The sequence below is a fragment of the Lissotriton vulgaris genome, chromosome 4_1 (assembly GCF_964263255.1).
Source record: "Lissotriton vulgaris chromosome 4_1, aLisVul1.2, whole genome shotgun sequence".
Lineage (NCBI taxonomy): Eukaryota > Metazoa > Chordata > Amphibia > Caudata > Salamandridae > Lissotriton > Lissotriton vulgaris.
Genome location: NC_141691.1, coordinates 130182736 through 130326914, shown reverse-complemented (window position 1 = coordinate 130326914; position 144179 = coordinate 130182736).

Here is a 144179-nt window from a genome sequence, read left to right as displayed (position 1 = left end):
GTGTGCTGGTGTACCGAAGTGGATCCCTGCCAGCCACACGAAGCGGGTAACCGGAGAAAACGCGACTGAAGCTGAAGGTAGTCCAGCTGAGGAGACTCCCGAGGAGGGTCCGGATCTCGCTGACATCGAACTACCGAGCACAAATCAAAACGTTGATTGGGTCCCTGCTGACGAACAGGTTCTTGATCCAATACGAACCAGAAAATATTCCTACCTAGATAGTGAGTGGGATAGTGAAGGTGAGACAGAATTAGAGGACGAAGGTCAGGTCAACGAGACTCACATCAAACCTGATCAGGAAGTAGGCCAAGTAGGGACAGATCAAGCCATCGACACTCCTCCTGAAACTCCAGAATCTGGAAAGGGTCAGATAGTGATTAAAGTTGAAGTTCATGCGGAAGAAAATCAAGGGATCGAAGTGCATGAACAGGAACAGATAGATATAGACAAACGTGTTCAGGAAGCAGAATCCAGATCGCCTGAAAATAAAGAACAAATACAAATACAACCTGAACAAGGCCAGCTTAGAAACCAGGCAGAAGAAATAGATGAAAGACCTGGAACTAGTCAGACAGGAAGGGAAATAGACACTGTCAAGACACAAGTGCCACAACGAAGTGAAATCAAGAGAGTTCACAAGGAAGGTCAAGTTTCCTCGACCACTGAAAGCCACAAGAGTAAGGGTGAACCCCGATACATCAAAAGACTGAGACTCCGAATAAAGACAGTTGAAGAAAAACTAAAAGACCGAAAAAGGGCTGAAAGTGAAAGGAAAGAAGCCCGAGGCAAGTCTCACAGAAAAAGCGACAGAGTAAAGAAACAGAACAGGTTGTATCGGAGCCCTGAATGGACTTACTTGGTGTTGGAAGAAATTGACGAGCCCAACCACAGTGGCAAAAGTGATGAAGAGTCCATTGCTGATCGGAGCTCTGACGAAGACCCTCCCTGAAACACACCTAAGTGAGCCTCTGATGTAAAGAGACAAAGAGGGGTCGAAAACCCACCTGTAAGCTATAATGTCTGATTCGAGTGTCAATGGAAGATCCAGATTTAGTTGTTGCAAAACCTGCTGTAAAATATGCTTATGTAGTGTAGCGATGTTGATAGTGATATGGATAGGACTCACAGTCTTTATACCCTTTATGATAAGTAAAGATCCTAACTTGTACCCTACTGAACCAGTGAAGTTAGACTCAGAAGTTGTACAGACTGAAGAAACACCACGAAGTTTAGAAAAACGTGACAATACAGTTAGCCTGAGACAAACACAACATAAACTAGAAGCATCAGATGAGGGTGGACTACATTTTCACAAAATGAGAAACAGGACACACTTAAATGTCTTTGCTAACCTTCTAGTGCACTATGTAGAAGCTATGGAAATAGAAGATTGTTATGTTTGCATGAAGCTACCCACTTCTGTAGCTGAAGGCGTGACATATCACCATTTACCCCTGACCTACGGGTTTTCCTGTAGTATACTAGCAAGCTTATTCTATAGAAGCACTTTACAGTACTATTACTCAAACATTGACGTAATCTTTTCAGAACTTCCTGTTCGTGGAAACCTAAACCTTGTACATATTAGAAGTGAGGTGACCCGTTACATGGGAGAGTATTTCCTGACTATAGGTGACATAGACTTAAATGAAGCTAGACAAGCTAATCTGACCTGTTCCTTGCAAGAGCAAGAAAAGATGTTTATAAAAATGGCAGAGAGAAGGAGGGAAAAGTTTCAGAAAAAGGCCACTGACCAAAAGGATAGAACCCCTAGGTGGGCAGAAAAGATGGAAAGCGCCTCAGAAGGCGAAGCTGCTCCTGCTTTGTTGCTGGATTTTGAACGGAAAGGGAAACTCTGTCTTCATAGAGAAAAGACCAGTTATTATAACAATGTATTCATCGGTTCCAGCGAGTGTGAACATAATTACAAGGTAATTGGAGGTTGGGATTTCAAAAATGGGTCAGAACCTGTGTTTCCCGGAATTTATTATATATGTGGGAACAAGGCTTATTTCAAATTGCCGGATCACTGGTATGGAAGCTGCTACTTTGGCATTGTTTTCCCAAAAATATACCATGTGAACAACGCTGCTGGAAGCAATGAAGATACTAATGGCTTAGCGCGTAGAAAACGTGAAAGTGTAGGAGAAATTGTAGGTGATATTTTTAGTGCACTGATACCTGGAATGGGGGTAGTTCTGAATACTCACAGAATCTGCAAATTGTCTACAGTAGTGGATCGGTTATCAACTGACACTGCTGCCGGATTCCTGCTGGTCAATACTGAAATGGTTGCGATCAGATCAATGGTTTTACAGAATCGCCTTGCTCTTGACACCTTATTGGCAAAAGAGGGCGGAGTCTGCAGGATGCTGAAGGCGCAACATTGTTGCACCTACATACCTGATAAAAGTATCAAACGTAAGAAATATGTAAGGAACATAACTAATTTGGAAAAAGAACTCAAACCATTAGAGGTTGACAGTGCCTGGAAGAGACTGACTGATGGTCTCTCCTCTGTAGGTAGTTGGTTTTCTAACTTAGGTAAAAGTCTTCTGTGGAAAATACTGATGCCAATAGCTGGAATAGGTGTGGTTGTACTGATCATATTCATCTGCTGTAAATGTCAAAAATGCAAAAAGTACACTGTGAATAAGAGAGGAGTGAAGAGAAATGTTGATGAGCTAGAATTAGAAGAGTTAAGAAACCAGATTTATAAAAAGGCCAAAAATCATCACTCTCATAGAGAAGCTGAGAGAAAACTCAACAATAAATTTATTGAAATAGAAATGAACGAATTGGAAGAATGAAGTTGGCATCTGTTTCCTTTATAGTGATGATAGTAAATATCATCAAAGAGGGGATTGATGGAGCAAGGATTCGCACGTAAAGCGACTTGCTCTCACTCAAGAACCTCGCCTAACTTGTAATAATATTAATTCAACCTGTCCGTCATTTATTTCGCCTTTTTCTCCAACACGTGGGTGTCCCTAGGAGGCTTGCCTATGTGTTTTTCCGTAATAACAAAGCTTGCACTACTGAATGGCCGCTTCGCAGGAAATACAGTCTGCGCATGCGTCGGTCATACCCACGTGATGTGACGCACTCGCATTTTGGAGGGTGTTTGTTGCTCATGCGCATTGTTACTGAAAATGTCCGCTTGTGTTTAACCATGCTCTCTGCCCACTCCTGCTGCTTTTTGCATATCTGTCCTTTTCGCATTAACCTTAATGCTATAGTTCTTATAAAGTAAGGGGTGCAGTGAAGAATTACCTGGTATACAGTGTATTCATTTTGTCTGTGTTTCTAATTTGTTTTCGCGTACTTTTCATGTATTACGCATCCATGGGCTGGGGTCGGGAGATGGAATCCATTTTGAAGCCTGTAAACTCCCCGCACACGTGATGAGGGAAAAACCCAACTGCGCAGAAGCAAAACTCAGCCAGCTGGCTCCTGAAGCAAGATGCGCCTGGGAACCTACCTAGGCCATGGGAGAAGATGCTGATATCTACCTAGCTAATGATACATTGTTTCTATATGCTGTACACTCTCACTGTTTTCCATATTCCTATGCCTGGGAACGTGAACGCAAGGGGCGGGTATGAAAAATTAAATATTCAGTGTGGGAACACAGAATTATAGGTGATAACCATGACATAACCACCTCTCCTGACCAATCATATGTTGGGAACTTGTCACTTGCAACATTTGTGGGTGGTCTAGGGGTCCCAAAAGAGTATAACTAGCCTAGTTTAGCTTAGAGAAATTGTCCGACTTGTCCGAGTAGCAGACCTGTCACTGACCCTACGAACTCTATGTGTGATTGATACAGAGCGCTGCGGAGCACTCTGTCCACACTTTCCACAAACTCCAAGGGGTGGAAATAGTCCTAAGTGCTGGCGAAGCACTTTGCTGGGGAGGTTTGAAAACCCAATCGGGGTTACTGGCGGATTCCGTGCAGAAGAGGGGGTAACGCAGGCGTTGCATCCGAGGCTGCAGGTGTTGGTCGTGCCCTTTGGTGAGCCCAGTCCTGACCCAAATCCTGAGGGGTATCCTGTCCTGACTGTCCGTGAGCTGTACCTGCTCACCTTCTGGTATTCCTGAATCCTTGAGGGTCCTTGTCCCCGAGCTCGTCCCAACTGACCCGTGGCCAGGGTTAGTCTTCATTCCCGTCCTAGGTAAATATTCTATGTGGGTGTCTGTCTGACTATACTCTTACCTTTCCTCGTCTTAATAAAGCACTCTTGCCTGTGATATTGCCTTATCACCTTTAAGTGATTTATATGCAATTGTTTATTAGTGATGTTCCACTTCTCTCCCTACCTGTAGGATATTATTAAGATTGTCGTATTAGGTTAGTGTGTTCCATTTTTCCCTTCCCTTTAGTATGGTTGCAGTGAACTTAGTAAGAATAGCATAGAGTTTAGAATAAGAATAAGTGCACATGATAGGTCCTTCTCACGTCCCCTGCCTTAGTTTAAGCCTGTGCTGAATAGCATGTTCCTTAATGCTCATACTCTGTAGTGTTCCCTAATACTCTAATGGTACTTGCCCTAATCCATAGTTACATTGTGGCTTTAATTCTAATCATTGATGTACTGATTTGTATTTGCCTCATTATCCTGGCATATTCATTCTAAACATTCTTATATAAAACTTTGAAAACCCATCAGGTGTCTATGGTCATTATACATTATAAAGTGTGGATAAATGTACTAAGTGTATAAAGGTTCTACTCCTTCTAGGAATCTTGTTACCTGTCCACTGCTAGCTCCTGGTCCATCAGGAGTAATGTGCCTGTGGTAAGTCAGGTACATGAATAGTAAGTGGTGTGAAAGTCACCCCCCGAATTACTCATAGTAGCGTGTGGAAAATCACCCGGTTCACGCAAAACATTTTTCATTCATATGCACGCCAGGGCCCAGTGCGTGGAAATTGGGAAAAAGGTGACCCGGGTGAACTGCGCGCTCTATCAGTTGCACCGGAGGAGTCTATGTCACATCCAGAAGTACTGTGGCAAACCTGTGTGCCAGGAGGGGCTGCCAGACCCAAGACTTCAGGCAGTCGTCTGGGACTGGAGAAAACCTGTGATCACAAAATCTGCCCTGACTGACCCCCAAGGACCAGTAAGACACAGAGCAGGATCTTGCACCCTCGTTGGTCTCCAGTCAGAAGCCAAAGAATCGAATCCTCCCAAGCAGGGAATAAAGCGACTTACTGTCTTCGCGAGCTGGAAGCTGCTCCAATCTCTAGGGAGAGCCGGCCGTGTCGCTCAGGAGAGTGAGCATGTCGGGTGCTGCTGCGTGTACAGTGAGCAGCCCGACTTCTCTGAGAAGGACCAGAATTTGCATGTGTCCGGGTTCAGGGCACCGGCTGGAAAGTTGAACAGTTCTGTGCTGCAGGAGCTGGTAAGACTTGAACTGGGCCTGTGGGGCCATGGGGGATTCGCTGTTGAAGGTGCTATGGCACCCTAGGCACTTGTGACTAATTCCTGAGGGGAACTCTTGAGTACAACAAACTAGTAAGAATTATCTGGATACGGCCACCAGTGAATGGGGAATAACCCGGAGCACATTGCAGGGAAGAGGGCGGGACAGGGAGTTGCCTGACAACTACTAGAGCCCCGACCTCATGGGGATTATGTTACTGCATATGAATGTTGCTATTCCTTTGAATGTGTAGAGTTAGAAATAAAATACTTATTTTTCTTACAAAAGTATTGGACTAGACATTGACTTATTGTTTGTACTGTGTGCACTTTGAGTTATGAGGCATGTTCACCTACCTGTATCTTTATTTGCCCCCACAACCCTGAGGGAACCTCTGATTGCTTGTCTACTGCTACAAACTGAGAGCCAAGTGCAGAAGGGGTACTTGGTCCAGTTGCACAGGATCCATAGTAGGTCAGGCCCCAGGGACATTAGGAGTAAAAGGCCTTATTCACCACGATGGGGCCCAGTATCACCTTATTCTGAGAAGAACAGATTCGAGGATTAGCCCATGGGAGTTGTGGCAAATGTGGTGGCAAATAGTGCATCACAGGGCACCTTGAAACAATAACACCAGTGAATAGACGTTAAACACAACTGTGCAAGGCATATGGGGATTCTTCACTAATTATATGTTTTTACAAATTAGTGACAAATGGTCAATACCATTAGTGAAAAGTGCACAACCTATAAATGAAACTTTAGAGCATGGTATTCGGCTTCCGGTTAAATACATTTTTAGATAAGTATGTATATGAAAAATTGAGGTAAAACAGACAGACTTTAAACACAATTTTAGACTGCTATTTGTATTCTTATGTTCTTTGGGTATAAATGACATCCTTGTCATTTGGAAAGGTTCTCTACATAAATAACAAGAATATATTGCATATCTGAAACACAGTGACTTCAATGTGCAATTTGCATTGGATTTCAGCGCCTAAAGAATGTTTATTGGATGCTGGATTCGTGTTACTAACAAAACACTCAACCGCAAACTATTCAGCAAAGTTCCAACTGTGTGTAGGATTGTATGGGGTAGTCTAGTGGTTGGGGTGGAGCTAGGAGGGAGGAGCAGGAACGGGAGGAAGTAGGGGGACAGGAACCGGGCAGTTAGAGTAGGGACGGGGAACTGAATAGATGTGCTAATAAAGAGTTAAGAGATATACAAGTCGGTGTCCGTGTATGATTGATATAGGACACGACAGCTGGCGACGAGGGTGGGATCCAGCAGCAAACCCACCAGAACAAGCCCCGTCCCGCAGCGTGGAGCGTCCAGAGCTCCGCTGCAATTGCGATCCTGCGGCGCCCAAGGAGAAGCCCCCAGGAGTGACCCAGCAACCCTCGGAGAGAGCCGAGAGAAGAAGAAAGAGCGCTGAGTGAAAGCGCCAGAGAAAAGGAGCCGGTCGCGCTGGACGCGCGAGACCCGCCAAGAACGAAGAAAGAGCGCCAAGTGAAAGCGCCAGAGGAAAGGAGCCGGTCGCGCTGGACGCGCGAGACCCGCCAAACCGTGAGTGAAAGTCGGGAGCCCACTCCGACATTGCCTCATCACTTTGCAAGTCACCGCACAGGTGAGAGAAGCGTTTTGCCACCTGATGCGCGAGATTCAACACCAGGTCGGCGCGCGCGATCAGAAGACCGCGCTGAGCAGCAGAAAGCCCCAAACCCTACCTGGAGAAGCGCTGATGTCCCTGGGACCGACGGCCGTTGAGTCAGCCCGGCGCGGTGAGTGAGCACCGGAATACAAAGTAAAATGAATAGAAAGCAATGAGAGCCCCAAATCTCGTCGAAAACGAGATTTCCAAGTCGGCGGCCATCTTAGAATCAGGCAATTTCCTCCAATCCCCTGTCAGGGATCTAAGTCGGCCATTTTGAAGTCAGGCCAATAGAGGTAAAGAAACAAACATTAGTAAGTGTAAGCCAACAAGCATTGACAAACATAAAGGAGCAACCAAAAGAACAAGCATTGGCAAATGGAATGACTACATTGAATGAACATTGGCAAGTGACGGACTATATCAATGAACGCGCATTGATAGATATAAGTAAGCAAACATTAGCAAAAGCAATAACAAAGACAAACAAGCACAAGTAAATGCAAGAAGTGCATTAGAACACGCAGAGGGGAACGCGAGACCAATAACAAAACGAGCATCAATTAACGCAAGATACAAATAAAGACAACAGTAAACACCACAAGCACTGGCAAGTGCAAGAGACACACTGAGAGCAAGCACATGCTTCAAGTATAAACAAACCTGAGCAAATGCAAGCCTTGATGCAAACAAGCATAAGCTGGCACAAATACCGAATGGAACTAACACAAGCAAATGCAAATCCAGGACGCTACGAGCACGAGCCAATACAGACCTGAACATACCAAGCACAGATAAATACAAGTCCCGAAGTCAGCGAGCACAGGCAAGTGCACATCCTAAATGCACTAAGCAACTACAGATCTGGAACGTAACAAACACGAGCAAAAACAAATACCGAAGCAACCTTCCCGCGCCACGCAAAGATAGATGGTCAACAGTAGGAAGAACTCCAAAGTACCTGCAGCTAGCAAGTCCCTCTAACGAAAGCAGGAAGTTGAGTGGTGACCATCTCGAAATCAGGAAATCCAACCGTAACCCACTGAAGCCTACTTAGACAGTTGAACCAAGGGCAAACAGAACACAGCAGTCACCCAGGAGTGGCGAACCTTCCCAACATCGAAGGAGACGACAATACCTCAGACGACAGAAGGTCAGCGAATAAGACTGGAGGCAAAGTGAACAACCTTGCGACAGTAGTAGACAAGCTCCCCTCCCTCATGGCCGCGGTAAATACGATCCATCGGTCCAGTCCCTGCATTGAAGTACCACCCCCAGTGCAACAGACTGACAGTCGGACTTTAAATCTCAAATGGAGCAGGTGGCTGGAATCACTGGACAATTTTCTTGAGGCAATTGGTGAGCGAAGAGATGGGAAACGTCTGATACTGCTCCTCCAACTGGTCGGTCATGAGGGCCGACGCCTAATCAGAACATTTCCCAAAAGGGACACAGAGAGCTATAAAAGACTACAAGTGAAGCTACGTGCCCACTTCCATGCACATGTAGAAGTGGATCATGCTCGCATCGCTTTCAATACAGCGCGGCAGGAACCCGGAGAACCACTGCCGAGATTCATTACCCGATTACTAAGTCTGGTACCCTGCTGCTACTTCAATACATTTACTAATGAAGAAGCAGTTCGGCTCCGAATAATCGAAGGCTGTTCAAGCGCAGACACGAAGCGCAAGATTCTTCAGGAGCAGTGGTCGCTAAAGAGAATCATCAAGGGGGCCGAGGCTGGAGTGCGACTAAAAGCAAAAGACTTCTCAAATGACGTGCACTCGAATGCAAGACACATGGATGTCTGGAAAGAGGCACCCCTTATGCCTAGGGGTGAGGCCCAGGAAACAAACAAAGCTGAAAAGAGGGAGGGCGAATCAGAGTCAAGACGGAACAAGAGACAGAGCGTCATGGAACACTCCAAGTCACCATCACAAAAGACCAGGATGAATCAGGATTGCGAAAGCGGTACTGATACAACCTCATGGAACTATTCAACCTCAAGGAGTCAGTCAACAGATGATGATACTGATACAACCTCACGGAGTTACTCAACCTCAAGGAGTCAGTCAACCGATGATGAGAATGATTATGAAACAGATGAAGTGTCAAGTGGGACAGATCACACCCATGGACAAGATGGCAGATTGCTCATCAAGAATGCAAGAAAGACGAACTACGGAAGATGGGACCTATCCCGTCAATGCCAGAAACCAGCACACGAACAACCCCGGCCATCCTCCCGCTATGCACCAAAGTCTACAGATGAGTCCGAAGAAGCATCAAGCGGTGAGACAAATCATCCCAATGGCACGGACGTTAACACAAACAACAAGCGAGAAGAAGAAACTAACCACATGAGGAGTGGCAAGCCACTCAGACACCGAAAAGGGAGGGGCATGTACACTCCAGACAGTTGTGTCAACGAGAAAGCGGAGAAGGGACAATTGATGTCCTGTGAAAAGGGTAAAGACCAAATGCCCCGAGACCAAACTAATGAAGTAAACGATCCCTCCACCGCAACAACACAGAAGACACAAAAAGAGACATACCCAAGGAAATGCTCCGTAGATAGCTCCGACCCCAGGAGCATGTCATCCCAGAATACCAACTCAATAAACGTATCAGTCACGACGCCCTCAAAAGAACGTTCTCAAAGGAAATCGGCAACCGACTCCTCCGAGTCGGAAGACATGTCTGTCCGATCATTCGGGTCAACAAAATCATGGTCCCGACCACGGCCATGGCATCAATCACCCGGACGCACAACAGAACCAAAGGACAACAAGTCACGTCAGTCATCGCCACATCAAGACATGAATAATATACCGTCAGCCCTGATGGGGTCAGAGAGGTTGACTCAAAGAACTGACGGAAGGAGAACAAAGAAGTGGGACAATATCTACCAAGTGGTAAAGGATTATCCCGTCACCCCGCGGGGAGGACCGAACGTAGTGACAGAGATGAACTGCCACCGAATGAGAGACAAACAGACACATGACCGGGTGGTCAAGGGTCTCGCCAGCCTCAAACACGAGTGGGAAGGGAAGAAACAAACAGAGGCAACACATGAGTCCAAGAATCAAGACAGGACACCCATATCAGATAACACACTAATGTCTGGCATGACTGGCGGTGAACAGAAGAACAGTGCCGTTCCCAACCTGACAGATGGTGAACAGAAGAACAGTGCTGTTCCCAACCTGACGGATGGTGAACAGAAGAACGGTGCGGTTCCCAACCTGACAAGACAAAGAGAAACAACTTCACAGGTGGGAGCTCAGAAGAAGACCAGCCCATCGTCCGCTCCCGAAGGAGATCAATCGGCAATAGACCAAGAGTCACCAAGGAAGGCAGACAGTCACTGCCGAGCTGAGCCAGTAGCAGTCACACAACAAGAAAGAACCACGATAACTGTGGAACCGAATAATGAGCAGCCCACCTGCAATGGGTTGCATTCCCGAAAGTGCATTCCTGCAGCTAAGGACATCGTGGCTAAGACACCGGAAAGACTGATCAAAGTCAGGACCACCCAGGATTCGACACTACTGATGCTTGAAGAACAAGCTGTTCGTCAACCCGTGTGGTGGATTGAAGACTTACAAACAATGTGGAAACTAAGTTCATTTTGTTAAGAAAGGGGGAGATGTAGGATTGTATGGGGTAGTCTAGTGGTTGGGGTGGAGCTAGGAGGGAGGAGCAGGAACGGGAGGAGCTAGGGGGACAGGAACCGGGCAGTTAGAGTAGGGACGGGGAACTGAATAGACGTGCTAATAAAGAGTTAAGAGATATACAAGTCAGTGTCCGTGTATGATTGATATAGGACACGACACTGTGAATACCATATTGCATCCCTTACATGGAATGCTTCTGAATCAGAATACATTTGTGTGATAAAAAATATTTGGCTAGAAAGTAAAAAGGGTATGGAAAGAGGTTAGAATATGGGAACAATAAAACAAAGCCTCCACAATGTAAAGAGAAGTTGTACTTAAAGATAACAATAAATATTTGGAAAGGGTATGATTTATCACACAATATTGTGCTGATAGCAATCAAATATATGCTGTTTATTACAATTGGATTCTGATTTGAAGGATGTTCTTCCCAAACTCTAAAAAGACAAATCATTAAAAAAGCTAGTCAGCCTGAGTGATATGGTTTATTATATGAAAAAGAGACAGCTAACATGGATTAGTTACCATCAAATCCGTTTGTTTTCCACAAATGCAGACAGTGAAGCTGCTCTAAATACACCAACGAAAGCAGATGGACATTCCACAACCAACCTTTCACTAGTAGGTGATGTAAGACCTTTTATGAAGTGTATTGTCAGACTCTGTACTTATAAAGAGTATTCATTTATTAAAACAATTTGCAGGATCAGTTCTTAGATCCCTCAAAGAAAGTTGGATGGGACAAATTCAAGTTTTAAGAAATTGAGACAATAAATATCCTATAATGGTGCATTCAATCGTTATTTGAACGACATCATATTTTTTTGCCATAGAACACATTGGTGTGAAAAGACAGAGATGAGAGACAGAATTAAAATGAAGGAAACATGATTCAATTTGGATACAAAACTGAAAGCAGTCCAACATAGTCTAAATGTGGACAGTGAGCTATGGGTCTCATTAAGGTCTAAAATATCTCCAGTGTGAATTAATGATGTATGACGAACAAATAGTGGAAAACATTGAGTATAAGTATCTTCACAGTCTTTGCCAACATTCCATGTAGCTCAGACAATGCACTGTACCCATTTGGCTTTGAGTCCTAATCCACATTAATGTATTAAATATATATTCTCTTTGTATTGAGCTAATTTGAATGTAAATGCCAGGCGTTATTTTCAAAGAATCAGTAGTTTTTAAGCTGTTGATAATTTTATATATTATCTATGATGAACCTTCAAAAATATTAGTTATGCTCTTTTTAGTTAAAGGAGGATGCATGGTTTGAATGTCATGGAATATGCAAAAATAGTATTCATGTTTACATATTTTTATGTATGTCCTTATTGATTTAATGAGGGAGGAGATCTGAATACTAACTTCAAAGATTAATAAATAATTGACTGAAATTCTGGTTTTTATAAGAGCTTTTTTGGCTAGTATCTTCATTTAAAAAATATAGCAATTTAACTATTACACTGGTGAGGAAACACAATATTTATCAAGGAGTACATTGAGAGCACTGGGCCAAAACTCAGGTTCCTACCATGAGAAAGCATGTTATTCTCAATACTTAACACAGGTTTTATGATGCCTTGGGCCTTACCTACACCTTTTTAGTACTCTCAGGGGCATATTCTCAAGGAATTATCGCCGAGTTAACAGCACTTTGACGCAGCCAAAGTGGCGATAAATTTATCACCCCATTCACAAGCTGGTGCTAACAGCCCATATCACCAGTTTACCTGCGATAGCAGTCGCAAAAAATATCGTCACAGATGACCCCGGCCACTATCGCTAATGAGATGCAGAGTAGGCGTTCCGGTGCAAAAAGCCTAAACAGCACCACTCCGCAACATTCTCAACGACCAGCCAGATCGGCGATAAGAACACAAAACAGGCGATAAGGCGCATTAGCAGCAGGAAATGAACATCTGCTTTGACCTGGTGTAAAGTCGGACAACAGCCTGCACCACAGTAGGGAGCCCAGCACAGAGCCACACCTAAAGGGTAACAGATGCCATGGAGCCACTGATCATGCAGCTCGGACACCCAAGAGGGCCACAACACCCACAGCTACCACACCCAGGACCACCCCCCAGGACCCTCACCGCCCCTTCCGAACCACCACTGAGGCAGCACAGACAAAGACAGCGACCTTCAGTAAATGCACCAACCTCACTCACCCAACACCAGAGAATGTCATTGCACACTACAGACTCAAAGGGACAACCATCCTCCGCATCCTGACCACCATTGCCCTCTGGCTGATGATACCAACACAGCGAACGACCAACATCCCACCTCAGACAAAGCTGCTGGCCGTTATGCATGTGTTGGCCTCTGGTACCCTCCAGCCAACAACCGCCTGAGTCGGAGAAGTCTCACAGCCAGCCCAATCCAAGTTCCTCACAACGGTCGTGGATGACATCATCAGCTTGGTACCCCACAATCTATACTTCCCCACACTCTGCATGAACAGCTGGAGACTAGGCAAGGCATCTACGCCACAGCTGGCTTCCCGCACATGTGAGGGGCAATTGACTTCACACATGTCCTACTTGCTCCCCCGTGGCAACACTGCACACCATAACCGCAAAAGGAAGCACACGTATTCCATCAATGTGCAGGCAAGAGTGGACCACCGGGAAATCTCCACCAATGTCGATGCCAACCACCCAGGCAGTGTGCATGATTTCTACATCTTCCGACAGTCCATCATCAACCAGTGCTACCAGGATGGCACTTGTGGAAATGCACTGCTCGTTGTCAAGTACCAAATGAACACAACACACACCTCAACCCCACAATCATGCAACTCACAACACTGGGAATGCACATGATACAAACTCACATACAACATGCCAAACAACATGCCCACCCACCAGACACAACTTACTGCAGCAACCTGGGCCAGCCATGCACATAAGACATCAGCGGCATGGCACCTCAGCCACACAATAGCAGATTGTGGGGAGAGGTGGGAACCAGGCATGTGCGAAGGAGGCATATGACCCATGGATGAGAATGTACACAATGCCATGTGTGGCGTGGATGTGATGTCCCGACTGCAGCATGCAGACCACACACAAATCCATGTCAACAAACACCGCTGGTGTTTAGAGTGTAGTGGACAGAGGAAGCAACCATGTCACCCCAGCCAGTGGGGAAGTTTGCAGAAATGTAGCTTGTTACGTCCCCCCCGTAAGTGTGAGTGGAGTGGGCTAGCCCTGAGTACGCCAGGCCAGCGTGGAGGTGTGAATAAAAAGGCATGTAACTCTGGGTGTGGTTCTCTTCCGGAATGCCCAAAGTGTCTGCCTGGGTGGCACCTCTCACCCCGCCACGAGGCGGACGCCACCCCTGTTAGCGGTGTTGCCTGCGATCCTGTGTGCCTTGCTGCATCCCGGGCCCCAGGTCCCCGAACCTGTCTTGCCTGCCCCTGCGCACCCAGGCCTCAATGCTCCTCTGCCGAAACCAGCGTGTGTCGAAGAGAGCCCACCATGTGCCGGTGCAAGCTCCAAGCCTGAGGGCCGTGACACTGGCAGCCTCCTCAGACCATCCGGCCTCCACGACACAGACCCGCAGTACTCCTTTCTCGTTGACGTACTCCACCGGCATACACAGCGGATTAGTAGGTCACACATTTGGAACTGAGTCTTGATTACACTATGGCAGAGAACATTATTTATGGAAGATTTTATGTCACTATACTCCCTTCGATGTTGTGCCACCGAGTCTGTATATGGCATTCCAACCACACATGTCTGTGGGCATATGCGGACTACTGACCTTGGGCCACACTGCACTCGAGTAGGTCACACATTTGGAACTGAGTCTTGATTTAGCAATTGCCGAGTTCATATCATTGTACCGGCATCATTGCAGACTGCATCCCCTCTCAGCCCCGGTGCCACTAAGACTGTTCTCCGACATTCATGGACACTCTCTGGTGGAACTCTGGTGGCGTCTGAGTCTATGGACTGGGGGTTGTCTTCATCCTCATGTAGCTGATACCGAATTGGTGGTGAAAACGAGGCTGTAGCATTCTACTCCTCAATTGGCCGCTTCTGGATGGCTTCTGCACTCTGCATCATGCCCTGCAGGACATCTTCTACTGTCCCCCGCAATCCTCCACCACATTCACCTCGGACATCGATGAGGACCCATTCAGTCCATGTGGCCCTACCTCAGTGCACCGCAATTCACCGTCCCGTGGCGGTGTGCCTGTGCTGGCCGCAGTGCATACGGGGCCACTAACTCTGTGCAGCTCAAGTCATGGACCCTGTCCGACAGAATATTGGATGGCCTTTGAGACGATGGCCTAGGGGTCATCAACACCATGTATATGTGGCCCTGCGCTGTCCACTGCCTCTGGCCTCAACTACGGCCTACCCAGGCTCACCCATCAAATCGAGTCCTGAACGGTCCGGATGTCGCATCACAGCAGGAGGCACATGTCACCACCCCCAGGTCCACCTCCAACCGCCAAGTGCCAGAGTTGAAACAGTCATAGTGGCAGACTAACAGAGTTGCTCACACCTGTTGTGGATGCCTTCATCTGCCTGATACCCTGCTCAGCACTCCAGGTGACACTAACTCAGTGCACCGCATCCCATGGACCTTTACTGATTGAGTTTTGTGCTGTGGAGAGGTTACGCAGCAATGTCACCTCAGGCAGTGTAGGAGACCTGGGAAGAGGATGAGGAAGATGATGCAGGTGTAAAACACCTCACTGCAGCTGCATTAGGTATATCTCGAAGGGACACAATCCTAGACATTTTCTTCACATGTGCGTGCTCATCTCTAGTGCTCCACCTGCAGTGCACTGCAACTCAAGGACACTTCCGTGTGCATATTGCGTGACCTCTGTACTTGCTCCGGCTACCTCCATGATGCTACTCAGTTGTCTCTGTTATGCTGGTGTTTTCAGTTTCCGTTTAAATGGTGTTCACTGTTCAAGTTGTTGCAAGCACCAACCACTCCGTGAGGGCTGGTTTACACTCAACACACACGCATCCAGCACAGGCGTCACTGTACATGTGGCCCTGCCAATAAAGGTGCCGGGCGCATGAGCCCGTAGCCTGTTCCACAAACTATCTGCGTGTGTCGGTGTGGTCATAGTGTGTGCATGAGGGCCCTGGGCCCTACAACATTACATTGGGCTGTGTACAGCTGATGCAAACATGTCACCACAGGCAGCAGCTTGGACCTTGGTCCTGTACCTTTGTCGTCACCCACTCAATACATAAGAGGAGTGGACTGGGCCATCATACACAGGTCCAGCGTGGGTTTGTGAATGCTAATTCCGTGCCTCTGGGCGTGGTTCAGTACTTGAAATATGCAAATGCTTGTGTCTCTGTCGCAGTGTGGGGGTCCTTTTTGGGGTGTAGGTGGTCCCTGAAGGGAATTGGACACCCACGTATGTGATCTAGTTCAGCTTCCATGAGGTCGGCCACCTCCTTTTGGCATTCGGACACCTGGCATTGGAATGCGATGTGTGGCTCGGTGAAGTGTTGGGAGCCAGCCGTGATGGCGGCGGGTGCTTCCTGCTGTGTGGTCTGTGCAGGGGCTAGGGTCACCTCTATGTAGCTCTGCTGCCCTGCTCCTGAAGGTGGATTGCCTGAGATGTCCATGAGCTGTTGTAGGGCGGTGGTGTCAAAGGTGTGGAGGTCATCTCCAGCATTACTGATGGGTTGTCTGCTCTGCTGGAGGTGTTGTTTGACCCTCTGCAATGTGAAGGGGAGATGCATGTTGACATTGTGTTGGTATGTATGTTCGTGCATTGTTCAGTTTACATGCTGACTGTATGACAGTTTACATTGTGACTGTTTGGGAGGTGTTGCATATTTGATGCAGAACAGTGGACATTTGGACTACATGACTGATGTGAGGTTGTACACGTACATTTCAATCAGACTGTTTCCTGCTATGTTAGATGTGATTGCCCTATTTCTGTGCATTAGCGGACCCAGTTGTGTCCTTTGTTCTGCAGTGTTGGTGTAGCACTTTGTACCACATTGTCGTGGGATGTGCTGTTATTGCTATGTGTGTGTGCTGCAGTGTGCCAAGGGGATCAACGACATGATCCAGGGTCGTTGTGGGTGTGCAGTGTGCTACACATCGTTGGCTTGTGTGCCACTGTGCCCATCTCCCCCCGCCCCCCCAGTCCCTGGATTTTACTCACCCTGTTGATGTTGTGTCACGTCCTCTCGAGCTGTGTCCGGACTCCCAACTCCTTGCACTTTCTCCACACTGATGACGGTGGCCTCCGTTTCCTCCAGCTCCTCCTGTGGCGCTGGACTCCCACCTCCTGTCGCCATTTCTGCCATCCTATTGGCAGCAGGTTTGTGCTTGGTTTAGATTTTCACATCATGCCAGCGCCTCTTGGCCTCCTCCATTGACCTCCTCGACACTCCGACTGCATTCAGGCTAGTCTAATTGTGGGTCAGTTGATGGTAGTGTTCTGTCACACCCGTGATGCAGATCTGGTTTTGCTGCGGGCTGCACCCCGTCTTCCTCTTCCTCTACTTCTTGCCCTTCCCCGACCCCGAGGTTCCTTGCTGGTGGTCTGTGGGGCTTGTGTGGTTTGCGTTGGCCTCTGCACTCAGTCTGGGTGCATCCATGGTGCTACGCACTTCGAATTGTTATTGGTGTGTTCTTTTTGTTGCTTTTATAGTGCATTTTCCCACATGACACGTGGGATTTGCATGCCTGTCGCTGATTTTTGCAGATTTTTGTATCACGTTTGGCCTCATCGCAACTTTTTTTGCTATCGTGTTTCGCATTTTTACCATGTCGCGTTAACTTTATCACAGACATTTGACGCGTTATCTTGCGCCTATCGCATGGTACCGCCGTGTTGTGAATAATTAGTTAACACAGTGTTCTTTTCCCGCAATAGACTGCGATATGAAGAGTTGTGTTAAGCTCAATTTGCGTTCATTATCACACGTTCTTGAGAATATCCCCCTCACTATATAAGTAAGTAAGCACTTTATGTGACACTTTCACAAATTTTGCTTTGCAGATTTATAGGCCTTTAAAAGTGCACCTTAATGTTAGCCAACCTAGCAGCCATTTTATTGAACTCAGAAGAATGAAAGGCTGAGATTGTCATGGTGGTATTCAAACTGAGGGCAGCCATTTGCATACGGCCCCCCATTCATTGATCTATCTTACTTGCTTACCAATAAATGCCTACTGTAACATATACAGTTGTCAACGCTAAAGATAAGACATACTCCATCTCAAAAGTGGACGAAATTTGAGCTTTGAAAAATCACAGGGGCATATTAGCAAAAACCTTGTTAAAATTATCACCGTTTTAGCGGCAGGAAACTGCTGCTAAAACGGCAATAATTTTAACGAGGTTCTTGCTAATATGCCCCACAGTTTTTATACTGGATCTGAAATCTTGTGTCAAAATTATCCACATATAATATGTGTACCGTGAGTCTTGCATGTCTGATCTCAGCATGCTTGAGGTATCGCAAGAACAGCTCCTCTCTACACATGGTGCAGTGACTTTTCTGAAGCCTGAGTTATTCACCCAGCAAAAATTCTAGTAAATTATGGTCAGTGACAACCCGAAAAGTTATAGAAGTTTATTGCTAAATGGTTCATAAAACTAGCTACACAGGAATGACATCTGTGTAGATGCACACAAAGCAGGAGAGAGGTTGATGCTGTATAACAGTCATGTTTGTTGGACCTACTGGGTAAATGTTTCTGTTTTCCAGAAACAAAACTCTGAAGCGGGGGCTAACGGCCACCAGCAGCTGAAGGGTTTTCACCAGCAGAGGCGGCTGATTCTCTGTCTGTGGTAGCAGTGCTTCCTCTATTCCTCAGCTTTTCAACCATCTATTCACTTATCTATCTTCAAGGTGATCTACATTAGAGGCTGAATAGTAGGATTCTACCAAATCACAGGTGAAAATCAAGGAGCACCAGGTTTACTAGCTAAAATCACTTACTTGCACTTTATGGTCTAAACACTCCATATTGTCTCAGTGCTTGCTTTTGGGTAGCACCTTGACTTGCATACCATTCATCCAGCTGCTAATTTCCTTTTTTTAAAGTATGTACTTATTTTGTAATTTATGATGGTGGTTTGTAAAGTTGCACAATGGCACTTTGCCTCGAATTCCTTCAAAACAATAGATCGTCGCTTTAAGTGACCATGTCCAAAGACCCATTGAGACGTGGAGGAGGCATGGAGATTTTCCAGTTACTAGTTCGTCTTTACCTACAGACTGATGTTGGTTCAGGCAGAGAGTGTTCACCTGGATCCTTTATGTTGAGAGTACATCAGGGCTGCTAGACACGGCGACCGTGGACAGAGTTAGCACTGATTTATTTGGAAAACGAATTTGCACCGGGCATAGTGCTCAACAATAACCTGTGTAGCAGTTAAACCATAGATCTATGATCAAAATATGCAATTGATACCAACGTAATCTAAAAATATATCTTTTTTATTTCACTTCTTTTTCTCATCTTATAAGTTATTTCAAATATTATAAAAAACATACATACATATAATCAATTGTTTTTTCCACAAATATTTTTTTCTTTTACACGTCCTAAATCCATCCCTATATACATTGAAACCACAAGTTGTTATAAGGTATGATGTACCTAAGAGGTATAAATGCCTCAACAAAAGCAGTCACAGTCAATCTAATACATTATAACTGAATGATGTTCAATTGGACACAAAATGTATGTCAATTACAAATAGACTGATCATCGATGTTAAATCTCAGATATCATATATGCACTGATTTTGAGAAGACACTGATTACAGATCTTTACGATCACCAACACGTTTCGGCAAAAGCCTTCCTCAGGGTTTTTCCCACCAGTGGTTTGCAGATCTATTTAGTTCACTTTCCTCACTTCAACGTGTATATCTACTGAACCAAAAACTTCACAATTTGCGTACTTAATCAACATCGAGCTGTCATTAAACTATCTTGATTATATCCCTTAGTGGCTTGTGTTCCAACATAGGATTCAATCTAGTGAATTGGACTTTATAGGGCATAATGTGTGGCTATTGCAATATCACACTGTAAGGGTTGAGAAAGTGCACACCTTATTTCTTTTACTTATGTCTTATTTATACCAACATTTTTCCTTTGGTTTGCGTGCTTCCCCAAAAGGCGCGGACAGCCCGAAACCGCGCTGTTAAATTATAAATCACTGGAAAGGGAGTGGATCACACCCCGTGTTGGGTGCACACGCGTTCGCGAACGTTTGAAGGTATGGATAGGGTATTACCATCAAGGAGTTGGGAAGATTTCACAATGTTTATAATGTTTAAAAACATATAGCTGGACGATAAATGTAGTTGAGCTTGTATAGCGCACAGCTACCCGCAGTGGGTGTCCCGGCGCTTGCTTAGGGAACCCGTCCTGATATTCCCCTGTGTGATAGCCCCAGCGGGTATCCACAAGGTGAAAGTCAGGCATCCCGCCACGAGGGGCCGTTGTGGAGATTAAGCAAGCTATTGCCCAGAGTCGCAGAGTGTGAACTCATGAGTCGAGAAGGCACCAGAGCGAGAATTATCGAGTCCGTGGAATTTTTAGCCCAAGACCCGCCGAGGCGGGGAATTGAACCCTGGTCCAGGACCGATCTCAGCTTCCGGCTCTGCCGCCTCTAACCCCTGAGCCACACTTCTCCACAAATAGGGTTGTGGAGTTAAAAAAGAGGCAGGATTGATTAGGAGGGGATATGGGAGAACTGAAGTGTATGAGAAGAATGGGAGTAACGTAATGTTGCTGGGAGGTATAACATGAGGGGCACAAAGAGTGAAAAGGTGAAAGGCACGGAGGAGAGTAGATATACTCATCAGAATAAGTAGCATTAAGCTACGGTTTCTAGCGGGAAAAACGTTGATTTGGGAGAGCGGGTTGGGCCATTATGTGCACTCAGGATTGTGTAAGAGTGGGGATTAGCATAGTCTAATTGAATGTATTTTATATTTTAGAACACCCCTGACGAAGGGCCGGACTGAAGGCCCGAAATGCATTGGGTAAACAATTTTTATGGATGTGTACAAAACTTACGGATACTTGTCATGGCGCAGTATAAGGCTTGGATTAGCATGTCTGCTTCAGTAAGAATCGAGTAAAGATGTAAGCGTTCTCTCTTGTGATTTGCGCAAACAGCAAGAAGAAATGATGAAGAGATGACTAAAGATGATGAATTAAAAAAGAATTTGGATAAAAGAACTAATGTGATGGCATTTTGAGTGCAATGGATACTTAAGCTATTGCAATATCGCCATATACTTGATGAAACTAGTAGTGGACTCCCAATACTTATTAGATATATTTCGCTTGATAGCTAAAAATAGTCTATATCCTCAGATTGATATTCTGAATTTTCATGTCTTAAAGCTATTGACTCTTGTAGGCATAGGTCATGATGTGCCCTTCCTTTATTTGTCAGCTCTTAACCCATGCAGCGATGTTCTCGGATGCAAAGAGTTAGCACTGATACAGCTTAAGCACCTAGGTTTGAAAATTAACATAGCACATTTTTTCATCATTATAACTAAAGACATAACACTAGATTCATGTGCAGTTGGTAGCCACTGGAGGCAATGTCAGGGCTGTAATGCAATGTCTTGGGTGAAACATAGCCTCGGTTGGTTTCGAACCCCTTGTAGTTTTTGGAAGTGGTTTCAGCAGTTTGTGACTCGAAACCTTTTTTGATATTGACCTTAAAGCGCCGAGTGGAGTCCTTGCCTGCGGCGACGTGCTCCCAAGCCACCTATCCTGCCACAGGAACTGCCTGCCTCCCGCTGCTCGGCTCCCGTCAACGGCTCGGAGCCCGGCCGCTGAGAGGAGTGCAGGCGAGGGGAACTACAACCCCCAGCAGGCCACGCGCACCCCGCGCATCAACAGACAGCGACAGGAGGCGCATAAGTACAGCGTCCTCCCAGCCTCGCGAAGCCCGGGCCAAGGGCGGGCCCGTTCAAGCCCGTTAAAGACCGGGTAAGACTGGACTGGGCCACCCCATTTATATTCGCCCTGCGATATTCTACCTGCCCCCTTCATTGGACATACCTCATGCTCCATCTCCTCTATTATTGTTAAAACTCTGTATACTGTTAATACCAACATGACTACTAGCGGTAGCAGGAGTAAAACAGCACAGGGTGCAGCACAGATCATTGGCCCAATCGATCACTATATTACTAGGGCAAATGAGGCAATTGACCAAGGCATAATCCTCCTAGAACGCAGGGTATCACAAGATTTAGCCCTGGCCAAACGATCATCGCTGGGTTCCCTAGCCTCAGCTAGGACTCCCACTCACTTACGGGAAACCAGCCCATTATTGGAAGTACGAGTAGAAACCCACACTGTTCCAAGCACGGTTGATTTGTCGGCATCCCTGGCGTTCTTGGACTCGCAATCGTCCCAGATGCTAGAAAAAACCCCTGCTCTCTTTGCGAGTCCGAGGCGGGAGGATCCCGACATAGAGCTAGATCGGGGATTGAGGGAGGGCATCATACCTAAACAAAAGAAACAAAAGAGACCACATAAAGCGAAACAAACTAAGAACCATAATCACCATAAAGAATCATCCACCAAACAGGCATTAGGACAAGATAGTTCAATGCAGAGAGAGTTAATTACTATACCAACAGATATAATAAATCTCTCTATGAACTCAGCAAACCTCAGTGAAACTAGCAACTCGGGAGGAGGGTGCAAAGTTTGCGGGGTAAATAACCAATTACTAACTAGATTAGGTGAACTCATTAAAACTTACATGCAACCCATTGAAATGAGCCTCACAAAGATCGAAAAGCAGCTAGCTGCTTTGAATGCAATTTCTAATAACCCGAAGGGGATGGGGTTGGCACAAACAGGGGGGCAAAACGTGAATAGCAACACTCTAAGGTAGGGGTGCAATCCACAAAAGTCGTTACTGAAGCGACAGTTGCAAAACCGAAGCCCCCTCCTTTAGTGGCGAAGAAGGTCCCTGAGACAACACAAACTCCAGTCCCCCTTGACACTGTGAAGCTTGCCCCTGCTAAACCACCAGGGGCACTACACACCAACAATAGGAATAGGGGGAGGAGTGGGTACCCAATACACTTACCACCAGAAGCAAGCCCATATGTCGTAATTATGACAGCGGTCCCCGAGCTGAGTCCCAACGCGGAGGAACCAGGTTGGTCCTTAAAAAATAAGGTACTGTATTGGCTATCTACCAACAGACCGTTGCCACCGCACTTTGCTAGCAGAGTCTCAATGGTCCGCAGGGTTCCCTGGATAGGTAAGGAGCCGAAAAGAATCCAGGGGGACTGCATTATAGTCAATTTTGATGTTCCACACACAGTCGATCCTATTTGTTCATGAGGTATGCTGGTAACGAATGATGGGATAAACACAAAAAGACTCTCCTTCTTCTACCCCCCAACACCTCGCTATAACGAAGGCCCAGAATGGAACTGGACTCAAGTAGGAAACTGGGATAGGAGAAGGGAATGGGTCAACTGGTCAGGAACTGGAGGTAGAGACATTGCTCCTCCTGTAGGATGGAGAGGTATACCAGTCGCAAACAGATTTAATTGCTTAGAAATGGTGGATTGACCGCCATCGCGTACTGGTCAGGGCAGCCCGGGCCCAATATCTCTTGGGTCCAAATTTCCACAACCATCTCTTAGCTCCCCGAGAACCTCCTCAAACATCGTAATCCCGACAGGATAATGGAATTAAAATTAATAACACCCAATTCCTCCCTAGTTATAACCGTCGATATACCAGAGACTTTAGCTACGAAGAATGAGACACCTGGTAGCGAGGGGGAGGTGGACATTCCAAGACCATGATGATGCCAGATTTATATCGCGCAACTTAGCCCCAAAGGGCGTCATGGCGCCTAGCCAAATAAAAAAAAAAAAAAAATTAAATAAAAAAAATGAGGTCAAAGAGCATGATTACTGGTAGGCCTTAGTGGATGAATTATACCATCAGAAGTAGGTTTGGTCCATGATAGTTTTATAATCCCTGATGAACCCCCTAAAATACAATGAAATGTTCCGGCGCCAGAAGTGTATTCCTTGATAGGCATAAATGCTTCTAACGTTCCCCTCAAAATTAATGACCCGCCAAACCCATTCCTAACTTTTTCTGTTCTATTTTGGAACGTAGCTGGCCTCCGCTCCAAAATTAACCTCAAAGCATGGTTAGATACAGTTAATGTACACCAGATATTATGCCTGCAGGAAACCTGGGCCATTGAGCCTATACACCTGCTAGGTTATAAAACATATTATGTTCCTGCTAGCTTTAGAACTTTTGGGAGATCTAAGGGAGGTCTCGCAGTCTATACTGCAAACAATTTACCACCCATGGATATAACTGTTCTTTTGTCTGGTGAGAATTATCAAATCTTAAGGGCTTCATTCAATAAATGTATGACGTATTTTTTGGTTAACTTTTATAACAACCTTCCGTCAATTGAATGTGTAAAATTTTTTATTGAAATCACATCTTTTTTAAATGAACAGCGGAATAAGTACATTTCTTCTACCTCCTATGTGATATGGGGGTGGGATTTTAATATTTCATTATGTAATAATTATAAAAATGGCAACTGTGGTCTTCAGGATGAAAATGGATGGTCTCTGACACACTTTACGCACACAAAGTTAGGTAACTGCTTAAATGAGTGTCTATTTTCATTAGAGATGGACTTTGCGAATGACCTTGTAGATCCCCCGCTGTTTTCTTGCCAACGTTCCATGGTAGGGGTCTGTCAAGCGTCATTGATTACATTTTATGTTCCCAGATTATAAAGGGTCAACTGGTAACTTTTAAAACAGGCTCAAACATTAGCAGCGACCATTTTCCTAACAGTGTTACCCTGTTAATTAAAAATGTTTCATCTCAATTAATCAGGCCAAGTTTACTGAACCAACAATCGTTGTCCATGGACAAAGTCAAGTCAAGTTTAAATTTGTATAGCGCACTACTCACCCAGAGGGTCTCAAGGCGCTTGAGGGAGGGAGGGAGCTTTACTTATCAAATATCCAAGATTTTAGTTGTTTTCTGAAGGAGAGGTGGTTCTGTGTGAGGCGTAGGTGGGTGGGGAGGGAATTCCAGGTCTTGGCCGCTAAGTAGGAGAAGGATCTTCCTCCCATGGTGGATCTTTGGATGCGTGGAATTGCGGCGAGGGCTTGATTGGACGATCGAAGTTGGCGGGTGGGGGTGTAGAAGGACAGGCGCGTGTTGAGGTATTCGGGTCCTAGGTCATAGAGGGCTTTGTGTGTGTGGGTGAGGAGGCGGAACATTATTCTCTTGTTGATGGGGAGCCAGTGGAGGTCTTTGAGGTGACCGGAAATGTGAGCTTGGCGGGGGATGTCTAGGATGAGTTTGGCTGAGGCGTTTTGTATGCGTTGGAGTTTTTTCTGTAGTTTGGTTGTGGTTCCGGCGTAAAGGGTGTTTCCGTAGTCTAGTCGGCTTGTGACCAGTGCATGGGTGACCGTCTTTCTTGTTTCGGTGGGGATCCAACTGAAGATTTTGTTGAGCATACGTAGGATGTTGAAGCATGATGATGAGACGGCGTTGACTTGTTTGGTCATTGAGAGGGAGGAGTCCAGGATGAAGCCCAGGTTACGTGCGTAGTCCGTTGGTATGGGTGCCGTTCCCAGGGCCGGTGGCCACCATGAGTCGTCCCAGGCGGAGGGGGATGATCCTAAGATGTAAAGTGGTCTAAAATTGATCCAGCAGCAATTACTAGCAAAGTGATATTCAGAGCCCTACCATGGATGCATAACTGCTTAGTACTGGACTCCTCACCCCAGCTGATCATAACCAGATTTCTGGAAATTATCAGAATCATACGGGAGGAGTTGTCTTGTAACCAAAAGTCTAGAAAATCGGTAACCAAAGGCTGGTTTAACTCAAACTGCCGTAAAGCCCTAACTAACTTTAAAACAGCTCTCCATAACCCAGTTAGAGAACGAATTGAAATTAAGAAACTAAGAAAGGTTTATAAATTAGCACTGCTTAACCGTGGGTATGAAATCAAGAAGAACTTGTGGGCCCAATTACATGAGAGCTGCCTATCAAAAGACAGTTCTCTGTTCTGGCGTACGGTAAAATCACCCTTCTTGGTAGATGCTTCATCCTCACAACATCTTGATGTTGCAGTGATGGCTGATGAGTGGGTAGCCCACTTTTCAAAGATATTTGGTGGACCCCCCGAGGATACCGGCAACGAGGTTCACGTGGCAAGTGACCGTTCCGGGGACCAGATATTTCCTATTGACCTTCTCTTCGATCATAAGGAGGTCATTAACGCATTGTCATCTTCCAAAACCGGTAAGGCCCGCGGCCCTGACGGAGTTCCACTAGATATCTTTGCACATAGCCCGGAACTCTGGTCACCCCTTATCACTCAGGTTATGGCAGCAGTCACAAAAATTGGTCTAATAGACTCCTGGTCCACTTCCATCTTGCTTCCAATTTTCAAGAAGCGTAACAACCCAGCCTGTTACAGGCCCATCTCCCTCCTGGACTCCCTGGGGAAAGTTGCAGGTCGGCTGATCTTGGAACGTCTCCAGGATTGGGTGTCTCCGAATAACATCTTGACCGATCTGCAATATGGCTTCCAGGAGGGACTTGGTACTGTGGAGCAGGCATTGAACCTAGCCCTTTTGATCTATAAATATGTGGGTCCAAAAGTGGCAATCTGTATTTAGTCTATGTAGACCTCAGTGCAGCGTTTGACTGTGTCATTCACTCAAGGCTGTGGTCTATTCTAGGTGAACTAGGGGTAGATCCACCTCTTATCCAATTCCTTCGTGAACTTTACTCAGACGCCACTGCATGCGTCAGATACGGGATTGGCGGTGAATTATCTCCATCATTTGCCGATAATAAAGGCGTTAGACATTGCTGTGTCCTGGCTCCCTTCTTATTTAACCTATATGCAAATGGGCTGGAAGCGGCCATGCTTGAAGGGAGCCAGGACCTTCCATCTATCAATCACCGCCCTATTCCCGCGTTATTATACGCGGATGACTCCGTAATTCTAGCCAGAAGCTTAAATCAGTTACAAAGACAGCTAAATAAATATTGTCAATTTATGCTCTCTTTAGGCCTAAAAGTGAATAAAAATAAAACCTATGTTATGCATATTGGTCCCAGGGCGAAGAAACTTAAACCAGTCTTCATCGATAAAGTTAGGTTGGAACGTACCAGGGAATATCCCTACCTAGGAATTTTAGTGGACAATAGATTATGCTGGAAACAAGCCCTGGTTAGCAAAAAGCTACTTTTTCAGAGAGCGACCTCAGCTCTAGTTTCCTTTTCGAGGAAACTGGGTAAGCCTGCTCCAGTGGAGTTGCTAAAAATGTATCACACAAAGTGTCATAGCGTAGCAACCTACGGTGCAGGAGTTTGGGGTTACGCTCCCATTGACACCCTTCAAACGGTTGAGAATGGGTTTCTTAAATATTTACTGGCAGTACCACAAAGTGCTCCAACATACGGTTGCCACATCGAGCTGGTTATTGATTATCTAACAGATAATATTAGATGCCAGCCGATCTTTTTGTGGCACCGTATCTGGACCAAAACACAATGCCATCTAACCCGCTCACTGATAACCGATTGTTTGGCCCTGGCAAACTGGAGTAAAATCCCATGGCTTCTGTACGTGTCCAACTTTTTTAAGAACTTGGACTACATTTCTTATTTTTTAGAACCATCCATGATGACAGACATTACCAGGAAAGACCTTAAAAAACTATGCTTAACCCACCTTAGGGAACTACGTCTCTCTCAAGAAATAAGCAAGCCCTCAAACGTACAGATTCTATCAGTCCAGACTGCTCCGGGTATTCAACCATACCTAACATTCCATCTAACTACTTATGATAAATATGTATTGACTAGGTTCCGATTCAACTCTTTCTTTCACCTAGTTTCATTTCCAAAAAAGCAGGACTGGTCACTCAATCCAATGAAATGCCCGGATCACTGAAATAATATCGAGGGACAAAATATCGACTTGCCAAAATATCGTGGACAAAATATCGACAGTCAAAATATCGAGTTTGTATCTACAAACAGGTAAGTACAAAAATATCGAGTACAAAATATCGTTAACAATAATATAGATGTAAAAAATATCGACTTTATTAAAAACAGTGTTAAATTAAATTAATATTAAATTTTAATTACTAAAATATACTCAAAAATACTTAAATTAAATTATAATAATTAAATAATAAATGAAAATAATAAAAATATTTTTTTACAATCTTATTTGTTGACCCTGAACCCTAAAATATACCCCTTTACCCAAAAACCCAAAACTGACCCTGAACCCTAAAAATACCCCTTTAACCAAAAACTAAAAACTGACCCTGAACCCTAAAAATGCCCCTTTACCCAAAAACTGAAAACTGACCTTGAACCCTAAAAATGCCCCTTTACCCAAAAACTGAAAACTGACCCTGAACCCTAAAAATGCCCCTTTACCCAAAAACTAAAAACTGACCCTGAACCCTAAAAATGCCCCTTTACCCAAAAACTGAAAACTGACCCTGAACCCTAAAAATGCCCCTTTACCCAAAAACTAAAAACTGACCCTGAATCCTAAAAATGCCCCTTTACCCAAAAACTGAAAACTGACCCTGAACCCTAAAAATGCCCCTTTACCCAAAAACAGAAAACTGACCCTGAACCCTAAAAATACTCCTTTACCCAAAATGTATCAATATTATTTAATTACCAAATAATTATTAATTAACAATAACAATAAAGTAAATATATTAGCACATTAGCTGTAATTATTTTAATAATTAATATTATTTTTTCCCTATTAATTACTTAACAATAACACAAAATTATATATATTAAAATGTACTCTAATTAATGTAATTAACTAATTACAATTAATTAATTACCAATTAATTACTAATACAAAATATGTACAAAATTATATTAATTAATTAACTAATTATTATTAATTAATTATCAATTAATTATTAATTATAAATATTTACAAACATATATTAATTAATTAATTATTATTAAATTACTTCCCACCCTATTCCCCTATAAACCCACAACCCGCTACAGAATTACATTACGCAATTATTAAAAAAACAAAATGCATTTAATAAAATATTTTATAACATTAATACACACTTTTCACACATAATATTACATAAAAATACACTATAAAATATTATATATTATTAAAAATTCGATATTTTTGCTATCTATATTTTATACAGTCGATATTACTTCACTTATCTGAAAAACGATATTTTTGTAGTCGATATTATGTCCAGTCGATATTTTGTCCAGTCTATATTTAAAACTCGATATTATGTCCAGTCGATATTTTGGAGTCGATATTTTGTCTGTGCACCGAAATGCCCTTGTGATGGCATATCATCCCAGTCTACGATGCATGTAATATTGTTTTGTAGATACTATGAGCTCTCTCGCAAACGCTGGATCATTCCCTTACTGCGAAAAATGGGCCTGAGAACATGTCGGCCCGCTTATCTGGCTCTGCAATTTTTGGATTCTCAATACACTGCTAAGTGCGTAGCTTGCTTTCTAAAATTATGTTTAAAAATTCGCTGTAATTCTTGAGTGATCCAGTTCATTTTATTTTCTGTTTAGTTTGCCAATGAATTATTGTTAGCAATGGAATTAAACGACAACTGTTTTTAATTGTATTTTGACACTGTGATTTTTATATGTACTGTATTGTTTTATCTTTGTACTTTTTATGGTTTCGCTAAGATGTAACCGAATAAAAGTTTTATGAATTGAATTGAATTGACTCGTGCTTTACACCCTCCTCAGTCTGAACATAAATGTGATCCGGGCTCTCAAAGATGCTGTAGGTGTTGTCCATTTGCTCTCCGAGTTGGAAACGACCCTTTGTGAATAAGAATGGGGACTAGGCTTGTTCTCTGGCTTCATGGGAAGGAAAGTGTTCAATCCAGTCAAAGGCCTGTGGTGAAGTGTGTCAAGGCTCTGAGGCCCCAAGTGACCCTTCAGGGTCGACCATGTCATAGTTTGCAGTACGGTCAAGCAGGAATGTTGCTGCTCTGAATTCTCAGTCCACGCAGATAATCTACTTTGATCCAAATGCGGCCACTGATAAATTCCTAATACTGGTCTGAATCCTGATTGGTGAACATGGATTAGGTCTTTGGATTTAACATTTTACCAAAATTATTTTTGAGACCACGTTCCAAAATGTTGCGACTTTGGCAGCTCAAGAGTGGGAATGGTAGCTGTAAGATTTCAGGTCTGAACTTGATTTCCTCAAATAGAGAGTGAATTTGGTCGTAGAATGAAACCCTAGAAATTAGAAGGTCAGCAACATCTGGAGCTGGGTTACTGATTTACTCCTCGGGTATGACGTCAGGCAGGGCTTTGTTAGCAGGTCTGGGGCTTTAGGGTGAGTGGAGTGAGAGAGTCTCCACTCCCCTGTGATACCCCGGAAGAGCATCACACAGAACATCTTATCCTCAAGGTTCTAGCTCGTAGCCGGTTCTCCCCACGATGGGAGGTTTAAAGTCCACCTCTGGTCGCCCAGTTTAAGCTCTGGCTTCACTCTGCCTTTCAGAATAGGCGCCATAATATCTGGGCTTCAAATAGAAATGAGCCTAAAGACTCTGGCATCTGCTGCAGAGCTGTGTGAGACTGCTGAAGGGTTTGGAATGAATTGACAAGGTTGTGCAAACAGTTCTTAGATTTTGGGTGAATGTAATACAGTTTTTAGAACTTCTTGGGCTTGAGGCAAGGGCATCGGTTCCAGTTAAGATATTGGCACATCACCGTATAGCGCCATAGTCCCTTGCTAAGGGCTATAGAAGCCCTGAACCAAAACCAGAAGAATTGCCTGAGGCAGAAGGGCTATAACACCATTAGAACATTCCAACCTCGGAGGGTCAAATGTTATAAATAAAAAATTGGAATGATGGAGCAGAAGGTCTATAACAGCCATTGCAACACACAGCTAAGAATTATACCGGCCTGCCTTGTGAGAATATAGCCATCTGCCTTTTACAGGTGACATGGGCCTGGAAATACCAGGTCACTTGTACTCCAGTTTCAGCCACAAAGGTGATTACTGTGTCAAAATGGGCCCACAGGTGCCCTGGGAGCCGTATCTCCCTTTTTCCTCTGGGTCTGCAACTCCCTGCACGTTAGTGTTGCTGACTTAAAAAGCAATATTTGTATGATATTAGTCCAGTTAAAAAGTATGTCCTTGACAGTTGAGGAGTTGTACAAAAACATATCCCAGGTGCAAGTTCAGTTTTGTCATGTCATACATATGAGCTTACTAGATTTAGTTCATACATATGAGGTTTGTATGTCACGTCATTATATCATGTGATGTTGCCAGCATTGTGCAGTCTGTTTTTAACACTTGTGCGCTCCCTGGTGTCGTTTTGATTGGTTGGTGTAGATCTTTCTGTCCAATAGACTGGCTAATGAGAAGACTAGGATGTGTGCGATGCTGTCAGGGACACTTGTTGTGTGTTATTTCTGTTCACCCGGGTGAATAGCTGTCATTGCATGTGGCTTATGGTCACTGTTATGTTGGGGAGCATCATGAACTAATAATATGGTTTCGATGGGCGAGCAAGGGTGTGCTTTGTGTATCCTAACACATTCAGAAGGGATCTGGTATGCTTGTTGCTGTGACCATAAGGATGTACTGTTAATGTCGTAGTGTTTGCCTACTAGTTTGGAGTTGTGTTGTACTCATATGATGGCCAATGGGGCTATAGAATTTGTGCTCTTAGAGTAGAGTGAATGACACACAATTGAGTGATGCATGCTGTTTGGTGTCTACTGTTCTCTGAGGACAGGAATAGTCCGACCAGTGTTGGGTGAACATGTTCATGGATGTAGAACTGAGCACTTTTAGTACCGACCAGAGATGGAAGCTAGGGAAGTGGCACAGTTCAGTTAGACGTCATGTTGGCATAAAAGGGGCATTATCTGCGTGAAGGGAGAATAATAGCATTTTCACTTGTGCACAGAATATGGCTATGAAATGTGGCCAATGAAAATAAGTCATTTAATGTTCTTTCTTGTGCGTTCTGTATGTTAACACACATAAACAAACACTATTATGGAAAAAGCGTTTTGCATTAGAACATGTTCTTCTCTAATTGGTAACATTTGCAGGCTTAAATCACATAAATAAATTCCTCCACCGTCCAAGGCGTGATTCCTGGAGCCTGTGCGGTGAAGAGCTCCATGGAAGAAGAGTGCGCTCTCTGAGGCTGATTCACAGAAGTATTTCTGGCTATGAGAAGTAGTACTATAGGAGGACTCTTTTACGCACTCTTGTGAACCGACCCTGGTATGCATGCGTGGAAAGCGGGCGGATACCTTTCTATCGGAACTGTGTATGAATATTCCCTAAATATTGCCATTTGATTCCCATTTTAGGTGTTTTGGGACCAACACACAAAGGCATGTAAGAGTGCATAAAAGAGGGCTGCAGGAGTACTGCCTTTTGATTGACCAAAGTACCTTGGAAAATCGACCCTTAGGAGTTGGGAAAGTATATGACATAGTCCTTGGCTGTCCCTTTGGACACTGCAGGAAGTGCAGCAGGTATGTCAAGTGCACCATTTACCGAGTGATGCAGTAACATTACCAAACCATCAGTGGCTAGGAAGATATTTCCTGGGGATAATGATGAACAGGTGGAGACAGAAAAAAAGGATAGGATGAAATGCAGGGCCCCAGCTGTCAATGTTTGCTCATAATACATTTTTAGCATGTGATATAGTTTTTATGAAAGCATAAAACACCCATTATGAAGCCAAGTGATTTAGCACCCTTTCTGCTGCATCCCTGAATGGTAGTTTGAAACAGAACAAATAGTCCTTGTAACATTTATCTGGTGCTTGAAGTTGAACAGTTTGAGACTTGGATAGCTGGCGAGCCCCAAGAAGGTAATTAAATACTGATCTCAGGGTCCTATTCCCAATATGTCTGGCTTTGGCAGGCTGGTGCGATGATTATTTCGAAAAAATATTTTATTGCAAGCATATGCCACTAAAAAACAATGAAAATAAAGAGAACATGCAATCACATAAACATGAAAGCCAAATGCATACAATGAAAAATCTAAATTTGAAATATTGAATCAATGCATGTAGCTTTAATAAAACGGTTTGAATTCTTTCTAGCAGGCAGGTGTACTGAGAGCAGGTGTAGAAACTCGTTTTAGTTTTTGGGCACATGAAACTGTGAATATTACTGGCACATGGAAAATGTAAAACTGACTATGAATTAATGCAGGCTGAAGACATAGGGCCTTGTTTATAGTTTTTTGGAAGCTAGACATCCACCGAAAAGTGGCAGATGACACATCTGCAGTATTACCAGTGCCCTGAAGGCAGTGACACTAAATAAAGTGGATGAGACAGCCACCACTTGTTAGCGGATGTCCTGCACGGCCAGACATAAGGCCCTTATTTTAATCACACAAGGATGATGAAATAAATTAAAGAAAATAAAAAAAGAGCAGAAAACATATTCACAAAGTAACAATTTAGCCCTCTACCCCACACCACTTTCTTTTAGACATATGTGCATTTGTGATCAGATGAAATGCTGTCAGTCACAGTGCAATGCAGCCAATCACTGAGGTGAGCTGACCAATTACCCAACGCTGTATGGTGTGGGAGTGGAAGTAAAATGTGAATGACAATTGAACAGACTAATGGAATAAGAGCTTCTTCCCGAATTTATATAGATATGTATTTTTCATATATGGTATTTTTATTATTACTAAGGCTTTACACTCAAGCTGCCAATAGGCCAGACCTAAAATATGTCTGGATGCAGTAGCTGAAAATGTTCACACAGAAAAATTGAAGACATAAAAATGAGTGAGTTCCCACACCTGAAACCTCCTTGTCCTTTAGCTCAGAAATACAGGCAACATTTTTTTCTGTTTTACCCTGTGCTTCTGATTACGGATTCTGCAGTTTTTATGTTTTGTTTCTATAAGATATCAGTAGTAGGCGATTGAGTAGGACTGGGTAAAGTTTGTGGAACTGCGAAAAGTGACCAAAAAACTCAGCCGCGCTAGTTACGCTAGCGGTGGAGTGCGTTTGGTCATGCCATTCGCATTGTATTTCAGTGCCAGGTGTTTGTTTCAGCTTGAACGCCACCATGCGCAGCGCTAGTGGGCGCCGCTTCTTTTCTTTCCACTCGAGTAGATTTTTTACCCGAGCAGAGCTTACTCGTTGCAAACAGATGGTTTCTCAACGCGAGCGGTCGCGACCACTGGCAGCTATTCGAGTTTAGAAATCTGACCGCTCGTTTTGAGAAATCTTGCTGGGAGGTGGATTTTTCATGCTTGCCAACTTGACGTTGACCTTGAATGAATGCAGCACACATAGAAAGAGGCAAAATCGAGTAGAAATAAGGATATTCTCCTCTTTGCGCCTCCCTAACGCCACCCCTGGGATGGCATTAGAATCTGACGCATTCCTAGGTTTACAATTCCTTTTTGATTGCTTCAGATTTCATGGGTGTTGCGTGGGAACACCCACAGCAACACCCATGGAATGCTTCTTTCACGCAGTGTTCTGTGTGAATGGGGCACATATTTACAAGTCCATGAAAAGGCATGCAAAGTGACTTTGCGTGGCCTTGTAAATATGCTGTGGCACATCGCGCCTTCGAAACATCAAAAAAGTGACACTCCAGCGGTGAAAAAGTGCCACTAGGGACCTCGTTAATGAGGTCCCAAATGTTTAGGACAAGAAAATGGCAACTTTCCAAAAGTTGCATTTTCAGAATTGTGGCTTCAAGTTCGACTTTAACATTAAAGAGTGTTTTGAAATTGCAGATCTTTAGACAAGAAACTCGACCTTCGCACATACTCATAATTTAAAGTTATCACTTATTACATGTAATAAGGTAACCCAATGTTATCCTATAGGAGAGGCAGACTTTGCAGTAGTGAAAAACAAATGTACGAGTTTTTCACTGCCAGGTAATTTAAAACTTAAAAGTACATGTCCAACTTTTTAAGTACATTGTACCAATCCCTACTGGCTGGCTACGGCCTACCCTAGGGGTGGCCTGTTTGTATTAGAAAGGAAGGTTTAGGCTTAGCAATATGTTTTTTTAATGGCAGTTTTAACTGCACACACATGTTGCAGTGGCAGGCCTAAGGCATGTTTTAAAAGCCTACTTAAGTGGGTGGCACAATAAGTGCTGCAGGCCACCAATAGTATTTAGTTTACAGGCCCTGGGTACATGTAGTGCCACTTCACTAGGTACTTAGAAGCCATGAAATGTGCATAATGGGTGTAGTCCAATTTTAATTGGTTTGGGGTGTGCGGCACACCGTTTGTTCACTCAATTGTTTGAATGGGTATACTTCAAATAGCTTTTTTTGGGTGCCTCCGGGTATAGTCCCCTCTGACCCTGGGGGATGGAAAACTATAAAGTCACGGAATGCAGTGTCAACCAAATGGCACTGTGCCCTGTAGGCACTCCTTTCGAGACACAGTCTCTCTTAGTGGTGATGGTGTAATCTGTTTTTGTTCAAATGATGTAATCAACGCAAGTTCATGGTAACTCCAAAAGGACTTGTATTTATTCAAAATTTAGGGGCTCATTACGATCACGGTTTTCCCGCATCCTCCGGGCCGGCGGAAGCCACCGCTGCGGACCCATCAAAGACTCACTGCCACATTAGATTGGCTGGTGGGTCTTGGTTTCAGTCCGCCGCTTTTCCGCCGCGGTCGGCTTACAACCGCGGCGGAAAAGCTCTAATATGGTGGCGTTGTCTCTCAGACACCGCCAGACATATTAGGATGGCAGTGAAAATATGCTTTTGCGCGGCGGCTTCTCCGCCGAGGAAAAGCATGTGGATCTTCACCTCGGGGCCCGTAGCGGGCCCCCTGGGTGAAGGGGGGTGGGGGGTGCACATGGGGGGTACCCATGGTACCCCCCTGCATTTGTATGCAGAAATCGTCAGGCACCGCACCGTGCCTGCCGCTTTCTGCATACAAATGCAATGTATGCATTTGTAACATTGCGGCAGGTGCAGCTTGAAGCCGCACCTGCCGCAATGTTACAAATAGAGGATGCGACCGCCAGGGTGGCGGTCACATCCTAATTGCACAGGAGGGAACTCCGCAGCCCATGCGGACGTTCCCTCCCACTCAGGGCTCGCGGACGGACGCAAGTCCGTCCGCGATCCTAATGAGCCCCATAAGGTGTTATCACTTAGTAACATTCAGTTTTATCACACAAATATTCCATTTCCAATGAAAACTGTGTCTCGAAAGGAGTGCCTAAAGGGCACAGTGCCATTTGGTTGACACTGCATTCCGTGACTTTGTAGTCCAATTTTACCATGTTTAGGGGAGAGAGCACAAGCACTTTAGCACTAGCTAGCAGTGGTAAAGTGAGCAGAGTCCTAAGGCCAGCAAAAGCTTAATCAGCAAAAACAGGAGAATGAAAGGCAAAAAGTTGGGGGAAAGCCATGCAAAAGATGGCAGGTCCACCAAACCTGAACAGCCTAAGATATTTACAGATACTTGTCACATTGTATCGATTTCTGGCCATTTAAAATTCGGCCTCGGTGCTGCGTGTCTAACCAACACGAATCTCCAAACTTTCAAATACAATTAATTCAAATTCACATGTGCGACAAATCTATTTGGGAGGTACACATCAACTGCACAGTGGTACTTCAAACATGTTGGTAAAACAGAAGAATGTTGCAGTGAGTTTAAAGGCTTTTTTGCCATTTTTCATCTGTTGTGATTAAAGACTAGTAAGGCCTATTCATCCTTCCATCATTCCAAACTCAGTGAACTGAGTATTGTTAAAGTAGGTGATATATTTTACTTACAGTGCTTAGAAATAGGCAAAGTAATTATATAGTGGCCATCATGTGTCAAGCAGCACTATGTCAATTAGTTAACTAACTACAAGTGTATATTTTGTGAACACACTAATTGAGCTTGATAGCGCACAAGCTCCGTGTCTCTGCCACAGCCCTCGTGCCATTGCTCGAACTCACGGTTCAGCTGAGAGTTCTTCGTTTTCCTTTTTTCTTTAATTGTGTTCCTTAATTGCCCTCTGTTGATCTATTGTTATTTTGTCTCTGGTTCTTTTTATTTTGCACTGTTGTTTTGTCACTGTTTCTTGATATTGCGCTTGCCGTCTGTTTTTCCTACAATTTTTTCCGTCCATGCCCTCCTACTTCCATGAAAGCCACTCCCAGGACTATATATTGAGGTGGATGCGCGGCTGCAACGCTGGCGCCAAAGGCAAGCCCATCTGTGCCGTCCATACCTGGACCGCTCCCAGTGCCAGCAACCTTGGCTCTTATACCCTGCACAGCTACACCGCCATCGACCTTTTAGCCCTGGATCCTGGACACTTCAGCAACCGTTGCTGCCTTGCATCCCCACACACCACCAGAAGACCAGTCTCTGGCCAACACTCAATCAATCAATCAATCAATCACTGCAATTATAAAGCGCGCTACATACCCATGAGGGTCTCAAGGCGCTGGGGGGGAGGGGGGCCGCTACTGATCGAAAAGCCAGGTTTTGAGGAGTCTTCTGAAGGCCAGCAGGTCCTGAGTCTGTCGTAAGGTGGTGGGGAGAGTGTTCCAGGTCTTGGCGGCGGGGAAGGAGAAGGATCTGCCACTGGTGGTGGTTTTCCAGATACTTCGAGTGGGGGTGTGGAAGCTGAGTCGGTCGTTGAGGTATGTAGGTCTGGTGTTGTGTAGGGCTTTGTGTGCATGGATGAGGAGTTTGAAGGTGATCCTCTTGTTGACAGGGAGCCAGTGCAGGCCTCTCAGTTGGGGTGTGATGTGGCTGCGTCGGGGGACCTTTGAGGATCAGTCGTGCCAAGGCGTTCTGGATTTGTTGTAGTCGTCTCAGGAGCTTGGTTGTTGTTCCTGAGTAGAGGGCGTTCCCGTAGTCGAGTCTGCTGGTGATGAGGGCCTGGGTGACGGTTTTCCTCGCGTCGGGAGGGATCCATTTGAAGATCCTGCGGAGCATGCGGAGGGTGTTGAAGCAGGACGCGGAGATGGCGTTGACTTGCCTGGTCATGGAGAGGGTGGACTCGAGGATGACCCCCAGGTTGCCTGCGTGGTCTGTGGGTTCCGGGGCTGTGCCTAGCGATGTGGGCCACCAAGAGTCGTCCCAGGCTGATGGGGTGGGTCAGAGAATGAGGACCTCCGTCTTGTCTGAGTTCAGCTTCAGTCTGCTTTCCTTCATCCAGTCGGCTACGGCCTTCATTCCTCTGTGGAGGTTGGATTTGGCGGTGTGGGGGTCTTCGGTGAGGGATATGATCAGCTCGGTGTCGTCGGCGTAAGAGATGATGTTGATGTTATTTTGTCGTGCGACGTGGACGAGCGGTGCCATGTAGATACTGAACAGCGTCGGGCTTAGGGAGGATCCCTGTGGGATGCCGCAGATGATCTCGGTGGATTTCGAGCAGAAGGGTGGGAGGTGGACGCTCTGGGTTCTGCCCGAGAGGAAGGATGTGGTCCAGGCCAGGGCCTTCTCTTGAATTCCGGCGTTATGGAGGCGAGCTGATAGGGTGCGGTGGCAGACTGTGTCAAAGGCTGCTGATAGGTCCAGGAGGATGAAGGCGGCTGTTTCTCCTTTGTCCATCAGGATCCTGATGTCGTCAGTGGAGGCGATGAGGGCAGTTTCGGTGCTGTGGTTGCTGCGAAAGCCGGATTGGGAAGGGTCCAGGATGTCGTTGTCTTCGAGGTAGCGGGTTAGCTGTTTGTTGACAATCTTCTCTGTCACTTTTGCCGGGAACGGGAGCAGGGAGATGGGCCGGAAGTTCTTGAGGTCCTTGGGGTCCGCCTTGGGTTTTTTCAGAAGGGTGTTGATCTTGGCATGCTTCCAGCTTTCCGGGAAGGTTGCTGTCTTGAAGGAGCTGTTGATTGTTTTCCGGAGGTGGGGGGTGATGGTTGTGCTAGCTTTGTTGAAGACATGGTGAGGGCAGGGGTCAGATGGGGATCCGGAGTGGATGGAGTTCATGGTTTTGATGGTGTCTTCGTCGCTGGCGTTGGACCAGGCAGTCAGGCGGCTGGTGCGGGTGGTGGTCACAGGGGTGGTGGACTCGGTGGTGGGTGCGGGGGTATCGCAGTTGAAGCTGTCGTGGATGTCGGTGATCTTGCGGTGAAAGAAGGCGGCCAAGGAGTCGCCCAGGTCTTGTGATGGTGGGATGTCTTTGGTGTTGGAGCTGGGGTTGGAGAGTTCTTTCACGATGCTGCAGAGCCCTTTGGTGTTGTGTGCGTTGCTGTCTAAGCGGTCCTTGAAGGCGGTCCTCTTGGCGGCCCTGATGAGTTGGTGGTGTCTGCGGGTGGCGCTCTTGTGGGCTGTGTGGCTGTCAGGTGTTTGGTTGTGGAGCCACTTCTTCTCCAGCTTCCGACAGGTGTGCTTGGAGGTCCGGAGGTCTTTGGTGAACCAGGCGGCTTCCTTGTTGGTGTGGTTGGTCGTGAAGTTCTTGAGAGGGGCGAGGGTGTTGGCGCAGTCGTTGAACCATTGTTTGAGGTTGGTCGCGGCGATGTCTGGGTTGGTGGGGTCGGCGGGTGGTCTCAGGGCGAGGGTGGTAGTCAGTTAGTCCTTGGTGACCTTGCCCCAGCATCGGCTTGGCAGCTGTTGGGTGCGGTGGTGTGTGGTGGGTTCCCTGAAGGTGAAGTGGGCGCATCTGTGGTTGGTCCAGTGGGGTTCAGTGGTGTGGTTGAAGGAGAAGTGGCGGCTTGTGGAGAAGAAGGGGTCCAGCGTGTGTCCAGCTGCGTGGGTGGGTGTTGTCACGAGCTGTTTGAGTCTGAGGTTGGCGAGCAGGCCCGGCCCGTACAGGGCGTTATACCGGACGGTGATGTCAGGCGGGGGAGGGTCAGGGTGGGGGGTTTTGAAATGCAGAATATGGACCATTACAGGTAAGTAACGAAAAAAATAAATAAAACAAATTTCGTTGCCTACGCTGCATCACATTTGGCGATGCAGCGCGGGCAACGAAATTCGGTTTTTTTTTTTCGTTACTTACCTGTAATGGTCCATATTCCGCATTTTAAAAAACCCCACGCTGCCCCTCCCCCGCCTGACGTCACCGCCCCGGTATAACGCCCTACACAGACCGGGCCTGTTGGCGAGATTGTCGATCAGGGTGGTGGAGTTGGCGTCATTGTTGTTCTCGAGGTGGAAGTTCAGGTCCCCGAGGAGGATGTAGTCCGTGGAGGCGAGGGTGTGGGTGCAGACGAGGTCGGCGATGGTGTCGCTGAACTGTGGTCGTGGTCCGGGAGGTTTGTAGATGAGTGTTCCTCTGAGGGTGGTGTTGGGGTCGGTATGGATCTTGAAGTGCATGTGTTCAGCGGTGGTGAGGGTGTCGTCGGTGTTGGTCGAGACTCTGAGGGTGTCTTTGTGGATGATGGCTATTCCCCCTCCCACTCCGTTGGTGCGGTCTCTGCGGGAGATCTTGTATCCCTCTGGGATGGCAATGGCGATGTCTGGTGCTGAAGTGGCATTCAGCCAGGTCTCCGTCAGGAAGGCGACGTCGGGGGCGGTAGAGTCTAGGAGGTCCCAGAGCTGGATGGCGTGTTTGCAAGCGGAGCGAGTGTTGAGGAGGATGCAGCAGAGGTGGTTGGGTTCTCTGGTTGGTGGTTTGATGGGCTGGATGCTGGTGAATCTGCAGTTCGTGCAGGCGAAGAGCCCTTGGGTGCACTTTGGGTTGGCCCGGAAGCAGGGGTGGTCTCGTCCAGTGTTGAGTGCGTCGAGGGTGCTGGAGTTGTAGTGCAGTCTGGCTTTGCTGGGGGCGCAGGGTCCAGGGGTTCTGGCGCTGGGCGCGGTCCATGCGCGGACAGGCGCAGACAGGCTTGCCTTCTGTGCGCCAGCTGCGTGCGCCCGCTGCGCGGCCGCTGTGCGGCCTCCATAAGAGGCGAAGTGGGAGGGAGGAGCAGCTGGGAGGCAGGAGCGGCACGGCCAATGGGTGAGGGCACGGGGTACAGAAGAAAAAAGGGGGCGGGACGCAGGGGAGCAGCGGCGGAAAGCTGGAAGCGGGGGGGCATCAGAGGGCTGGGGCGAAAAGGAGTAGTAAAAAATACAGTAAGCAGTAAACAATAAACAGGCTACAAGATACAATAACAATGCACAGATGGGGGACAAGAGAAGGCTGGCAGTGCAGAGGGGAAAAACCAGTTACCAGACCACACCAGTAGCGAACCCTAGGCAGCGGCGGCACAGTGGGGCAGAGACTCGATCACCCAGGAGGAGCTGTGCGGTGTGGGGAGTGACCTGGGGTCACTCCCCACACTGCCGCTTCACCTGCAGCACTGAAGCAACTAACAACACAAGAGACGCTGCAGACACACCATGCCAACAGATACCGCCACAGACAACCTCCGGTGCCTACTAATCAATGCACAATCACTCAGCAGACACACCACGGAGATCTGGGACACGATCTCATCCCTCACCCAGGAAATCACCTTTCTCAAAGAAACCTGGTTGACCCCGCACCTCCACCAGACATCGCCACCGCCATTCCTAAAGGCTACAAGGTAACACACAAGGACCCGACCAACTAACACGGAGGTGGAATTGCCATCATCTACAGAGACACCATCTGCTGCACCACATCCCTGGATGATCCAACCCCGAGAATGGAACACCTGAACTTCCAACTTCACACGAACAAAAAATACCATGTGAGGCACCCCCACATACAGACCCCCAGGGCCATGCCCCAGCTTCTACAATACCATCCTGAACCTCGTTGCCTTGATTGCAATCGACTCCAAGCACTGCATCTTCCATGGGGACCTCAACTTCCACCTCGATGACACCAGCGACACCAACACAGCAGACCTCCTAAAAGCATGAGCCACATCAGCCTCAAGCAACTGGTCACCTACCCCACGCTCATTGCAGGACACACACTCAACCCCATGTTCACCTCCAGTGACAGAGTGAAGAACAACCATGCTACACAGCTGACTTGGACTGACCACTTCAGCATCCACTTCACCATCCACCAACACGGGCTCCGCACTCACAGGGCCACGTGCCGAGACTGGGAAAAGATATCAGAAGACCAGTGGAACAATGCACTCTGTTTTCACCTCCCAGACACAACACCTGACCAAGATCAAGCAGCAACAAACTTCTCCCAGTGGATCACAGAATGCACAGACACTATTGCCCCTGCCAAGACAGCCAAACTCAAAAGGAGCAACCAAAGGAGCCAGCTGGTTCACTGAAGAACTTAAATCCGGCAGGTGCAACTGCCGGCAACTAGAAAGTGAATGACACATCATCAAAAAGACAGAAGACTGCACCACCTTCAAGACAGCACTCAACCAGTACCACCGCCTCCTGAAAAAAAACTAAGAACGCCCTAACAAACCACATCGAGGCCAGCACAAACCACAGCAAAGAACTCTTCGCCATTGTGGGATACTTAAATCATGTTTCAGATGCCTACATAAGACTGATGAAGCACAACTCTACAGACCTGAGACCTGTTGCAAAATCATTGCTACATCTGCCATTCTCCACAACATAGACATGAGGAAGGGTCTTCGCAACATACAAAAAAAGCCAGAATCAGACTCCGATGACGAACTGCCACCACTATAGAACCAGCAGGATGGAACACGTGCAGCAGAGGATCGAGCACGATGCAGAGAGATCACAAACCACAATTGTTAAGGTAAGAATGATGACCACATCTAAGCAATAGTTAACACACATGATGGTAATGTTTTTTCATTACTGAAAGATAACCTTTTATTCAGGTTGCAATAATGTATTGTAATTGTATCTCAACAACTGTGTCCTTATAGGATGTAATTGTTTAAATAAAGCAACAAAGTTTGCAAACACATAACACAGCAATGTAGCATCACACATCTGAGTTACTTTTTACGATCTCTGGTGTTGTTTGGCTTCTCAGCAGGACTTGGGGATCTAACTGTGCCAGATGTGTGTCGGGGGTTCGCCTTGTACATTAACCATCTGGCACCGATATGCCACTGAGCCCAGAGCCATCTATGCTTTCAGGTGGTGGTAATATCTTAGGGACAGACAGGTTATGTGTCTGAATGTTCTCTAGAGCTGTGGACACTTGGACCAGCCCGCGTGCTACATCTTGGCAGCAGTACCTCATGTTATTTTGGATGTTCACAAGTCTCCTGTAAAGAGTGGTGGTGGGTACTGCCAATTGATTTATTGATTTTGTAAATGCGTCATAGCACGCCATGCTTCTTGTGCCTGAGGCTTTACATATATTGCTCCCTCCCCATGGGACCAATCAAAATGCTCTTGACCTTTCTGCAATTGCAGTGCTAAATGTGCCATTCTTCATAATTGCCTATTTACTGTTTTTTTCTGTTTGACTTGTAGGCACTGTACTGTGATGATTGATTTCTCAAGGCCATCAAACATTGTTAACTGTCTGACATGCTATCAGAGACATAATCATTCTGTTCAGTTTCTACACATGCAAGACTTATTTATATAAACAAAAAACATTTATGGTTCGTGCCCAGTGAAACTATTTAGCAATAAAAATTAAAGGAGTGAAACTTTCAGATCTCATCAGATCCAGCTTTGTTAGGTTTCACGTTACATTTGAAAACTACATATGATCTATAAGTCCTTTTTTCCTGAATCCCTTGTTAAACAAGCATTTGCAATGCAATAGGTCTCGCAGTTACGCACGTTTAAGCTATTGGCATTGTAAATAACAATGGCTTTTATTTAAGTTTTTAAAAAGAAAACAAAAATAAAAGGCATTGTTATTTACAATGTCAATAGCTTAAACTCGGATCACTGACATAATATCGACAGACAAAATTTCGACCTACAAAAATATCGAGTTAAAAATATAGAATTCCAGAATATCGACTGCCTATCTACAAACAGGTAAGTACAAAAATATCGACTCCAAAATATCGATTGTAAATAATAAATATCGATTTTTTTAAATGTCTTAAAATTAAATAATAAGTAATATAATAATAAACATAATTAATTTAAACATAATTAAAATAATTAAATAAATCTAAAATTAATAAATAATTAATGTTACTTTAAAATACCTAAAAAAACAAAAACATTATATATATATATATATATATATATATATATATATATATATATATACATCCTGGCTCACTGCTCCAAAGTCCGGGGCACTCTTGCAGCGGGTGCTAGTCCAAGCGGGTCGGAGCTTCGCGCTTAAAATGTGAAAGCTCTCTCCCTCCCGGTCCCGGGTGGAAATAAGGACAGCACACACGGGAATTCTCGTTAGTAGCAACTTTACTCGCACAGACGCGTTTCTGAAGCCACGCTTCCTTCCTCAATGTTTGTTACACCGCAACGCGCGATTAGGCGCCATTTTTATTTCAAAATACACAAACAACTCACGTTGGTAAGCATAGAGAGGGGACTGACGCGTGAGCGCCATCTTGCTAGTGCATATAATTCTACAGTAGCATAACTGTAATTAAACAACACATTCTTTTAGTGATTGCTAATATTCATAAGCATTCAAAAAAACCTCACACATTTAAAACGAGGAATTTACAGCGTAATATTGCCGTGGATCGGCAGATAACTCTCTCATTAATACGGTGGGCAATGGACTGTGATCTCGCCGTGGATCGGCTTGTGGCAACACGAAGGTTGCCATTTGGGTTTCCATTGGCCCCGTATACAAATTTATCAGTGTTGAATGATTCATTCCAAAATATTAAAAAAGTTGCAAAATATTGAACAATGATCCAGAAATTACCAAAAATACCAAAGAATTAGCAAGTACGTGGTGCAATATTAATAAAAAACTCTCAGTTCATTCTAAAGCACCTAATAACCATTAGTCACAGAAAGAAACACATTACAGAAACCGTGATCATTTAGCTGTAATTACTTTCATGTCCATACTTGAGATGCTGCATTACTATCAATTAGCTTCCTAAATGCACAGTCAGTTCCTCCCCACAGTTCAATCCCAAGGGGGCCTTTGTTTGGCAGTCTATAATATATCGGGATTCCAACCTACGGAGTTTTTGTAGTTTGTCCCCTCCCCTTATGTTGTCAGAGATTGCGTCCAGGCAGAAATACTGTAACAGGTTCCTATCGCTCTTATGTTTAATAGAAAAGTGTCTTGCGACAGGGTATGTAAAATCTCTGTTTACTATAGCCCGCATATGTTCTAAAATACGCAATTTTACGGGGTTTATAGTACTGCCTATATACCTAAGCCCGCAAGGGCAGAGGAGGCAATAGACTGCAAATGGGGAGGTACAGGTAAGGAATTGATTAATTTTCTTTTTATTTCTGCAACCCACGATTTCATAAGAGTAAACCCTTTTGCTGTTGGCACAGGCCTTGCATCAACCACATGGGAAGAACCCTTTAGCATCTTTTAATTTGCCTGTGCGTGTGGGGGTTGGTGACAGGTGACTATGTACCAAAGTATCCCTCAGCGAACGCGCTCTTCTGAAAGTTATTAAGGGATTTACAGGTATATCACTCCCAATGATATTGTCTTTTTGCAGTATGTGCCAATGTCTTTTCAGGATGTTTCTCAGTTGTTGACAGTCTTTAGAGTATGATGTAATCATCCTGAATTTTTCTATGTCAGTAGTGGGTTTATGTTTCTTGACAAACAAAGTCTGTCTGGGTTGTGTCCTTACTCTGTCTAGAGTATTACGTAACATTTGCTTGTTGTACCCCCTGGCCTCAAATCTATCGATGCTTTCCTGTGCTGCCAGCTCAAAGTCATTATTGGTGGAACAGTTACGTTTCAACCGTAGAAGCTCACCATACGGTATACTCTTGATGAGCTTCTGGGGATGATTGCTTGACGCATGTAACGTACTGTTTCCCGCTGTAGGCTTCCTATAAAGGGAAGTTTGAATGCTGTTATCAATCACTTCAATCTTTAAGTCTAGGTATACCGCCTCACTCATACTCGCATGACCAGTAAAAATAAGGTTGCAGTTATTTTCATTCAACACTTTAACATATTGCCAAGCTGTTTCTACCGAGCCATTCCATTCTATGCACAAATCCTCAATGTAACGATACCATGAGACGATACAGTTCGACCACTGTTCTCTCTCAGTGGTCGAACTGTATCGTCTCATGGTATCGTTACATCGTTACATCGATATATATATATATACAACAGCGAGAGGTTTTGATTCAATATAACCACTCCAGTGAGCGCAACAGTAGGAAAAACATTGGATAGCGTAGAGATAAATATTACTATTCTCACTCCAAAGAGTGCAACAGTAGCGAAAGCGTTGGATAGCATAGGGGTAAAAATTACTATTCCCACTCCAGTGAGTGCAACAGTAGGGAAAGCGTTAATTACCATAGGAGTAAAAATTACTATTCCCACTCCAGTGAGTGCAACAGTAGGGAAAACGTTGGATAGCGTAGGGGTTAAAATTACTATTCCAACTCCAGAGAGTGCAACAGTAGGGAAAGCGTTGGATAGTGAGAGAGTAAAAATTACTATTCCCACTCCACAGAGCGCAACAGTAGGGAAAGCGTTGGATAGCGTAGGGGTAAAAATTACTATTCCCACTCCAGAGAGTGCAACAGTAGGGAAAGCGCTGGATAGCGTAGGAGTAAAAATTACTATTCACACTCCAGTAAGTGCAACAGTAGAGAAAGCGTTAGATAGCGTAGGGGTAAAAATTACTATTCCCACTCCAGTGAGTGCAACAGTAGGGAAAGCGTTGGATAGTGGGAGAGTAAAAATTACTATTCCAACTCCAGAGAGCACAAGAGTAGGGAAAGCGTTGGATAGCGTAGGGGAAAAAATTACTATTCCCAATCCAAAGAGTGCAACAGTAGGGAAAGAGTTGGATAGTGGGAGGATAAAAATTACTATTCCCACTCCAGTGAGTGCTACAGTAGAGAAAGCATTGGATAGCGTAGGGGTAAAAATTACTATTCCCACTCCAGTGAGTGCAATAGTAGGGAAAGCATTGGATATCGTAGGGGTAAAAATTACTATTCCCACTCCAGAGAGTGCAACATTGGGGAAAACATTGGATAGCGTACAGTTAAAAATGACTATTCCCACTCCAGAGAGTGCAACAGTGGGGAAAACATTGGATAGCGTACAGGTAAAAATCAGCGACGGCTCGTGGAGGGAGTTACGGTGGGGCAGGAGGGCGGGGAGGGGGAGGGGCAGGGCGGAGGTTGCTAAAAACCGGCATATGGATAATTGCAGGTAAGTAAACAATTTAATTAATAAAACGAATTTCGTAGCTCGCACTGCATTGCATTTTGCGATGCAAGGCGCACTACGAAATTCGTTTTATTAATTAAATTGTTTACTTACCTGCAATTATCCATATGCCGGTTTTTATCAACCTCCACCCTTCCCCTCCCCCTCCCCACCCTCCTGCCCCACCGTAACTCCCTCCACGAGCCGTCGCTGGTAAAAATTACTATTCCCACTCCAGTGAGTGCAACAGTAGGGAAAACGTTGGATAGCGTAGGGGTAAAAATTACTATTCCCACTCCAGTGAGTGCAACAGTAGGGAAAGCATTGGATATCGTAGGGGTACAATTTCCTATGCCCACTCCAGTGAGTGCAACAGTAGGGAAAGCGTTGGATAGCGTAGGGTTAAAAATTACTATTCCCAATCCAGTGAGTGCAACAGTAGGGAAAACGATGGATAGCGTAGGGGTAAAAATTACTATTCCCACTCCAGAAGGTGCAACAGTAGGGAAAACATTGGATAGCGTACAGGTAAAAATTACTATTCCAACTCCAGTGAGTGCAACAGTAGGGAAAACGTTGGATAGCGTAGGGGAAATAAATTACTATTCCCACTCCAGTGAGTGCAACAGTAGGGAAAGCATTGGATATCGTAGGGGTAAAAATTAGTATTCCCACTCCAGTGAGTGCAACAGTAGGGAAAGCGTTGGATAGCGTAGGGGTAAAAATTACTATTCCCACTCCAGAGAGTGCAAAAGTAGGGAAAACATTGGATAGCGTACAGGTAAAAATACTATTCCCACTATAGTGAGTGCAACTATAGGGAAAACGTTGGATAGCGTAGGGGTAAAAATTACTATTCCCGGCCTTACTTTTCCTTCAACGGTTACCAGATGCACATGTCACTTTTTGTGTTGCAAGTTTTCTTACAGCCGCTTATAGAGGAAGAAACAAAAGAATCCCTAGAACTGTATTATCTTAAACTAAAAGTGTACCAATATATCAATTTTAACTCTCTTTTAACATATTATGGTGTTTAAATAATTGACTTTTTTAAGGATGATGTGTAAAATAAATGTATTGTGGGTATTTTTAAAATGTTTTAAATGTATGTATTATCCTTGCCTTTTATGATTTTAACAAAAATCGAATAAAGTGTATTTTGACTGAATTACTATTCCCACTCCAGTAAGTGCAACAGTAGGAAAATCATTGGATAGCGTAGGGGAAAAAAATTACTATTCCCACTCCAGTGAGTGCAACAGTAGGGAAAGCATTGGATATCGTAGGGGTAAAAATTACTCTTCCCACTCCAGTGAGTGCAACAGTAGGGAAAGCGTTGCATAGCGTAGGGGTAAAAATTACTATACCCACTCCAGTGAGTGCAACAGAGAGGTGTGGCTCACTGGTTAGAGGCGGCAGACCCGAGTGCAGAGAACGGCCCGGGACCAGGGTTCGATTCCCGACGCGGCAGGGTCTTGGACCAGGATCAGCGGACTGATAATTCTCGCATCGGTGCCTACTCCGACCGGGGAGCACACTCGGCAACTCTGGGCATTAGCTTGCCTCATCTCCACAACGGCCCCACACAAACGCCGGGGATGCCTGGTTTCACCTTGGAGACCCCCAGGAGGGACTATCTCACAGGGAAAGCCAGGACGGGTTCCCCAGCGGTCTATAGCGCTACGAGGCCTCCGGGTAGCAGTGCGCTTTACAAGACACAACAATTTACAACAGTAGGGAAAACATTGGATAGCGTAGGGGTAAAAATTATATTAATTATTCAATTTAAAACAATAAAATTAATTTAATTACTAAAAAATAATTACCTATTAATACAAAATATTTTCAAATAACAATACATTACTAAAACATTAAAAAACTTATTAACAATTAATTCAAATTAAAAACCAATTTACATATTAATAAATTTAATTAATTACAATTAAATGACTTCCCACCCTTCCCCTATAAACCCACAACCCACTACAAAAAATAAATACATAAAATTAACATGATTATCAATTAATCAATTAATATGAATTAATTACCAATTAAAACTAAATAATTACCAATTACAAATTGAATTAGAAATAAATCTAAATAAATACCAATACAAAAAAATATATTAAAATATTTATAATTAAATTACTTCCCACACTATTACCCTATAAACCCACAACCCACTCCACAAAATAAATGAATAAAATTAACATAATTATCAATTAATACAATTAATTACCAATTATATTATAATTATTTGCCAATTCATAATTAATTAACAATTAATTGTATATAAATTCCAATAAATTAAACATTTCAATTCATTATAATTAAATTACTTCCAACCCTATTCCCCTATAAACCCACAACCCGCTCCAGAAAATAAATAAATAAAATTCACATAATTATCAAATAATCAATTAATAAAAATTAATTACCAATTATATTTTAATTAATTGCCAATTAGTAATTAATTAACAATTAATTGTACATAAATACCTATAAATTAAAATATTTAATTAATAATAATTAAATTACTTCCCACCCTATTCCCCTATAAACCCACAACCCGCTCCTGAAAATAAATAAATAAAATTCACATAATTATAAATTAATCAATTAATAAAAATTAATTACCAATTATATTTTAATTAATTGCCAATTAACAATTAATTGTACATAAATACCAATAAATTAAAATAATTAATTAATTATAATTAAATTACTTCCCATCCTATTCCCCTATAAACCCACAACCCGATCCAGAAAATAAATAAATAAAATTCACATATTTATCAATTAATAAGAATTAATTACAAATTATATTTTAATTAATTGCCCATTGATAATTAATTAACAATTAATTGTACATAAATACCAATAAATTAAAATATTTAATTAGTTATAATTAAATTACTTCTCACCCTATTCCCTATAAACCCACAACCCGCTCCAGAATTATATTACGCAAAAATTAAATACCATAAATTGACTTAGTTACTTACCTAAAATGTTATATTTTTGTTGTCTATATTCTGTCCCTCGATATTATTTTTGTCTATATTCTGTCCCTCGATATTTTTGCTGACTATATTCTGTCCCTCGATATTTCTGTTGTCTATATTCTGTCCATTCGATATTCTGTCCATTCTATATTTTTGATTCGATATTATTGTCCTTCTATTCGATATTTTTGTAGTCTATATTTTGTCTTGTCCATATTCTGTCTACTCGATATTTACAACTCGATATTTCACTACCGCGATATTTTTGTACTCGATATTATGTCTGTATACCCTTAAACTGACATAAATGCGAGACCTATTGAATTGTTTTTTTAGTTTTACTCATTGTACCATCAAGATATATTCATTAAATAAAATGCATCCGGGAACATGGAATGGCGGGACCCACAAGCCAGAAATCCCTCTTTGTAAGGAGATGCAAAGTGGATGAAGGTTTGCTATGGCAACCTCGTTCTCACAGATGGGAGCATGTGGCGCGATCTTACCTTTCTCATCTTTCGTTGCTGGTTTTAAACGCCTCACACTATGTTAAGGTCCAGCCCTTTTATTTAGATTAACCTTTTCAAGTGTGGTTTACAGTAAAATATAGCAGTTACAGCAGATTTTTTTATGTATCGGGTTCTCTTTGAGTTCACACCAGTTCATTTTATAACATATTTGTTGTGCACTAGACATCGAAGCCGATGGGGGGAGGGCTCCCTGTCAGTTCTAGGGTTGGGGTGCTTCGATTGGGGGGTTCATGCTTTCTACGGGCTCCCTGTCAGCTCTGGAGTTGGGGTACTTCGATTGGTGGGGGGGTCATGCTTTCCACAGGCTACCTGTCAGCTCCCGGGGTCGGGGTGTCAAGGACCTCACACTGATCACCATGCACTCACACCATTCACCACTCACCCTGCACTCACAATGGACTGTACACCCTGTACCTCACCTTGCAATCACACGAGGACACTACTCACCCTGCACTCAAGGCGATCACAATGCACTCACCCTGATCACCATGCACTCACTAAGTATGGGCCGAAAATTCGTTCCACTCACGGAATCTGCGGATTTCCCTGCAATTTCGCGATCCGCGAACCTCGCGAAATTGTGGCAAAATCCGCGAATCTGCAAGCGGGACGAATTTTGTTCAGGACGCACTTACAGGGTTACAGCAAATGCCCAAGTTGAAGCTAATTTCTTTGTAACCATTTACAAAAGGGTAACAAAAAAACTTACTTCAACTTGGGCACCTGCTGTAACCCTGTAAGTGCTTCCTGAGCGGCACCTCGTTGCCTACATGCAACTATTCTCTGACCCTGCTCTCACCCTCGAAGCAGGGTCAGAGAATAGTTACAATTAGGCAACGAGGCTCCTGTCACAAAAATTAAACCTCAGCAGGAAGCACTTACAGATATAAATAAAGCAGGTGCCCGAGTTGAAGCTAAAATTCAGTAACACATTATTATAATCAGCCCAAGAATCAAGTGAGCACTGTTGATGCTAGGCAGGTGTGCTTTCTCCCCAAATCTACCGTCTACAAATAGATGTAATCCGTGATGGAAGTCTAGGCATCCACAAGTTTCTCGAGCACAATCCCCCTGTACTTCCAGTGACCAGGAGGCTGCTTTCTCCTCATCTGATTCTCTGACCCTTTATAAACAAGAGGCATGTGAACTCGCACAGAAGCCCGGCCCCACACACACTAGGCTATGCAACCTCTTCCCGCCCTTTCCCCCACTGTGATGGACAGCTCACTCAAGGGACCTCGGCGCCTATGGGCGCGGTGGCAAAGCTACAGACACAAGTGGTGACTGGACAACTCTTCTGGGCCTTTACACAGCTGTAGTGTAGGAAAAGCACTATACATTTACCCAAAGAGCTAGCACTTACTGCTTTCTCCTAATCTACTGCTCTGATCGGTCTCTGACCCTTTATAAACAAGACGCATGTGAACTGGCACAGAAGCCCGGCCCCACACACACTAGGCTATGCAACCTCTTCCCGCCCTTTCCCCCACTGTGATGGACAGCTCACTCAAGGTACCTCGGCGCCTATGGGCGCGGTGGCAAAGTTACAGACACATGTGGTGACTGACCAACTCTTCTGGGCCTTTACACAGCTGTAGTGTAGGAAAAGCATGATACATTTACCCAACGAGGTAGCACTTGCTGCTTTCCCCTCATCTGCTGCTCTGATCGGTCTCTGACCCTTTATAAACTAGAGGCAAGTGAACTCGCACAGAAGCCCGGCCCCACACACACTAGGCTATGCAACCTCTTCCCGCCCTTTCCCCCACTGTGATGGACAGCTCACTCGAGGGACCTCGGCGCCTATGAGCGTGGTGGCAAAGTTACAGACACATGTGGTGACTGGACAACTCTTATGGGCCTTTACGCAGCTCTAGTGTAGGAAAAGCAAGATACATTTACCCAACGAGGTAGCACTTGCTGCTTTCCCCTCATCTGCTGCTCTGACCTCGGCGCCTATGGGTGCGGTAGCAAAGTTACAGACACACGTGGTGACTGGAAAACTCTTCTGGGTCTTTACACAGTTGTGGTGTAGGAAAAGCACAATACATTTACCCAACGAGGTAACACTTACTGCTTTCTCCTCATCTGCTGCTCTGATCGGTGTCTGACCCTTTATAAACAAGAGGCATGTGAACTCGCACAGAAGCCTGGCCCCACACACACTAGGCTATGCAACCTCTTCCCGCCCTTTCCCCCACTGTGATGGACAGCTCACTGGAGGGACCTCGGCGCCTATGGGCGCGGTAGCAAAGTTACAGACACACGTTGTGACTGGAAAACTCTTCTGGGCCTTTACACAGCTGTAGTGTAGGAAAAGCACAATACATTTACCCAACGAGGTAGCACTTAATGCTTTCTCCTCATCTGCTGCTCTGATCGGTCTCTGACCCTTTATAAACAAGAGGCATGTGAACTCGCACAGAAGCCTGGCCCCACACATACTAGGCTATGCAACCTCTTCCTGCCCTTTCCTCCACTGTGATGGAAAGCTCACTCAAGGGACCTCAGCGCCTATGGGCGCGGTGGCAAAGTTACAGGAAAAGTACGATACATTTACCCAACGAGGTAGCACTTACTGCTTTTTCCTCATCTGCTGCTCTGATCGGTCTCTGACCCTTTATAAACAAGAGGCATGTGAACTCGCACAGAAGCCCGGACCCACACACTAGGCTATGCAACCTCTTCCCGCCCTTTCCCCCACTGTGATGGACAGCTCACTCGAGAGACCTCGGCGCCTATGGGCGCGGTGGCAAAGTTACAGACACAGGTGGTGACTGGACAACTCTTCTGGGCCCTTACGCAGCTGTAGTGTAGGAAAAGCACAATACATGTACCCAATGAGGTAGCACTTACTGATTAGCCAGTAGAAAGTACTCCAGTTGAGTACAGTGCAATTGCAAAAAAATCCGCGATTTCGCGGCAAATCCGCAAATTCGCAGATTTTTTTGCGAATTTGCAAAATTCGCCCATACTTAGCACTGACACCATTCAACCACTCACCCTGTATTCACACTGACCACACTGCACTTATGCCACTCGCCATGAACTCACACTGTTTTCCCTCCACTTGCCCTGCGGTCACATAAGCACACCTGTCACTCTGCACTCACAGTGATCACTATGCACTCACAATGCACTTGCGCTGTTCACCCTATACCTCTCCCTGCAGTAACACAAGCACACTACTCATCCTGCACTCATGTGACAATTCACTCACCTGTCTCCCTCACTGCTCGATATGCAAGTCACTCAAATAAGCCCATCAGTAATCATACATTAATTCGTCCCATTCTGAACTTGCATCCGCACCCAAATTCATATGGCCACCTCACTCACCCTGCAGTCACTCCTCTCACCCTACTCTCACACTGATGCATCGCTCACCATGCACTCACATGGGCACTCTTGTCACCCACACAATGCAGAGTGTTAATGTGCCTGCTACAAAGAATATGTACCATGCAGATCACAGAATGAGTGTGAGTAAACTATGAGTAGTGCTATAAGAAAATGAAATGTTTGTCAGAAAGGTGCTATAGAGAGATGAGGTGCATTGTTAGTGTAGTGTAGTGAAGGAATTCATGGAGAAGAAGGAGACGGGGTGGGGCACCAAAAAAGACTGTTGCACCGTGTGAAACACACAGAAGGAGAAGGAGAACCAGCCAAATGGGGTAACCTATAGAGCATAGAGAAAGGTTTTTATATCTTCCTAAATGATATTAGATTCTTGGTGGAGCGAAGCAAAGGAGGGTGCAAGTTCTATATCTGCGCGGCCTGCACCAAAACAGCAAGACAGACAACTCATGCCTTCTTGAATTAGGGAACAATAAGCAGATTGGCACAGGCTGAGAGGATCATACGGGTCTGACCCGTATGCTTGGTGAGGAGAGATGAGAGGATGAGAGAGGACAGCAAGGGGGTGAGAGAATTTGATTGAAGAGGTCAGGGATGAGGAGAAATGTGAATTGCCGAAGAGAAGAGTGGACACAGAAGAAGTGAGTGTGAGCCAAAGGTGAGGGATTCTGTTAGAACAAAGGGGACATGTGAAAGATGAATGGGGGACTGGAGAGGTGTAAGATACAAATAGACAAAAATTTGAATGGAGAGATGAGGTGAATGAGAAGTGCTGAGGGGCACGGGAGGTGACAGGGTCAGAGAGGCCATGAGATAAATGTGAGAGACTGTTAGAGATTAGGTCAGTGATTAAAAGTGAAGTTAAAGGTTGAATGGGGAGAGTTCAGAAGTTGTAAAAAGGGGTGAAAGAAAATGGCCTACAAAGTGAGAGAGGGATTCGGGTTTGGGAGAGGAGAGAGGGATGAAAGGGAGGGGGTGAGAGGAAAGCAGCATGGGCAAACTGCTTAATTACAATGTATTTCACATACACTTTTGTATTTTGAGTACAGCAAAGTCACATTTTGTCACAATGTGGCAAGATTACATGTTATAGTGCCCACATGATTATTTTATGTAGGTTAGGTAAGCAGTGTAACTCTGATAAGTTTGAAGGTATTTAAAGTTAGTGATATCTGTTGGTGTGTTATTTAGCAAAATAGGAGGTATTTTGCAATAGTACCACAGTACATAGTGATTACAAGTCATAAGCTGATTTTGTAATCATTAGTTTTAGACAAGTTAAACACAGCTATGTTATTTTTATTTACAGTATTCCAGTGTTCTGCATTACTCCTTCCTATGTAGGTAAGTATTAGGTGTGGTATTTTTGCCCAAACGATTGCCATATTAGTAAAGTGGTACTAGCGAAATCAAAATATTTATCATTTTCGATATATTTTTTAAATAAAAATACAAAGTGCCGAAGTAGCGCTGCATCACAAAAACATTTAGAAAGGTTAGCATTTTTCTTTTTTAACTTCTACAAAACTTGTTTATAGCAGTGTATTCTGAACTGCATTTTTTTGTAAAGTAGTGCAGCAATTTTTACTAATTAGCGAGCTACTCTGGACACTTTTGTGTACATATTTACCTTTAGCACACTGTATTTATGAAATATGAAATATGAAATATAATGTATTATACTGTAGGTACTATCAATTTAAAAAAAGATATATATAAACTTATAAATACGTGGTAATAGGTATGGGAAAAATACAAAACCTAATACTTACCTATATTGAATGGCATAACACAGAACACATGGAAACTTGAATTGAAAAGAACATGGTGGCCTTTAACTCTTGTAAAGGCAGTCATTAACCAATCATGTAACGACTTGTCATCACTATATACCTCGGGATTACAGATGTACTATCACAGCCCCAGATATAGCTAAATTAAAATACTTAAGACATATAAAATACTTGCCCCACTTACCTGCAGTAGCCCAAAGAATCATCTGCGCACCATAATATATAACGCTTCCATATTTTGTAAAAATATGACTGACGGTGTTCGTGGAACGCAAAAAAACAAACGTATCTGTAAAATGCATTAGATTTCATGCTCGCTTTGGGACTCCCTCCTTTTTATTTGCACTCTAAGAATAAAATGGGGCAGTAGATCTGTAAAATTTTGCAGTCATTCGTCAAACGGGACAAAAATAAAAAATGAAATCTCTATTTGTGGTCACCCTAACTATAAATGCAGAGTGGCTACTGCCACTCAGCAATATCTATATGTATATGCACAAAACAGTAAAGGAAGTGGGGAACTCTGTGTAGTTCCTAAATTTTAGGTGGGGAGCAGCTCCTTTATATGGAGCACATCACCATCAATACTCTAAAACAGCTTGCCTCAAATATCTCTTTTTCTAGTAAAGCTTTTAAGCATAGGATTAGCATAATGCCATCCACGTTGAGCTAGAAGAGTGACAAAGCCCTTTGCCATTTTTGCAGTAAAGTCTTTGATCATAGGATTACCTAGTGCCATCCATTTAAAGCTGAAAACTGGCAAAAGCCTTTTACCACTTGAGGCACGGTATTACAGCTTTGGATTTTTAAAATACCACCCAAGCCAACCTGGCAAAGGACTTTGTCACTTTTCTCGCTCGGCTACCTATGAGTCCTCACCAGGCTTCCCTCCTTATTTTCAGCTCTTTCTACCGTATCACGCGCTCCCCCTCTAATCAGCCAGCAGTTGCTGTATAGCTAGGTTTGTGCTATATCAGTGACAATAGATGCATCAGTCAGCATCTACAGATGGCTTACTCCTGTAAGTTCATTCATGCATGGACACTATTCTTGAATGTATCCCCTCTTTTGCTGAGTCTTTTCATTCAGTTAAGGACAAGCCATAACAGTCACAGGTGTGATATAAATCTATGTATAGGTTATCTGCCTAGGCTTGAAATGTATTTTCCTCAGTTCTACTGTTTGTCCAGGATGGAGTTGTATTTTACTGAGCAGTCTCAAGGGTCTGTAGTGAAAATGTACTCACTGCTGAACTTGGACATTATTTGTAGGAATTCTTGAGAGCTTCTACTCTCCCTGTACAGCCCTATGCTTCATTTATTGGGGTGGTGTGAACACTACAAGGGTACCTGCGTAGCAGCAAAATGCCATTAACCCCTCCCTTGCTGATGACGGAACCGCTCTGTCATCAGCTACGGTTGGGCTGTGCTGATGACGGAGTGGTTCCGTCATGGCCCGGCCACCGTGCCTGCGCGGCGCTGATTTCGCGCCTGCGCGGCCGTTGTATTGAGCGGGGCGGATCATGACGGAACCGCTCCGTCACCAGCACAGCTCAACCGCGGCTGGTGACGGAGCGGTTCTGTCACCAGCATGCGGCCACCGCACGGCCGCCCCGCCCACTTAGCGCTGCGGCAGAATAGCTGCCGCAGCGAAAGGGTTAATGATTGTTTGTGCTGGAAAGTGTCTCTTCCTGCACATAAACATTTAATAATGGTGATTTGCAACTTCACATGTGTGTTGCATTCTGCAGCACACATAGAAGTAGCATATCGCCATTACTTAATGATTGTTTATGTGCATGAAAGAACACCTTCCTGCCCATAAACAATCATTAATGGCATTTTGCAGCACACACAGAAAAAGTAAAAATGAAGAGAAATAAAAGTATTTCTCCTCGTTACACCATTCTAACGCTTGATATTGCATGGCATTCGTTTTTGGCGCTGCCCCAGAATTATACCTCCTTGTTAAACTGGGGCAGCGTCAAAAAGTAATGGGTGTTGCGGTGGGACGCCCACAGCAAAACCCATTGCAAGCAGTAGCGGCTGGCACGGATCAGGTGTGGCGGGGTGGGTGAGGGTGGGATAGAAAAAAAAGAAAACCTACCTTCTTGCGTCTTTCCACGTCGTTCCTCATTGTCGTCCCTCCGCTGGAAGAGGAAGCAGCCAGGCTCCCCTGACCAATCACAACGCTGCACAATGCTGCAATGCAGCGTTGTGATTTGTCTGAGCGCCGTGATTCAGTGCTTAAATGGGGAATGGGGCCTGGCAAGGTTTTCCATGCAGGCTGTAATGCAGCCTCCATGGAGAACATGCAAAGTGCGCATGAGTGTTTGGCTGAACCAAGTGGACCAGTCGAACATTCATGCACACTTTACAGAGTGACAACACTCCTTCCTCTGCTCTAAGAGCAGAGCAGCCCTGCCCGGCAAAGACGCAGGAACAAATAAAATAATAATAACGTTCAGTTTTTATCATTTTATTTTTCCTTCATTCCACTGATGCAAGCAGCGAGGCGACGCTCCTCCACCTCAATGGAGCTGCCGCCACTGATTGCCCAGCCCTTTCACTCAGATATCTACGGGAAAGGGTACCATATTTACAAAGTGAAATTAAGCCACAAAATATGGCTTAAGGCAACTTTGTAAATATGGTTCAGGGCATTGCGCCACCGTAACGTCAAACATTGTGATGTTCCGGTGGTGCAAGACCCTTATACATATGCCACTTTTTGCCAAAATCTTCTCGGAGGAAGAACCCCTAGGCCAAAGGCGTACTCCAGAACACCAGGCTCTCTCAATTTGTTCTCTAGAGGGCCACCACTTCCAAATGTCTCCACGTGTCGCCCTGCACACATAATTGTCCATCTATCCGTGTTAACATTCGAACTGTTTTTTGCAACATTTATTATTTTAAGGTTTCTTGGGGAGTGGACACAAACATAACTAACATTTAATTAATTTGTCGGTCCTGTATTAATGCATTCATTTAATCTTGCATACTAACACTTATCGTTCATTCACCCTCACTTTTATTCATTCACTCATCCATCCATCATCATCTCTCAAAATATTTAATCTTCATTTTCATTCTTGTTCAATTATCTGTTTATTCACCAGTTCTTACACATACATCTAGCCACCCACCTTAACACTCATTTGTTTATCCATTTTTCAGTCACAAATCAATGTTTTTATCCATGCATCCACTTCCACCAAGTTCATTCATTAATGCTAATTTATCCTGCGCCCTCAGTTTTGCATCTTTCTATACTTACATGGTTAATCATCCATCTACACACTCATTCATCTCTCCGCCCACCCTTCTTATCACATCAATCATGTGTGCATCTATTCTCAAACATTCATCCGTCCTTATGGTCTCATTCAATAGTCCACATACACACTCTAAGATATCCATTTAGTCACCCATGCACTCTCATTTATCCATCTACACCAGAGGTCTTCAGTCTGAGGGATGTGACCCCTAGGGGGGCACTAGGAGTCCTGAGAAGGGGGTCGCATATTCCCCAGCTTCACTTTTGCTTTTGTTTTGGAAAAAGACAACTGTCCTGGGACAGCTAATTTAGATCCTTATCAGCTGAGGTTTTATCAACTGACTCTCTAGTGCTGGAAAAGCCTGCATGCCAGAGTATCTGCTTGCCTGAATAAAATGCAAATGTGCCTATCAGTTATTCTACAAGTGTAAAGAGTGCTTGGGTGCCGGTTCTGGCTTTAATTGTTCAAATCACTCCAAGCTTTGTGATGACTTACAAAGATTCGTTTTTTTTGAGTGGTAGTGCAGAGTCAACAACTGGGCTGTGAAGTGCTTGCTTTTAATTTTAACTGCATTTACACAGCCCTTAGTACTCCTAAAGAGTTGTTGAAGGAACAGTTATGTAAAAGAAAATTGCATTACTTATGCACTGTGTTGGACCTGCGATGGGCAAGCCCAGCAAAAAGGGGGTAGCTTGGCTCAAGTGTCAAGGCAAGTGAAGGCTGTCGTGTTAAGCCGGCTTTGACCCAATAATATCTCCTTGAACAACCACCAAAAAGAAGGACACCACACCACTGTTGTAGAAAAATACGATTCCTTTATGTAAAAATTCTCTGTTGTGAATGGGGATCAATGAGGAAAACACATACACATTTCTTTTGGCCACAATTTGCTGGGTTTTGATTTCGGGTTGAATACAGTAAATATCTCAGGAATAAATATCATCAATAAATAGAATAAATATCAGGAATAAATATCATTTTTTTGTTAAGCAGAATAAATACTGGTTCATTTAAATAAACAAACACATGTTCATTCTGGTATCGCTGCCACCAATTAAATATGTCAGGAACATTGACTTGCAATACTTTTCAGGATGGAAAGTTTACTCTTACAGTTTATGATGACTTCACTGCTAATGAATACAGGCTTCTCTGGGCACAAAAGAGTGTTGGGACTCTTTAAGAATCACTCGGGGGATAAGCGCGTATATCTACAAAGCAAGGAAACACAGTGAGCACTTCATTTATACTCGGTTGCCACCGGGTTGAGTTCTCTGTTTGCCGGTGGGGTCTAAGCGCGCCTAGGGGCTTTGTTACCGCTAGCACTCAGGCGGCACCAGTTCAAAGTCTTAAGACTGACGAACGTGGCTGCCGAAGAGGTCATACAATCTTCGCGCTCAGTCAAGTAAATGCTGGTTCACAGTTCCATTATATCACTGCTTCCCACCTGAAGAAACGGGCCCACCTCACATCGGCTGCAATCGAAAAGCGATTCAGTTGGGTTCAGCACTTTTCTCACCAGCGACGGGTTCTCAGGGGCTCCACGGACCTCCCTCCGACTTCCTCAAACAGGGATGGTTCCCGCCCACAGCTACAGCCGCCGATTCACTGGGGAGGGGCAGAGACAGTAGTCCCGCCCAACGAAGGCCGGCCTTTCCCCGCCCCGGCGCACCACCTCACCTCAGTCTGCGCAGGAAGCACTCTTCACCGGTGGAGCTCGGAGACGTCCGAGCTCCTCGCTGGAGGCGTCTGTCACACAAGGGGCACAGAGGACGCTCGCGGTTGCGGCGAACTTGCTCTCGCCTCGCGACCCGAGTCGGTCGTAATCCACCACCGGGGGGGGCGGGGAAGGCACACGAAAACGGCCACAGTCTTTTGGGGGTGAAGAGGCACTCGCTGGGCAGGCGCTGTAGGGGCGAGGTCACCGCACACACAGCTGACTGGAACGCCAGTCAGGATCCACGCCAGTGACTCTTGCTTGCTCTACTGCCCGTGCTACCAGCTGCCTCAGGGGTCAACAGTAGGCATGGGCGGAAAATCCGTTCCGCTCGCGGATTTTGCGGATTTTCGGGAAATTCGCAATCCGCGAGATTTGCGAATCTCCCGCAAAATCCGCAAATCCGCGAGCAGCGGATTTTGCTCGCACTGCTCGCACTGTTCGCGTGAGTTCGCGCCCCGCGAATAAGTGCAAAATTGCAGAAATACGATCTTAGCAAAACTGAAAGTAACTACTTACCAGGTTCAAAAGTTCAGGCTCATCATTAGTAGCCATTTCCTGTAGTGCTTCCTGAGGGGCCCCTCCAGAGTTCAGTTGCCAGTTGAAACTATTATGTGACCCTGCTCTGAACCTCAGAATAGTTACACATATGCCACAAAGGTCCTGAATTACAGCTAAGGGAGACAAGCAGGAGCCAGGCTGGAAGTTAAAATCCATTAATCAGCCCCTAATTCATTATTGTCAGTTGGGGCAGGGCAGGTGTTGTAACTAATTTTGCAACAATGAAAGCACTTAGCAAGTGCAAAAGATCACTAATCAGGGCGCACTAAGGAAGTAGGTGCCAGCTAAAAAAATATTCTGTGACACATTAATCAGCCCCAAATTAATTCAGGTCACTTGAGGCAGGGAAGGTGTGCTTTGCCGAAAATAATGTACACTGGACAACCAGAGGGTGTGGTGATGAAACAGAGGGTGGCATGGGTGGGCCAGAGGGTGGCATGAGTAGTCAGAGAGTGGCAGTGGTGACAGAGAGTGGCAGTGATGAAGAAGAGTGTCCCAAACAGGCTGGACACGTAGAAACAACAAGTTCGCAAAACTTGCGACCCGACAGGTAAGTTCGCAAATTGCGAAATTGTAAAAACCCTCGCGAACTGGCAGAAACACGGGCGAACACAAAAAAAAAATCCGCAAATTCGCGGGAATTCGCGGATTTTGCGGATTGCGAATCCGCAAATCCGCAAAATTCGCGAACGCGAGATCCGCAAAATTCGCTCATGCTTAGTCAACAGCGATTCAGAAAAGGGGGTGGTGATGAACAGAGTGCCTGAATTAAGCAGACCACTCTTACCCAGTCCAAAGATCAGGGCTTGATCCATCACCGTTATTTATCTCACTGCACCATCCCAGCTCAGAACGTGGCTATATGCAAATCAGTCTGTCCCTGGCCCAGTGCATCATGGGAACAGGGCAGACTAAACTACCAAGCCAATTCTTCACCAGAAAGGAGACAAGCTACCGGGGACCGGTTTCTGGCATTTCAGCCGTCTTCGGCCCGGCTTTCTTGAATCCTGATGGTGCAGTGAGAAAGGGACTCATGTCTGAGTATACCCTGCCACACCTATAGTGGCCAAAATCGATTCAGAAAAGGGGGTGGTGATGAACAGAGTGTCTGAATTAAGCAGACCACTCTTACCCAGTCCAAAGATCAGGGCTAGATCCATCACCGTTATTTATCTCGCTGCACCATCCCAGCTCAGAACCTGGCTATATGCAAATCAGTCTGTCCCTGGCCCAGTGCATCATGGGAACAGGGCAGACTAAACTACCAAGCCAATTCTTCACCAGAAAGGAGACAAGCTACCGGGGACCGGTTTCTGGCATTTCAGCCGTCTTCGGCCCGGCTTGCTTGAATCCTGATGGTGCAGTGAGAAAGGGACTCATGTCTGAGTATACCCTGCCACACCTATAGTGGCCAAAATCGATCCAGAAAAGGGGGTGGTGATGAACAGAGTGTCTGAATTAAGCAGACCACTCTTACCCAGTCCAAAGATCAGGGCTTGATCCATCACCGTTATTTATCTCACTGCACCATCCCAGCTCAGAACCTGGCTATATGCAAATCAGTCTGTCCCTGGCCCAGTGCATCATGGGAACAGGGCAGACTAAACTACCAAGCCAATTCTTCACCAGAAAGGAGACAAGCTACCGGGGACCGGTTTCTGGCATTTCAGCCGTCTTCGGCCCGGCTTGCTTGAATCCTGATGGTGCAGTGAGAAAGGGACTCATGTCTGAGTATACCCTGCCACACCTATAGTGGCCAAAATCGATTCAGAAAAGGGGGTGGTGATGAACAGAGTGTCTGAATTAAGCAGACCACTCTTACCCAGTCCAAAGATCAGGGCTTGAACCATCACCGACAGGGGTCAACAGGGCAGGTGTCAATCTGGTGTCAAGTCTGGAATCTCCTTCTTCACCTAGATCTGGAACATCATTATCCTATCTAGTCTTCTGGTCATCTAAAATGGCCGCCAGTGACTGGACCTTATATAGCTAGTGCCCTGAGGTGCTGGCTCGTGCCAGTAGGTTCTAGAACCTTCTTTGGGCTAGGCCAATGACATGGCACTTCTGGGGTATTTGGGACCCTAACAGCCACCATACTGGGGTTCTAGAGCAGCCATTTTGTGTACCTGAGGGAAAGAGAGAAATTCCTGTCAGGAATGCGCGCCAAGCAAAAGGGCGCCAAAACCTTGAAAGGTCAAGGTTCATGGAGGCTCCAAGGGGAGTCACTCACATGAGGAAAAAGGGTGGCCACCATTTTGAGGCCATCCATACAGGTTGCCAATCCCAGTCTATAATATCACAGGTTCCTTGTAAATAGGTGCCAAAAACCTTGTGAACAACTGGGCGTCAAGGAACATCCAGCCCCATGAAACAGCACACAAAAGGTCCTGGTAGACAAAGAAAAGCGACAAACTTTGGGAGGTACAGGGGAACAAAAGAAATCATAGTGGTGAGGGGACTCTCAGAAGCAGACGGGTCTAACACGCGTCCCCCCCAGCTGAAAGTGGGGAGAGCTACCCAACCCCTTGGGAGTTCTCAACACTAAGGCGGAAATACCTGGAGAGACCGTCTGCATTGGCGTGGTCAACTCCGGGTCGGTGTGCCATCCGAAAGTCCATTCCCTGTAGGGAGATAGACCACCTCAACAGTTTGGGGTTTTCCCCCTTCATCTGCATAAGCCAGCGAAGGGGTCGGTGGTCTGTCTGAACAAGGAAGTGTGAACCAAACAAGTATGGTCGCAGCTTCTTCAGTGCCCAGACCACCGCAAAGGCTTCCCGCTCAATGGTACTCCACCTCTGTTCCCGGGGAAGCAGTCTCCGTGACAGAAAGACCACGGGTTGATCCAGACCCTCTTCATTGAGTTGCGATAACACCGCCCCAATGCCAATGTCAGATGCATCTGTCTGGACAATGAATTCCTTTGTGAAGTCTGGAGCCTTCAAGATGGGAGCGTTACACAATGCTTCTTTCAGAGTGTCGAAGGCTCGCTGACAAGCCTCCGTCCAGATGACTCTCCTGGGTTGCTTCTTGGCCGTGAGTTCAGTAAGGGGTGCCACGATAGTGCAATACCCCTTCACAAACCGTCTGTAGTAGCCTGTGAGGCCCAGGAAGGCTCGGACCTCAGTCTTGGTCTTGGGGGGTTTCCAGGCCATGATTGCCTCAATCTTCGCCTGAGGGGGCTGCACCTTTCCCCTGCCCACCAAGTGACCTAAGTACACTACCGACCCCTGTCCAATCTGACATTTGCTGGCCTTGATCGTCAAGCCAGCCCTTTCCAGGGCTTGGAGAACGGCTGGCAAGTGCTGCAAGTGATCCTCCCAACTGCTACCGAAGACAGCTATGTCATCTAAGTAGGCAGCAGAGAAGGACTCCATCCCGGTGAGGATCGTGTTCACCAACCACTGAAAAGTGGCAGGAGCGTTCTTGTGCCCGAAGGGCATGACGCAGAACTGGTAGTGTCCATCAGGTGTGGAGAAGGCTGACCTTTCCTTGGCTCCATCAGTCATGGGAATCTGCCAGTACCCCGCAGTGAGGTCAATGGTACTGAGATATTGGGCAGCTCCCAACCGGTCAATCAGTTTATCCGCCCGTGGGATTGGATGAGCATCCGTTTTGGTTACCGAATTTAGTCCTCGGTAATCCACACAGAATCGTAATTCTGGTGTGGCGCCAGGTGGAGCAGCTTTGGGCACCAAAACCACCGGGCTAGACCAAGGGCTACTTGAAGGTTCAATGACCCCTAGCTCCAGCATCTTAGCTACTTCACTTCGAATGCTGGCCTTCACCTTGTGAGACAGCCGGTAAGACTTGGACTTCACAGGTGGGCTGTCTCCTGTGTCCACATCATGGGTACACAGGTGGGTCTTACCCGGGACAAGGGAGAACAGAGGAGCGAATGACCCCAAGACCTGGCGACATTCCTCCTGCTGCTCAGGAGTCAGGGATGGTGAGAGTTTCACTCCCTCCACCGACCCATCCTTTTCTTGAGACGCAAAAAGGTCAGGGAGAGGCTCTGTGTCCTCTTCCTCTGATCCATCAGTCACCATAACCAACATGACTTCGGGCCTCTCGTAGTGGGGCTTGAGGCGGTTGGCATTTAACACCCGATGTGGGTGCCGAGGGGTCTTCACGTCCACCAAGTAGGTAGCCTTACCCATCTTCTCCAACACCTCATAGGGGCCTGTCCAACGGTCCTGGAGGGCACTCAGCTCTCCAGGCTCCATCACCCACACCTTCTGACCAGGCTCTAGCTCCACTGGGTGAGCATTGTGGTCATGCCACGCTTTCATCACAGACTGGCTGGCTTCCAAGTTGTCAGAAGCTTGCTTCCACAACTTAGCCATTTGGCTCCGGAAGGCCAGCATGTAGCTCACCACGTCCCGGGGAACTTTCCGAGGAGACTTTTCCCAGGAGTCCCTCACCAGGCTGAGAGGTCCACGTACAGGGTGCCCGTACAAAAGCTCAAAGGGGCTGAAACCCACTCCCTTCTGCGGCACTTCCCTGTAAGAGAAGAGTAAACAGGGTAGGAGGACGTCCCATTTCCTCCGCAGGCTTTCGGGTAGACTTCTGATCATACCCTTTAAGGTTTTGTTGAACCTTTCCACAAGGCCATTGGCCTGTGGGTGATAAGGAGTGGTAAACCTGTAGGTCACCCCACACTCCTTCCACATTGCCCGCATGTACGCTGACATGAAGTTGGTCCCCCTGTCAGACACAACTTCCTTGGGGAATCCCACTCGGGTAAAAATCCCCATCAGGGCCTTCGCCACTACCGGTGCAGTAATGGTTCTCAGAGGTAGTGCCTCCGGATACCTTGTGGCATGATCCACCAGTACCAGGATGAACCTGTGACCAGATGTTGTCGGCGGATCTAAGGGCCCAGCAATGTCGATGCCCACCCTTTCAAAGGGGGTGCCAACGACTGGAAGTGGTTCCAGGGGAGCCTTCAGCTTCATCTTTGTTTTCCCACTGGCTTGGCATGACACACACGACCGACAGTATGTGTCGGACGCCACCCTCATTCGAGGCCAATAAAAGTGGGGGACAAGCCGTGCAAAGGTCTTGTCCTGTCCCAGGTGTCCTGCCAAGGGAATCTCGTGAGCCAACTCTAATAGGAAGGCTCGGTAACACTGTGGGACTACCAGGGCCCATGACAGTCCGTGCACTGGCGCCCGGGGCTCACTGTAGAGGAGACCATCCTCCCAGTAAACACGATAGTTCCCAGACTCGTTACCTGCTGCCTGGGCTTCAGCCTGTTGCCTCAGACCCTCGAGGGTGGGACATTCCCTCTGTCCCTTGCTCAGTTCCTCCCTGGATGGTCCTCCCTCCACTCGCCACTCAGCGGGGATAGGCAGATACTCCAACAGAACTATGTCCTCCTCCGCGGACTCCGGGTCCATCTCCTCCGATGGCCTATCCGTCTCATGGGGCACGGACATCAAGGCAGGCTCCTCCTGTCCTCGAGATGCTCCCTCATCGGCAGCTGGGTGGGCCATTGTTCCAGGCTCCAACCCCTGCGACTTCTCCTCCCGAGCAGCCGCCGACCTGGTACTCACACAGGCCCAATCAGGTGCACCCAGCATCTCAGAATGAGTCCGGTATTCCACCTCCTTCCAAGCATTGTGCTCCATATCATTGCCCATTGGTCCCTATAACGAGTATACTGCAAGCAATGATCATACACTTAATAGGTCGTATGTCTTCTGTCCGTCCGGACAGGAATTTATTTTTTAGATCAAAATTTTTGGGTTTTTTTGAAAAATGTCAAGCGGGCACAGCCGTGACCTTCAACATATACAGGACAACAACAAAAAAGAAAATGGAAAAAGCAAGAAATCTGTCTGTGCACTTGCATTTCAGTGGGACAGACTTTAAATGTTAAAACCACACCATTGCATATATCAATGTTATATACAGAATTTGCATATGGGGTTATGGGTCGACGTTTCGATGCCTTTCTCAGAATATAGGCATCATCATCAGGACATTGGATGACATTATTGTTGTCTTAAACATTGTAAGTGAAATTTGTTAACCTTTCCATCACATTTACATTATATACATATTTACATTGGGAGGAAAAAGGGGAAAAAACAAAAAAAAAAAAAAATTTAAATAAATAACATAAATACCAGGCATATAACATAGGTCCTCTTTAGTTATACATCGAGTGAATTCAAGTGCAATCTTTATCAACCAAGGTGGCTTGAATGTGTAAGTGGAGATAACATGCACAATAACAATTTCATGGCGAAATGCATGTGCTTGAAATAATTGGAAGTGAGATGGGCGTGATCTGTGCTTCATTTGCTGTGAAGTGAGGTACAAGTTATGACCTAATGTGAGAGGCGATAGCTGTGAGCCGGTCGGAAAAAAGTTTTCAGAGTGATCTATGTGCATCGTGAGCGCCGAACGGAAAAACATTGACTGTGTCAAGGAATCGGCATTTAACGGCGTTGAGCATGCTTGTGATAGGGTGCAGAGCATTTCAAAACCTACATGGTTTTCACGGCGGGTAAACCGAGGGTTCTCGGAAAGTAAGTGATCGTGTTGGCAGGGAATCTGTGAATAAAACAATTGCCCATTAAGTTTAGACAAGTCACGCGGTTGGTGCTAAGAATTGCCCAGGGTGAACAGGCGTTTTACCTGCAAGCTCGGGGGTTCGGTTATCTTAATAATCCGGTACGAGTTAATCACAGCGTTTACGCATACAAAGGTACGCCGAAAAGCACAATGGCTATCTGAAATTAAAAAAGGATACCAAGGGGATTAGAAGCTGCGTGCTTGCTTACAGCTGCGGTTACGGGGTCCGTCCGGACTGACACTTACTTCGGGAATGGTTAGTGGCTGCCACGGGTCTGGCGATCTGGTGCTGTGTCTGCGAGTGCGCGGGGTTGTTTAATAGAGAGAAGTGAGCGCGAGGATGGTGAACAGTGTGAAGGGACTAACAGGGGTGAGGTGAACTGGCCGTATTTACGGCGGCCATTTTAAGGTGGTGAATAGTGCTCTAGTGCCATGCAGTTAAGCACAGGGAGCAATACATCAACAAAAATATTTCAAGGGATGAATCACATCAGATAGGATGTTGAAAAGTTACAGTAGGGACGTCCAGTCTTCAAGTCGGTTTAGCCCATTCCGAATGCTGTTAGTACGTAAAATCCAATTTAACTCTTCTTTGTTCAGCAGCTGAGACATATCTGCTCCTCTTGGGGGTGGCTTGATAATTGTGATCACAGTCCAAAGAAAGTCTTTTTCAGTATGTCCTTTTGCAGTAAAGTGTTCCACCAATGGGGCATTTGCTGTTTTACATTTTATCCTGCTCTTATGTTGTCCAATCCGTAGCTTTATTTTTTGACTGGTTTGTCCTATGTAGATGAGCTTACAAGGACACAGGATAGCATACACCAGGTTCGCAGAATTACAATTAGAGAAATATTTCCGGTCAAATTTAATATTGCCAAATTCAAACGTTTTACCTTCTATGGTGGTGTCGCAGCAGATACAGCCCCCACATTTAGCATGGCCTATGAGTGGTGGTAGGCCCCAGACGTCATTTATGGTTGTTTTTTGTACTTGTGAAGGGAGAGCTGCCCTAACAAGATAATCTTTGACGTTCTTAGCTCGTTTGAATGCGAACATAGGTTTCTCTAGTGTTAGTAGGCCTGCGTTGAGGACTGGCCAGTGTTTAAGTACACTTTTTCTGATGGCGTTGGATGCCGGTGAGAATGTGGTGACACAAATGAGTTTATCTTGTGCACTTTTTTGCTTAGGTTCTAAAAGGTTCTCTCTCGGACAGTACCAAGCTCTTTTTAGGGAATTACGTACCAGTTTTCGTGGGTAACCTCTGTTTCTAAGTTTTGTACTTAGTATTTTTGCCTCAGCGAAATAGTCGTCCCTGAAGTAGCAGTTACGCCTAATGCAGAGGAACTGGGAGAAAGGTAAGGAGTCACGTACGGCCCGGGGGTGGTGGCTACTGTATTCGAGCAAAGTGTTGCGCTCAGTGGGCTTGCGATGTAGTGTGGTCGTAAGCCGGCCTTCTGTATCTAAGCCATTGGGTTATATGGCCTACAAATGGATTGTTCTCATATATGAATCTTTGTTCATATTGTGCCATATACAGTACCGCCATCTCAGGTGCGTATGGACAGCCCATAGCGATGCCTTTTATTTGGATGAAAAATGCATTCTCAAATTTGAAGTAGTTACTGCGTAACGTAATTTCAGCTAATGAGAGGATGAAAGAAGTGGGGACTTGGTGTGGTCTTTCTCGTTGTTCAAGATATATTTCCAAGACCTGTAATGCCTCATCTTGAGGGATTTGGGTGTATAGCGAGGTGACGTCTAGGGTCACCATCAGCTGGGTGGCATCATTGAATGATTGTCCCTCTATCTTGTTGATAAAATCAGTTGTATCCCTGAGATATGACTTAACCTGCGGTAGAAAGGGTTTTAGAAAAAAGTCTATATATTTTGAGACCGGTTCCAGTGCAGAATCGCACCCCGACACGATGGGTCGGCCAGGCGGTGTTTTATCATTCTTATGGATTTTTGGTAAAAAATACAGGACAGGCGGATGTCATGGCCGGGTTTTCTGATTAGATGGGATCAGCCCCTAGGGGCCCCTCCAACCCAGCCAGAACGTAATCACATCCCTCCTCAGGACCATCTATCCAGGAACCTGGGTACCTACCTGAGGATGGGGAACTCGCAATATACAAGCTCATATTATTAGAAACACCACTAAATCTATAGGGATACTAAGAATACTCACTGATTACTAAGGATATCCATGCCCTACACTACACTCACACCTTATAGTCTCGCGGCCACTCAGACCCAGACTAATCTACCCCAGGGCAGATATGACACACAATCCGGTGCGTCTACACATGGGCCTGCAGAACCCAATGCTCTCTTTTCCAAACGGTTTACAATCCGGCAAACCTACACGCCAGTAATCCCCCCTGGCGCTCTCACTTACACAAGCCACAATCCTGTGGGTATACACGCTGGTAATCCACCCCAGCGCTCTCACTAACGCCGTATATCAACGACGACCACATTCCTATGAGCACCTTCAGTTATATGTTGGGAAGTCTCTCTCTCTCTATTCACTAAGGGCTTGCTACTACAATATTAGGAGTTAGCCAATTAATATAATGTACCTCTTATTCTTGGCATCAAAGGTCCACTCGCTCCCTATTTATGTGATCACCACTTACCTGATTGGGGTTACTCATCCATTCATTTAAACAGTAACCACCTAGGAGATACATTTACCTGGATTGAACAAGAATACAAGGCACCTTTCAGTTTACTACAAACTGGGGGTTTTATTATAACAATATAAACACATACACCGACAAAGACTATAGATAGAACATACCGCTGAAAGGGAAAAGATTAGCAATACAATAGCTTAGGGAATAAAGACAAGATTAAGATGCAAGTGTAAAGTAAACTAATGTGACAGAATCAATATCACCTGATTAGTGTGAAGTCTTGTTCTAGCTGTCATCTGGGTTCCTCTCTCGTCTGTGCCTTGGCTCATCTCAGACTCTCTCTCTCTCTCCTGCACTCTTGGATACACCTCTGCGCTGATCACTTTGCACTGGACTCCTCTCCCCCACGAACTGTCTCCACTTTCCAGATTCAATCTAATGGTTTCTGCCGCTCTGATGCTTTTCATTCCACTAGCTTGTTCACTCTATTTTGACTGTCTCTGCACCAATGTCCAATTAACTCCAGCTGCTCCCACAGGTTAGTCCACGATCTCTCCTCCGTCTCTTCTAAAAGGCATTACTTCAGACTCCAGCTATTCACACCTCCTCCTGATAGGTAACTGCTTCTGACTGCTTCCTTCAGTTCCAGCTCACTGACTGTCTGTTTGTCTTCTCTCTGTTCCAAGCATGTCCTGTCTCTTCTCCTTTTGCAATTCCACTCCTCCAACTCTACCAACACTCTCTGCTCCTTCAATTCAAGTCAGCTCTCTCTAGCTTGAACCCTCTCCGCTCTGCCAACTCCACTCGACTGCTTACCACTCCTCCACCTCAACACGACTGCTTGGCTCCGCCACCTCCACTCGACTCCCTGACTCCGCCTCTGCACTTCACTGATATAGAATGCTGTTTCCTCATGGAAAGTTCCAGCCATCAGCCTGCCGCCCACCAGATCTCTGCATCACCTCGCATCAAGGACACACACCCAGCCGGCCGGCCTTTTGTTGTGTCTTCCACACAGAGAATAATACAGCCTACCGATAAGGGCTGGCCCAGACTGGTTCTCTCCAAGTGAAAAACAGCTTTAACTATAAACTTTACCTTTACCCTGAAAAGCCTCTCTGCTCCATCAAGATGGAGTCCCTCTAGTTCTAGGCCTGTAGGCCTGAAAGGGATGAAATACCCCTTAGCTCTGTCAGAATACCTACATAAACCATACCAATGTGTCAAGTATGTCAAAGCCAATAGGCAATAGACAGGTTAGAGTCAAGAATAAGGGATCTATCATCATATTAAGCAGCTATCCTCTTCTAGGTCTGGAAGAAAGGGCTTAAAAGGGCCAACACAAGCTAAGAATACCTATCCTAGATGTGAGCAAGATTAAGATCTATATCACTGCTAAATAGAGCCAAAACCCCTGCCATTACAGCGTCCTTGGTGATTTTTTGTTCAGAAATTCAAATTCCTTTGGGCCTAGGAATCCCTCATCAAGTCCTGTCTTGGTGACAGTAGCGATTTTATTTTGTATGGCATGCACAGGGTCCTCCTTGATTGGTCTGTACCAATCCGGGTTGTTAACATGCATTGTTCCTTCCTCAAGATACATGGAGCGGGGCCATATAACCACTGCCCCTCCCTTGTCTGCTTGCTTGATTAAAATGGACGTATCCGATTTAAGGTTCTGAATGGCAGATGTTAACCCTTTAGACATATTTTTATGTACAAAATCTTTTTGTTTTTCAAGTTTTGAGAGGGAGGAGAGGACGGCTTGTTCAAAGGCCATGACCTGTTTAGGAATATTTTGAGTCGGAGTGAATCTGGACTTGACTCTAAGCCATGTGGTTTCCGAATTGGACGTCATTTCGGCATACGCGAAAAACACCTTCAACCTAATCTTGCGACAAAAATCTAATGCCTCTAATTTCAGTTGGGTAAAATCCGTTCTTTTATTGGGGACAAACTTGAGGCCCAGGGATAAGAGTGATACTTCGTCCTGGGTGAGCTGTTTATTTGAAAGATTGACTATGGTTGATTTCTCTAGCTCTTGTAGGTTTTGTTGCGTGTTCGCATCTCCCACGGTTGTTTGAAGCGGACCCGGGACTGTCCGCCTCTGCCTAAAAAAGGAGATGATGTTGCAGCCCCTCGTCTTTTGGAATTATCCTGTCGAGACTCAGATGATGAGTCAGACGATGTTGTATCTGAAAAAGTAAGGAACTAGGAAGGTTCCTTACTTTTTCAGATACAACATCGTCTGACTCATCATCCTCTCCTCCCTCTCAAAACTTGAAAAACAAAAAGATTTTGTACATAAAAATATGTCTAAAGGGTTAACATCTGCCATTCAGAACCTTAAATCGGATACGTCCATTTTAATCAAGCAAGCAGACAAGGGAGGGGCAGTGGTTATATGGCCCCGCTCCATGTATCTTGAGGAAGGAACAACGCATGTTAACAACCCGGATTGGTACAGACCAATCAAGGAGGACCCTGTGCATGCCATACAAAATGAAATCGCTACTATCACCAAGACAGGACTTGATGAGGGATTCCTAGGCCCAAAGGAATTTGAATTTCTGAACAAAAAATCACCAAGGACGCCTGTCCTGTATTTTTTACCAAAAATCCATAAGAATGATAAAACACCGCCTGGCCGACCCATCGTGTCGGGGTGCGATTCTGCACTGGAACCGGTCTCAAAATATATAGACTTTTTTCTAAAACCCTTTCTACCGCAGGTTAAGTCATATCTCAGGGATACAACTGATTTTATCAACAAGATAGAGGGACAATCATTCAATGATGCCACCCAGCTGATGGTGACCCTAGACGTCACCTCGCTATACACCCAAATCCCTCAAGATGAGGCATTACAGGTCTTGGAAATATATCTTGAACAACGAGAAAGACCACACCAAGTCCCCACTTCTTTCATCCTCTCATTAGCTGAAATTACGTTACGCAGTAACTACTTCAAATTTGAGAATGCATTTTTCATCCAAATAAAAGGCATCGCTATGGGCTGTCCATACGCACCTGAGATGGCGGTACTATACATGGCACAATATGAACAAAGATTCATATATGAGAACAATCCATTTGTAGGCCATATAACCCAATGGCTTAGATACATTGATGACGTCTGGCTCCTGTGGCAGGGGAGCCAGACTGATCTAGACCAGTTCTACAATTGGCTAAACTCCAGGCACAGAGACATTGGTTTCTCGATAGAATCCAGTAAAAGCACAATGACGTTTTTGGACATCACAGTAGGCGTCCGCGAAAATATCCTAACAACGACCTTACAGAAAAAACTGACAGACAGGAATACAATTCTTTATTTCAAAAGCTCGCATCCACAGTGCCTGAAGGAAAATCTCCCTTTTGGGCAAATGTTGAGAATAAGAAGGAATTGTACTGAAATTTCTGACTTTGATCACCATGCTACAAATTTTTGCGCAGAAATGGCCAAAAGGGGTTACCCAAAAAAACTTCTCAACCATTCCAAAAAACGTGCCAGATGCACCCCGAGAGAGAATCTTCTGGTAAAAAAAGAAAAAAATGAATTGACGGAGCTGGTGTGTGTCACAACTTTTGGGTCACACACAAATCAGTTCAAACGCATTATTTTAAAAAATTGGCATCTATTGGAAGATTTGCCAAGTCCATTAAAGAAACCCATTTTTGCCATGCGCAAAAATAGAAGCATTGGCCAACAATTGATTCGAGCGGACAGTTACATTCTTAAACCCAAAAGTGATTTGATTTCGCAATGGAACCTAAAACCAGTAAGCGGGCACCATAAGTGTGGCAACTGTATATCGTGTTCTTCCACCTTAGAAGGTAATACGTTTGACCATGACGGGGTCACATGGAAACATGACATGTTCACAAATTGTCGTACAAAAAATGTCATCTATGCCGTGGTTTGTCCCTGTGACAAAGTGTACATAGGCAAAACCAGTCAATCTGTCAATTCCCACATCACACAACATTGATCCCGAATAAAGAAAAAGGTGTGCTCTGCACCCATGGTTGAACATTTTACAAATCACAACCATGGTGAAAATGAGTTCAAATGGACGGTCCTCACATGGGCAGATCCTAAACAGTATGCACATGACATGGAGGCGGCACTACTAAGAAAGGAGGCTTATCTCATTATGAAATTTAACACTGTCAATAATGGGCTAAATGTACTCAGTGAAGTTACCAGAATTTAACTCTCGTTCTTCCCCCCTGTAATTCCACAAACTACAAGTACCATAATTCCTAGCGAGAGGGCCCCCATGCTGATTGGTTCACTGCATCATGTGACCACCAAACACAACTTAGCCTGGTTCACTCGCGGCGGCGAGCTGTTGTGTCCTCCTTGATTCCAAAAGACAACGCGGTTATCCATTAACCAGAGGTAAGACCCGCTCTGTGTCTTGCGCACACACGCGCTCACACTCGGGCGCAACCGGGTTGTAACCTGCCTGGTTCCCTTTTCTCGTAGGATTTATTCCTGACCAAGACCCCTGCCCTCAAGCACGCGGGAGACCCGAAACCCTGAGGGTCATAATTCACGGTAAGACGCCCCCCGGCGTGCAACCGAATCTTTTTCGTTTGTTTTGATAAACACAGACAGGGTATCTTGAACTTCCCGCCTGTCTTCTTTTCCACAGGACACGTTTAAGAAACAACCAACTCTTGAAAACAGTAAGCAATCCATTTTTTCTTCCTTTTGGGGTTCAGATAATCCACCCGTCCTCGCTAAGACCACAAAAAATATTTTTTGTATTTGTAGAATTTGTACAAAAGGGGCATCATTGAACTGAGATCCGTATCCTCCAGGCCTCGACCCCGGAGCGGCTGCTCCTCACAGAGGTAACCTTTTCTGGCCATATAAATGTACTTCGGTAGTGCCAGCCTATATTTTACCACAAAAACTCACCTTGCCAATGTCACTACATTGCAGGTTGACGCCCACGGCATTTGATGACATATGATGACTACTCTTTAAAAGACTCAAATGACCACAACCCATTGGTCACATAAGGTATGCTGCATCGGACGATGCACTTAATTGGAAAAAGCTCCGTTTTTATATGTGCTCCAAACTAAATCCAATTCCCTGTTCTTTCTCCCAAAACAGTACTTATGGATAAACTCCACGCCCTGATGAGAATCCGATGAATCACACATTGGCATTCGAAACGCGTTGGCATTTAGCATCTATGTTTTCGCCCTAAACTAGTGGCTTGTCTTCATTGGTTATTTCCTGTATTCACAATCACGACAATACAACAAATAGCATCACAGGAAGTAGGGCTGGTATTGAATAAAACGTACCCCCCAAACGTTCATATCCGATTTGACTGCATGAATAGTCTGTCCTTTACTGTTTTTTGAGATAATTGCTCATCACTGTGTACAATAGATATGCACATTATTTTGATATGTTGATTATAATTTACACAATTGTTTACACACTTGTCTTTTGTGCTTTTTCCCTTACAAAAAAATGTTTGTAGTGGGTTTGATGTGAAGTTGACTATGTATTCTTTTCTGTCGTAAATGATGTACAATTTCTGAATCTTTCAAAAATAATAGACATAAATCAAGTGTCTGAGACAACTAACAGTGTGGTTTTCTCTTTTCACTCATTAATTGTTGTTATTATGCATACAGAGGCATAGGTAAATTATATTCTGAGAAAGGCATCGAAACGTCGACCCATAACCCCATATGCAAATTCTGTATATAACATTGATATATGCAATGGTGTGGTTTTAACATTTAAAGTCTGTCCCACTGAAATGCAATTGCACAGACAGATTTCTTGCTTTTTCCATTTTCTTTTTTGTTGTTGTCCTGTATATGTTGAAGGTCACGGCTGTGCCCGCTTGACATTTTTAAAAAAAAACCAAAAATTATTCTTTTGATCTAAAAAATAAATTCCTGTCCGGACGGACAGAAGACATACGACCTATTAAGTGTATGATCATTGCTTGCAGTATACTCGTTATAGGGACCACTGTTCTTTATAATATGTAATGCCCAAGGTCCCTATGCTATACCTTAAGGGTTCCCTTGTTCTGTTGAAACACCATATCATTGCCCAGCAGACAATCGACTGGCACGGCGGGGCTTACGGCAACTCGAAGTGAACCTGCAACCCCTCCCCACTCAAAGGGAACCTCAGCCACGGGATAGTGGCTCATTCTGCCGTCAGCCATCGCGGCTGGATGAAGTACGCCTGGAATCACCTGCTCTGAGGACACCAGATGACTCCTGACTATAGTCATACTGGCTCCTGTATCTCTCAGAGCTTCCCCTCTATGGCCATTGATGGTGACCAATTGCCCATACTTGGTAGTATTTGGGGGCACCTGGATCTTTGGAACCATCTCCCGATCACCCAGGGACACTAAGGTGACTCCCGCCCACTCCCTCCCCTTAACTAAGGGCATCTCCTCCCCGAGCGCTACACTAGCAACTCCCGGGGCCTTTCCTCCAGTGGGAGGGGGTGGTCTCTTTGGGCATTTCGCGTCTCCCTTATAATGTCCAACACCACCGCACTCAAAGCAATGGACGACCCTTGGCTGCTGACTCTGGCCAGGATTAGGGTTCTTTTGCGGGCTAGCCTTAGAGTTAGAGAAGAAACTTTTCCCCTTAAAGTTATTTTGGGGGCCTTTGGAGAACTCCTGTTTCTTATTATCTCCCCCCTCTTTCTTCTGGGGAGTGCCCTGTCCGGACTTCTGAGAATCTCCTCCCGTCCCCTTCGTGGACACTCGGGTACTTACCCAAATGTCCGCCTCCTCAGCAAGCTTACGGGGGCAAGTAAGTTTGCTGTCTACCAGGTGCTGCCTCAGCTCAGGAAGACATTTCCCGAGTAGATGTTCCTTGAGTATGAGATTGTACAACCCTCGATAGTCTTCCACCTCACTACCTTGGACCCACCCATCCAGGGCTTTCTTGGCATAATCCAGGCAGTTAACCCAATTCTGTGAGCTCAGTTTATGGCTGCCCCTAAACCTCTGCCGGTATTTCTCGGGGGTCAACCCAAACTTTCTGATGAGCGCCACCTTCATGGCGGGGTAGTCTACCTGATCCTCCCGGTCTAGGGCCAATAGGGCATCCCTACCTGTTGGAGGCATGTAGCGATACAATCCACCATCCCAATGCTTCTCATGGATCCCATGGGCTCTTAAGGAGACCTCATAGGCTGCCAGCCACTTAGCTATGTCATCTCCAACGGTATAGATAGTGACCACGTCCTTGGGTAAGTGAGGCCTGAGCTCCCTGGCAAATTCCTTAGACTCGACACCCTCCGGAGTGATGTTATGGGCTCTGAGGTCGAGTTCTTGTAGCTTGAACTCGTGTTCCATCCTCTTCCCTTCCATCTCCAGCTTAGCTAACTCCCACCTCAATTATCTTTCCTCTCTTCTATCAGCTAACTCGGTCTCTGACAACCCTCCTGTTGATGCACTGCTGCCCTCCCGTGAGGTTACCTTGGGGCTGATTATCATCTCACCCACCCCCAGGGGACATTCCGCAGCTCTCTCAACGACAGTACCCCTGTCTGACTCCTCCTCCTCTACCATACCCTCCGGATGCGCTTCCACCCAGGCTCGCAGACTAATGCGGAGCTCCTCTCTTTTGGCCCCTCGCCTAACGAACACTCCCCTTTCCTGACAGAACTCCTTGAGCTGCGCCACGGTATAGGTCTCCAGCTCTGACATATCGAATTCCATCTTGTCAGTGAAAAGTGTGGACAACCACCTCGAAGTAGGTTACAAGGATAGGAACTCTGAGGGTCACCTCCACCCACCTCCAGAAGATAATTTGGAAAAAGCAAAATATTGAATTGGAGGGCCGCTGGGAGAAAACTCCGGGTGTGTACCTGTGGCGCACACGGAATTATTATGTGGTCCAAAACAAGCACGGCTCGTAATCCCACCGGCTGAGCACCAATTTTATGTTGGACCTGCGATGGGCAAGCCCAGCACAAAGGGGGTAGCTTGGCTCAAGTGTCAAGGCAAGTGAAGGCTGTCGTGTTAAGCCGGCTTTGACCCAATAATATCTCCTTGAACAACCACCAAAAAGAAGGACACCACACCCCTGTTGTAGAAAAATACGATTCCTTTATGTAAAAATTCTCTGTTGTGAATGGGGATCAATGGGGCAAACACATACACATTTTTTTGGGCCACAATTTGCTGGGTTTTGATTTCGGGTTGAATACAGTAAATATCTCAGGAATAAATATCATCAATAAATAGAATAAATATCAGGAATAAATATCATTTTTTTGTTCAGCAGAATAAATACTGGTTCATTTAAATAAACAAACACATGTTCATTCTGGTATCGCTGCCACCAATTAAATATGTCAGGAACATTGACTTGCAATACGTTTCAGGATGGAAAGTTTACTCTTACAGTTTATGATGACTTCACTGCTAATGAATACAGGCTTCTGTGGGCACAAAAGAGTGTTGGGACTCTTTAAGAATCACTCGGGGGATAAGCGCGTATATCTACAAAGCAAGGAAACACAATGAGCACTTCATTTATACTCGGCTGCCACCGGGTTGAGTTCTCTGTTTGCCGGTGGGGTCTAAGCGCGCCTACGGGCTTTGTTACCGCTAGCACTCAGGCGGCACCAGTTCAAAGTCTTAAGACTGACGAACGGGGCTGCCGAAGAGGTCACACAATCTTCGCGCTCAGTCAAGTAAATGCTGGTTCACAGTTCCATTATATCACCGCTTCCCACCTGAAGAAACGGGCCCACCTCACATCGGCTGCAATCGAAAAGCGATTCAGTCGGGTTCAGCACTTCTCTCGCCAGCGACGGGTTCTCAGGGGCTCCACGGACCTCCCTCCGACTTCCTCAAACAGGGATGGTTCCCGCCCACAGCTACAGCCGCCGATTCACTGGGGAGGGGCAGAGACAGTAGTCCCACCCAACGAAGGCCGGCCTTTCTCCGCCCCGGCGCACCACCTCACCTCAGTCTGCGCAGGAAGCACTCTTCACCGGTGGAGCTCGGAGACGTCCGAGCTCCTCGCTGGAGGCGTCTGTCACACAAGGGGCACAGAGGACGCTCGCGGTCGCGGCGAACTTGCTCTCGCCTCGCGACCCGAGTCGGTAGTAATCCACCACCGGGGGGGGGGGGCGGGGAAGGCACACGAAAACGGCCACAGTCTTTTGGGGTGACGAGGCACTCGCTGGGCAGGCGCTGTAGGCGCAAGGTCACCGCACACACAGCTGACTGGAACGCCAGTCAGGATCCACGCCAGTGACTCTTGCTTGCTCTACTGCCCGTGCTACCAGCTGCCTCAGGGGTCAACAAGGCAGGTGTCAATCTGGTGTCAAGTCTGGAATCTCCTTCTTCACCTAGATCTGGAACATCATTATCCTATCTAGTCTTCTGGTCATCTAAAATGGCCGCCAGGGACTGGACCTTATATAGCCAGTGCCCTGAAGTGCTGGCTCGTGCCAGTAGGTTCTAGAACCTTCTTTGGGCTAGGCCAATGACATGGTACTTCTGGGGTATTTGGGACCCTAACAGCCACCATACTGGGGTTCTAGAGCAGCCATTTTGTGTACCTGAGGGAAATAGAGAAATTCCTGTCAGGAATGCGCGCCAAGCAAAAGGGCGCCAAAACCTTGAAAGGTCAAGGTTCATGGAGGCTCCAAGGGGAGTCACTCACATGAGAAAAAAGGGTGGCCACCCTTTTGAGGCCATCCATACAGGTTGCCAATCCCAGTCTACAATATCACAGGTTCCTTGTAAATAGGTGCCAAAAACCTTGTGAACAACTGGGCGTCAAGGAACATCCAGCCCCATGAAACAGCACACAAAAGGTCCTGGTAGACAAAGAAAAGCGACAAATTTTGGGAGGTACAGGGGAACAAAAGAAATCATAGTGGTGAGGGGACTCTCAGAAGCAGACGGGTCTAACACACTGGTATTACTAAAATCTACATTTTGGAGGCACTATTTTACTGTACAACTTTTTGCACATTTTGCAGCACTCTATCTTAAACTGTGTGTAATGTAAGTATAAAATAATGACATATATTCACAGTGCTTTCTGTCATAAGCTGTGACCTTTTTAGAAGTAAAAACACACGTCACTATTCTCCACTGCACCAATCAAGATTTAATTCTGTGTCTCTCTTGTTACACATTGACCTCTGCAGTGCATTAACTAATAAAGATTTTAAATGTCCTTTAGTGCATGTCCCACTAAGTACCAACTTTTTAAATACATTTTTCATTACTCTGCCTTTATTGATGGTGAAAGACCTGAAAAACGTACAGAATATTTTGGGGCTTTTTTCTTAAAGGCTTGCATCGCCAGAGGAAGCATCTCAACCATCCCTATGAGACGGTGCAAAGCCACCCTGCATAGCTTTGCCTGGCCTCCTAGATATGGAGTAAGACATAGCAGCGCAAGTCACTGCATTGCCTTACTCGGCTTCAAGGCGGTGTTCCATGGGCTTTGTGTGGGGTTCCCACGCAACACCTATGGATTTTGATGCTGCCCCATATTAACAAAATCAAGTACACCCGGGGCAGCTCCAAAAACAGATGCCTCTCCAGCGGAGGTATAAGGGAAGAAATTCTTTCATTTCTCCTCATTCGTTCCTCTTTCCATGTGTGCTGCATTCTGCAGCTCAAATAGAAAGAGGAAAACACCTCTTGAATTATTTTTGTGAGGGAAGGTGCCCCTTCCTGTACAAAAACAATCCTGCCTTTGTTAGTGCTATGCAGCAATTTATGTGCCAACGCAAGGGAAAAGGACAAGAATGCACCGTATTTCATAAATAAAGAGCATTCCAGCCCTTTCACATTGGCATAGGTCAGCACAGCAAGAAGACTTACAGCGCTGCCCTACGCCAATTCCTCAATAATGAGGCCCTTTGTATTTAGCTACACCTTTGACTACACTCCCACGCTCCTGACCTTTGGTTTGCTTAACACTTGAATATTATTCTCCACCCCCAAAAAAAAATTATTTGCTGTGGGAATTTGGGGCTTTTATGATTGTCGATAGTTGTCAATGATGAGGAGTACCAGGTTCTAGAAAGTTTTATCAGAAGGGGGTCCTTACGCCTAAAAATATTTGACAAGGGAGTCTCGGTATCAAAAAGTTTGAAGACCTCTGACCTACACCTTAATATATTCATGCATCCATCCCTCACAAACCCATCCCTGACCCTTTTTATTCTATCATCCATGTATCAATCTTCTCACATTCATTCATCCTCAGGCTCCACCCATCGCTCATGAAGATGTACGTTTTCATTTATATAAAGCCAGACCTATTGGCTTTGTTATTGCTTCTTTCTGAATGATGTAGTTGCTCTCCATCGTCCAACCTAGAGCATCGTTCCTGTATTAACTGCATTTCAAACAAAAATAAACTTTTGTCTGAAGTGGTATTTTTGTCTTCACCAGTTCAGTGCTGTTTATTTGTAAACTCCACCCAGCTGGGCTAGCATCCCACAGGCCCTCCGGCTGTTCAATTTTCCTATCATTTATGGACACCAAGACTTTGTGGTGTTAGAACGGACACAATTTATTCACATCCTAAGCTGGTACATAAGTTATCAAAATTGCATCGGTCATTAATGTGTTCAGCTCTGTACACCCCATAGTTCACAATTGGTCCACAGTCTAATCTCATCTTTATTGCATATCAAAACATAACAGGCGTAATCTGCAAAGCAATATCCTACAAATCAAAAGTCTCATGACTGAGTGTCATAAATCACTGTTTGTCAGCTGCCATGACAGCTCACCTTCCATCGATTATTTTGAGCATATCTGGCCGTGTTCTGAGGCTTCCCTTGCTACTGAATGTCTGGCGTTCGTGGCCCCCGTGTTATGTTATGTTATGTTAAAAATATTTATACCGCGCTCGGTCACCAAAACGGTTTCATGGCGCTCATAGACAATTGCGGGTAAACAGTGCAGCAAATTAACTCAATAGGCTAGCTGGAAGAAGTGAGTTTTGAGTAGTTTACGAAAACAAACATAACTGTGGCCATGCCTTAGCTGCAAGTGTAGTGTCTGTCCAGCTCTGTCCATTTCATACCCCTTTTGTGTACCCTCAAGTGTTCCTACTGTGAGGCAGCCCAGGGACCTTGTTCGGGCAAAATGTCCTTTATGTCCCTTTTGTCTGCCCACAATTGTCTCTGCTGTTAGGCATCCCAAGGACCTCGTTAGGGCAATTGTCCTTTTATGTCCTTGTGTGAATATATGTTTCGTTGAACCTTGTAGCTACTCGCCCTTGACTTTCTTGCAGCTGTGATGCCCGCGCTATCTGGTGTCTGAGATCAGTTTACCAAGAGCCTAAACAATCACGATGGATTGCTGATCACTTCCTTCGGTCGCCCTTTTGACCACCTTCATGGCCACGCCCCCTCTCCTGTTAGGGCCTTTTAAACGTAAATTGCTATTTCTCTTCCCTTTGTTTTTGGCATCCCCTTTTGCGCCATCTGTAGACATGTCCTTCAGGAGCTGGAGGGGGGCGGGGGGTGGGGAGGGAGGGTGAGGGGGGGACTTTAGCTGCTGTCACTCTAGGGTCGACTGTGCCTCCTGGTCCAGCCTGCCAAATGTGAGCATCCCACTGGCCCTCCCGCCATTCAATTCTTCTATCAGTTATACCAAGACCTTTGTGGTGTTAGAACAGCCACAGTTTATTCACATGATAGGCTGGTGCACAAGTTATCGCGATTTCATCGGTCATTAATATGTTCAGCTCTGTACAGCCTACAGTTCACAATTGGTCCCCAGTATAATCTTATCTTTATTACATATCCAAACACAACACTCATAATCTTCAATGTGGTATCCTGCAAATCAAAAGTCTCTTGACTGGATGTCATAAATCACTGTTTGTCAGCTGCCGTGACAGCTCACCTTTAGTTGATTATTTTTGGCACAGCGGGCTTTGGAGACTTCCCATGCTATCGAATGTCTTGCGTTCGTGGCCCCCATCCTGTGGCCATGCCTGTACTGCAAGTGCTGTATCATACCAACGCTGCCCATTTCTTAAACCTTTTGTGTGCTCTCAAGTGTCCCTGCTATAAGTCATCCCAAGGACCTTGTTCAGGCAATTGTCCTTATTGTGTCTTTTGTCAGCCCGCGAATGTCCTTTTATGTCCTCATGCGAATATATGTTTTGTTAAACCTTTTAGCTACCTGCCATGCTGGAGGTGGTTTTTCGATCTCCGACAGCTCCCACCAAGACCACTGGCGTAACGAAAATTGAGGGGGCCTCCTTGCAAGGTATGTAGAAGGGCCCCCTCTGGGCTCAATTAGGAGCTCTCCGGACAGAGTGCAGTGCCGAGGGGGCCCCATGGAGCGTCGGGTCCCCCGCACCACATGGGCTGCGGGGCCTGAGTTACGCCCCTGACCAAGACTAAGAGAAATCAAGCAGCTCTAATGCCCCCACAATGTTCAGGAGGAACATATCGATCCCTACACTAGAAAGGTGGACCTTATTTTCCATGTAATAACCTGCATCCTTAGTTTGATGAGGCTATGCCTCACATACTCCAAACTTTTATCTGTGCAGAACTTGTTCATTGTTATATTCAGCTTCCTCCTTGATCTCTCCACTGCTCCCTGGCTCACTGCACTCCGCCACTCGTATAGTGCAATGATCTCTGACAATAGGATGTCTGCTGGGCGCACCAACCATGATAGGGTTGTCAGGTCAGCAAGGATGGCTTCCAACAGGACTTTCCACCCCATTGCTGCAAGATTGCTTCCCCCCAAGTGAACCACCACCACGGTGGGATTCCCGTGAACCCTTTGCGTGTTCTGCACCGCAGAGAGGAGCTAGCTCCATTTTATGCCTTGTTTGCCCGGTCATATGACCTTGGTGTTGAGTAGCCATATGCCACCATACATCTTCCTGATGCCAGCCCATTGTTGTGTCCTTGTCAATTAGGAATGTCCCACTATCCATATCGCCTGTTCTATTGCCATGTCACCTGCAGTGAAAGATTAGTCCCATGTTAGTACGATGATTGCCTAATGTATGTTTTAAAACCTGAGGATTTCCATCTCCGTTTGTGCCTTAATTTGTTTGTCCGCCATGCCATGTGCCGCTTCCATGGGGGCTGCCCCGATGCGGAAGGAATGCGATCCAAAGCCTGCTGGCTCATTATAGCTGTGAATTGGAACATGCTAAGGAAGCTGCTGTCCTCATGTATGAATAGATGGAGATCACCTCCTGCCCTGATCTGCATTTAACTGCAGGTCAAGCAGACCGGGCAGTGCTCACTTGCCTCGAAACACTCCAGACATGTGTGCTTCCCTTTCCCTTCCTGGTCAGTTTTTGATCTTCTCAGGTACATTACAAAATGCGCTTTCCCTAGGTGCAGATCCTCCACCCAGAGGCAAGCCGAGTTTTGGATTGGCCCTTGCCGATGCCACCAGCTCGTTCACCCTAAATGCCCCAAAGAACGCCAGGGAACAAATTTCTTTGAACAAGTGTGTCTGCTTTGACAAAGTGCGCCCAGTAGGATCATTTTTATTTATTTATTTATTTATTTATTTATTGAGCTTATAGAGCGCGAAAGCTACCCAATAGGGTTTCCCGGCGCTTACGAGACAGTGAGCTAGAAAACTTTTACCATGCAAAAACGGGGGGCAATTATTGATTGAACAACCTGGTCTTAATGGCTCTGCGAAAGTGGACGTAGCTTGTTTCCATTCGAATAGTCAGAGGGAGAGAATTCCACAGTTTAGGGCCCAATAAAGAAAAAGACCTGCCGCCCATTCTGAAAAGTCGGATCTTAGGCAACCTAAAAAGGCCATGAGATGAGGAGCGTAAACAACGGGCAGGAGTATACGTATGCACCAAGGATTGTAAGTATCTCGGGCAGTACCCCATTTTATTTTATGCATATAGCTGAGAGTTTTAAATTTGACTCTGCTCTCAACCCTGAGCCAATGTAATGCACGAAGATGTCCTGACATGTGTTCCGTTCGGTGACATTTGCATAGAAGCCTCGCAGCAGCATTTTGGACTAGCTGAAGGCGTCTAATAACAGCCTGTACCGCCCCTAAATAAAGAACATTGCCATAATCTTAACGTGAAGTAATCAGGGCATTAATTACGGACTTCTGTGTGTCACCTGGCAGCATCCAAATGATTTTCTTTAGCCAACGCAGGATGGTAAAGCATGTGGCAGTTAACTTCCTAACCTGGGGCTGCATAGTTAGACCGTTGTCAATGGTGACCCCCAGATTACGAACCTGGTCCGATGGAATAGGGAGGGCTCCCATTTCTAATGGCCAGTGTCTGGGACTCCAGAGGTCCTGCTTGGGACCCAATATAAGGACTTCCGTTTTACCTCCATTCAATTTGAGCAAATTGTCACTCATCCATTTGTCAATTTTCCTAATGCCAGATTGAAGGAGGGAAGTAGAGGCTTGATCCGAATTAGAAAGGGAAAAGGGGGGAGGAGCTTCGCGGGCAACCAAGATGGCCGCGTGAGCTCGGAGCTCCGAAGACCCTCCGATCCTCCGCATTGATCCTGCTATCTATCCTGTCCCACGGTGGTGGGAATCAGTTGCGGTGCAGTTGCTGATGCGGGCCCATTCTCTGATTGAAGATCCGGGCTTCCTGTACTGAGTTACACCGTCGTGAAGTTTGGTGACGACGACGCCATAACAATCTGGTATTGAGAGGGGGACGGTGGTCCTTCTATACGGTGGCAGTTCGAGAGGGTATGAGCTGCCTTGCTCAGTGCCGGTGACCAGACTGATCTGCCCGGAGGCCTGACGTTCCGCTGGGACGGTGGAGGTGATTGTTGACTTCGACCGTCTGGTGGTGGTAGTGTTGGCTTGACCCCGCTTTGGGTCGCGCGATCCCCGTCGCCCATCATGGCGGGCAGAGGAGACCCGGACAAAGGGAAGCCCCCGAGAGTCAGCAGGAAACCTTCCCTCTCGCAGACCACCATTTCTGAGCGCTTCTCCCTTCCTAAGGGCTCGCCTGGTGCTTCGGGCCGTACCAAGGACTCACACCGAGATGTGTCTCCGGAAGATGCTGAACCCACCCTCCGGGACGTAATGGGAGCCATTGCGGGCGTTAAGGCCGAAATGCATAAGCAGCACAAGGTGTTGTCGCACAAGGTCGATACCCTCACGATTGAACTCAACCTAATCAGAGCCGACCTCGGGAAAACGAACGACAGGGTCAAGTCGCTCGACATCAAGACGTCGAGCCTGACTACTGACATGTCTGATGTACAGTCGGAGGTTCGGGATCTGAAGGCCGCCAACTCGATGCTTGCCCGCCGGCTCGATGATTTTGAAGGACGGGCACCACCAGAACGTCCGCAATATAGGTGTACCGGAGGGTGCGGAAGAGGACGCTGCTGATCTATTTGTTGAGGAACTGGTGGTGAAGCACTTGGCTCCCGGTGGCCTGAGTAAGTTCTTCTCGGTGGAGCGAGCGCATAGACTGCCTGGTGGCCAACCGAAATCGGGAGCGTCTCCGCGCTCCATCATTGCCAGACTTTTTAACTACAGAGACCGAGATGCTATCCTGCAGGCCTCAAGGAGAGGCGGTCCGTTGAAATTTAAAAACGCAGATGTGAACTTTTTCCCTGACTTCACTCAAGCGGTACAGAAACGCCGAAGTTTCATGGGTGTTAAACGGAGACTGAGGGAGATGGGGTTGAAGTACTCCATGCTTTACCCAGCGAAGCTTCGTATAGAACATGGCGCTCGAGCGGTGTTTTTTGACTTGCCGGAGGCAGCTGGGGACTGGCTGGACACTTTGCCTCAACGTCGGACTACCCCTGAGGATCAGTCGGAAGAGGCGTCGGGTGGTCCTGGCTCTCAGGAGTGAACTGTGCTTCTTCGGATTTCTTTCGGTGGAGGGCCCTGCGGATGCAAGCAGTCACTGACTTTTGTTTTCTTTTCTTATTTCTCCTGTTTTTCAACTTTGGAGGGTAACGGGGGGTGATAGGATTTCTCCTTTCTCCTCTGGGGGCTTTTCGTAGGTTAGTTTACTGGGGGCGACAGGCACACTGCTAGTTGGGGAGGCTTCTTAGTCTAATGCAGGGGTGCAGGGTGGGGGATGGTTGGTTTGTGTGCTTCTCTTTTGCTTTTCCTTTTTCTCTCTTCCTATGGCGAGGCTACTATTGTTCTGTTTACATTGCTGCAGTGGCTGTTTTCTGGGAGTGGTGGGTGGGACGGGGCATCTTTGATGATGGGGGGTGGGACTTTAAATGTGTTAAGTTGGAACGTGAATGGGCTGGGGGATCGCATTAAACGTGGGGTTGTGTTACAAATGTTTAAACGTTGTGTACCCGATGTTATCCTCTTGCAGGAGACGCATCTCATTGGCAATACTTGTCAGGCACTTAACAGAAAGGGGTTTAAAATGGTGGCTCATTCCGGGTTCTCTTCGGGGTCCCGAGGGGTTGGAATCATGGTGCACATGTCTCTCCCCTGGAGGTGGAGTCCAAAGTGATTGATGATAGAGGCCGATATGTTGCTGTGGTGGGCAGGTGGGAGGGGGGCACCCTGGTTTTGGTTTCCGTTTACGTCCCCCCGGGTTTGCAGACGACTACCTTTCAGGATCTCGGGGGCGCCATTTTGGGCCTCCCGGAGGGATTGCTTATACTTGGTGGGGATTTTAATTCCGTGGTTTCGGGAACCCTTGACCGTTTTCCGTCCAGAGATCTTCGCTGTGCACAATCATGGCTCCCGAATTTCATGAGTACTATGGGCCTTATTGACTGTTGGTGGCTTCTACACCCTGCCCAGTGGCAGTACACCTTTCACTCGGGCGCACACGGTAGCCTTTCCAGAATTGATTACATTTTGACTCCGGCGGTTCAGGCATCGACCGTCTCTGGAGCCCGCCTTATGGCCAGAGGTATATCGGACCATTCCCCTGTCTGGGTATCCTTTGACTTTGGTACTGCGGCGACGACCAGGGTGGCGCCGGTCAACCCCTGGTACTTCCGCAACCCTAAGACTCGAGACCTCCTAGCTAAAGCCATCGACCTGTATTTCACTGAGAATACGGGTACGGTAACGTCGGCCCTATCCCTCTGGGAGGCCTTTAAGACTGTCCTGAGAGGAGAAGCTTTCTCCCTGATAGCCGAGGTGCGCAGACGAAAGGATGAGGACATGGTGCGGTTGGAGTCGGATATTGAGGGCCTGGACTCCCAGTTGGCGTTAGACCCGACGCCCGAACTGTTGCACGCTCTCTCCCTAAAGCAGTCGGAATATCGAGCCACTGCCACTGACGCTGCCAAGGCGATGGGCAGGCAACAGCAAGGGAGGATCTACGATGCGGGGGACAAGGCGGGCAAGCTCCTTGCCTGGTTGGATAGGAGGGAGTTGGCTTCCCGTGTAGTGCCTGAGATTTTGGGCGAGGACGGGGTGGTTGTTACTGACCCCAGTGCTATCGCCTCGGCTTTTGCCGACTACTTCGAGACGGTTTACACCTCAGTCTCCACCTTGACTGAGTCGGACTCGGCCTCTTTTCTGGAAAGGGTTGAGCTTCCTTGCCTGTCGGACACTGAGCGTGACGACATGGACCGGGGTATTACGGCAGATGAGGTGGCGATTGCGATACGGTCCCTGCGCTCTGGCAAGGCTCCCGGTCCCAATGGTCTTCCGGTGGAACTTTACAAGATTAAAGCGGATACCGTCGCAGTGCCCCTGCGGCGTATGTTCTTGGAGGCCCGGAGGTTGGTGAACTCCCACTGGATCAGCGCCTGGCCACCATTGTGGTCATTCATAAGGAGGGGAAGCCCAGAGACCTTTGTAGATCATATCGCCCGATCTCTCTGCTGAATGCCGAACCCAAAATCCTGGCTAAGTTGCTGGCTAATCGGCTCGTGGGTGTGATCGCAGACTTGGTCCATCCAGACCAGTCAGGCTTTATACCCCACCGCAATACCGCCCTTAACCTTCGGAGGCTTCACGCTGTCATGGCGCGGGTGCACAAGCTTTGCGAGCCGACTGTCCTGGCTTCACTGGACGCAACAATGGCGTTTGATTCCCTCGAATGGAACTATCTCTGGGCGGTACTGTCCAAGTTTGGGTTTGGCCCCGACTTCATAAGTTGGGTCCGGCTTCTCTATGCCTCCCCATTGGCCAATGTAACGGTCAATGGCCGGATGTCTGCTTCCTTTGCCTTGCGCAGGGGTACTAGACAGGGTTGTCCGCTATCACCACTCCTTTTTGCCTTGGCGCTTGAGCCGCTTGCTGCTTGGATCCGCACTCACCCTGACATCTGTGGGATCAAGTGGTCGCCTGGCTTTGAGGATCGAGTCTCGCTGTATGCGGACGATATTCTGCTCTACCTTACCTCCCCCTGTCGGTCTTTGATTATGATGTTTGACGTACTGTGTACTTTTGGTGGGTACTCGGGCCTGGTTATCAACTGGTCCAAGTCCTACCTCTATGTGCTTAGCGGAGACACTCCACGTCTTCCTAGGGGCTGTGCGATACAGGTCTCTCAGCAGGGATTCAAGTACCTGGGTATCTACATATCAACGGATGCCCGGGCACGATACACCAACAACTTGCTTCCCCCTCTTGCGCGCCTCAGGCGCGATGTGGAGGGTTGGAAAAGATTGCCGCTGTCCCTGTTGGGCCGAGCGGCATTGTTCAAGATGATGTCCCTGCCGAGATTCTTATACGCGCTTCAGAATACGCAGGACCCCGTCCCTTCCAGGTACCTCAGGGAAATTGAAGGTCTACAGCGGACCCTTTTGTGGGAAGGTAGGCCGCGTATAGCCGTAGTTAAGCTGACTATTCCGTGGTACGACGGCGGTATTGCCTTGCCTGATGTCCGCCGGTACTACTGGGCCTCCCAATTGGCTGCTCTTAATCATGGCTTTTATGGACCGGCGGAAAGCCCGGGGTACGCCATGGATCGCTGGCTCATGAATGACGGGATGTACTACAGAGCGTTGTACTCTAGATCTCCGGACGGAAAATTGACTGGTCTCACCAGGACCGCTGTACATATATGGAGGGCCATTACGAAGGCACTGGGGTGGAAGGGTAGGCTCACTATGGCCACTCCCCTCTATGATTCCAACTTGCTGGGTAAGTTGTGGCACTCGAAGGGGTTTGACCGGTGGGACCTCATCGGCATTTCCAAGGTGGCTGATGTGATGGCCAGAGGAGAAATTAAATCTTTTGAGGCTCTGCAGGCTGAATTCCAACTGGGTGCCACGGAATATTTTAGATATGCACAGTTGAGACATGCCCTTACGTCTACCCTGCCTGTTGGTGAGAAGGTCCCCGAGTCGTCCCCGCTGGAGGATAGGGTGCTGGACGGCCATATGCCGGACAGCGCCATTTCCCTGACTTATAAAAGCTAATAAATGTTCGGACGGACCTGTTGTTGAAAGTGCGTGATCGGTGGGTGCGTGATGGGATTGAGTTGGATGATGAAGATTGGCAGTGTGCGTTGTCCTAACCCAAGGAAGTAGCAATTTCAGCCAGGCTGCGCTTAGTTCAGCTGAAAATACTCCACAGGGTTTATGTCACTGGCCCCAGGTTGATTCACATGGGGCTTTCCCAGGATGGCCTTTGTAGGCGAGGATGCGGTGCACTGGCCACCTTTATGCATACCATTTGGGAATGCCAGGCCATTGCCTCCTATTGGGAACGGGTGCATGAAGTTATGCGTGACGTGACTGGTGTTGATTTGTCTGCGGAAGCTCGACGCTGTTTGTTGAACGTGTGGGGTCCGACTGACTACAATAATGCACAAACCCGCTGGGTCACTCTAGGGAACATGGTGGCCAAGCGAGATATTGCTCAGAAATGGGGCGCCCGACCCCCCCCTCCGTGGGTCTCTGGAAAACTAATATGGACTGGTGCATGCTCCGTGAGAAAACTGTGTACCTAGCTAGGGGTAAGCCCAAGATGTGGGGGATGATCTGGGGGGCATGGAATGCATACAGAGGCGATATTTGTGTGCCCCCTGACGTAGGTCCGCTGGAGGTCCGTCTTTCACCCTAGCCATTCCCTCCGCCGAATGTTTCACGAAAAAGTAATCCTGTTTCTTCTTCCCCCCACAATTGTATGCTCCTTTCGATATGTTTCGTTCAAAGTGCTGAAAGGTCCCACTCGTCCCCTGGATTTGTGCTTTACCGCTCCTATTTTCTGCCTTGCCACCTTTTCCCTTCCCCCCCCCTTATTTCCTTCTTCTTGTTCCTTTTAGGTTTCTAATTTGTTCCTTAGGTTCATATTTATATTATAAAATTAAACCTGACTGCTCCTTGAATTGTTTTGTGCACACCTTTTCTCAGCTCTTATAATGCTGCCTAGCCTCTGGGATGTAAGGCTGAATAGCTGTGTGCTTTGAATCATCAATAAAGGTTTTCCAAAAAAAAAAAAAAAAAAAAAAAAAAAGAAAGGGAAAAGGAAATCTGAGAGTCGTCTGCATATGTGAACATAGTCAGACCTTCATGTTCAGCAATCTGAGCAAGAGGTGTTACAAATAAGTTAAACAACAAAGGGCTGAGTACCGAGCCCTGAGACACTCCATACGGGAGAATGAATATTGGAAGAAGCAGTATTAGAGAAAATTTGGAATGTTCTATGAGTTAAAAAAGATGCAATCCAGTTCAGGGCTTGACCACTGATGCCCATTGCAGAGAGGGACTTTAACAGTATGGTATGAGAGATGGTGTCAAATGCGGCGCTGAGATCAAGTAGAATCAGCGCAGCTGTGTCACCTCTATCCAACAGGTTGTGTAGATTTTCTGTGACGCCCAACAGTGTTGTCTCAGTGGAGAACCCTGGTCGGAAACCTGATTGGGAAGAGTGGAGAATGGCATTAGGAGAGGTGTGGCTCACTGGTTAGAGGCGGCAGACCCGAGTGCAGAGAACGGCCCGGGACCAGGGTTCGATTCCCGACGCGGCAGGGTCTTGGACCAGGATCAGCGGACTGATAATTCTCGCAACGGTGCCTACTCCGACCAGGGAGTACACTCGGCAACTCTGGGCATTAGCTTGCCTCATCTCCACAACAGCCCCACACAAACGCCGGGGATGCCTGGTTTCACCTTGGAGACCCCCAGGAGGGACTATCTCACAGGGAAAGCCAGGACGGGTTCCCCAGCGGTCTATAGCGCTACGAGGCCTCCGGGTAGAAGTGCGCTTTACAAGACACAACAATTTACAATTTATTACAATTAGCCTCTGTGAACTGGGCAAGATGGAATTGAACATGTCTCTCCAAAATTTTGGAGAAAGCAGGCAAAAGAGAGATTGGACGGTAATTAGCAGGAATTTTCGGATCAGCCAAAAGCTTTTTCAACAGCGGTGTTACCATGGTGTGTTTCCACATAGCTGGAACATTGGCATTTTGTAGAGATAGATTGAGAGCACTACAAATCACAGATAGCTGTGCCGTGTCCAGAAGTTTAAGTGAAGAGATTGGGAGTGGATCAGCTGGTGAGCCTGATTTAAGTTTACCTAAGATATCTTTTAGGCCTTGAACTTTGATATCAGGCCAAGAATTTAGGAGCTCGTAGGTTAGCGGTGGCTAGGAGGCGGTGCCAAGGTCGGCATTATTTGCATCAGGCGCCAGATGCTGTTTGGATATATCCAAATAAATAGTGTCAATCTTCTTTGTGAAGAACCGGGCAAGTTCTTCGCATTGATCACTGCTCAAAGGAGGTGGTTTGGCAATAGTTTGGGAGCCCGCCAGTTCTTTAACTAAGTTAAACAATATTTTTGATTTGTTTGTTGCCTCAGAAATAGTCCTAGCAACGTAGCCAGCTCTGGTTATGGTACAAGCCTTGTGATATAGCTTGAGTTCTTGCCTATAAGTGAGCCCTGCTACTGAGGAATAATCCTTCCTCCAGATGCGTTCCAGCCGTTTGCATTTGGATTTATCCGCTTTTAGTGATACATTAAACCACAGCGCAGGGGATTTGTGGGCATTTACTTTTTTACATGACAGGGGAAGACAAGTATCAAGAGCCTCCGTAAGCCAAGTATTTATCTTAAATGACACTGCTTCCATGTCATCAGTATCTCGGATATCGCAAGGTGGTTGGGAATCCAGGACATGCTTAAAGTGATTCATATAAAGCTTTTTCCAATCTCCTTTACAGGTCCTTAATGTCTTGTTAGAAGAAGTAAAAGCAACAGGGGCGAACACACTGAATTTAGATAGGAAATGATCTGACCAATGTAGAGGCAGAGCGGGGAAACAATGTATATGGGGGAGGTTGGACAGGATTGGTCCAATAAATGGCCACCATTGTGGGTAGGTCCCGCATTCCACAGCGTGATGTTCATGGCCGCAAGGTCATCAATAAGATTTATGCCTATATTATTCTTAGGATCCTCAAGATGAATATTGAGGTCGCCTAAGATAGAAAAATTACTATAATTTACCAAAATTGATGCAATAAAGTCAGAAAATTGTGTCATCCATGAACGTAAAGGGCCAGGCGGGCGGTAAATCAAGAGACCAGTAAGAGTAAAGTTTGGAAGCAAGGTCAGTTTAAAGAGGGCAGTCTCGCAAGTGCTCAAGGAGATTGGTTCGAGCGTACATTGCAACGAGTTTTTAAGTATGATCGCAATGCCCCCCCCCCCCGATTTTATTCAGTCTATCCCTCCTGACAATCGCATAATTCAATGGTAAGGCTTCCGCGATGTCAGGGCCAGAGTTATCTTGCAGCCACGTCTCTGTAAGAAACAAAGCATCTGGTAGCTCGTCAGTCAAAAGATCGTAATTATTTCTTTTGTGCTTGGTTAGTGATCGGCAGTTCAGGCTGCCAAAAAGCCAATTCGGAGAGGATTTAGGACCAAGAGAAAAAGGTTGACATAATTGAGGAACATCAAGATGGAAATTACAAGAGAGGCAAGACCTAGGGCTTTGCCAATCGCTGTGGAAAGTTTCACAGTCTTGCTTTACCAGAGTTCGTAATGAATGCAATGTGGCCGACGAATAAACCATCCGAATCGATGATTTCCGACCAGGGGTCATGGGCCCTGGGCCGGAACTGGCACGGACGGGCGCAGACGGGCTTGCCTTTGGCGCGCCTTCGGCACGCCATCGGCGCGCCCGCTGCGCACGTCCGCTGCACGGTCGAGTAATAATAGCCATGTTATGCAGGTGAGGGCGGGAGGGGCGAAGAAGCTAGATCGTAACCCCTGTAAGCTTCCCCCAAGATGTCTGCCTCCCTGACTGTTCCCAGCACCAGCGCCTAGTCGGTTGAGCAGGTAAAATAAAGTGGTGTTGAGGTGGGTAGCAACTCCAAAGAAAAGACAAATTTTAAAAGTACATTTCGCAGCAAAGTAAAATTACAACTAACTCGCTTTCCCGGCTTCTGCCTCAGGAAAGGTGCAGGCTATCTTGATCACCTACAACCTCTCAAAGTTGATCGGTAGTCTAGTGTCGGGGTTCTTTGATTGCATTTGGCCTCAGGACTTCATTGCTGTGCGGCAGTAACATTTGTTTGTTCGCCCCGTACCTCTGTACAACTTTAAGTGGTACACTATGGCACTCAGATGTAACTGCACCCACTTCCTGGACTTGCCCTGCTCAAAAGTCCATTGTATACATTTTTAAACTCTGTAGCTGGTGCAGTTACTGACATCACCATTGTTGGCCTCCTGAAGCATTCAACACACTTACAGTAAGTGCTCGTAGTCTTCGGACTAGGGCTTGGTCCACAAATAATGCTGGGTCAGCTCTACTGCACCCCATATGTCTCCCGGTAGCTCTTGTCATCCGTTTGTTTGCCCATGGTGCCAGTTGATGGAAACCTTCCCACTGAAAGAAAGAGAGAGTGTCAGCAATTGAGTTGTCACATCCTAACACATGCCTAGCTTTAACTACGATGTTGTTTTCCAGCTGGAAGTCCATTAGGCATTGAAGCAGTGCTAGCACTTTTAGGCAGTACACTGCCCCTAGGTTTGTTGCCCGTACTACTGTGTGGTTGTCTGACTACAATGTCACCTGCCTGTTTGCCAGTTGCTCTCGCTACAGCATAAAAGCCACCACTATTGGTAATAGCTCTGGCAGCGCCACATTTTTTGACAATTCTGTCTCATGCCAGCTCCAAGGCAGCGCAAAATGTGGTACCTAGAATGACGCCGAACCCCTCGCTCCCTGTCACTTTCACGTACATGCTCATTTGCTTTGCCACCACCCAGGGAGCCAGCCGTAAGAGGGTACTATTGAACTCACCCAGGAATCTCTGTCACTGTTGCACGGCCCTCCTTGTAATAAATGGCAGTATGTTCATGATATATGTACTATCCTGCGCCAGACCAGTTGTTTTTTAAGAATTTTTTATATTTGTCAAAAGTACAAAAATATATTCTTTTAATTTTTATATTTGAATATTATTTATACATAAAAAAACAAGCAATTACATGCATTCATATATTTCTGTTTATTTCCTCAAAAAGCACCCACAACAATACCGTAATTAATCCCTTCCATGCTGATGACGAACCCCAGCCGTCATGCACTACTATGCTCGTGTGCTGATGACGGCTGTGGTTCGTCACGGCCCGCCCCTGTTCGTGTTGTTTACAGCACACCAGGGGAATCGCGGCCGCATGGAAAGGGTTAAACAAATACATACAAAACAACTAATGTTGGGTCTGGTGGCTCAGAGGACTAATGCGTTCACTGCAGGGGCATGTGTTCGACCTCATGGTCACAGGTTGAAATCCCAGTGGGTCCACTCAGCCTTTCATCCATCTGAGGTTGATAAAATGAGTACCATTGAGTTGGGTAACAACAAACATCTGTTATTCAGTGCCAAGATACCTGTAGTGGTGCTTTACAAACAGACATGTTATCTTATTGCTCAGTGCAAATAACAAAACTAACAAAAGATCCTAAGACTAAGAAAATACAAAAACAAGTGAACAATTTTCATAAAGAGGCTGACAGTGAAAGCATTCTCCATGTGCAATATTGATTAATTCATAGACATAATGAACTATTGTTGCTTATTTTTTCTGTAAATATCTTTTGCTCTGTATGTTAATTGTTCACTTGTTTTTGTATTGACTTAGTCTTAGGATCTGTTGTTAGTTTTGTTATTTGCACTGTGTAATATTAGTTGTTTTGTTTAATTACAGTATTGTTGTGGGTGCTTTTTGAGTAAAAACACAGAAATATATGAATGCATGTATTTGCTTGTTTGTTTTTATGTATAAAGAATTGATTAGTGGGGGCTTTCCCAATGGGCCTGCCATGTGGCCCAGTTCTAGTCTTTGTCCAATTTCCATCTAGCCACATCAGCGTTGTCTGTAATGGATTTTAGGTTGTTGTAGAGCCTCCCCTTCACTGGCCCCATGTAGGTAATGCTAAAGCCATTCCTCAAACAGTCTGCTAGCAAGAGTGCATCATCTTTTTTAGGGTAATGGTTGAGCAAATGGATCATATATTGGCATTTTATTGGGGTGGGCACCAGTCCCTGCACCCCTGAATTTCCCTTTTCAAATTTACTTTAATTTTTTCTTAAAGGAGGCTTCTTGTCACTGCTTTCTTTCCCTTTCCTGCACTTGCTGGTCGGGTGGCTCCCTCCTCAACTGCTGCAAGCGTGTTTGAATTTGTACACTGCACTCCATTTGCACTTGCCCTTCTTGAACTTTCGACAGGTGGCGGACATGCACAGAGGGCCCCCTGATTGTTCCATGTCCCTGGTCTCTGAGTGTCCTGCATTTTTGTCCCTTGCACCCCATTCTGCTCTGTCTGGTTTGTAGTGTTGTATGGCATTTTAGGATCCAAGCGAAATTTCCCGATTCATGCCCTTATATAGGTACAATTCACAATGCCCTAATATAGGCATAGAAATCATACCCATATTTAGACATAGCCCATGCAGTCTAAATACAGGCATGGCTACTTCCACCCGTACCAAAAAGCCACAACGATTTCTTGGAAAATCGGCTTAAGCAGTCAGGGACATACCCTTGCTTGAATACTGATTTGTCCAAGAATTCATGGCGTTTTCAAAGAACTACCATTCCCTTGGGGTTCTTTACTGACGTTATTATTCCCAACTTTTCGCCAAACTAGGCACCTTCAAGGTATAAATATGCCTTCACTTTTTCTAGCAAACACACGGTGGTTCTGAGCAGCTCGACTATCTACTTGCCCGACGCAGCTCGCTACAGCAAGTGCTGAAGGAAGCCGACCATCCAGCTGACGCACTGATCAAGATGCAGTCCTTTCTCTCGCTGATAATCAAGCTCCAGTGTTTCCAATTTCCCCTCACGGGGTGTTGGGAAATTGAGTCCTGAGACAGAGATACCAGACCTCCTTCATTATTAAACTAAGGTATGGAGCTGATTAGACCCTAAAGAGAAATCTTTCAATAGATTATTGGCAAAGAAACTAAACCTATGCTACACCACACTGACTTCTTCCCTCGTACTAGACTTAGGTTAGGTACATTGGGGTAGGCGTATTTTAGAAGCACCAGTTGAGTTCTTTTAGCCTTTGTTATTTATGTATGTATTTATATATGGTTTAGAAACCATACAATACTTTTACAGTATTATTTTATAATACTCTTCTCGCTGTACGCATTATACTTTGCAGCCTGTATTATGATTGTAGCAGTTCACTTTACTTGCATGAGAAAGAAGACTGTTCAATAAATCCTTTTATTGAAAACGCCCGTCTCTCTATTTCTCTGCACCTCTGATGAAACGAAGCATGCATGATTGACTGAGTAAAATATCTATCTATTGTTTCCACAACTCGGAAGATACGTTTATTCTTGGGGAAACAAAGTTGTCATGTTTATGCGGTTGTCAGAAACTAATCCCTTCTTGTGTATTCGAGAAAGTTTCTAGTGACCTCTGAGCTAGCTGGCATTCACTATTAAGTTTAATATATTCGATAGAGACCTAGTCGACCTAAGTTACATCAAATCTATAGGATATATTATTCCAATGTGCAGAGCCTTTTGGTATTATAGGAACTACACTCCAGTAGGCTATACTATCCCTGGCGTGCTCGTGCGGGAGCCTTTCTCTGTGTTCATGATCGCTACACTTCATTGCTCCATATCCTGTGGCTACCCCGACCAGAAATAATGTCCTAGCCAAGCGAATGGTGGCCGGGGGTGCCCCTTAACTCCCTGCCCCTTGCCATGGCCAAAACACCAGGGGTACCAATGGGTATATGAATACTGCATGTGCCATGTGTGCTGCATGGTGATGTAGTTGCTGAGTTAACTACTCCCACCTTTGTCCCATTATTGGCTATCCCATGAGCAGTGCCCCTCTGATCTGTTGTCCCTGTGCTGTGCTCTGCCACTTCCTCTTCTTGCCCTACACCCAATTTTTTGCGTGCAACGCATGTTCTACACTAGCTGTGCACATCTCACTATTATTTACAGGGGTCTGCCCTGATGCTCTCTTTGGTCCTTGTCGGGTACCACTGTGGAGGCTGCATATGCCCTCTAGTTGCACAATGTGGTTGTGACTTTGTCAGGGACTGCTGTGTAGGCTGCATGTGCCCGCTTGTTCACCTGGCTCTCTGGAGCTGGGTCCCTCTTGCTGCTGGGCCCGTCCTCGCTGTCAAATGGCGACTGAGGATGCCTCCACCTATGTGGGGCCACCGATGTGGCTGCATGCCCCTTGACAGTGAGCCCCTAGAGTCTGTGCTGCTGCTTGTGGGTCTGCAGTGTCCCCCCTTGTGGTCTAGCTGCCACTGCTTCTCCCTGGGCCACTGCTCTTTGAGCTGCTGCTGTCTTTAGACTCCCTCCTGCGGTGCTTTGCCATCCGCGCTTTTTTGGGTGGCCCTCTCCTGTACTGCTGCTACTCCTGCACCTTCCGCCTCTTGGCGGATGCTTCTTCCTATTATCTGGCGTTCCCCATGGGCCCAATACTTGCTCAGTTAGCCACTCTTTCCTGTGCAGTTTAGCTGCTTGTCTAACTGTTTCAGAAGTGTCAGACCCCATAAACTCCCCTAATGAGAATATTGGGGGCACCCCTGAACCCAGAACTCAGATTCAACAGATCAACAGAAGAAGGATGAAGAAGAGAACTGCAGCAGAACTTTGGATTTTGGTGCAAAACCCTGCGGTCCTCCGCCCTCTCTTGACAATCATGACAGAGTGACACGTCCTGCAAGCTGGGGAACTACCAAAGCCTTGGGTAGACGGCCAGCACTTGAAAAACTGACAGTCTCACTTGGAGTAGAGGAGCTACTCCCTGCAGTTCACAGGCACCGACAAGCAGAGTCTGGCCCACCGCATTCCAGCTCCCCAGCCCGACAGATGCCGCAGACAACCAGAAGAAGGTACTCGTGACCTGGAAGGTCATATCTGTCTCCCCACTGAGTGTGATAATACCAGGATAAATCAAAGCCGTGCAGTACCAACCCTGGGGTAGAGGATGCCTGCAAAAATTACCAACTGTGAGAGTCCTGTCCGGATCCCCGCTACACCAGCATCAATCAGCCGGAAAGGGATGTCAGCATCATTGAGACCCACTTTTAAAGTGGCCCATCTGCCTTGATTTTCTCCTTGCCAGTTATTTGTATCTGACCTCGAGGTGCATCTTTGAGCACCTAGCCCAGCTGACCTAACCACTTTGCTTCCGAACCCCCTAGCCTGGGTCCCAATGAACCGGCTGTGCACTCATGCAGCAAGACTTCTTGCGATCGGAGCCCCTTTTTGAGGGCCTGTATACTTGCCCGAAAGTCCCCTTGCGTAGCCTATTTTCAGGTGATTCCCCTTCTCTGTATTGCCAGATAGCAGCCGCACCAGCACCCTCCTCCCGGTACAACCTGTGCAGTTTCCAAAGAACTGCTGGTAGTACTTTGAACCTTGACCCCTTACAATTCCGTTCCCAATAGGTGAACCCCTGAAACAATTGTACGTACCTTTATGCATCTTTGAGTTTTCCTCCCGTAGGATAACATTGTGCGTAAAAGTGCACAAGTTAGAACGTTTTACTTACCTGTGAATATTTTTATTGAAAACCACACTTACCTTTGAAGTAAGTTCTTGACTTTAAACTACATATATAAAGATAATGAAGTGCTATTTTTATAAATTGGGCTTGGATTTAGTCTTTGAGTGTGTATCTCATTTATTTCCTCTGTGGGTACAACAAATGTTTAGCACTGCCCTCTGATAAGCCTAACTGCTTGCCCACACTACCACAAAAGAGAGCGTTAGTATTATCTACTTTTTTTTTAAAACCTTTATTTTGATAAAAGCAATACAGTTGCAGGCCTACAACCACAGGGGCCGGCCGTTGCTAAAAACGAACCGGAAACTCAAAATTGCAATGTTACACAGCTCTTCAGCCGACAGCCCAGGGTCCCAGCAGCGATTCCGCATATTATTCTGAAAAGTCCTGTGGTGGTAAGCAGGATAAATTCAAGGTTTCCCATTTTACATATATATAAATAAACAGTAAAAAATAAACTGAAGAAACTAGCGTGGCAAAAAGAGACTATACGGTGAGTGTCCGTCCCAGGGGGGAGGGGGGAGGGGGGGGGGGGAAGCCGTATCGGAAAATGATATATGCAATGTAGGTAGATGAGATCTTGGGAAGGGGGGCCGGGAGCGAGTGCTCAAAGCGTCAGCAAGAATATACACTAATCAAGGAATGTGCGGCTACGGGGACAGAGGTATTTCAGGGACATCTACAAGAGGAGGAGTACAGATCTCCCTGCGGTATATGTTCCATTGGTTCCATATTCTCCCCCACTTCTTAGGTCTACCACGTGCAACATATACGGTTTTCTCCCTAAACATGCACCAATCCATGTTTTCTTTCCAAGCTGAAATCGTAGGCGCTCTTTGGGACAACAATAGTTGTGCTATGTCCCTTTTAGCTACCATGTTTCCCAGGGTTAACCCATTGCATCTGTGCCACATTATAATCGTTTGTTTCCCACGCATTCAGTAAACAGCGTTGCGCCTCCGGCAACAACAAAACCCCCGTAACCTCTTCCATGACAGCATGCACACGATTCCAAAACACCACCACATCAGGGCACTCCCATATGAGATGGAGGAAAGTAGCAATCAAACCACACCCACGCTTGCACAACCCATCCACAGAATAACCCATACGCAGCAGCCGGGGACCTGTGATGTAGATACGATGTAGGATTTTTAATTGCACCAGCTGGAGATGGGGCGGAATCGCGACCTCTTTAGGAGAAGACATCGCAGCCTGCCAATCTTCATCATCCAACTCCAGTCCATCGCCGGTCCAAGCACCCCGAAGTTGCGAAAGCAAATCCGAACGATCTTTAATATGTTTTTAATATATTAGGGAAATAGTGCTATCCGGGACGTGCCCGTCAAGCACTCTATCTTCGAGAGGAGAAGATTCCGGGATAACGGTCCCGGCCGGGAAAACCGAACCAAGCGGATGGCGGATCTGCATATAACAGAAATGCTCCTTATCACTAAGCGCATATTCCGACTTAAGCTCGTCAAAAGTCTTGACCCTGTTCTTGACCCAGAGATCCCCGACCCTACTAATACCAATGAGGTCCCACTTCTCGAAGCCCTTTGTAGTCCAAAGACTACCCAATCTCTCGGCAGCGTAAAGCGGGGTCGCTCTAGTCAATCTGTCCGACCACCCCATAGCTGCGTTTGCACTACACCACACCCGCACCGCGACCCCGGTGGGTCCAGTCAGTTTCTTTCCAGTCGATTTGGAGTATAGCGCCCTGTTATAGTTCCCTCCCGGCAGCTGCCATTTGTCCATTTCAAATGCAGGATTTGGAACGGGGCCGTACATCGCATGATTAATTGCACTCAATTGGGATGCCCAGTAATAACGTTTAATGTCTGGCAGCGCGATGCCCCCATCATACCAGTGAAGGACTGGGTTCTTTAAGACCCAGCGGTGCCAGGGCACAACACCTGAAACCTTCGTGGGTAACCTGCTCCGGCGTACGAATGACAGAGACACGGGACACTTCCTTCGGCGTCAAAGATTCAAGGTTTATTTGCTGCAGGGAACACAGATATCACGACAAGTACAACTCGTGCAACTTGGGGAGACTGCTTCAAATTGGTTCTGTGGATCGCTCCTTTTATACAGTTTTTACCCATAGGACTACATGGTACACAAAAGTTTACAACCCGGTTCCCACCATTATCCCCCAGAAGGGTCGCTTTGGTCACTTTGATACACATAAGGTCCGGAACATAAGTGCGGAAACATTTGGCGGTTCCCAACTGTAAAAACCCATCTTCCCAACATTAGTGCATTCCAATCGGCAGTAAAACAGATCGAAATAGGAACAAAGACAGGTGCAGAGGAAGACGGAGACAGTGGGGAGATCGGAAAGGGTGTAAAAGGGGAGGTATCGGGAAACACGAGATACAGGCATCAAAGGGACGTGCCTAATGAGATGCACGGCTGAGACAATAAACCGGCACGGCGAGATGAGCCTCGAGCGGGGCCATCTGCCTTACAGTATCATCCCCCTCGTCATAAAGACACTTACAAAGGACATGTGTCTTCCGCAAATATCTTGGGAGTCCCAGGGTCGCGAAGCGGACAGCGTCCGTTCGCTGGCTACTTGAGGGCAAGAGACAAAATGGATGCCGTATCTAAGATGGAACCCGTGGGTACAGATGAAAAACCCACATAACAAACGAACGGTTTAAGTTAGCACAGCGAAACTGCGCACACTTACTAAACTCGTCATTTGCGGTTCATAGATACCAGACTCGACCATATTCGTGCGAGTCGAAAACACCACTTACAATTGTCACGGAACCTCAGACGCTCCTTTTGCCCTCATGTAGGCAAGCACTAGTCGGAATCATATTCGATATTCATCAGACCATCGAGATGTTGCTGTAGCATAGCTCTGTCCAACCGAGTCCCCTTGGTAACAGGTGGCTGTCTCATACACGTTGTAGCACAGAGGCCACATAAGGCAGGACCACACTGCACACAAAGGCAACACGTGAACAGGAACACCACAACGACTCCGATGATCATCAGAATCTTCCAACCCCAAGTCGACATCAGGCCCCAAAACCATCCAAGTAGCGTCCAATCCCCTACATCCACGTGTATGGATTCGGAGATCTTATGCAACCTCGAGATGGCTTGATAGACAGTTGGAGCGTTATCTGGAATGAAAATGCAGCAGCTCGAATGGATCACCTTACATACCCCACCTCGATCTGCTAAGATGACATCTAAAACCATACGGTTTTGTAACGTCATAAGTCTATCCGCCTGAAGTTCAGTGGTGATATTACCAAGGGCACTGGCAGTAATATTAGCTGTCGATTCTACCACTCGAGTCAACTGTCTCAGGTTCCTACTATTAACCATAGGTCCCCAAAACGGGAGGAAACCCTTGAAAAAGTCTCCTGCCTCTTGACCGGCAGTATCCTCTTCGCTAATTACGCCTCGCTCAACTCTAGTCTTATGATAATCGGCATCTGCAGTGAACGTCGGAGGCAACAAATTTGCAATGAAGCATGAGCCCATGAAGTCAGCGGGCAACCATGCGTATGCACGATCATGACAGATAAAGTATGTACCCTTGGCAGCCAGAAACACAGGGGACGAGAACATCGGCAGAATGTAATTTTCAGTGCAAGCACTTGCTCCAAGTCGGGCTTGGGATCTTCGGCCACGACCCATGAGACAAAAATTACCAATGTGGGGTACGACCCATATCGGAGGCGAGCTTTTAAGCTGCTTTTCACTGGTGAACACACTATATTCGCCTCTACTTAGGACCCTATAGGCTTGTACCTCTTCTTCAGGAATAAGCGAGGGATCATAGATATCGCTATCTAGATCCTCTATTGCTATCGACAAAGGTTTTTGATACGAGGTAGGACCAGAGTAGGGAGAACGTGGTTCTCGAATGGGGTGGAAACCCAGTGCGCTTCGAAACATTGTCTGAAATGCTCGAGCAGACCCTTGGGAACTATACGGTAACACCAGATATGGAATTCCCTTATCCGTAGTATGTGGCATCAGCCCACACACCCAACAATTAGTAGTGTTAACCACTAACTGATGCTGATGAAGGAGCTGAATAAAGGAATTGTTGCGGAATTCTACACGTCTAGCCTGTTCGTGTTCGGGTAACATATGAAAGGAATGAGGAGAAACAGTGGAGGTAAGTTTAGGGTCAGGAGTAGGAGTAGGTGTAGCAGAAGGTAAGAAGTAAGACATCGTGTAATACACCCCACCCGCCAATAATGCAGAAGCAGTCAAAAACAATACAAATATTTGGAATATAAAGCATTTGGTGCGACTGAGTTGCTGCAGCTTGAATCTATGAGCCTGAGCTCCTTCCAAATCATTCAGCTTCGAGAATGCCATTCCCTACGACCGTCCGCAACGTTTCTTGACGCACTTCGTTCTGTGTAGCAATAGTCAATCCCTAGGAGTTCCCAGGAACCGACGGCCTTTAACCTAGCGTCAAGACCTACTATCCAGAAGGAAGTACGCGCGCGGCCCTACGGCCTTCAATGCACAATATATATGTATGCAAAAACAATATCTCTCAGCTGTGGAAGCAAAAAGTGTAAGGAACGAAGCTCAATGAATATGTACAAAATAATTACAGTGGTACGAATGTTCAAACTGATCGTGGAAAACGGGATAATGCAATTATCAAAAGACAGAACAGGATCTTTTATTAGTCTCTGGTGCTAGATCGCAAAAAGTATCGAGTTTTCCCAGGACGTGTCTGTTCGTCGAACAAAGCATCCGTTGAAGGGACAGCGTCCTGTTGATCAGCTGAATGTTTTGGTCTTGAGTCCTTCTCTGACAATCGTTCAACAGTGTCTCTCTGCTGCACTGAGGATTCTCCGACAGGTTGTGCGTCGCTAAAAGGTACAAACGCCGGCAATCCTTCGGTTTCAGTTGATGCAATGCCTTTCCTCACCCACGAGTCTGCTGGCAACGGGATGGGGACTTTCTTTGTGTGGGTGGCGTACACCCAATTCTTCCGCCCCTCAAGACGAACTGCAGTTCTCGTGGCAAGGAGGACCTGATAGGGTCCGGTAAACCTCGGGTCCAAGTTGTCCTTGCGCGAAAAATTCCGCGTCACCACCCAATCTCCGGGCTGGAGCTGGTGGCCTGGACCCTCCGTCTGCGTCGGCAATGCTTCGTGAACCTGTTGGTGAATTAACCTCAGTTTAGCAGTCAAGTCATGAAGATAATCGATCAACATTGGGTACTCAAGATCACGAAAAATACCTGGCCTAGGAACCCCCCACACATTCGCAGGACGACCGAACACTATTTCATAGGGACTAAGCCCTACTCGGGAGTGTACAGTCGCCCTAGTTGACAGTAATGCTAAGGGTAAAGCGTCAGGCCACGAAAGACCAGTCGTAGCCTGAATCTTCGCTAGCTTTAGTTTAAGGGTGCCGTTATACCCTTCAACCAAACCAGCTGACTGGGGATGATTGGCGCTGTGGAATTTCTGATTAATTCCAAGGCCCTTACACACACTCTTCATTACACTACCCACAAACTCACTTCCGTTATCTGACCACACGACTCTAGGCATTCCATACCGAGGAAAATATTCCTTCAGTAGGATTTTCGCAGTAGACAAAGCAGTATTGTCTTTGAGAGGATAAGCCTCGATCCATCGGGAGAATGCGCAAACCACAACTAAAGCGTATTTCAGGTTATTGCATCTCTCCATATGGATGAAGTCCAATTGAATCACCTCAAAGGGGCATGAAGGGGGAGCAAAACTGCCAGGAGGAGTTGGGGTTCCTTTGCCAGGATTGTACATCATGCACACCATACAATTCTTCACCAGACGTTCAGCACATTTCGTGATACCATCATTCTTCCATACAGGAGACAACAATTTACAAATACCTTTCGTGCTAATATGTGCTAACCCATGCGCCATTGTCACAACGGCCAGCACATACGCATCCGGTAACATCCATCTCTTCTGATCAGACAAATCAATCCAACAACCATTTGCATCCAACTTTCCCGTACTTTCTTTCCACTTCGTCTTTTCAGTATCGGTGGCCTCATTCTGAATTGCTTTCACACTCTCGATAGTATCCTCACACATGCTCGATTCTGTAGGCCACCTAACCGAACTCGTCACATACATTCGAGTGCTAAGGTTCCGGGCAGTCTCCTTAGCAGTCTCATCCGCAAACGCATTACCACGACCAACATCATCCGTCACCTTACGATGCGCACTACATTTAACAATCGCTACTTGCTTAGGCAGCGTCAGTGCATCCAAAAGATCATTCACAAGCTGGCCATGCTGAATCTTCGTACCATACGACGTCAAGAAACCTCTCTCTCTCCACAATCGTCCAAAACTATGTGCGACGCCAAATGCATATTGGCTGTCGGTAAACACATTCACACGTTTCCCTTTTGCTAACACACACGCTCTAGTAAGAGCAATCAGCTCTGCAGCTTGGGCAGAATTCTGATTTAATCTTGCAGTCTCAACAACAGTATTCAACGTTACAACAGCATAAGCAGTAGTCACATCGCCATTCGGCAACTTAAAGCATGACCCATCCACATACAATGTACCATCCGGATCTTCCAATGGGGTGTTTTTAAGGTCCACTCGACCTTTTGTTTCTTCTTCGGTCCTCAAGTAACAATCATGTTCTGCTACTTCATCTGACTCTGTGCTAATTGGTAACAAAGTTGCCGGGTTCAGAACATTACAACGTTTTATTTGAATGTGGCTTGCCAACAGCGTCAACTCGTAACCAGACAACCTCGCACTCGTCAAGTGCTGAGTTTTCGTCCGATTCAAAAGAGTATCGACTGCATGCGGAACCATCACCGTAAGCATATTATCCATGACCAGTCCTGCTGATTGTCGGATGGAGACCGCGGCTGCCGCTGTTGCTCGTAAACAACTCGGCAATGCTCTAGCTACCGGGTCCAAAGTCGAGGAAAAATATGCACATGGACGTTGCTTACCACCAAAAGGTTGCGTTAAGACACTCAAAGCACAACCTTCTCTCTCGTGAACATATAATGTAAACGGCTTGCTGTAGTCGGGAGTACCCAACACAGGAGCCGAACATAATGAATCACGCAGTTCAGAAAAACTTTTCTGACATTCTTCCGTCCATGGTAAAGGAGTCGAAACATCCTTGCACGTAAGAGCCACTAATGGTTTCGCTAGCAATGAAAAATTTGGAATCCATTGCCTGCAGTACGACGTGATACCTAGAAAGGCACGCACATCTCTTTGGGTTGTTGGCACAGCCATGCGTGCAATTGCTGCAATCCTCTCTGGGGTCAACCTCCTTCCCTCCTTTGACAATAAGTGACCTAGATAGGTTACTTCTTGACAACAATATTGGAGTTTAGAAGGGGACACCTTATGATTCAACTTGCAGAGATGTTGCAGCAGCGACACCGTAGCAATTTTGCAAATGTCCTGAGTATCAGCAGCCACCAATAAGTCGTCGACGTATTGGATTAAGGCCGCACCGACCGGCAACCTAAACGCATCCAGTTGACCCTTCAAGGCTTGACTGTAAATTGATGGACTTTCACAGTAGCCCTGAGGAGCGCGTTTGAACCGGAAGCTGCGTCCACCAAGAGAGAAACCGAAAAGGTCCCTGCTCTCCTCGGCAATCGGGATGCACAGGGCTGTTGCACACGTTTCCCCTAGTCTCTTCAATGACATCTTTCTCGATCAAATCATAGATGATCGCTAACAGTGCTCGTTCACCATCAAGGGAGATACGATATTGGGGAATACGTGGCAATCGCACATTAGATTTCAACTGAACAACATAAGGGGAGATGTCAAGCAGGCCCACATCATTGGGACCTGTTGCCCACAAAGACGCAGGAAGAGAACTCAATTCCGGTGGGAGCTTATCGAGAGACAAGTACATGGGAGAGACAACCCTCTCTCCTAACGTAAGCTTTACACCCGCAGGAGAACAATACAAAGTTGCATACAAACGTTTGAGCAAATCCAGGCCCAAAAGATTTTCACCACAACCCGTAGTCAAAATCAACGGAGCTTCGAGCTCACAAGGCCCAATTGTAAGGGGCAAAGGGCGCAAAACTGGATTGCTAACAGGGGCGCCAGAGAATCCAACGGAGACATTTGTTAAGCCAGACAAAGGTGCGCCAGGGAGTTTCGAATGCTTAATGGAACTTTTCGCTGCACCAGTGTCCAACAGAAAAGGCTCAACGACGCCCGATGTAGCAACTGCGACGTAAGGCCCTCTCTGATCAACCGGAACTGATACCACTCCCTCTCCTTGTCTTTGGCTGTCCTAGTAATTACTGTCGTCAGTTCCCTGATCGACGTAGTAATCGTCTACATTGTACTGCGCAGATCGTCCTTGCGACGATCCACGTTGATCAAAACAATTATCGGAATTTGATGAGTTATCTGAGCGATCGTTCTGAGCACCACGACCTCTACCACGTGGTGCCTGCTGCGAACCACCACGACCTCCTCTCGATGAGTTACCACTATTACGTTCGTTTAGAACAGGACAATTGAATTTAATGTGACCCTCTTGTCTACAATAAGCACATTGATTGTATCCTAACGAGGATCTTTGGGAAGAGGAGTCATTACGAGTTTGAGATCGGTTCGATTGCGGCTGCGATCTATTTTGTTGCGAATTGTTCTGATTCGAACGTGGAGGATACGCTTGCTGAAGCAGCACTTTAGTTTTTAGCTCTTTCGTCTTTTTATCAGCACGGTCGCTCTCCTCTTTCTCTCTATTCTCATAATATTGTGCCGTAGCCAATATCTGAGCTGAGGTAGAAACGGCCCATGCACTTTCTGAATTCTTCAATTTATTGCTCAAATCGGGCAGTAAGTTCGAAACAAATTTATCCACAAACAACCTTTGACCACCCTCAGTGCTCATATCCTGGCCACTATGGTCGATGAATGCCTCCTCGAACCTCGTAAAGAAGTCGGAAACACTCTCGTCCTTCTTTGCTTACAAGCTGACAATTTGTCCCAATTTACTCTCATAGCTGGCATAAGAGTTTTCATTAATGTTATAATTCTTTGAGGAAGATCAACAATCAGCTGGTCGGGTTTAGCAGCAGCCGTTTGTCCGGCATCTGCCGCTACAATGGCAGCCCAGGCACCACCTAATTCATTTGGATGGTTTTCATGGCGAATCTTAGCCCATACCGGTTGCGGTACGACATTGCCGAACAACATATCGATATCGGCAAGATTCATTACCGTAGCATCTACGAGCTGCGATAATTCTTTGTAATACCCTGTAGGATTTTTGCGTGGGTCAGGCAAAGATTGCTTCACCTGCAACACTTCCGAGCGTTTCCATGGGAGATGTATCCATATTCTCTGGAAATGCCCCACTGTCGTCGGAGGAGCGGCATTAGGATTAGGTGGTATCCAAACCGGCGGAACTTCTCGCATAGGGAACTGACCAGACTCGTCTGGCTGTCTTTCAATATCCTCAACAAACAAGGCTTGAGGAATAGGAGTGGGACGAAAAGATAGCAACCGTTCAACGGCTCGTCGAACGTTAGTATCCACTATCAGTCCAGCCGAAAACTGAAGCTGTAAATCAGACAACGCGGTCAGCACCTCGTCAGGTGCGTCGGCCGATATCTGATCACGAAGGACCTTGCACATTTCCTTGAACACAAATCTCTGGGTTGGTATATTGAACTGACAAAATGTGTCGAGTACAACACGGGGTGGATTTCTAAGGGGGTGCGTCATCCAACCCATCGCCATATTATATAGCGAGGCACGTTCCCTATTACCTGGAAGCTGACTACGTCTCTGAGGACCATCTGAACCAGCGGACCCAAGAACAGGTCCGAGTGAATGAAAGAAGCTAGCCGCAAGAGGAGAATTACGACTACGAGTAGAGGGAGAAGTATAGGACACAGGACTAACAAGTGAAGGAGTAGGAACAGAAACAACAGCAGGAGTTAACAGAGCAGGAGCAGTAGCGTGAGCAGGAGTATGTGGAAGCGGAGGAGCAATAGGAATAGCAACAGACGAAGGAGCAGGAACAGTCGGAAGAACGGGTGCAGGTTGAGGAACAGGCGGAGGAAGAATAGGTGCAGGAACAGGTACAGGGGGAATCACAGGGGCTGTGGTACCCTGTACGTACGGAGGTGGCGATTTCATAAGATAAGACATTAAAGGATCCTCAACTGCCTCATCCTTCTTTTCCGGCTCCGTAGGCAAAGCAGGATAGCATTTATCTATAGTCATACGCTGTAATCTGTCAAACACTTCCTTTTCCCTAACCTCCTTATCATGCTGAAACTGTTCTGCTTTCTTTACAATGGTACCAGCACTATCTCGCTGATTACGTTTAGTCTGTCTGATTTCTTTCTGTCGGGCTTCTTTACGCCACAACCGAAAGGCATCAAACATGGCCGGCCTTGACTTCTTCGCGAACAATTTAACCTCTAGATTATCTAAGATCGGGGCCTCAAAGCTACCATGTGGTGGCCAGCGAAGGTCACCATCTTTCTTCGTATATTTGATCCAGTATTCATTAAAAGTAATCGGGCCTAGCCCATGTTTGCTATACAGTTCATACGTGGGAGTTCCAACCGGAGGTATCGGACACGAGTCCTCCAGTCGGGAATCCGTACCACAAGGTCTGAAACAACTAAACAAAGTACTGCGACCAGGCATCTTGCACACTAGCCGAGTTTCACAAACTTCAAGGGTTACGGGATTTACCAAGTCCCAGCAAAGAACAAAACCCTCGGTTTTTGGCGGCTGCAGTCGTCAAACAACACAACAAAGTACGCTAGCAAAAGTGTCACCGACAAAAACACTCACACAGCGTTAACAACAAAAACACTCGCTAAAGTGTCAACAACCAAGAACTCTGGGAGCGACCCACAAATACTTAACTCAAAGATCGATGGCATCTCCAGGAAGGCCCGTCAATCGTCTCGCTATACCAAGGTCTACGCCAGGCGCTAAAACAGGTCTACAGTCAGGGCAGCAGTCCGTCGCAGCCGTCAGGAGGCGGGAATCTTCGCGGGAAAAGTCTTCGGGCCACTTATTTCGACAACAGGATCGATGAAGCGGAGTGCACCTTCCCTCGGAGATTTCACACGAAGTTCCTCACGATCGTCGGGCTTGGACCGGTACCACTGATGCAGCCCCACGTTGGGCGCCAATTGAAGGACTGGGTTCTTTAAGACCCAGCGGTGCCAGGGCACAACACCTGAAACCTTCGTGGGTAACCTGCTCCGGCGTACGAATGACAGAGACACGGGACACTTCCTTCGGCGTCAAAGATTCAAGGTTTATTTGCTGCAGGGAACACAGATATCACGACAAGTACAACTCGTGCAACTTGGGGAGACTGCTTCAAATTGGTTCTGTGGATCGCTCCTTTTATACAGTTTTTACCCATAGGACAACATGGTACACAAAAGTTTACAACCCGGTTCCCACCATTATCCCCCAGAGGGGTCGCTTTGGTCACTTTGATACACATAAGGTCCGGAACATAAGTGCGGAAACATTTGGCGGTTCCCAACTGTAAAAACCCATCTTCCCAACATTAGTGCATTCCAATCGGCAGTAAAACAGATCGAAATAGGAACAAAGACAGGTGCAGAGGAAGACGGAGACAGTGGGGAGATCGGAAAGGGTGTAAAAGGGGAGGTATCGGGAAACACGAGATACAGGCATCAAAGGGACGTGCCTAATGAGATGCACGGCTGAGACAATAAACCGGCACGGCGAGATGAGCCTCGAGCGGGGCCATCTGCCTTACAGTATCATCCCCCTCGTCATAAAGACACTTACAAAGGACATGTGTCTTCCGCAAATATCTTGGGAGTCCCAGGGTCGCGAAGCGGACAGCGTCCGTTCGCTGGCTACTTGAGGGCAAGAGACAAAATGGATGCCGTATCTAAGATGGAACCCGTGGGTACAGATGAAAAACCCACATAACAAACGAACGGTTTAAGTTAGCACAGCGAAACTGCGCACACTTACTAAACTCGTCATTTGCGGTTCATAGATACCAGACTCGACCATATTCGTGCGAGTCGAAAACACCACTTACAATTGTCACGGAACCTCACCAGGGCAAAGTCAACTTCGCTAGGGCAATGCGCGGACGCCCGCCCCATATTAACTTCCTCTGTAGGCTCTCAATCTCGTGAAAATAACTGGCTGGTACAAGATCAAGCGTATTCTGGAGGGCATATAAAAATCGGGGTAGGGACATCATCTTAAATAGAGCTGCCCTCCCGACCGGGGACAGCGGCAGACCGCACCAAGCCGTCACGTCGGATTTAAGGCGAAGAAAGGGAGTAAGCAGGTTCAGTTCATACCGAGCCGCGGGATCTAGTGATATAAAGATCCCCAGATATTTAAAGCCGGCCTGTGAGATCGGTATCGGGCAGACACGTGGCAAGGGGGGTACTTCCCCGGTGAGTGAATAAATACTAGATTTAGCCCAATTGATAACTAGACCAGAGTTCTTCCCGAACAAACTAAGTACATCAAACAGTACCCCCAGTGACTTCCGAGGGGAAGTAAGATATAGCAGAATGTCGTCTGCGTATAGCGATATGCGGTCTTTAAAGTCAGGGGACCACCTAATGCCTTTAAGCGACGGTTCCCACCGCAGCCAAGCAGCAAGGGGTTCTAAAGCAAGCGCAACAAGCAATGGAGATAGAGGGCACCCCTGTCGCGTACCCCTCCCAAGAACAAAGGATTCCGAGACCCTGCCGTTAACCACCACCTGGGCCAGCGGTTCCTCGTACAGGAGTTTAACCCAACCGATAAACCCAGGGCCAAAACCGAATTTCACGAGGGCCGCCCACAAATATGGCCATTCCACAGTATCGAAGGCCATCGTGGCATCCAAGGAGACCAAGATGGCCGGCTCGCGCAACGACTTCGCTCTCGCCAGGACGCCATGAAGACGACGCAGGTTGAGCGCGGTGTTGCGGTGGGGAATAAACCCGGACTGATCCGGGTGTATCAGGTCGCCGATCACCTTTATCAGCCGGTTTGCCAGAAGTTTTGCCAAGATCTTAGGTTCGGCATTCAAGAGTGATATCGGTCTGTAAGACGCCCATAGGTCCCGGGGTTTCTCTTCTTTATGAATAACAACAATGGACGCTAGTCTCTGATCTCGGGAAAGGGACCCGACATCTCACGATTCTAGAAACATCTCACGAAGGTGCGATGCCATTTTGTCAGGACACAACTTATACAGTTCGATGGGGATGCCATTTGGGCCCGTAGCTTTCCCCGAGCGGATGGAGAGGATAGCGAGCGCTATTTCATCGTTAGAAAATTCTGCCTCCATAAGTTCTTTGTCAGAATCAGACAAGCGAGGCAATGCGATATCTCTCAGCAACAAGTGCGAGTCCTCCTCCGGTCTATCTGAGACTGCCGCATACACCTTTCGGAAATGGTGTGCGAAACACTCCACTATCTCAACAGGATCCACAACTCGCACTCCATCCGCTCTCTCAATAACAGGCACAACACAATTCAGTCTTTCCTTTTTATCCAACCAGGCAATCAGTTTCCCCGCTTTGTCTCCAACATCATACAGTCGCCCCTGTTGCTCACGACTCATAGCCTTGGCCGCATCAGTCACCAGAGCTCTATAATCAAACTGTTTGAGGGATAAAGCGTGTAATTTATCCTGTGTGGCACCAGATTGCAGCTCTTCTTCCAAGTCAGTAATTTCAGTCTCCAGTCGTACAACCTCCTCATTCTTACTTTTCTTTGCACAAGCAATCAGCAACAGAGTTTGGCCACGGATTACCGTCTTGAAGGCCTCCCATAGTGAAATGGAGGAAGACACCGACCCTACATTTTCAGCGAAATAATGATCCATAGACTCAACCACACCCGCCCTGGTTCTGGGATTGCGAAGGTGCCAGGGATTAATCGGAGCCACTCGACCCTCCGCTCCCAGCTGTATATCAATAGAGAGCCACAGTGGGGAGTGGTCCGAGATACCCCTGGCTAGGTGTCTAACTTCTCTCACCGAGACAGCCTAGCAAGGCTCCCATGTGCGCCCGAGTGAAAGGTGTATTTTGCCTGTCCGGGGTGAAGCAGCCTCCAACAATCCACCAGACCCAGTGTCTCCAGGAAGATACCCAGCCAAGATTGTGATCTCGCAAGATCCCTGGGGGGGCTGCGGTCCTCCACCGTCAGCGCCCCCCGATTGCTCCGGGCGGTCTCGATGCGTTGGTAGAGTATCAAGCCAGTCGCTAACGACCTCAGGCCGGTCAAAAAAGAGTGCCCGTTCATTGTATTCAATGCGTAGTCGAGCAGGGAAGAGCATAGCGTATTTCAAGCCCATGTCTCTAAGTCTCCGTTTCACCCCCATGAATCCCATCCGCTGCTTTTGTACAGACTGTGTGAAATCCGGGTAGAAACCAATAGTCACATTCTCAAATTTCGTGGGGCCATTGGCCCGCGACGCCTGCAGGGTAGCGTCCCTGTCCCTGAAGTTGAAAATCCTGGCTATTATGGGCCGGGTTGGGGAGCCCAGTTTATGTTTCCCACCTGGGACTCTGTGAGCACGCTCAACCGCAAAAAAGTTACTGAGGCCCTTAGGGGCCAGATGGATGTCTTCCTGCTTGCAATGGCGCCCATGACGTCTCGCAGTGTCAATTCTTCCGTCGCCGAGGAGCCATCTCCGGTCTCGTCCAGAGCTTTACCAACAACACTGGGGGATCCTTTTGGACGAGTGTAGCGATCCATGATGTTGGATTGGATGGCACCCCCTCGGTGCGTGACTTTGGTGGTCCGCTTCTCACTTTCTGGCTTGCTCGCCATATTGAGCGACGCGCCCCGGAGGGGCCTTTGGGACCTGGTTTGAATGGCTCCTCACAAATCTGACTTGTAAAGTCCAGAGACGAGGCGCAGAGGGCAAGCGCTCAACCAAAGTTAAACCATGGGCCAACAGAGTCAAATGGCGGCTGGTTGCGACAGACAGGGACCAAAAACGAAACCGAAAGTACTTCAGGGGCACCAGTCGACTCCCACCGGCCGTTGTTGTTCAATTGCCACCTGGGTATCTCGGGGACTCGAGTCCCGGGCTGCTCATCAGTGTAGGCCGCCAACTTTCGAAGAGGAGTAAGTCCGGTTCCCGGCAGCTAAATCGATTTCTGAAAAGAGCTTCTATGTCAGCAGGGTAATGTCCATAAGAAACCGTCGTCTATATCAGGAACAGTGACAGGATAAATGCGGGAGGTGGCGAGGGTCTCGGGAGCCCTGTGCTCATGCGACCATCTTGGATGAGCGCTAAGCTCCTCCAGTATTATCTACTTTTGCCTCTGTAAACCAATTTGGGACCCACTGGAGTCTGCACAGTGTATTCCGTTTTAGTTCACTATATTCGAAAGCCAGCTTCTTACATGTACCATTACATTAAATCCATGCAATACTCCTCTGGCGGGGTTTTCACATATTTTCGCTAGTGACTTCACTTGTTTCAGTTTGTAATAATAATTTGGGGGTCATTTAAACCTTTGAATGAATCTTTACTGCCTGGCACAATTAGTGAGCGTGTAGCTCTTCGGCAGGGGGAAGCAGAATTAATCCTAGGAGAGGGGTCTCTAAAGATAGGGACTGTGATACTGTACCTCTAGGCACACACACAAGCCACGCCCTGTCACTCACTGCTGTGAAAACATAACATGTATTTACTCGCATTAGACTTGTTTACTGGCACACATTGCCCACAGGAAGGGCACCTCTGGAGCATCTTCCCTCCTGTGAGGCGAACAAACGAGGAAAGCCTGTTCAGCTAAAACTTGTGGTGTGCGCTCTAGTCTACGAGCGTGTACGCGACCATGCGTCACGCCGTAGACAAGAGCGGAAGGCGCACGCATGTGCAAGAGAGACTTTAGAGAAGGCGCGAAACGGAGATTCGTCAGTTAGCGACCGGAGCTCATCCTTAAGAGACGCTCGGCGCTTTATGCTTGAGATAACCTTGCATGATTGAAATAAAGCAAGTCTTCACATACAGAGGCTTCATGTGTATGGTGTGGGGGCAAGGAAGGAACATTATATTGGCGACGAGGCTGAGACACGAACACCACCGAGCACAGTGGAAAGGAGCAACCACCCCCATTAGCCCCACACCAGCCAGCGGGACAGAACAGCAACCTGCAACCAGCACAAGCATAGAGCGTGGCAGCAGCGCAAAAGCACCCCGGGCCAGGACACAAGCCACAAGGAACCAGGTTAGTGCTGACCAAGGGAAAAGAGCACATACCCAGCACCCTGGCAACCAAAGGCACCACCCCACAGCCAGAGGAAGGGGCGCAAACAGACAACCCCACGCAGGCAATAAGGGATAATACCCCAGGTAGCCCCAGGGGTCAAGGTGACACGGCAGGGAGTGCAGGAGCATCCAGTGGGCCCGACCAACCCAGAGTCCAAGCGGCAGATCCCAGAGGCGAAGCCAAAATGGCGAATCAAGCATCAGCCCTGTTGGCCCCCATCCCATTCCTACCCAGACCAGGGGAACCCCAGTTAAAATGGGAGGATTGGAGGGAATACTTTAAGAACTACATTGAGGCACTAGAGGACGAAAATGGAGAGGAATACACCCCAGCAGCACTGTTACTCCACAATCTAGGCCCGGAAGGGGTGAGAGTGTTCGCAAACATAGTGCCCAAGGAAAGGGGTGCAACAGAGACGGATGTCTTCAAAAATGCACTGGAAGACTTGGACAATCACTACCGCCCAGCGGTCTGCGTTTCCATAGACCATTACAATTTTCAACAAAGGAAGCAAGAGGCTGGCGAGTCCATAGACGACTACGTGGCCGCGCTCCGACGTCTGGCCATCACGTGCCAATATGGTGCTCTACAGGATGAGTACATCAAAGACCAGATAGTCATGCATACCACCAACAGGGCCGTCCAGGACAAACTATGGGCACAGAATGAGACCTCGCTCAAGGAAGTTATAGCAATGGTGAAAAAGGCGGAAATGTCGAAACGCTGCGCAGATGCGGCCAAAAGAGAAAGCACGCAGAGGCAGATGATTAACAAGATAGACGAGGCCTCCACATCCAGCAAACAAAAAGGAACGTACGGAGAACAGAGGAAGGAGACAAAATGGACCGGGAAACAGACTGGCCGCCCCAGCACAGACAGCAAATTCTCGTGTTATAGATGCGGCAGCGCAGCGCACTCCGCTCAGGATAAACGCTGTCCTGCGTTTCGCGCCAGATGCGCGTTCTGCGGCCTGGTCGGCCATTTTGAAAAAGTATGCCGCAAGAAGGGAAAGAAGACCACGGTCAAGTGTGTGGAATCTGCGACCTCGGAAGTCAGCGAGGAAGACGACCAAGAAGACGGAGAAATGGTGCTGTGTATTGAGGATCAAGTACTGGAGGTAACAGGAAAGCGCAGAGATAAGCCCCGCACGGACATGCTCATAGGGGGTGTGAAGGTACATGTGGCTGTCGACTCAGGTTCTCCATGGACCATTGTACAAAGATCCATATGGGATGAAGACTTCGCACCAGTAGTGGGGCCAGACCTACTGCCGCCGGACATCAGGCCCATCTCATATACAGAGAACGCTATTCCCTTGGTGGGATGCCGAGACTTCACGTTTGAATTTAGAGGGAGGTCAGCCACCTGCACGCTATACGTTGCAGAGAAGGGCCCTTTGGTGCTTGGATGGAGAGACGCAGGGGATCTAGGGATCATACTCAACCCTGGCGGGAAAGAACAGATACTCTTAACGGACGAGTGGCCCCTCACGAAAGAAGAAGACTGGAAATCTGCATACCCCAAGGTATTCGAGGGTACAGTGGGAAAACTGGACAAATTTGTCCACAAAATGGTCCTCAAGGAGGGGGCAGTACCAATGGTGCACAAAGTCAGGAACATTCCCATATCTACCAGTGAAGCTGTGCAACAGGAACTTCAGAGACTGGAGAAACAAGGCATCATAGAGCCAGTGGACAGTTCGGAGTGGCAATCCCCCTTAGTGGTAGTCAAGAAACCTAATGGGAAGGTTCGTCTCTGCGTGGACCTCCGCGAGCTCAACAAATGCCTCATTGTGGAGAAGTTTCCCCTGCCCAGAATTGAGGAGATGCTGGCAAGAACAAAAGGTATCACCCATTTCTCCACCATAGATCTCACATCGGCGTACCATCAAATTGAACTGCATCCCACGAGTAGGAAGTACACCTCCTTCATCACGCCATTCGGGTGCTATCAATTCCGCAGGATGCCCTTTGGTCTGGCATCCGCAGCGGCTGTATTTCAAAAGTTGATGCATCGGTTGTTTAAGGACATCTCAGGGGTGCAGTACTTCCAGGATGACATTTTGGTGATGGGCTCCACCAAAAGGGATCACGACAGCAAACTAACCAGAGTCCTAGAAGTGTTACAAAACAAAGGCTTAACTGCAGAGTGGAGCAAATGTAAGATTGGGATGCCCTCAGTCACGTACTTGGGACACGAAATTGGGACACATGGTATTTCCCCGAAGGAACAGAATGTGAAGGCCATCAGGAATGCCAAAGCCCCGAGTACCAAGGAGGAAGTGCGGTCATTCCTTGGAATGGCCGAGTACTATAGTAAGTTCGTGAGACACTTTGCCACCAGAACGCACAGAATGCAACAACTCATCAGAGACAAGTCGAAGTTTGAATGGGACACAGAAGCGCAAAACGAATTTGAGATGGTAAAGGACTGCATCAGCCAGGCCGTCCCATTGCAAGGATACGTCCCCTCAGGCAACACCATCGTGACGACGGATGCAAGCGACAAAGGCTTAGGGGCAGTGTTGGCACAGGAGAGGGAGGATGGATCGGTGGAAACCATCAGTTTTGCTTCCCGTGCCCTCTCCCCGACGGAACAAAGGTACAGTGTCATTGAAAAAGAGATGCTGGCAGTCACTTGGGCCATGGGCAAATTTCGACAGTTCATTTGGGGCACCAGGTTCAAGCTCCAGACGGATCACAAGCCCCTGGTCAAAGTCCTAACGTCTTCGGGCCACGACACCGCGACCCCAAGAATTGCAAAAATGACACTAAAACTACTGGATTACACTTATGACGTGGAATATCTGCCGGGAACTCAAAACAGGGTGGCAGATTACCTCAGCCGAGCTTCGGCAATGGAGGAAGCGCCGGAGACGGCCCTGGACAAAGAGGAGATGGTAGCCAGCATGGAAGACCATGAGACGACGATTAGCTGTCAAGAATGGGCGGCTGCTTACGACCAAGATGCGGAGAAAGTAGAGATTAAAAGACACCTTACGTCCGGATGGCCGGACAAGAAGAAGCTCACGGAAGGAGTGCGGAGGTTCTACGAGATGAGAGAGGAACTGTCCGTGAGTGATTCAGGGGTCTTTCTATACAGAGGAGAAAGGGTAGTACCACCGGAAATCCTGATACCCAGATTGCTGAAACAACTACATGAAGGACATCTGGGCATCGTAAAGACCAAGGCACGAGTCAAGCAAATGTATTGGTGGCCAGGCATGGATGCCCAAATAGAAAGACTAGTGAGAGAATGCGGACAGTGCCAAGGAGCGGACAAAATACTACGACCTCTCAGACCAGCCTTGGGAAAGTTCGAAACCCCACAAAACCCCTGGGAGAGCGTGGCCATTGATATACTCGGGCCTGTCCTGGACGGCAGAGGAGTAAACAAATATCTGTGTGTAGTCATAGACAAGTACTCGAAATGGCCTGAAGTCGATATACAAGAATCCATGGACACCGACACGGTGCTGAAGTTCTTGACGTCCTTGTTCTTAAGAGAAGGAATACCCAAATCCATACTTAGCGATAATGGACCGCAATTTGTCTCAGACAAGTGGACACGATTTATGAGGAGGAATGGGATTGAGTCAAAACAAACAGCCATCTACCACCCAGCATGCAACGGCCAAGCTGAGCGGTTTAACCGCGTGCTAATGGGCTCCATACAAGCAGCCATCTCGCAAGGAAAAGACTGGGAGACCGAGGTAATGAGCATGCTATGGGCTTACAGGATCACCCCTACGGTGGTGGGGTACAGCCCCTTCCAAGTGCTGAGAGGCCGACTCCCGTTCACCCGGGACAACGTAGTGTGGAGGGAGAAAACCATCACCAGCAAGTGGTCCCCGGCTGTGGTTCAGCACAACCTTGAGAAGGCCCAGAAGATTTATGCTGCCCATTATGACAAACGACGCAACACGAAGGAAACAGAGCTGGAAGAAGGAGAATGGGTCAAGGTCAAACTTCCCACCCTACAAAAGAAAGGAGAAAGCAAGTATAGTCAACCCTTACAGGTCAAAGAAGTGCGAGGCAGGGCGGCTCTCCTCAGCGACGGCAAAGTGTGGTCCCAAGACCGCATGGCCAGAGTCAACAAGATCGTAAGGTGGCCCAAATCAGAGGAGGAGGAGATACAGGTGGGGTCCGAAGAAATAAGGCCTCCATGTGTACATAATGAAAACGAACTGTTTGAAGGAGTAGGAGAGGACAGAGAAATGGAAACTCCTACCACAGAGTCTACCCACAGGGACTACACACCGGCCGGTGAAGTACAGGGAGAAGATCAGAGAGACAGTGAGAGAGTACTGGGTGAGAGAGAAGCGGAAGAAAACATGCCGGTAAGGTACACCCGCAGCGGGAGGGCAGTTACTGTGCCCTCCAGATATAGAGACTTTGAAATGAGTGGACACTAGAACTGAGACTGGCATTGTTACATTGTTTGTTATATTGTTAATGTAAAGGGGGGAGATATGTGGTGTGCGCTCTAGTCTACGAGCGTGTACGCGACCATGCGTCACGCCGTAGACAAGAGCGGAAGGCGCACGCATGCGCAAGAGAGACTTTAGAAAAGGCGCGAAACGGAGATTCGTCAGTTAGCGACCGGAGCTCATCCTTAAGAGACGCTTGGCGCTTTATGCTTGAGATAACCTTGCATGATTGAAATAAAGCAAGTCTTCACATACAGAGGCTTCATGTGTATGGTGTGGGGGCAAGGAAGGAACATTATAAAACTTTGCACTTTTCTTAGCATTTGAAGGTCGTCCTTTCTTGTTCCCATGGGCTCAAGCTGGGCACTGCTTGTGTTTATTGTAAAGTCTAACATATGACTAATACTGTGTGGAGTTGGGGAGATATTCGTCTTACCCCCTCTCTAGGGTCTAGCCTTTGCCTGGGGAACCCCCGGCTGAATGACTCTGTGATTCACAGACAATTCATGTTTCTGTTTTCATTAAACCCTTTCAGGCTCTGATTGGCAGGCGTGCAAAATGTTTTGACACTGCCATCTGCAAACACAGCAACATTTACAGCAGAAGGGCAAGACAGCACTGGGTGGTTACAGAGTACTGGCCTGGTTCACAGCATCCCCTGAATCCAAGTACCAGGCTTGCAGAGCAGTAGATGGCATCATCAACATGTTTATGTTGTTGTTGTTTGTCTTTTCCGGTCACTAATTAAAGCGCCGGGACACTCCTTTGGAGTAGCCGTGCGCTATAGAAGACCAACCTTACATCTAACATCTAACATCTAACATGACGTCACACCACTGAAAAGTTCAGATTGGAAATAGCGGGTTCTAGAAAGTGACAGAAAAACATCTCTTAATACCTGAAAAGAGTAACAAATCAGTATTTAATAGCTACAGCCCTTTATGACTTACATGCGATGAAGTCAGACTGCCCAGTGTGTCCTTGTAACACCCCTCAAGAGGCCTTAAACCGTAGAAATAAATCTAGGTATGCGCGAAATTCGCGTTATTTACTTTTATGTAATTATGCAGAATTTTACCAAATAGGCATAATGCAAATCTGGCTTTTAGAGCTCTATTTTTTGCTTAAAATACGTCTTCACCTGCATTTTGGACATGAGGACACATTTCATGCTATAAAAATAGTTCAAAAACTACATTTGCTTTGATGGACAACCTCTGATCCTTCGAATTGTTCTCGCGCTGGATATTTTTTCTGGGATAAATATGCGATGTGGCTTAATGGCATCATTTAGGGAATTTCACTTACCAACGTAACACAAAACCGCCCACATTTTGCTAGATTATGCAGTCACAACAGTATTATATACAAAGCAATCTTATTGCAGATATATGACCTCCTCTGCCATCACCCCTTCCCAGCATCATCAGCTGTTGTGGTAAAAAAGCCAGACACCAAAGTTCAACCAGCTTTAAAACTATGCAGCCTGTCCCAAGCACCGGCCACGCAATCAACAAACGGAAGCATTCCGGAGCATGCGCAGTACAGAAGAAAAACAACAACTGGTAGCTCATTCCGTTTAGTTCCCATTTCAACCATGAGTCATTCGTTTTTCTTGGACACATTACATTTCCCTCTGAGAGCGGCGCTGCAGATGGGATATGAAGATATCCTGCCCCTGGGCGCAGATAAAGCCTCAGACTGTACATGGCTCTGGGTGAGGGAGTCCAGGCCACAAGTGTCAGCTTCTTGGGCGCCTTCCAAGTATGTGGCACCGCGGTTCATTTGTTGAGGGAGAGACTTGTACTTCCAGTGTGCAGAGGAGGCTTCTGCAGAACTTTATCCTGTACTTTCTTGGGTGTTACTTTGATCAACCCCTTCGATGCTGGATGACGAGCTCAGCTCGTCATCAGCCACGGGTGACGTGTGCGGATGACGCGCTGAGCTCGTCATGTATCGCGGTTATTTGAAAACAGACGCGCAGCGCAAAAATAACCGCAGCAGCGATGCGGATAACCACCATTTAATACTCAGAGTAATCTGTTCTTCCCCTCCCAGACCCGCTATTGTTAACCACTGTGATCGTTTGATGCACCCTTTGTAACTGTTTCGTTGATTTGTATTTGACGCTTGTACATCCCTGATCATCTGTAATTGTGAAGCGCTCCGCTATCCCATGGGATCTTGTTCGCGCTATATAAAACTTTATAAATAAATAAATAGAGGGTTAATTATAATAATACCTTGATTTGACATTCCTTTCTTGTTGAATATACTCTTACCTTACTTTAAAGTTGCAAACACTTGGGGGCTTATTTACAAGCTGAGTGCACCACCGAAAGTCACTTTTTATGACGATCCGGAGGCGCACTGGGCTTACACATATCTATGAGTCCACGTAAAGCCACCCTGCATGGCCTCGTAGATATGGCGTGAGGCAACACAGCGCAAGTCATTGCGTTCCCTCGCACTGTGATGGGGAGGCATGCCGTAGGCGTTACGGTAGGTGTTCTCATACAGGGCTTGAGTCGGGGTGCCACGTGGATGGACGTCGTCCCCCCACTTATTTTAACTTATTTTACCGGGCGAACGCCGTCCCCCCTGCCCAAAAGCTGGTCAGTCAATGATAGCGTTACTTACCTGCACGGCCGCTCCAACGATCTCCCAAGTACAGGGCCGGCTGTCAATAATAGATGCAGCAGCATCAGCCAGGTACTACCAGCCCCATATACGTATCTTGAATTACTGGTATGGAACATTCCCGGTGATATTTGTGAATTCTGTATGTCAGATATTTAAGGACAATGCTAAAAACTAAGATGACAAACTTTTTAACTCCGCTTTGTGAAGCAGCCTTAATGTGTATGTGAACGTGGGGTGCTCAGATCGTAATATATGCAGGCTAGTTTCTAGAGTGTTTCTGTCAACATACTCGTGTTTGCATGCGCGTGTAAAATGTCTGAATAGGGATTAGCTGTCTCCGAGCCTATTCACCTGTACCTGCCGGTCTTTGGATGTCTGTGCGTTTCTTTCATTCAGCGCCGGCTGAACTCCCATACCTGCAGCAGTGCTGTAACTGCTGCTGGAGATGAATGCACAGCAAAGAGTTAATGTTTTACTAGCAGCCATAGGAAGGCACATTGCACTTACTTATGCCTTGCAGTAAGATAAGATAAGATAAGATTTATAAAGCTCATGGCTGTCCGTGAGCGTCCCAGCGCTAGTGAGTGAGCTAGTGCAAAAAAGGAAAGATTTTAAGGCAACAACCAAGTTTTCAATAGTTTACGAAAAGAAAGAAGGTTGGGCTGGGCACGAATATCAATTGGTAATGAATTCCACAGTTTGGAGGCGTTATACGAAAAAAGGAGTCCCCCAGATCGAGCCTTCTTGATCCTGGGCGTGGAAGCCAGATGAAGGTGAGTGGACCGAAGGGTTCTGTTAGTTTTGTAAGGGACAATGAGATCTTTTAGGACGGGGGGGCCTTTGCCATGGAGAATTTTATGGGTTTTGCAGAGAGTTTTAAAGTGAACTCTTTCCAGTATCGGTAGCCAGTGAAGTGAGCTGAGAGCCGGTTTCGCTGAGCACCGAATAATGGTGCCAGTAAGGATCCTGGCAACTGTATTTTGCACGACCTGTAATTTGGCAGTGACTTTCTTGGGGGCGCCGAGGTAAAGAGCATTACCATAGTCCAACCTGGACAGTATAAGGCCCTGGATCAGGAGCTTCCTAGACTGAAGGGAAAGCAGAGATAGGATTTTACGGGCAGTATGAAGGAGGCCGTAACAGGTTCCAGCGGTTTTCCTGGCTTGAGTGTTAAACGTGAGTCCTTGGTCCAGCCAGATTCCCAGACTTTTGATGTCTGATTTCGGGATCGGAGGCGGACCCATGCAGGGAGGCCACATAGTCTCAGGGCAAAAATGTAATTGGTTACCCATAACCAGAATCTCAGTTTTATCACTGTTTAACTTGAGATGGGAACTATCCATCCAGCTAGTTATGTCTTTAAGACAGGAGTAAAGGTCGGTGGAGGGACGATCCAGCTGGCTCAGTGATACAATGAGTTGGGTGTCATCAGCGTAGGTCAAAAGTTTGACACCATGTGGGGTAACAATTTTCCCAAGGGGAGACATGTACACATTACACAGTATCTTCGCTTTCTGAGAATTAACAACTATCCGGATTTTATACGTTTTGTTATCGTGTGTGATCTGATTTTCATTTATCAAACGAGGACTCCGGCACGATTTGTGGTCGACCTTTCGTGATGTCACTTCCTGTCGTGATGTCACTTCCTGTCTTTGAGCATCCCCCCACTTATTTTTTAGGACTTGTGCCCTGTTCTCATATAATAAGTGTAGCATTTGACGCATTCCCAGAATTACAACAAGCTGTAAGACTGGGAAAGCGTCAAAAGCCAACGCCTCCCACGGGGTTGGCGTACGAGTTGTTTTTGTGAAGGACGATGTCCCTAGCCCACACTAAAACAACCTTATTTCAATGCAGACACCCTTCCACCATGCATGCATTGGTGCATGGCAGCCATTTGTGCACCAGTGCTGTGAAAAACGACAGGAATGCGCCATATCTCATAGATACAGCGCATTCCTGCTCTTTTCTTTTGATTTAGGGCAGTACTGCAGGAAGGCTTGCGGCGCTGCCCTGCACCAAAAATTTGTAAATGAGGCCCTTGGAGGTAATGCAAAAAATGTAAAACTACTCAGTTTGCTGAATTAAAGAAGTGGTATTGAGCCACAGGCTGCACATACCGTCCAGTGGGTGCTTGGACCCCCCTGAAGGATCAAGATGCTGGGTACTCCTGCTAAACACAGAAGGAGGAAACAAAAAGAGTCATCACAAAAATGCTTGATTTCGCCTCTCCACTTGCTTTGGGTCAATAGTGTAGAAGGAATGCCATGGGCCCTGGTGCAAGCAAGGAGAATTGCCCCTTTGACTGCTGTTGGGCTAGTAAAATACAGCAATGTCAGAGGACAATAGACCTCTCCAGGCCCCGGTGCCCCTGCACCTGCCGCGCCAATAGTAGCAACACCCCTGGTTTGGGCATGGGGGTCTTCCACCATCCCAAAGAAAATTGATAGAAAAACATTATTCAAATAGTGCACAGTTGTGACACTATGCTAACTCACTTTAGCCTCAACACAGCTGCTAGCTTGCAGCCCACTGAAAGCTGCCTGCACCGAATTGCGAGACTCTCTGGATCCAGGACCAAAGAGCTGAGGGAAAAACAAATGTCGTCTAAATTTGACCCACACACTTAGCAGCAAACATTCGACTCATCCTACCAGCATGGACGTCAGTTAAGGGACACCAGAGGTCACAGCTGCGAGCCCTGGCACTGCATTTACGTCCCTGGTGATAGAGCGCGCAGGTCACCCGACTATAAATTTTCCACACAATTCAATTACACATTTACACATTTACCTAATCAGGTAACCTCCACTCTACTACCAGATATTTTATTCTACTAGGTCCTATACTATTGACTTACCAATCCTTGTCACTGGTACTTATAACCAATTGGATCAGAGAGTTAGTTTTAAAGATAGTTCAATAAACAAATAGCATTTGCACTCATATAATAACCACAGACTCGGGAAGTTTTGAAACTCTTGATCTAAATTTCATCAAAGGTCATGATCCAAAGAATGAAAGCAATAAGACTATCAATAATCAAAAATGAGAAATAGTGTATAACTATGCAAAAGATATATTATGCCAATCATTTAGCAAAACAAATAACGGGAAGGGAAGAACAAGGAACAAGCTATTTAATTAAACAGACTTCGCACAATTTTCTAAGGGTTGGAAATAGAAGGAACATACTAAATAACACAGCTTTACGCAATTATCAAAGGGTGGATAAAAAGAGGGAACATAATATACAACGACGAAACCAAATTGACCATATGGCTAGAGGGAAGGTAAAAATGGAACACACAAATAATCAAATAACCGCGTTTAATTACTTTAAGCGAGGGTGAAGAAAAAGGAAACATTTATGCAATCATGAAAAGCATTTTAGCATTCAACTACAAGGAGGGTAAGAAAATTGAACACGCTATTAAACAGCAAAAACACGAATTTATCATTTATTCAAGGGAGGGTAAGAAAAAAGAACATATGCAATTAAAGCTTTAGCAAAATTAGGGAGGGTAAAGAAAAGGATGCCAATTATCACTGACAATTACCTACACAGATTTATATTTAGATTTAGGAGAAGTGTGGCTCACTGGTTAGAAGCGGCAGACCCTGAAGCAGAGGTCGGCCCGGGACCAGGGTTCAATTCCCGACGCGGCAGGGTCTTAGGTCAATGTCCGCGGACTCGATAATTCTTGCTTAGGTGCCTACGCTAACTATGGGTCCCACTCTGCAACTCTGGGCAATAGCTTGCTTAATCTCCACAACGGCCCCAGCAACGCCGGGGATGCCTGGCTTCACCTTGGGGTGCCCTCTCACAGGGAAAGCCAGGACGGGTTCCCCAGAGGTATACAGCGCCAGGACGCCACGTAACGAGGTAACAGTGCACTTTACAAGTATACATACATTACATTACATATTTACCTAGAATGGTGTGAAGACCAACCCTGGCCACGGGTCAGTTGAAAGACAGAAACCCCAAGGAATGCAATCGCCAGAAGGCCAGCAGGTGCAGTTCAGAATCAGGACAAGAAAACCCAGATTTGGATCAGGACCGGACCACCAAAGGTTAAGACCAGCACCCACAATTCAGTTGCAACGCCTGAGCTACTCCCTCTCCGCAAGTAATCAGCCAGAACCCCGATTGGGTTATCAAATTCACCGACAAAGTGCTTCGCCAGCACTTCAGCTTCCCAGAACCCCGATCGGGTCAGCGAATCTCCCAACAGAGTGCTCCACAGCCCTCTGTTCTTAGTCACCTATTGAGTGCGTTGGGTCAGTGACAGGTCAGCTATTCGGACAAGTCGGACAAATTAACTAGCTAAACCTACTCTAGTTATACTGTTTTCCAGGTCAGTGTACCACCCCCCAATGTTGTAAGTGTGAGGATCCCCAATTTCGATTGGACAAAAGAGGAGGAGAGGTCATCACACCACCCCAAACTCTGTTACCTCAGTGTTGAATGTGAAATTTCCTTTCACATGACGACTGCATTTCACCTAACAATGGTTGTTCTATTGACAAATACATTGTATGCAATTTAGCTTCTTCTAGCAGGGTCAGAAGTCAGCTTCCCAGGCGCATCTTGGCTGTGACTGTCTTCTGGCTCATATTCAATGACAACGAGTTCAGTTCCTGGCCAGACTGGGTCATGCGCAGAAGGACTTTGGAAATGGAGTAATAGCACCTCCCAGGCCCAAAGATTGCGATACATGAAAAGTAAAAGGAAACAGTTTTAGAACACAGAAATAAATGAATACACTGTATACCATGTATTTCTACTCTATACCCATTATCTTAATTTTAACTATCGCATTAGGATTAGGCAGAACGAACAGCCATGTGAGAACATAGAGCAGCCATATTAACACTAGTGCGCAGAAGCGACAGTTTCCCTCCAAAGCTGAGAGTACGTCATGTCACGTGAGTATGATAGTCGCATGCGCAGTAGAAAATCCCACATAGCAGCAGCCATATTAGATGCAAGCGTATTAAGGTTTAGTAAACACATAAACAAGCTTCTCTCGGACACCCAATGTCGATATAAAAGGTTCAAAATTAATAAAACAACCATGTTGGTTACATAGTTAACGTTATTCGAGGTTCATGAATACAAGCAAGCCGCTTCTCGTGCGAATCCTTGCTCCATCAATCCCCTCTTTCTTGATATTTTATATCATCACTAATTAATTAAACAGATGCCAACTTTTCACATTTTATCCAATTCAATCTCTTCAAACTTTTTATTCTGCTTCTTCTTATTATTATGAGAATTCTTCATTTTCTTATATATTCTGCTATTCATTTCTTCTAATTCGATTTCATCAATATTTCTTTTTACTCCTCGCCTATTTATGGAATATTTCTTTTTATGTTTTTGACATTTGCAACAAATTATTATTCCTAAAACTAGTAAACCTATTCCCACATTGGCATCAGTATTCTACTCACAAGACTTTTACCTAGATTAGAAAACCAACTACCATCCGTAAGTCTCTTCCATGCACTATCAACCTCTAGTGGTGTAAGCTCTTTTTCCAAATTAGTAATATTTCTCACATACCTCTTAATTTCAACAATTTTGTCAGGAATGTAAGTGCAACAATGTTGCGCTTTCAACATTCTACAGACTCCGCCCTCTTTTACCAATAACGTGTCAAGAGCAAGTCGATTTTGTTAAACCATAGATCTGATCGCAACCAGTTCGGTATTGACCATCAAGATCTCTCCAGCAGTGTCAGTTGATAACCACTCCACTACTGTTGACAATTTGCAAATTCTTTGTGTATTTAGAGCCACTCCCACTGTTGGTATAAATGCACTAAATATATCACCTACTACTTCACCAAAACTAGCTCTTTTTCTACGTACTAATCCATTAGTTTCTTCATTGTTTTCAGTGATTTTATCCACATGATATATCTTTGGGAAAACTATTACAAAATAACCGCTCCCATACCAGTGATTTGGTAAGCTTTGTTTCCACATATATAATAAACTCCGGGAAACACAGGTTCAGTTCCATCTTTGAAACCCCAACCCCCAATTACCTTAAAATTGTGCTCACATTCACTGGAACCAATGAATACATTGTTATAATAACTAGTTCTTTCTCTGTGGAGACAGAGTTTCCCCTTCTTTTCGAAATCCAGCAACATAGCAGCATTAGCTCCACCATTTGAGGGGTTCCCTATACTTTCCGCCCATTTAGGAATTTTATGGTTCTTATCATTCGCCTTTCTTTGGAAATTCTCTCTCCTTTTCTCAACTATATTCAAAAATATCTTTTCTTTTTCTTGTGATAAACATGTTAGATTATTCTTGTGTGTGTCAGCTATATCTATTGTACCTTTAGTTAGAAAATATTCACTCATGTAGCATGCTACATTTCTAGGAGTATGTACAGGATTCAGGTCTCTACATATGGGAAGTTTAGAAAACATCACGTCTAAATTAGAATAATAATACTGTAAAGGACCTTTCTTATAGAATAAACTAGCTAAAATACTACATGAAATTCCATATGTTAGTGGTAATTGGTGATATGTTACACCTTCAGTTACCGAAGTAGGCAGCTTCATACAAACATAGCAGTCTTCTATTTCCATTACTTCTACATAGTGTACTAATAGGTTTGCAAATACATTTAAATGAGTTCTATTTTTGATTCTATTATGATGCAGTCCTTCCTCATCTGGTGCTTTTAAATCTACCTTTCGTTGTCTAATGCTAAGTTATTTTTCTTGTATATCTACTCTTTTTGGTGTATCTAATGTCTGTAGATCTTCTGTATCTATTGGCAACTGTCCATTAGTGTCATTCTTTTTCTCTTTACTCATCATGTAAGGAATAGCTATTGTTAGTCCTATCCAAACTAGAAGTACTATTGCTATGCTTCATAAACATACTCTGCAGCATGTTTCTAAGCAATTTCTTTTTGGTCTTCCATTAATAGTATGATCAGTCATTTCTGAAGGAGATTCAATCCCTCTTTGTAACTTTTACACAGCCTTTACCCTGTGTGAATTTCAGGTTGGTCTCACTTCTTCGTCAGTTTGATCAGTAATCAATTCTTCATCATTTTCATCACTTATTTGCAGGTTTTCAAAATCTTCCAAAACAATGTAGGTGCACTCAGGGCCTTTGTATTTATTATTCAGTCTCTTCAGTCGTGGACTTCTCCTTCTTTGTTGTATCACAGGTTGATCAGTTTGACTTGTTACTTCATTTACTTGTTCAGATTCTTCATTAATTGTCTTTAAACGTAGTCTAAGTCTTTTGACAAATCTAGGCCTCTTGTCTGCTTTTCTGAGTCTTTTAGTTGGCACTGTGCTTTGGCCCACTTTAAATGCTCTTTTATTTTTATTCCGTTGTGGCACGTCTATTTCAATTCTGTCTTCTGTTTCCCTCTCTATCTGACTAGATCCAGGTCTTATTTCTATTTCTTCTGCCTGGTTACTAATCTGGCCTTGTTCAGAGATCTGCTGAATTTGACTTTCGTTTAATTCTCTTTCTTTTTCCTGAACACTATTGTCTACTCCTGTCTGGCCCTGCTCAAGCTCTTCAAACCCTTGATTTGCTTCTGCTTGAGCCTCCGCCCTAGTTTCTATCTGTCCCTTTTCAGACTCTGGAATTCTTGGTGGAGTGTCAATTACTGGATCTTTCCCTATCTGGTCCTCCTCAGAATCACTTTTGACTTGTATTTCTATGATCTGAGTACCTTCTTTTATACCTGTCTCGTCCTCACTATCACTCTGTCTATCTTTATAAGTTTGACTTCTTGTTCTCATATATTCTGCAGGTATGTTGATTACTGAAATCCAATCATCTTGACTGGTGCTCGGTTGTTCCTCTTCAGCTACTTTAGGATCGATATCTTGAGACCCATCAGCTGCACAACCTTCAGCTTCAGTTTCATCAGGTTCAGTCACCTTTTTCGTATGACTGGCATGAATCCAGTGTGGAACTCCTGCACACTTTACAGCTGTGGTGGTAACCAAAACTTATTCGTGGTTCTCCCCACCGTGGTTCAAGGCAAGTTTTTCGAGTATGTTTCTTAAGCACAACCCAATCACCTGGGTTCAGGTCATGTGCTGGTGTTGCTGGCCTGGTGACAGCGTCCTCCCCAACCTGGTGAGAGATAGAACGCACTTGGTCAGCAAGTTCTTTGCAGTACTCCAGTACTAAATCATCCGATATACTTAGCAGCTTGTGTCCTGGCACCCATGCTTGCCTCATTGCTCTTCCCATCAGTATTTCATGGGGACTTAAGCCTGTGTTCTGATCTGGAATACTTCTAAGTCCCATCAGAACAAGTGGCAAAGCATCTGGCCACTCCAATCAAGTAGACTCATACATTTTTCCCAGTCTTGATTTAATTGTGCCATTCAATTGTTCTACCACTCCAGAAGCCTCTGGGCGATATGCACAGTGCAATTTTTGCTTAATTTTGAATGCTTCACAAATTAGACCCATTATTTCACTATTAAAATGTTTTCCTCTACCTGATTCACTTGTTACTAGAAAACCGAAACGTGGTATAAGCTCTCTAAGTAGAAGTTTGGCTACAGTGATGCTATCATTCCTGTGTGTGGGGTAAGACTTCAACCATTTTGAAAACAAGCAGACAATGACAAGTACGTATTTTAGTCCTCAACAAGGGGGTAACTGAATAAAGTCAATCTGCAAACGTATAAAGGGACCTTCTGCCTTCCCAATCTTTTCTGGTAACACTACTGTTTTCTTACCTGGATTCATTTGTTGACAAACCAAATACCTCTGGCAGAGTGTCTCTGCTACGTTCCTGAATTTCGCATTAAACCATGACTGTCTGAACAGACATATCATAGCATCTCTTCCCAAATGAGAATCTCCGTGAATCAGCCTAACCATAGGAGCAGGCAGACATTCAGGTAACACTGGCATTTCATCAAGATAAACAATGACACCATCATCATCCCTTTTCTGACAGCCTAGCTTACTACATTCTTCCCTTTCCTTGGGTTCTGCTGCATTCTGCAAATCTCTTACTTCTTCCCACGTATTCACACCTTCTAGCAACATAAGTTGGCAGCTGTTTCCGCCCACCTCAACTTTCTTGTTAACAGCATTCTATATTTTGCACAATGTTGGGCTAACTGGTCAGCATATCGATTACCAGCTGTCACTTTGTCGTTGCCAGATTTGTGAGCAGCACACTTGACCACAGCCACTTCTTTTGGCAACTGGATTGCTTCCAGTAAATCCTTTACATATTGACCATTTCTGATTGGAGTACCTGCAGAAGTCAGAAACTCCCTTTGCATCCATAATTGGCCATAGTCATGCACTACCCCGTAACCATACTGGCTGTCAGTGTATATGGTTACTTTCCAGTTTTTCCCAAATTTGCAGGCTTTCACCAGGGCAACCAATTCGGCTACTTGTGCAGACTTGACACCAGGCAAGTGGGATGCTTCCACTGGACCTCCCAAAGTGCACATTGCATAAGCAGCGCTCAGGTCTCCTTCCTCATGTCTCATACATGAGCCGTCCACAAATAGCTCATAGTCTGAATCAATTAATGGCTCTTCTCTTATGTCCGGTCGAGGTTTTGTACTATTTTCACCAGATCAATACAGTCATGTTCTACTTCTCCCTTCATTTCTGCAGTATGTGAGTTAGGAAACAGTGTTGCTGGGTTCAAAATGTTACATCTAGCAATGGCTAAATTTCCTGCGCCTACAAGGATTCTCTCATACTTAGTCAGCCAACTAGCTGTGCGATACTGGGTCCTGGTCCTGGCTAGCAAAATTACAACTGCATGTGGAACATACACAGTTACAGGATGTCCCATAATAATGGATTCACTCTGCTCAAGGCTCATGAAAGTTGCAGCTACTGCTTTCGGACACCCAGGCAATGCAGCTGCCACTGGGTCTAATGTGGCAGAATAGTAGGCCACAGGACGTCTTACCAAACCATGAATTTGAGTCAAAACTGAACATGCACAATTATCTCGGGTGTCACAGAAGAGTGCAAAATCCTTTGAATAGTCAGGCATTCCTAATGCTGGAGCTGTACACAGACATTCTCGTAATTTTACAAAAGCAGTCATGCTTTCGTCATCCCACTCTACTGGGTCTTTGGCTCTTTTCTTTGTCATTTGTATTAATGGCTTTGCTAGGACTGCAAATCCCACAATCCATTGCCTGCAGTATCCTACAACTCCAAGAAACATTCTAATTTCTTTTTGGGTCTGTGGCAAATTCATATTTCTAATTATTCTGATTCTTTCTGAGGTAAATCTTCTAACACCTTTCTCTATCTGGTGCCCCAGATATTTCACTGACGTGGTACAGAATTGCAATTTCTCTGGTGACACTTTATGTCCTCCTTCACCTAAATGATTCAGTAAGGCAATGGTGTCGACAACACAGTCATTGCGAGTTTTAGACGCCACCAATAGGTCATCAATATACTGAACCAAGACTGATTGTCCAGGCAGTACCAATGACTCAAGGCACTTTTTCAAAATCTGATTAAAAACCGAGGGACTCTCTGTGTATCCCTGAGGGACACGATTCCAAACGTAAATATGACTGTCGAATTCAAATGGGAAAATAAATTTGCTATCTGGGTGCAATGGAATCGAGAAAAATGCGTGACACAGGTCTATGACAGTAAACCATACAGCCTCCCACGGTATCTGATACAGAATCACTGCAGGATTTGGCATGACTGAATAGCAGGGTACAACAATCTTATAAATTTTTCGGAGGTCTTGTACGACCCTGTACTTGCCACTTGGTTTCTTTATACCAATTATGGCTGAGTTACATGGACTGCACATTATTTCGTGTAAAATGCCTGTTTCAACCAAACGCTTTATTTCTATTGCAACACCTGCTTTTATTTCTGCACTCATTTTATACTGTCGAGTATTTGGGTAAACAACATCTTCTTTTATGGTCACTTTTATTGAGTCAACATTTACCATTAATCCTACATCTTTTCCAGTAAAGTCCCATGCACCTCGTTTTACCGTATGTTTCAGTACTTCTGGTAAGTCTTCTATTGTCAGTCTTTTAATTTCTGTCTCTGGTCTCGCTAACATTAATTTGTAAATTCCATCTTCGTCTGGGGTTTGAATTTCAACACCATTTGGAGTACAGAAAATGGTGCAATTCATCTTGCACAGTAAGTCTCGACCTAACAGGTTTACAGGACTAGAATCACTGACAACGAATCTGTGCATTTCTTTAAAATTCCCTATTCTAACTACCATTGGTTCTGTAACTGGGGTACTAATTTGTTTATTAGAAATGCCCACTACTTGGATCGCTTCTCCCGAGAGGGGTAGGTTTGGAACGTCTGCTGTTCTCACAGTAGAACGGGTAGCACCAGTGTCCAACAGAAAGGTGACATAATTTCCTTCAACCTTTCCTTCAATGTATGGCCCTGACTGGTCTACCGGCAAGGAGGCACCAAGCACGCACTCCTTGTCCTCCCACCTCAGACACCGTCAGTAAGATTCTTCACAAAAGAATGTGTCACTCAGAAGAAATTGTGAAGCTGCTGTATCTCTTCTTTCCCTTCCTTCCCAATTTGTGGTATCTACTCTCTGTTGTGCTTTGCTCCTGTAATTTGGCATAGGTGCTTGGGGTAACTGATTTTGTATTACCTGCTGATGGGTCTTCCGTGGCACCTCATTCTGCGTCTGTGGATTCAAATCATTAATCAGCACATTACCACTCTGCACAGCCTTACACTCGTTCTTCCAGTGCCCCAACTTGCTGCACCAGTGACATGGGAATTTCCTTTTCGCATCCTCTCTATTGAATTTTCCCCTTGGCTTTCCTCCATTTCCATCGCCCTGATTCTGGTTACTATTCAACTGGTTTAACTGTTGTTCTTGTTGCTCTGCTAATTTTACTTGTGCCCACATGACTTTTTCCTTTAACTCTTTTTGTTTATTTTCTAGCTCACCTTCACAATATTTAGCATATTTAAGGACTTTGTCTAAGAGCTTAGCCTGCCAACAAATTTTATTATCTTTAATACATTGTGAAATTTCTGATCTTAACCCTAACACAAATCGATAAATGAAATGCATCATATCCTTCATATCTATATTATCCAATCCACTGTACTGTTTGAATATTTGTAATAAACGTTCATAATATGCTTGCACTGACTCACTGACTTGAGTGGTTCTATCTATTTTCATCCAGTCTGTATCTTTTGCAGGCACATTTCCTTTAAGGTAAAGTATTACCTGATTGTACTTTTTCATGATATCCTCGGAAGGTGCCCCTGTCTTTGGGTCTCTAGGGTACTCATATAGGCAATCAACAGCAATTTTGCATTCTGTCCACAAATCTACTGGAACTGCAATGTCGAATAATCCATCTAAATCTTTCAAAAGACACTTTGAAACTTTTACAAATCTTTTTACTTTATTGTACCATTCTACAGGTTTTTCACGAAGTTTTGGGAAATCATTCGTAAATGACAAAATATCCTGTCGGGACCATGGAACATGCACATAGCCTCCACCTGGTACCTCTCGCATGGGACATCATTTTTCCACTTTTTCTGCTTCTTTTAAAACATACTCTGAAGTCATTTGTTTTGATCGAACCTCTTCCTTTTTCTTTGCCGATCTGGCTTTCCATTTCTCTAGTTCGCCCCATTTTTGCAATAATGTCATCAGCTCTCTTATCTGCACCTTTCTTCCTGACACATTCATGTTTTCTAAATCCTAGTCAGAAAATTCTGCTCGATATGGTTTCTGCAATACTTTAGATTTACCAATGTCAATTACCATGCTGGCTGCGGTGTCCATTCATTTCTCATGAAACACCGTTGTATTTCTAGTAATGCTTTTACAAATGAATAATAATTCATCTTCACTAAGTGTATTTAACCTGTCCAATCTAACATTTAGGGTAGAACTTAGGGGTAGAACTTACTCAATCCCTTGTCAGTTCTAGGTCTGTCTCGCTCAAAAGCCCCCATTCTTCTAGTGCTTCATACTGCGTTAATCTAGTTCTAGGATGTAAATCATTCATTCGAGTCCTTAAATTGAACAAAATCCTGCCATTAAATATAACTTCTAAGGGAAATACCACAATTCCGTCATCTTTGGTGTATTCCACTCAGTTCTCTAACCATACACAAGTGTGGTAACCCCTGTCAAACATCATAAATGATGCAGGAGTATTCGGTGGTGGAATAATACCTCCTTCTCTAGTTTTAATTGGTTTATCTTTTTTAAATAAATTCTTAACTCTGTTTACAAGTGACATTTTTCTCTCACTTCCGTACATTTTGTAAGGGGTGCCTCTTATCATCTGTTCTCTAGCAAACCCTAAGTATATTCTATCAGGTCGAGTTTCTGGATTTAAATGCCACATAAATCTTTGGTAAATTTTGAAATCGTACGAAAATACTCAATTCTGTTTACTAAATGCTTCCAATACTAGCGCGTCTTTTATTTTTCTTTAACCAATCAACAATGCGGTTTCAAAAAGTCTTAACCAATAATTGCGCGGCTTCTCCCGTGAGATGAGTTCCCAAGCTCCTGTGCTCACCCCTCCTTTACAATACTATCTCAGCTACACGCCCGCTGTCTCGACCAATATCTGTAATCGAATCATTTGGCTTTTCCTGAACATCATATGTTTATGACACCCAGATTGTTGTTTCCCTAGCAAGTGATATTGAGAATAAAAACATCAGGTTCAGGACCTGCATTCAGGCAATCAGTGAATGGAAGAGTTCCAATTGTCTCAAACTTAATTCAGAAAAAACAGAAGTCATACTGTTTGGCAGAGACACCTCTTTCTGGCCCCCATGCTCGTGGCCTCAAAAACAGGGGACCCTCCCTGAACCGTCAAAAAAAGTTAAAAAAAACTTAAAATCCAGGTGGACAATAAATTGACATATGGCAACCAAGTTAAAACCTTTACCTCATCTGCCTTCTTCATAATTAAAATTGGTTACGAACATTCTTCCCTATCTTCCGGTATGACTGACAGAAAACAGTCATGAGGGCGCTAATCATGTCCAGACTAAATTACTGTAACGTTTACTCCTAAACATTTAAAAACAATTCCCTACCAAACTTCAAGTCCTTCAGAATACAGCAGCACATCTGCATATGGGTATCCCTAACAACTGTCAAGAAAGCTTTACACCAACTTCACTAGCTACCGGTCAGCCAGAGAATCATTTTTATGGCCCTATGTATCAGTTATAAAGTTCTGCATGGCACAGGCCCTAAGCACTTGCAACAGAGCTTCAGGAGATATCACCCATCCAGATACTTGTGTTCACTCAACGCAAAAAATATAATTGTTCCAACCCTCAAAAGTGCTTTGTCGGGTGGTAGGTGCTTTGTTCGCAACACAGCCAAGATGTGGAATGCTCTCCCTGCCCACATTAAAGCCAACCCAGACCTATGGCCTTTCTGAAAAGCTCTAAAAACCTGGCTATTTAACTGTTAAGAACCCACCTGTTCACCACATAGTCAGATTTCCGTAATACTGAAGCAGCCCCAAGACACTGCCGGGTATTTGTGCATTTTACAAATAATTATAGCATAACATAACATAACAAGGTCCTGTGAATGTCTAGGTTCCGTGGATGAGAACATCTGGAGATGTTGCCACTGTGCACTTGAAGAGCAGCACCATTGGTACCTGAAAGGGTGGTGCTAGGATAGAATGCTGAGAATGTATCTGTGTGTTTTAAGTAATGTAAAGCTGTTAGAGTTTGGAGCAGACCCCTTTGGACTTTGAGAGGCACAGACGTCTCTGCTTGCCCTATTCCTGAGAGTGTTAAGCTATGTGCTAAGCATGTGTTCCCTTTGAGAGGTTTTCTACTGAAATCCTCGCTATGCTGACACCTTCTTGTTTCACCTTCTACTTCTTAACTTTCTCTGAGATTTTCATCCCGAACCATCCCGAAACCAAACCTAGAGCCCTGCTTAGATAGCTTCAAGATTTTTTGCCATTTGTACTTATGTGGCTTCACTCCTCGCATATTGATGCTATAAGCTGAATTTACTTTGTCAACTACCGCTTCCTTTGAATTCTGTATCTATACAATACTTAATTTGCAAAGGTCTGGTGAATGAAAATTGTAACAACGTGCCAATGGTCCATCAGAAGTAAGGATTGCATTAATTTGTCATTTATGGATCGTTAATCCACTTTTGATTATGTAAACATGTCAAACTTGTTGGATACTTTGGGACAAGTGGGGGTGATTCAGATTTAGCTAATTTTGAGCTTGGAGGACCCAACACTTAGAATATCCTAGGATGACTCATCTGCAGCTGGGTTGTGCTATATGGAATTCTCTGCCTATTCTGCAGTGATTTTATTTATGATATTTTTTTGATGATGTTCAGACATCCTTGTGTTTCATGGCAGGAAAGAAGAATAGGAGAATATATTACGCAACGAGCACCTCTTTGAGGAGCCAAGTTCTCAACTCCCTCCTGAAACCCATGTACTCAGTCTCTGCCTTGGAGAATCTGGCAGCGAACTCTAGAATTGAGGGCGCCGAATGTGGGACTCCTGCCTCCATTCTAGTTTCCTGAATCTTAGGAACTTTCAGCAAGTTCTTTACCAGTGAGCGGAGGCTGCGGCTGGGATGGTATCTGTTCACAATCCTCCCAACTAATCTCTGAATCTGTTTTTATCAAAAGCACCATAAAATTGATATATTTGGCTATTGGTAGCCAATGGAGTCTGAGTAAGTGTGGGCATGAAGTACAAAACCAACATCCGTCTAAGATTAGTCTGGCTGTCGCATTTTGAACCACTAGAAAAGTGTTGTGGGTGCCCACCACACAATCCAGTAGCATCATTGACCAGCCCATGCTTTTGTGCCGGGATATCGATATGTTTCAGTCATTCAAGTGTTGAATGAGGAGAATGTTGTGTTTCAGTTGTGAGTGGCGTCCAGCAACCATAACCGTCCTCTCCTTGCCATCCCTAAACATTCCTGGACATTTGAGTTGAGACCTATAACTCTCAAAACCACTTGCAATTTATGTAGGCTGTTTCCAGTTCTTACTCAGAGGACTTTGTAGTTTGCGCAGAGTGTAATTGGAGCCACCTATCTCTTCTTAAGGAAAAGATTAGACAAAAAAGTTAGGATTGGATGAAATATTACCACCTTGCATGGGATAGCTCTACAACAGGCAGTTTTACAAGAAACATACCCTGCTTTTTGGTTTATAGTGGTCTAAGTGTAAGAGATTCTTATGTGTGTTCAGGAAAAACAGCAGAACAAGAAACGAAATGTAGTAGTGCTCAATATAGCATTTCGACATAGACTAAATAGCGTGGGTCCCAAGATGCCCATTTGCCCCACCCCAAGTGGTTTAAGTATCCTATAGCTACGCTCACTAGCCCTTGTGCTTTTACTTCATTCTCTGTATGTAGAAAGGATATTTTCCTAACTTGCTTTACTCACTACTTGCAACAGGTGGCCCTGACTGGTAGCATCAACAAGCATTGTCGACCTATACAAGTAGGTACTGGCTATCATGCAAGAACAATCTCTGGTACAATGGTCCACATTTTGGTTAAATTTTGCCCGAGCAAATCAGGTAATAGTGAGTAATTTATTTGTGTCAGCATCAATTTCACGGAGATTTCGCTAAAAGAGGTGCAATGAGATATAGGGTGGTGATTGACTAGGTTGTTTGTTCCTCTTTCTTTTATGTTTTACTGCAGACAGCTGAAGTTGTTTGCCAGACATCATGTCATCAATACAAACAATCTACAGAGAATTGCTTTGGGTCAGGTGCCTTTAGCCATGAGTTGTTTGGAGCAGTTGCATTTAGCGATGATTGATGAAAGTGTTATTAACATTTAGGTTTGATCCAGCGGCCCTACAGAAAATCTGTCTCAACAACACTACCCAACACCATTATACTCACCACTAATCATAAACTATTCACAAGGCCCATAAATGACTGAGACGAATATTGGCCAACTGAATCATGTGACCTAATTAACCAAAACTATTCACAAACTATTTACACTTTATATACAACTGCAGTTTGTCATCATCATTTTTATAAAATTAATAACGGAATCATTTAATTAAGTCACCTAGGTAATGTATCAACTGATGGTAACTAGACTCAGAATAAACAAGACCAGCTTGTCATTTCAAAATCTATTTTATTAATTTTATTTTCAAATAAAAGCATCTTTTGAGTTAGAAATCTTTTATTAGCATTTTCAAAGCATCTTTTAATCAAAGTAAAGGCACATTAGACTGTCATTTCAAAACGGGTCAGCATGAGAAGTATTAAAGCTGAAACGGTCTCATTCCCTAAATTCTATTTCCCGGACGAAACTTATTAGAACCTAAAAGGAAAAGTCATTAGTTCAGCTTTCCTTACGTGAGTCAAAAGTCCGACAGCATCTCACGCCCTTCAGGATTCAGGAACGAGCCAGCAACCCTCCTCCCAAGGGGCCAAATTTTATACCTTTTCTCTATCTAAAACTTACTAAAAGAATACTTTTTCTTCGACATTCAGCACTTTCATTGGCTGACAGCCGTCAGTCAATATGATCTCATAACCTTTTCAATCCAAAGTTGTGCCTTTTTAAAACGTCTTTGTCCACAAGCGACATTAGCTTCTGAGGATTTTGCAACATCTTATTAAATAACAGTTCGCTGCTTCCTCAGCTTGGCTGTTCTGCCGCTTCCTGTCCTTGGAGTTATTCAACTCAGAGCAAATCTTGCACAGCTCCATTTATTTGTTTACTGATGAACGCAAATGTGACAAACTTTTCCATTCTTTAGCTGTGCTCGGCTCATTGCGACAGGATTCCAAACACCCATTAAAAAGCTAGGCCTCAGGCCTTTTTCTCGAAAACTAGTATGCAAAGAAACATAAAACATTAAATAATTTGAGTAATGAAAGTCATTCTGTTACCCACCCCCTTTACTAATGTTAACCCATTAGTTTATGTTATCTAGCTTTAAGCACATAAAAGCAGCATTTATAAAAACCTTCTTCTTATAGGCCTCCAGGATTCTCCACGGGCATTTGCCACATAAAAGACACGACATAGACGAAAGCACATTTAAAATAAGCACATGCCATTAATTAAACAGCCGCAATTAATGTTGACAAAACAAATAGACAAAGTTAGTTTATTATTTTTCAACATACTCGCAAATGCAACAAAGAGCACATAATGTTAAACCCTTATGTCGTGAATGCATTTTAAACTAGGTTGATTAGTACAAATTTGTGCAAAAACTCATTAATATAATTAATTCATTATGGAAGTTTAACTTCGCGAGTCAAAAGGCATTTAATTTCTGAAACTCGCTTCATCAACTCCCTCATCTGGTGATTTTAAAATCACCAAACAATACCCAAGAATTTACCAAAATTTTAACTTTTGAGGACAACATGTTTTGTACACTCTTTGTGTTAGTATTTCTAAACTCCTGTCTCAGCAGTTTGTCTGCAACTCTCATATTGTGCTCTTCGAAACTCTTCCATTTCTATCTCCTTCTCCTATTTCTTTCTGAGTTTGTAAATCCTTCTCTTTTCCCTCACATGCTTCTTCCTTTTGTGAATCATGCAACTAATTTTTAACAAAAGAGTCACTATAACTATGATTATTACAGGATAAAGTATTTTGCCAATGATTGAACTGCCAATTTCTCGAAACCAATTTCCAATTGCTGCAAATCTTTTGCTCAGACGTTCTGAAAAATTGTCATTCTCCAGGGGCTCTATTTCTGAGTGAAATTCAGGGATGTTTTTGATAGGCATCTCTATATTCTGGCTCTTATCTGGGATATAAGTACAGCAATGCTGGACATGTAAAATCCCACAAACTCCTCCTTCTTTTGCCAGCAGAATGTCTAATGCAAGACGGTTCTGCATAACCATGCTTCTTGTGGCAACAAGTTCTGTGTTAACTAATTGGAAACCACTTGCGGTGTCTGTGGACAACCTATCTACAATTGTGGAAACCTTTCTGATTTTGATTGCATTCAGGGTTATTCCCGCCAATAGGAATTATTGCACCAAATATGTCACCCATGATTTCTGAAAAACTTTCCCTCCTGTACCTGTTCAGGTGTTTGCCAATTTTAAATGAACCTTCTGCATTTCTGTCCACATGAATTTTTTTGGGAAAAACCAAACCAAGATAGCACGTCCCATACCAATGGTCTGGGAGGCTAAAGTAAGCTTTGTTCCCACAGACAAAATAAATTCCAGGGTAAATTGGGTCTTTGCCACCTTTAAATCCCCATCCCCCTATGATACGATAAGTATCCTCGCATTGACTTGCACCCACAAAGTAATTGTCATATAATGTGTTGTCTCTCCTAATACAGAATTTTCCACTAACAGTATCATCTATGTGAATAGCAGCGTAACTAGTTCCACCATTGAGCTTCTCATCCTCGAGTTGCCAAAATTTGGATTTAGTTTGTTTCAGCATCTCATTTCTCTCATAAATCGCCCTTCTCTCCTCAACTAATTTCAGAAATGATTTTTCTTCATCTCTCATTTTGCATGTTGAATTGTTCTTATAAGCGTATTCATAGGTAAGTTCATTAGTCACCAAAAAGAATTCCCTCATCTGTTTAGCAGGTCTAACTTTGTTCAAGCTATTTACAACTTTCAAGTTCGCAAAAAAATCATCATAATCTGAGTAATAGTACTCCAGACGACCTGTTTGATAGAACAAACTAGCTATAACACTGCATGTAATGCCATAGGTAAGTTGAAGCATGTTATACTTAACCTCCTCTGAAACAGAAGCAGGAAGCTTCACACAGACATAACAATCCTTCACATCCATAACCTTTACATATTCTGACAAGAGTCTTGAGAAAGAATTAGTAGAAAAATCACCAACAGATCTATCTTGGTGGATCTCTGGTTTGTGCTCAATAACTCTATTAGTTTTGCCTGCAACATCAAGAACAGCTTGTTTAGTCTCAGTTTTACTTGTCATGTTAGCTTTGAAATTCTCTTTATCAATCCCAAAAGGAAAGATGACTGCCAAAATTAACCAAACCAAAATTATTAGGATCACACAAATAGAAGACATTTTACAGCATCTTCTGAAAATAGCACACCTTGAATTGTCAGTATTAGGCATCTTTTTTTTTTTTAGAGTTTTTAACTTAATTCAAAAACAAAAATTTTAAGTAGTACTTATATACACCTCCCCTTTTCATTTTTTTAGTAACCCTCTAACAGCTTTTCTACGACCTTGCGTCTTACATCAATGTGTTTTTCCAGCTAACACAATTTCTTCAACCTTGTGTCACCTAACACAATTTCT